The 123664-nt window shown below is 42.5% G+C and overlaps 5 protein-coding genes and 1 non-coding gene across 10 annotated transcripts; 1 reads left to right on the forward strand and 5 right to left on the reverse strand.

Annotated features, from left to right (window-relative positions):
* Positions 1-15848: 15848 nt before the first annotated feature.
* On the reverse strand, positions 15849-34678 carry crispld2 (cysteine-rich secretory protein LCCL domain containing 2). The gene is made up of 15 exons (XM_086107095.1): positions 34266-34678; positions 30609-30940; positions 28677-28795; positions 26366-26498; positions 24257-24372; positions 23778-23878; positions 23387-23560; positions 22871-22931; positions 22083-22149; positions 21849-21982; positions 21725-21768; positions 21555-21627; positions 20771-20846; positions 19497-19627; positions 15849-17039 (listed from the first exon to the last, which is right to left on the reverse strand). Exons 2-15 carry the CDS (start codon positions 30870-30872, stop codon positions 16988-16990), a joined length of 1545 nt encoding a protein of 514 aa, XP_085963221.1. The 5' UTR covers positions 30873-30940; positions 34266-34678; the 3' UTR covers positions 15849-16987.
* Positions 34679-41926: 7248 nt separating this feature from the next.
* On the reverse strand, positions 41927-62032 carry usp10 (ubiquitin specific peptidase 10). Of its 3 annotated transcripts, XR_015100436.1 has the most exons (16): positions 61768-62032; positions 55973-56041; positions 55318-55363; positions 54668-54727; positions 51676-52866; positions 49215-49306; positions 48711-48820; positions 48580-48635; positions 48401-48504; positions 48016-48115; positions 47671-47851; positions 46633-46798; positions 45987-46131; positions 45667-45732; positions 43884-44625; positions 41927-43522 (listed from the first exon to the last, which is right to left on the reverse strand). XR_015100436.1 is itself a non-coding variant. In XM_086106945.1 (15 exons), the coding sequence occupies exons 1-15, from the start codon at positions 61813-61815 to the stop codon at positions 44438-44440; spliced, it is 2622 nt and encodes an 873-aa protein (XP_085963071.1). In that variant the 5' UTR covers positions 61816-62032; the 3' UTR covers positions 41927-44437. The 3 variants fall into 3 exon arrangements, 2 of the variants coding, with proteins under 2 accessions (XP_085963071.1, XP_085963073.1); XM_086106945.1 differs by having other exon boundaries at positions 41927-44625; XM_086106947.1 differs by lacking the exon at positions 54668-54727 and having other exon boundaries at positions 41927-44625.
* Positions 62033-64812: 2780 nt separating this feature from the next.
* On the forward strand, positions 64813-67962 carry marveld3 (MARVEL domain containing 3). The gene is given in 4 exon segments (XM_086107779.1): positions 64813-65054; positions 65850-65947; positions 66535-66803; positions 66805-67962. Coding segments are annotated over 4 exon segments (951 nt in total). The 3' UTR covers positions 67147-67962.
* Positions 67963-69186: 1224 nt separating this feature from the next.
* phlpp2 (PH domain and leucine rich repeat protein phosphatase 2) lies at positions 69187-112754 on the reverse strand. 3 transcript variants are annotated; one of them, XM_086106949.1, is made up of 19 exons: positions 112295-112754; positions 109533-109813; positions 107185-107318; positions 96885-97075; positions 96429-96554; positions 92365-92519; positions 91294-91440; positions 89635-89865; positions 85809-85968; positions 85015-85075; positions 84833-84932; positions 83806-83961; positions 82164-82364; positions 80100-80262; positions 79901-80031; positions 78502-78612; positions 77952-78146; positions 77636-77867; positions 69187-76441 (listed from the first exon to the last, which is right to left on the reverse strand). In XM_086106949.1, the coding sequence occupies exons 1-19, from the start codon at positions 112442-112444 to the stop codon at positions 75152-75154; spliced, it is 4215 nt and encodes a 1404-aa protein (XP_085963075.1). In that variant the 5' UTR covers positions 112445-112754; the 3' UTR covers positions 69187-75151. The 3 variants fall into 3 exon arrangements, with proteins under 3 accessions (XP_085963075.1, XP_085963074.1, XP_085963076.1); XM_086106948.1 differs by having other exon boundaries at positions 84833-84928; positions 85766-85968; XM_086106950.1 differs by having other exon boundaries at positions 84833-84928; positions 85766-85968; positions 112291-112608.
* trnag-ucc (transfer RNA glycine (anticodon UCC)) lies at positions 98391-98462 on the reverse strand. Its single transcript has one exon. It is a non-coding gene; the product is annotated as a tRNA-Gly (tRNA).
* A 4208-nt stretch (positions 112755-116962) lies between the features above and the next one.
* On the reverse strand, positions 116963-118363 carry LOC147207584 (kinesin-like protein KIF11-A). Its single transcript, XM_086106188.1, has 4 exons — positions 118287-118363; positions 118112-118208; positions 117827-117922; positions 116963-117277 (listed from the first exon to the last, which is right to left on the reverse strand). Exons 2-4 carry the CDS (start codon positions 118193-118195, stop codon positions 117212-117214), a joined length of 246 nt encoding a protein of 81 aa, XP_085962314.1. The 5' UTR covers positions 118196-118208; positions 118287-118363; the 3' UTR covers positions 116963-117211.
* Between the last annotated feature and the right edge of the window lie 5301 nt (positions 118364-123664).

Here is a 123664-nt window from a genome sequence, read left to right on the forward strand (position 1 = left end):
TGGTATCAATGTCTCGTTTTATACTGACTCGAACGAGGGATTAGCAACGGGCTGATTGTGGCCTTAAATTGTACCACTTAGTTTGTTCTGAACAAGTGAGGCTAATCAAAGATGTGCTGACATCCTTCCCAAATAAACCTGACTCAGACAGCGGTACAGAACATTCTGATCGAGCTCGCTTCTCTCTCAGCGACTCCAAAGCGTTAATTGGACTCAACCGAACACGAGCTGGTGGTTGGTTGTTATACTTTCATTGTTGTGATGGGTCCGCTTTGTCGGCATCCCATTGATCCGGCGAGCTCAAAGAGCGCACAGCGGTCCACACTCAAAGCTCAACATTTGCTCTCGGTTAACATTGTTTTTAAACAAATTTATGCAAAGTCCTCACATTAGTTCCATTTTCTGCATCACTGAGAGAGTTTCAACACACAGGCGGCCAAACATTGTCGAGTCCCTTAGAAGTCTGGCCATGAATAAATATTATGTAATCTTCAAAAAGTTGCCATCTACGCACAAGTCATGCTGATTAGGTTGGTGTGGAAAGGTTTTGCCGGGAAAAAGTTTGGACACAGTTGGGAAACACTGACATCATTCAATCAAAAGTAATTAAATCCTAAATTGCGTACGTCAGATTTAATCATCGTGTCGAACTCTTTTGGATTACCCAGTGGCACACGTGAATAGAAAAACATTGGGGAACACAAACTGCAAACCGCCACTGAATAGCTATGCTTGATTCATAACGTCGCCGTTTCAGGAGGAGCGGCGTAAGAGGGAACTTTGATTACAAAGAAGTCAACCTGCAGAAGAACTGAAACAGATCTCGTCTTTAATAGACATGAGAGATCCAGAGTCACCCCCAATAAAAGACATCAAGCATCTGAGCTAATGGAAGATCACTCCTTGAAGAGTTGAATGTTAAATTAAAGGCAGGTGTACTACTTCTTTGTGTTTGAAGATTTTTCTTGGACCAAAAACTGTCCTTTTGTTCAAATTCTTAAAGACACAGAGTTTCTCCCCTTGTCACCACTGCAAATTCTCTCGGTCAAATGCTGCTACAAAGTGTTGTTTGAGCATGCCCATCGTCTTTTTGATGCTCCTGTCACACCCGAAACTGTCTTTCCTGCCCGTACTGTGACTGTGTAATATTTAAATTGCTTTGATGAACTGAAATCTTTGTGTATGATAAATATGCAAAGAACACAGAAATCAGGGAGGGGGGTGGACACTTTTTCACGGCACTGTAGTTTGTGACTAACCTATTTCCGTTTGTCTTCCTCTCTTTCCCCTGCGGCTTGTGCTCTCTCTGTTCCTGGAAGCGTACCTGCACCTGATTCAGCTCGTTAGGAGTGGTGGTGAGGCTGTAGGCCAGACCTGGGCGAAAGTACGGCCCGCCCACAATCTCGAGCCAGCCTTCAGGCTGACCACAGAGTCAAAGTAAAACATAAAATATGTGGTGCTTTTATTTTGAAAGTTGTGCTTTTCATGAGCGCATGTCCCTTGCGCTTAAGTCAGAAAAGGCGCCCAACTATGTACTTTTTTTTAAATGTGTCACTTAGGCACGTTCATGCAATGTACTGTCCGCACTCTTTCAACTCAACTCCACTTTATTGATGTAACACTTTAAAACAACTGTTGCTGCATAGAAAGTACAGTTAAAAATAGAGTAGTAGAATAGAGTAGTAGTCATACCATCAAAAAGAAAAAAATTAATAAATAACATCCATCCATTTTCGGATCTGCTTTATCCTCAAAAGGGCCGCGGAGGGTGCTGGAGCCTATCCCAGCTGTCCTCGGGCAGTAGGCGGGGGGAGGGAATGGAGTACCCACGCAGGCACGGGGAGAACATGCAAACTCCACACTGAAAGGCCGAAGCTGAGATCGAACCCACAATCTCTGCACTGTGAGCTCGTGGGTTCCGAGTCTTCTGCTGTGTCGAAAGCCAAAGAATACTAAAGTATCGTAAGACAAGTTTTAAAGATGGACAGATGTGGCTTTACTAATGCTACAAATGTAGCCCGATTTTGAGCCGACACACTTGTTGCAAACAAACGGAGTGTTTCATCGTCGATTTTGATTTGTCTTGACGCATCGTAGCCCGTGTAATGTGACATACTCAACGATGGGGAGTCTGGAACACTTCACGACCACGACGACAAAAGTCTGGCACGTCAGAATTTGTTTTCATCTTGTCGCATAGTGTGACATGACCTATGTCGTCCTTCGATGGGTTCTTCAGCATTGACCAAGACGGCGCCCTCCTACTTATGATGTGAGACTAGACTAGACACATTTCAAGAGGTTAATCTAGGCTGCAGGAAAAGAGATTTTTTTTTTTTAATTTCATCTAAAACGTTCAACTTCATTTCGCCTGTGTACCATTTGTAAGCAATGTTAGTATCCCCTGCCAAAAATATGTCCCTGGCTCTTTTGTCCAGGCAAGATTGGCAGCTCACGCAAATTGCTTTCCAATGATAGTAATGGGGCTTATCCTTTCATATGATCCTGTGGACAGCCAAGGAAGTTTGCCTTTCCAATGGTCATCCATATTCATCCATTCATAAACAAGTCAGTTCAGTTGGGAGGGGAGGGAGCTTACCCTTATGAAAAAAAAAAGTCTTGCCTATGAAGTCCAGTGTCCAAATGTTTTTACTAGCCTCTCAAGTGGTGGAGACAGACAGCGGTCTTCTTTGTCTTATGTATTCATGCCTGGAAACTTCTTCTCACTAAATATAGCCATGCAAAGAGTCGCCCCTTGCCTTGGTCTCGGTGAACTTTTAGAACGAGTCAGTCCTTTAATGATGATTAATTCTACTGTGCGTCAATAAAAAGTATTAATCTCCACTTGTTTTTATTGTTGTAGGTGTTATTTTTTTTCAGCAAGTTTGAAAAAAATATATTCTGGCAGAAGATGGAGCAAGATATCTATTGAAACAACTCGTATATTTAGTGTACAGTGGCCATACTGATAATACATTGGAAAACATACGAATTTTAACCCAATTCTTCCCAAAAAATGCTGATCAGCATTCAATTTAATAAGCAATGTTTACATGTTTACATCTCCTCTGACATTGTCAATAAAATAGTTTTCGGAACCAGTCAAATAAATAAATACTCCTGGCACGGTGGTGACTGGTTAGCACGCCCGCCTCACAGTACCGAGGTGCAGCGTTTGATTCCGGCTCCGGCCTTCCTGTGTGGAGTTTTCCCCGTGCCTGCGTGGCTTTTCTCCGGGTACTCCGGTTTCCTCCTACATTCCAAAAACATGCAAGGCAGTTAACGGAACACTCTAAATTGTCCCAAAGTGTGTTCGTGAGCGCGGGTGGTTGAGCGTCTCTGTGTGCCCTGCGATTGGCTGGCAACCAGTTCGGGGTGTCCCCCGCCTACTGCCTGAAGACAGTCGGGTTTGGCTCCAGCACGCCCCGCGACCCTTGTGAGGATAAGCGGAACAGAAAATGGATGGATGGATGAATGGATAAATAAATAAATATGCAAATGCAATTATGCCAAGGCTTTCCGCTCACACGACACAAGACAAGGCAAAAAACAGATTAGCTTTCGGTGTCACACATACACTATGGCAAGTAATGGCAGTGAAGAAGGTCGTGTTTGCTGAAATGTTTTATTTCACCGCTCCAATTTATGACGTTATTGAAAGATTGCGCCAATTATGACATGACAGTCAATCAGCGATCTTGCATAAAATGCAAAATATCGACCGACCTCGTTCAGATCAGTGTAAAGTCAAACCTCATGTATATATATCGATATTTGTACTCTCTGTATCGTACCGTCTAAGTAACCTCCGGTCACTTGAACCCTTTGTTTTCAAAGCTCTTGAAGTTAAAATCAATAGCAGCAGACCATACTGCTGGCAGGTAACACCAAATGCAAACTGTGCTTCCTTTTCTCTTAAATTCTGAGCCCGTCTAATAAATGTTCAAAATGGTCCAAATGGTATTCTCCCACCGGTGAGCCGAGCTGTGAAGTACAATTAAGAAATTGTTGTGTAAGCTTTATAGTGCAATTTACTGTACAAGATGGCCTCAGAACTCTTGATAAATACTCCAGTCTACTTTTATGAGATGACGCAGCTTCTGCTTTGGGTGAATACTATTTTTACAAGAGTTTTAAAGGTATAGCAACGGAGACGAAACAAGCTAACAAAAGAGGAGACTTTACATTTGAGGGTCTTGAACTAAATACTTGTTTAACACAGTTTCATGGATAGCTATTCTGGGTAATTTGTAACTTGCGGGGCAGATGCAGCTGTGTTTGCTAGGACAAGGCAGCGATGTGTGCTTAGAACCATCCCCAGTTCACCTTTCCAAGCCCGAAGTGCTGAATTTCCACCAGCCTTGTTGCTCGAAACGCTCCGAGGGACGAGATGCCGCGGACCTTGAGGTTTGTGGCCCACCATGATGTCGGGGGGCCTTGAAGTCACCTTGTTACATAAAAACACCAAGTCCTTCCCCAGCAGGACCAAACCTCAACACTCCTCAAGGGGAATTTCCACTGCAGTGAGGCACATTGCTCGAATGGTCTCTTTTTACACAATCGCCGGCGTAATTAAGACAGATCATCTTATCTTAACGGCCAGTTGGAGCGCAAAGCTGAGTGCAAGTTTGTGCAATATTTTCCTGAAATGGATGCTACATACAGTATATCATGGTTTTCAGGACTTTCAATCTGTCTCTGGCGTGTGTTTCCTTCAACGTCAGAGATGACGCAAGATTATTCAACATCTTGTGGTCTGGCCTCATGTACAGCGATGGCACAGACAGCGAGTTGCACAGTCAGTGACGTTTGGGGTTTTTTTGTTCCACGCATTCAGAGTTGTGTTAAATATGGAAGGAGAAACAAAACTCAGTAAAGAGTCCATCACATCTCTCCCTTTTCCCAGAATTTCTACAGGGGCTTGGTATCAACACACTCAACTGCCAAAATGATGATGTATTGATTTCACACATGATCATTTCAACAAGTGGATATGTTTCTTCCCGCCTCAGCAAAAGTGCGAATCAGCTTCTGGACCTTGATAAAATTTCTCGAGCAAGCATACACAAACTAATGAGGTGAGTACACCCCTCCCGACCACAACTTACCAATGCCAACATGTGAGAGCTGCCAAAGTCTGTTGGCCACCATAAAGACAAACAAAAAGCAAATATAACATGTATTAATGCCCTTGATTCATGCATCGTGCTTCGCCGTAGACATACACTAGGTGCCTCTTTAATGAGTCTGGAAAAATGTACAGGTAAGTTGACATATTTTTTTCCAACAGAGTGAGCTGGCAAGCTCCTGCGGATGGTGAACTAAAACTCGTGCGGTTGTGATAAAGCCACACGCGGTCAAGGGATGCGGTCCAAACAGGTTGCATGCTTTCTTGAAATATATCGACACTCAAGCAGGCAACAGCGGGCAGTTGTTTCGTGATCTTTTCCAAGTTGCCATCGTTGCTAGGCTTCGGTCGATAAAATAAAAATAAAAATGTATTTATTTTGAAAGTTCTCCTTCACGTTTAAAATACTTCACATTTTAATCTGCTCTGATCCAGGAAATGTTCACAGCGTACTGGAAAAAAAAAAAAAGAAGACATGATTCACTGAAATCCTGATTTCAATTGAGATTTACATTTGGAAATAGTTTTCCTTCTCGGGTCAATCCGGTTCTGATGTTAAAACTTAGCCTGAGACGACCACACAGGCGTCTGTGACAGTTTTCTCATTAAAAATTGATGAAAATAAAATCTTGTACTCAAACTTTATTCTGTTTGGTGCTTCCATATGGAATTTGGATTTCAGACTGAACATGTTTGAAGACGCGTGACTTAATGTACTGCAGCGTGAAAAATGACGGGTGGAAACAAAGCTATGTGTTATATTTATGGCGCACAGTCACACTTTATTGTTTACTGGCTAAATTCCTGCGTTACATAATCACCCCAGAAACCTCATCAATCCCAAAGTGTGGCAGGAGGCCACTCCGATTGAGGACACAGAAATCCACAAAGTATTGGGGCCCTCTCGGCTGAAAAAAAGATGTATGCCTTCTCTTGAGCTGTGGCTCAACCGTAAGAAAAACTATGAGGAGACTGACTGATCTTGAAAAATAGAGTCACAGATGATGAAAAATGATAAGAAACAAAAAACAACATCTAAGTGTGATGTTGATCCTGCGTGGGTGTCTTTTTTATTTTTATTTTTTTCAAAAAATGGAAAAATGTAGCAAAATACTGATTGTGTTTATTCATAATTTAAGGATGTAGAATATTATAGCAGAGGTGGCTAGCCAGCAACCTGAGGATTGATTTTGACAAAATATTTTTGGTCAAAATCTGATTTTGTCCATCGGTTTAAAAGGGTGACAATATGGAACTGTAAACGCAGTTGAATCCTTCAATCCTAAAAAAAAAAAAGGCTGTTCCTGGAATGTGTGATGTGTGTAGTCGCTCGAGGTGGCATTAATATTCAAAGTAATTTGTTTGATTAAAAAATTGTAGTTGTTGTTTTCTGGTCGTGTAATAGTAGTTGTATGTGTGTTGTACTTCCATGTTGTGCATCTTTTTGGGGTGTTAGCATGTTGATTATTGTTATGCACTGTTTTATTTGACATGTTTTCTTTCTTCACTCTGTCATGTAAGTTTTACCTTAAAATGTATTGTGTTTGTAAATACAGTGGCAGTTATGTCGGCACACAATAACACTCAAATTCTTCTGGATAATTACAAGAGATTTTTTTTAACCTTAACCTAACTAAGGCTAAGTACATTTAAGTAATAAGTAACAGTGAAATGAATCTGAAGATGATTTCAATCTTCAACACATTAGTTTATTTGCCTGTAGATGCCACAGGATGGCCTATCTTGTCCACATGAAGGACTATTCTGTCCACGTGAAGCTCCTCAAATCACATCAACATAGTTTCTTGGCACCAAAATGCCATCAAGATGGTTGCGAAGCACTACTTTCGGCTGAATGAACTACCTTGGACATAGTTCCTTGGCATGTTATTTAAGCTGAAGGTTTTAAAAGAAATTGACATGACATATTTTTGGAGGGGCAGGAAACAAAAGATGATCGTGCAGTGAATTTGGTATTTACAATAATGTTTATGGGTCCTACTTTCTAATGTATAGTAAAAAGTGCATGATGTACAGTAACTCTCTTTTTTCCGCTCCCTACCCGCAAATTTCTTTTGCAATCTTCCATTAACAGAATTCAAATTTCATCACTTGCTCCACCTGACCTCTTTCCAGTCCTCATTGAGGCATTGATTTCACCCAAAAATATAAACCACCTGGCTGACGCAGCATCCATCAGTCCCCGTGAAGTTAATGTGCGTCAGCAGGCCTATCAGGATTCACACTCGTGTCAGCAGTCTCATCTGCTCTTACTGCATGCGTTCGTTCCAAAAAGACAATGCCACAAAAAGCGAGTATGTTGGTTAACTCAGACGTCAAATCCAACCACCACTCCCAAAATATAATTTACGGTCATTTTTCTTGGAGGAACCAGAACAAAAATGTTGTTCTGTCTTCTGCCCACAGACTGTTTGTCTGAACCTGATTTTAAATATAACTACACTTGCAAATACAGTCATCCACCCACTATCATAATTAGTGACTCTGAATTGTAGAATGAAAAAAAAAGGAACCTCCATTGGTTTGTGTGTTACACCATGATAACATAATGGTTGGCTGCCTTAACACGAAACAGTGCACGTCAAATAAAGTCCAGATTCAGCGAGAGAAACCTTCTTGAAGGATGAATGCCCGCTGATTCAAAATGCAAAGACTAAAAAAGCCAATATGGGCTACATTCATCACTGATATCAAAGCCTGACTTATGGATCCACATCCGGGTTAGCCTTAGAAAGAGACGCTGAACTTTCAAGTCGTCAACAACGTCTTGAGAGAAACTCCCAACAATCCTCGAAAACCTGTCTCCAGCTGGACGCGTTTCAGTTTTTTCTGTCTGGGAACCAAACATTTCCCAGAGCCCTTAAGGAACCGCCGGGCAAAAAGGCAAGGGATTTTCAAAGACTATAACCTCAACACTGGCTGGTTTCAAGGGAGCAGGGCCCAGACTGACATTTGTCTTGGCATGAGTTGTGAGTGCCAACGTGAATGCAGATAGCTCTGTGACATCAGTAACATGGGAAAAGTGACCTCAGGGTATTATCTGAGATGCTAATTCTATTTGGCTCCATTCGACCCTGTATTAATGACATAGAACTGGCAGGGAAGCTAATTTGTCATGCTCCAGATGGGAATATTTAGTTAAAGGATACTCCTGAACAAGTACATCAGTAAATGATTGAAAATGCTGTGCTGACGTCTGCAAACTTCCACATACGCATTTACATACTGCAGTATAGTGTACAAGGCAGAATTAAAACCAAAACAAAAAAACCGACACCAAGACGAAAACCCACTTTAAAGACAATCTCTCCCATGTTAACATCACAGTTCTTACTTTCTTTAACCAAAAATAAATTGGCAAAAACCGCACTTAACTATGAACTTTACGGCTGTGTTTTTATGCTTGGTCTGGATCAAAGCATAAAATAATACTGTGCTTCATAATAATAATAGTGCATTCAATCCCACATTTGGTCCCGCTTCACTTAGCATTCTTTAGCATCAGACTAAAAGTCGATGTGTAAGGTTGAGCATAAAGTCAGGAGTCAAAAGGACACAATCAGCCTACTGAGTTCCAGCCAAGCCTTCTATCAATTTTCTAAACTGCTTCTCTTTAGTCTGGTCACAAGTGAAGCGGTGCTTCTCTCAGCTGACTTTTGGCTAGAGGTGAAGTGGTCCACCCTGGACTGGTCATCAACCAATCTCAGGGCTCACATAGGCAAACAAACAGTCAAACTCACATTCACACCTCTGAGGAATTTCGAGTCTTCCATTAACCAACCATGCAAGCACAGACAGAAAATACAAATTACAGAACCGCTTGATAGTCCAATGCAGACTCAGCAGCTGAGAACAAGAGTGGGCTAACGGCATTTTTGCTGAAAAGGTGTTCAGTTGTACACTGGTCAACGCGTACAATTTTGACATACGCGTGGGGGAAGACCATTTTTGCACTCAGCATCTCTCTTGATTAATCATTGCAACTACTGGGCTAACTCCTCTTTCCAAAATGGCCACGCTCATGAAACCAGACTTTGCCTCACGCAAAAAAACGTCCCAGGGGGTCGAGTTGAAAGATTGTTAAAAGCCTTACAAAGTAAGAAGTGATTAGCTTGGGTGCCAGTGAATCAGCATGTTAGTGTAAGTTAATGTTATCTTATGTTTTCAAACATTGCTGAGGAATCGTTAGGATACCCGTGCAAATGTTAACAGCTGCACGAAAGTCGTTTGATTTCCCTATGCACTCTGCTGTCATTTTCAATCTGGAAATTGTATTTGTTCCATGCATTGTACACACCTGACCTGAACTGAACCAAACCACATGACTGTTCATGAACAAGTGGACAGAGACCCACTCCTTTTCCGTGACGTGCCGGGGTGCTGACGTTAGCTTGACCAAACTCACCTCACTACCTCAATCGCGTCAGTTGTTTTAACCCGACTCAACCCGTCACATGCGAACAGACCGCAAGACCATTTCTGAGGCTAGTCAGTATCCCAATGAAGCCACTTTCAACCATTCCAGCTATGAAAATAGGCCAAAAAAAGCCACTGTTGTTCCAAATACATGAAATGAGACACCCAATGTCAAAGTCATCGCCTATACAGTGAATATAAAGTATAGCAGTACCGGTAAATTGATTGGTTAATTTAGAACATGACCATCTTAATTATAAGTGGGTGTGCGCAGTTATGCAAACAAATTATTTATAATTCATTTAAGTTATACAGGTTATATGCTACATTAATGGTGGAAAATATTTTGGAAATGTATTTTCTATTGCAAAAACGTGGAATTTGAACAAGGGTGTGTATACGGTCACTGTAATGTGAAGTTTTCATCTTTCGTTATTTGTTTGGGCCTGCTCTCCTAAATATGAAGCAACTTAAAAAAAAATCTATAAAATATCAAACAAGAGAGAGAGAAGCCGAAAGTTTTTGCCATTCGAAATGCCTTATGTGCTTGTATTTGTAAATTCAATTTTTAATGAAATCCAACAACATGAACCACAATATGTCCATCACAATAATCTCATTACACGGGATGCATAAGGCTTTGAAATACTGTCTGTTACATAACCGTGCTTCATCCTGAAGAGGTCTTCTTCAAGTGAGATGAATGCATCCCATCTGTGCTCTGTTCTCTATTGAGTGTCCCGTAATTGATGTCAACAGTATTAAGTCGGCGGTTGGCAGTTACAGGTACAGTATTATTTTCTCAGAAGGAGGAAGGTCAAATAGATGTGAGCTATGTTTTCCACCTCGCTTAAGCCTGAGAGATACAGTGGTTGCTGTAGATGAGTTTCACAACCTTGTCCAAGAGCTGACACACGTTGCACCGGCATACCCTGTGCGGCAACGGGCTTATGTAACATGGACAAAACTGCGAATACAGGTGTTAAAAATTCAAGAGCAAAATACCTACCATACATGATTGTAAATATCAATTCTGTACTGTTCAACTCATCTGAATGCCATATAAAACACTTCTCCAAACAGGCAGTGGCAGAGTAACACAGTTAAAGATTGTGCATTCAATGTCTTTATTGCCTTTCTTGGACTTTTGTGCTGTTTCACGAGTATTAATACTATCATTTTACATGAGTCAGTCAACACTAATCCTACTTGAGTACAATTCAGGGCTAATTTATTGTACCTACCTAGAGGTCTCTAATTGAGACCTGTGATAAGTGAGGGGCGTGTGGAGTCCTAACTTGAATGGCACCCTTTGCGAGACCCCACCCCCATTGACGACCACCACAACAGACACACACATGCATGCAAGCACGAGAACACACAAACACACACGGTCCCAAAATCGGGGTGCAAAGTGGTCTCCGAGTGCCCATCCACAGCGGCAAACTTTACATCATCCGCAAGTGGAGATCTTGCAATTCCTTTCAAATGTACTTTGCGACTATATCCTGCATCTGCAAGCCAGGTAGACCGCGCAGCTCTCTCTGTGCTGAATTCAACGGGAATGAGGAGAGCCGCTTAGATTGGCTGTGCTCCCCCACGTAACGGTGCACACTGGCACAAACGCCCTCTTCTAGCTGCACTAGTCTAGCAAAATACCAAAGGGGAGAAAATTCCACCCATTGCACAGTTTGACTGCACTTGAGCTCGGCACAAAAATAGGGCCTGGTGTGTTTTTAATTTCTGTTTGATAACTTAAAAAAAAAAAAAAAGAACCACAAAAGTATTTCCATTGTGCTGTTATGATTAATCAAGAATGCCCAAACAAACTAAAACCCCAGAGAAGCACAGGGTCAGTTTCCTCCATTTCACCATTTCCACCACAACTTATGTTGAACCCAAGCATCTTATTCCTTGTTCTGTGGTTCACTGCCTGGGTAGTACAGCAAGTCCCCTCGGGATTGAACAATTCAAACTAACAGCAGTGGCCTTCAAGCATGTTTATGTTGGCCTTTCTTTCCACTTGTTTTATTGCTCACTGGAGACCAAAGTGGCGGCAAACAGCCCATTCATTGGCTTAGTAGACTATCAAAAGGGGGAAAATAATCACCAAAGGATGTTCAAAAGAAGCATCCGACCATGATGAACCAGCGATAAATGTGTCGGCTCTTCAAAACTGGCTTGTGTGTATCTTCTTTGTTGTACTCACAAAAACAAACTTCCTCTATAATTAGAGTACTTTAATCACAGTAGGATTATGTAACTTCCATATCAGTCGATATATAAGTATATATATCATCCATATACAGCAGTGGACCCTTTGGGTAAAGTTGTGCGTAATGGCTTTCACAAGACCTGGTCATTTAGAATAACTTTATCAACATAAACAAACTCATGCGGCCAACTATGTCTTCAGTGACTATGTCGAGGTCACTATTGACTGACCAACACAGTATCAATAGAGCGTCAACACAGTTTGTGTAATGTTTCAATATACTCCTTGAGGTATCATCTACTCATCACTAATGGGAAGAGGGCCTTGAAAAATTAACTGCATATTAAATTACAATCAGTCGCTCACTCGCCTGACTTGTGAGTGAGCAGCGTGGAATCCGTTCCCGCTCAGTGACGGGGCGAATGTAAGTGTGCAAGGTTGTTCATCTCTATCTGTGCCCAATGACCGACTCTTTCAGCCCCGCCTCCACCCCAGCAATTAATTTAAGTTTCAAAACATGTTTTTTAAGTTCACAAGTCAGTAGCCATTTCGTTCCAATCCAATTTCCGTTTCCATGTTTGTGCTACAGCTGTACCCCATGTCTGTTTGTGAGGGCAGGGAAGGGTAGGTTGAGTCTTTCAGTTACTTCCACAGTGAGGGCGCGTTCGGAAATAATCTCAGAGCATGCACTGGTCCACTGTGACCACTCAGAAACTTTGCGCTTTCTTGAATTTGTCGTTTGGTTGTTCAAAGTCCACCAAAAACTGTGCCAATAACTAGGTGCTCCACCTGGGGACACGGTGCAACAGTGATGACTGCGTTCGGAAATTCTGCATGCTCCACTTCTCCGACCGCAGATTCTCTCAGAGTCATGCATTAGCGTCAGAGTGAATTTCCCAAAGCGCTTTAGGTTAGAGTTAGTTAGCTCGCAATTCATCTCAGTGCTGGAACGTTTTGCAATTAAAAAAATAAATAAAATACCCACGTTCTCCCCCCAAAAATCTCCCCGTCTCCAAGAAGGGTAAAGAAGAGGCAGATTGGAATAATGAGCCCGGTCCAACTCCTGAAGGAGCACCAGCCGTGTCTCATTAGTGCAGCAGCTTCAAAATAGTGTGCAAGAAGCATTCCAGAACAGCGGAAAACAGCGAGGCAATGCGAGCATACATTTTGGGCATTTCTGCCACGTGGAGCAGTGCACAATGAAGGGGATACAAAGATATAAATTACTGCGATTGGACAGTAGGGTCAAAATCTCTGCAAATTCACACCTGTATTGAATACAATCCTCTGCTGTGCACCAGGAGTGTGTATTATACACGTATTTCTTTTTTAAAAACAAGGCAATCTCTCCAGTAAGTGAAGTCATGAAAATTGATTTCTGTCTCAGCATTGATTTCTGTCTCAGCATATTCATCCCCATATCGGTCATATCACCCCCCCCCCCCCCTCCCATGAGAGAAAAATGGCAGTGCCATGTCTGATGGGCAGGATGGAATAAACACGGCCTTTGCTAGATGTCTCACCCCAAGGCAAAACCCAACCATTTCTTAATTATCGTTTAAATAACTGTTCATCCGTAAGTGGTGGATAAAAGGGAATTACGGTCTGAGCCACAAAATGCTGACCGTTGAGTGACACGAATGGAACGCACTCTTATGTCTGAGTAATGTGCTGTGAATCCTCAATGTTCCCTTCCCAGAATAGGAATTCATCAAAGTGGCGGTAGAAGAAAAAACTGTGTGCGACTGTCAGCACTGATGACTGAGCTCTTGTCGTTTTAGACCACAGAATGCAGCATGGAGATGAACCCACCGCATTGTGACAGTACTCCAGTGCGTGCTGGTTGACTGCACCGCAGATTCCTGATCATCTCCTCGCAAAAGCCATTGTTCTCGCATTTGGGGTCGCCAAAAGTGGCGGGGGACTGGAGCCAGGGATTCACTTTGCTGTCTCTCGTGCCAAGGACAAACAAAAGAAAGCCAAAGCTGTTGAAATGGTGATGTGGAATGCATGACAGATTTGGAGGCATCGTTGCCGCGGCATGGTGGTGTTGTGAACGTCAGAAGAACGCAAACACGTCCTTCATGATTGAATCAATTTGATGGTGAGACCTCCCCGGTTTAAACTAAATAAACAGTTTGTGGGAATACTACTGCAGTTTGTTCAACAATTCATTTTGACCAATGTTGAGCATGAAATATCTTCAAAAGCAACAGACCATGAGTGAATTGATTTGCAGTAAATGAGTCGGAATGTAATATATTCACATTTTTCATATCCATGCACTTCAAATGAATTAGGTACGCATATGTCACATTAAAAAAGGATCAATGAGTCTGACAGTCGAAGCTAGCGTCGAAGAATCAAGTATGGTATATAATTCGCTTCTTTCTATGTTAAGCCATATAAACATGAATTTAAATATCCTTGATTTCAGGTCTATGTGCTAATACACTCATCCTCACAAATAAGAAAATTCGGTGTACTAGCAGAATGACTATGGTCAGTAGGGCGCACTACTAGTAATGACTTTTCTACTACTAGTGCCACTTTTAGCCAACTAGTACACCATCATTAGTACACAACTGTGCCGCACAAGCAATACTCCTCTTCCCAAATAGTGGGAAGTAATAGAAATGTCAAACAGTATTGAAAAGCGGTACTTGAAAAAAACATCACCAGTAAGAGAGAATCAAGACATTACAAAGAGTGGATGGTGCAGTCCTGTGAGCAATATTACCTTTGCCAAAAGAGAATATTAGACGTAGGTCTTTAATTGGGGTGTCAATGTTGTGACCAAGGTCATGATGGTGTAGTGGTTAGCACCCTGCTTTGTGGCCGCAGCAATCGTGATTCGAATCCTGGCCACGGCACGGGCAAAGACCCTGGCGGCCCGGTGGTCCAGTGGTTAGCCCGTCGACCTCATAGTGCAGAGGTACCGGGTTCAGTGCCAACTCCAGCCTCCCTGTGTGGAGTTTGCATGTTCTCCCCGGACCTGTGTGGGTTTTCTCCGGGTACTCCGGTTTCCTCCCACATTCCAAAAACATGCATGGCAGGCTGAGTGAACACTCTAAATTGTCCCTAGGTGTGAGTGTGAGCACGGATGGTTGTTCGTCTCTGTGCGCCTTGTGATTGGCTGGCAACCGGTTCAAGGTGTCCCCCGTCTACTGCCCAAAGACAGCCAGGACAGGCTCCAGCACTCCCCGCGACCCTTGTGACGATAAGCGGATTGGAAATTGGATGGAGGGATGATGTGGTGACCAGTGATTGTACTGCACTTCCATTGATGATGTTTTTCCTATCCCATCTGCCTTTCTATCATCTATGTATTACTGTATATCAAATGGCTATAGATCATCACAACATCTGGACTTTATGAGTGTGGAATCCATTACATATTTTTGACTGCTGCCCAGAGGTTCTGTCTGGATTCTAGGAACAATATTTCTCTAACCCCTCTGACCTGGAAAGTCCAATAAGTATTTCCATTGTTCAGTTTGTTAACAATTTCACACAGCTGCTGGTATGATGCAGCGCGCTTCTAAACCACATCAAATACATTTACAAATATATGGCGGAATGATTAGCTATGAAATTGACCAATATCGACCCGTGCCTTGACCTACAAGGAAACAAAATGAATGAGAATGTAGAACAGGCGTGTTTTTTTTTTTGTCAAAGTGTCTGTGGTGTCGTATGTGTGCCTTCAATTGGAGTGGCCAAGTCAGTGAGATCAGGAGCACGGTTGGTTCGTCTTCCTTTGAGATTTGTCCTACTGTAGCTGCTCCCTAGTGTTCTCCTTTAGTATTTTCGTAGCCTAAATAAGTACTTTTTAACTTACTGTCACAATATCATATTTATTCTGCAAAGGTTGAATCCTGGTAACTGGACTGTTCTTGGTTGTTGAAGTTGTGTTTGTGTGTAGTGTGCGTTTGTTTATTTTCTCAAGTCATTAATCAAATAACTCATAAAATAATATGCTATTAGGCTAACAATGGTATACTGTATTGCTCAAAATCAATCATCATGAAGTTACTCAACTATTTGGTCGATCGGAAACACTGAGTGTTGTGGTTTAAAATTCAATTTTATTTTCAAATTGTGCAAAAAATATTTTAAAAACATTACAGTATACATGCCTATATAAAAATAAGTGAAACGACAGAATAGAAACGCAGTCACACATTCTTTTCATGACCTCGCTGCAAAAAAAAAAAAAAAAAGACCAAAATGATACCATTATTTACAATTCGCAGAACTTTACAAAACCCATCATACACTTCCCATTACAATTGCGGTATGTTAAAGATCGGACTGCCAAGCATAGCGATAGGATTGAGGTAGAATAAAGAAATATACACTAAAAAGATTTTCTTTGTGGCCACACGTGAATATGATATGAACAAGAACAGTAGATACTGCTCATAAGGACAGATTATCCTGGCTTGTTGTTGTAGTCGTACTTTTGTCCATTTTGGACACATTTCTCACGTAAAATGCAATGAAGTGTAGAATATTACAAAAGTGCATCAACAAAATGATTTGGATTTTGAACATGAAGCTTTCCGCACTTCCAATTATGGCTCCCATGTCAACATATAAAATGCATCTGTCATTGAAATGTGACACATTCATCTGGCTTGGGTGGGGTCGGGGAGGCAAACATTTTCATTTGGAAATTAAGCCAGAAGAAGTAAATGCAGAAGTGATCCAATGCCATAAAACGTAACCACAAGATTGCCAACATTCTCTGAGCCAAAACAGCAACGAGTCATGAGCAGGAGTGAGGAAGTGTTGCAAAAGGAGACAATACAAAAAAAAAATAAAAAAAAAAAGTTAATACATGGCACTTCTTCCAAATATATATTATGTACACGCTGATTAAATAAAGTGTGATCAGTATACATTCCCGCATATGAAAAAAATATTAATAACACCAATGTAAACATAATAACTTTCATCGAGCCAGCACCAGCTGTTCAATGTATTTTAATTTACAACATTCACACGTGAAGCCTTTCTAAGGGTTTTCTCTACGTGGGAAAACGTGATTTCCTTGATTTACTTGAAAGGGGGAAAGAGTTCAGACTGTGTGGAGGCGCTCGGCTTCCGCCGAAGGCACGTGTATGGTTGTGGTATCAAACCTGCAAGCACTTCCTGCTCCTCAAGAGCAGGTGAAGTGACTTTGGGATATACCGACAGATGCCTCACTCCCTTATGGCGAAGACGCGGAAGGAGCCTCCCTCTGTGTTGCTCTTGCTGCAAAGAAAGACCAATAACATGATTGGGAGGGGGCGTCCATTATTTTTATCCTACATTGACTGCAAGAAGAAAGAATAAGATTCATTGTGCTTAGTATTTATATAATAATAAACATGGCAACTTGGATGATGTGTGTACCATGTTAGGACGGTTTCATGCAAAGCCTTTATTTGCGCCTGAATTGAAAACAAGCACATGTGCGATTACGTGACATATTACTGGCACGAACCTGCTAACGTGTTTACATTAGAACGCCTTTATAATTAGTTCACCAGTGAGACGATAGGCCGCTCACCTGCTATCATATCGCACATAATTATTCTTATTGTATAGGAAAGCGATGATTAGGTGGTGGTCAGTATTTCCAGCCAGGAGCAATCAGATCCATGGTGATTACTCGCCCATCTAATCCTACTGCACTGTAGCCGACGTAATGTTGGCCCAGAGTACGGACCTCCACTCCAGCCATTTATTGACCTGAGACCGCCTAGCCCAATTGCATGAGCGTTTTTTTTTTGGTATTGTTTTTGTTTTAATACTTTCATTGTAGTCCGACCGGTCTGATTTTTTTGGACCACTCAGCACTTTGTACACTCAATTGAAATGCCAGGCTATAAAGTAAGCAAAGATCCCATGTGTGGCCCATCCGCACAGCCAACCACACCATTACTCTTACAACAGGGCTGGCCACAAAGGCCTCCCTCGCCTACGTTTGCACCCCGTCTGAGCCGGCCGCAGAGATGTGAGAAACATGGCGTGCGTGCATGCAAGCAAGCCGCTGTGTGCTTTAAACACACATAAATCCTGCTTTGGTGTGATGAATAAATGTACCGGTACCTTCATTTCACACAGATCTCAACTTTGAGCTGTATCCAGTGCGTTTTGGCCGGACATTACCACGGTGCAGAAGAAGATAAATATTATGTTTGCTTTGATATTAAAATGGACTTTGATTTGATTTTGAGACTCATCCAGTGTGCGGGATGATTCTGACCGCAGTCGGGCTTCCACGTGCAGCGTAAGGCCTTTATACCAAACGGGGTTTCTCTTAGCCTGGTTCCAAACATGCACCACAATTTGTTCAGCAGATTTGTTTCTTGGGTTTAAGCAAAGAAATTCAGATCGATTTCAATAAAACAAACCAACAAGAAGCAGATTTGAGAATCAACTCGACTAGTACTGCCACTATAGAGTATTTTTTTTTTGTATCAATGATTCTACTAATTATCCCATTGACTAATTGGATCAAACTATATTTTACAAGTTTCGACATGGCAAAGTACTTGCAAGGTTCAAGTATTGTTGTTGAGTAGGGGTACTCATGCTCCACACTGCAATATCTCTGCATTTGAGTGTGTGTGTGTGTGTGTGTGTGTGCGATTCCAAAGATGGTGCATGGTCTGGTGAGTGATGTGGGAGGCAGCACATGGGAGTACAGAGTGGCTAACGGTTAGCCAGTCTGCATGTTAACTTGCTGAGTGTCTGGGTGTCAGTGGTGGCCGCGGAAGCCCGTGTGTGAATGTGCAGATTTTGTGTTTGTGAATGTTTTTATTTTGTTACCATTTGTTCAATAAAGCGATTGAACAACTTATTTCCTTCGATTGGTGTATGGATCTGGAGTAAAATCATTCTTTTCAGAAAAATAAGAATTTAACATAACATTGTGTTTACTTTCAGGAAAATATTTAGGGCTCAACTTTTTTTGTGAGTGAATTGTTCGAGGTTTTAGAACAAAATTCAACTTGGTCAAATAATAACAATAAATATCTTTTCCTTGCCTTGCATTATGTAGCTCTTGTTGCCTAGCAACCGAGCATTTGTGACCAACACCATGTACAGTAACTTCATCTATTACTTGAGTGGCCATTTGTGGGCTCATTGGGCTTTCATTTCTCTTGCTACTCGTTTAAAATGGGTTGGATTTCCAATCATATTTGTAAAATGGAATTAAATTCGCTTTTTTCAAACACGAAATTAGCCATTTGAAGAAGCATGTTGTAATGAATCAATCTTGCAGCGATGCTGTTGAGAAAAATTGTCCCAATCCTCAATACAACCTATTAAATTTTTTAAAATGGAAATTAAACATTCACATTTACAGAAAAAAGGAAATAATTTAAAATGTTTGAAAATACTGAAATGGGATTTGGGAGAGAACACCCCAAAAAAAACAAAGAGCAAATATCTGTGAGTAAGTATCACCCCCCCCCCCAAAAAAACTTTACAATTGTCTTTTGGTCGCAAAAAATGGACTTTAGTTTAAATTAAGATCCTCAATCCACTTCAACATACAGTAGTGCCTTGGCACCACAATGCCACAAGATGACAGCAAAGTGCTACTTCAGTCTAAATGAAGCTCCTCAACTAACTTTTTTTGAAGATTAAATGGATCATTTCTGGCCCGGAAAGTTGTTCTGATTGTGGCGATGACAACTTAACAAATGAAAAGATTACCTTTCAGACTGGATGCCATTTTTCAGCACACCAACATAATTCTTTCTCTTGTCCAGAGGCAGGACGTCCACGAACCCCCCGTCTGGTGGGATTACCCCTGCATGGATGGCCGCCTTACAAATACTGGAGTTCTGTTCGAGAGAAAGAGGATGGGCACAGTTTAGCCCCTTGTCCACAGGTTTCCATTTCTTTGACGAGACCTCCCAGGGCACATTTGCTACACAGTGCTCGTGTCTGTGACTGTTGACATGTAACGGGACTGACAGCCCAGGTGCCTCTGGGGAGCGGTCATGTGCAGCCAGCTGGACATCATCGGAGGCGAAGTTCGTACAAGGTTAAAGTCTATTAAACTTCACGTAGACGTTACGTGCCAGTGCCAGTGCTAACTCAACACACTGACTCATGAAGGTGACGTGAATTCTTGCACATCACTGTTTAGTCTGCTTTACAGTGAAGCAATCCACTTTCAACATGGCTCAGAAGAGCTTGCAGTGGTCATGAGCAAAACCAGTCTTCCTGAGAACATTTCTGCTTTTTCTGGATGGAAAACGGTCAGAGAGAATTGGTACTGAACACAATCTCACAACAACTCAAAACACTTTAAGTTGGGCAATGCATAATTTCAATCGAGATGCCACTAAATCAATGTTTCCCAAGGTTTGGAGTTTTTTTCCTCAGGGCCCAATAATCGAAATTGAAAGTTCAGCAAAAATGTGGCAAAATGGCAAATGTGAAGGGGACTCTGCATCACCTGTTTCCCCACCTCACGGCTTCCCAGGTTTTAAGAATGAAAACAAAAGCTAAGCAGCCTACTGGAACAGATTGTTCTTGAAATTCCATTGTTGGACATAATGATCAAGAACACAACAGATGTGAATTAAAACGTCTCAGAAAGGCTAATCTTAACAACGTTGCTCACATTAAAATCCGTTTTTATTTATTTAATCATTTATTTCTGTGCTCGCCTTTATTTTCAGGTTGCATCTTGTTGTAATGAATTTCTTACATTGCTTGATTCTCAAGTTCAACAATCACACACTGGAAAGCTTTTACAATGAATGTAAAGAGCCTCGAGAGGTTCCTCAAGGTTTATTTCTAAGTCCTCCAATTGTTCCATTCCAAGGTAACCATTTTACTGGTTTTACCTGGTTAAAAAAAAAACAAAAAAAAAACAGTGCTTGTCTTGTATTTAAGTCAAGCAAGGTTGTTATGGTGTGGTATCCCTCCTTCACACATGAATAAATCTATGTGTTTCGCAAAACCTCATCACTTACGTCCATGTAGATGTTGCTGCCAATAACCGGTGACCAATAAGAGGGTTGACTCTTGCAGTCAGAAGGACAGAAGACTCTAAAGAAGCAATTGGACATGACTGTCAAAATGGAGCAACATCAAGAGCTGTATCAAAGTGCTATCTTAACTCATTTGCTTGGAATAATGTGCATTGATAATGAGCGTACAAGGATCATTCCAGAACTGGAGGACAATTTTGGTCCCCAGTACCAAAGTTTTACATTTTGTATAAATATCAGTTGTCCTGAAACACAAATTTAACTACAGCTGTGGTGAAAGTGATTCCTAAATATTATTCAAAATGCCAAATAGTTCTTGAACACCCCTTAAAATGGATTTTCATCTGTCTTTTCCCTCCCTCAATGATGAACTTGAATAAAAATGTAACAGAAAAAAAATGTTTTCGGGGTCTGGTTTCGCGAAGTATTCCTTGCAATCGTATTTTGTCTTATCACAGACATATTTTAAATTGTAGTAGTATGTCAGTAGTTGTGTATAAATTCAACATCCCTGTGAACTAAGATCATTTTAATCATCCAGAGGAAGAAAAAAGTGAGCCGCATGACTCAGCGGAAGTTTCTACGATCTTCTTAGCCATTTGGAGGAAGTGAAAAAGAGTGAGCTACATGAGTGAGTAGAAATGTCATTAACAATTGCATAAGGCTAAGACCTTTTTTTTGGTTACGGTAATGTCCACTAATTCTAGAATGACCCACAAATAGACGAGACCTCGTTCGGCTTTAGTGAATGCATGAGACGAGTCACCTCGGACAATGTGAGAGAGGCTTTTTGAATGGGCAGATTTCGGCCACTGTCGTGTAGCAGTCAATATTGGTTTCTGTTAGAGAGGAATGAGAAAATACAACATACACATGTTAAGCGCCTTGCCTTACTTGGTGGTTAATCTTATGTCAGTGCAGCACGTCTTCTCTTACCTTGTACTTTGGCCATCATAAAGGCATTTCCTGGCTTATATTTACTGTAAAACATGTTCAAATGTGTGTTTAGACAAAGAAAAAAAACCTCACGGTTTATCACGGATAAATTTTTGAGGTTTACCTGAAAGACTCAATGGAATTTTTGGTGGCTTTGACAAAGAAGGGAACCTTTGTTTCCATCCTTGTAATGTCTACAAGTCCTCCGTTGTTGTCGATCGCACCGGAGTGAATGGCGGCACGGCAAATACTCGATTGCTACTCGAACAATGAAAAAAAACACTTTCTTTCAGTCACAATTCATTCATTAAAATCAAATCGATCCATTTTTGTCGTGTTGTCTGGCAACCATGCTCACCACATCATAGTAGAGTGTTCCCCAAACTTTTCCTTTTCTATTCATGCAGTTAGCAGGACACTTGTATCTGCAGAGAGAGAAAAAGATCCAGTCAAATTATTTTGAACAATGATATACGAGAGAGAGAGAGAGAGAGAGAGAGATATTTATTTTAATGGACACTCTACAGGGGTGGCCCGGTGGTTGACTGTTTAGCAGGTTGGCCTCAACGTCCAGAGGTGCAAGGGTTTGATTTTAAATTGACAGTGCAGAAAATGCACAAAGTGAGAATGATTCAATTACTGGTTTGCTGAGTCATGTGTCACAACATTGTTGTTATAAGTTAAGTAGAAGCAGATGTTTGCACATTTATTAATTTGATTCAAGACAAAAATAGTAAGTCCGCTTTCATGGAGGATCGCAGACATTGGAGAACATTGACTGTCGAGAGGCTGAAATTCAAAACAAGGTGTCTAAACCAGTAATAAAAATAAGTATTCATTTGATTACCGATTAGCCGTCAATGAATCAATTAGTTGGTGCAGCTTTAGAACTATCGTTGTATACTTGAATATTTGCTGCCATTATATGATTTTCACAGTCATAATACAGTATAAGCGATATCGTGTTCATTTTACTATTATCATTATAACGGAACGCTGAGAGAAACCATAAGTACGATGCAGCAGTGACAAAAATAAACTTAACACTCTCACATTCCAGGCTGTACGAATGTATCTAGGTGTTCACTCGGTGTACATTTTTTGACAGGTACTTAATTAAAACAAATCAAAATAATATAATTATACCTGTTGCAGGTCACTCCTCTGCACTTGTCTCTCAGTCTGGTTTCACACTTGATGCTCTGAGCTGACAGAAAAAAAAAAAAAAAAAAGGTGAAAAATGAGGTAAAACAATAGAATATATCATGTAGTATTCTGGGGCGGCCCGGTAGTCCAGTGGTTAGCACTTCGACTTCACAGTGCAGAGGTACCGGGTTCAATTCCAGCTCCGGCCTCCCTGTGTGGAGTTTGCATGTTCTCCCCGGGCCTGCGTGGGTTTTCTCCGGGTACTCCGGTTTCCTCCCACATTCCAAAAACATGCATGGCAGGCTGATTGAACGCTCTAAATTGTCCCTAGGTGTGAATGTGAGCGTGGATGTTTGTTCGTCTCTGTGTGCCCTGCGATTGGCTGGCGACCGATTCAGGGTGTCCCCCGCCTACTGCCCGAAGACAGCTGGGATAGGCTCCAGCACCCCCCGCGACCCTGGTGAGGATCAAGCGGTTCGGAAAATGGATGGATGGATGTAGTATTCTAACACTTACCCAGGTTGGTGTTACTAGGATTCCTTGAGGATGGACTGCTTGGCGTGGATGGTCTGGACACGGGTTTCTTTGGAGTGGAGGGTTTGGGTGCGGGTTTTGCGGTTGTGCGAGGCACGACAGGCACCTGAGGCTTCTCCACCTCGTTCATATCCTCAGTCTCTGTGCGCTGGGAGTCTAACATTGTAAAAAAAGATGAATACTTTTAAAAATAATAATAATTCAGTACAGTGCATGTTATTGGCATAAAAAGCTTGACAACCGCTGTATTTATGGATCATATATATATATATATATATATATATATATATACACATATACATATATATATATATTTATATATATATTGAACTGAAATGTAACAACACTGTCTATCTCACGGTCATTGTCTCACCTTTGTAACACAAATTATTTCTGCATCCTCCTCCGTAGCTGGGAGGACACTGGGAACAAGGGCGGCCATTTTTGTAGGGAGCCTCCCCGATCCAGTTGCCCCTGCAGGAACACATGGCGCATATGTCGACTGAGGTTTGGAACATGTCAGCATCACTTTGCGGGCCGCTTCTGTAATGACTTTAACACTATTCGCCTGCGGTCAACACTCCAAAGAGGCTAATAAAAACCCTCCTCGTTGTGTCCGAATGGAATGGAAACAAGCTCTTATTTTTCTTTCCCAATGCTTCGTTATCCTTTTTTCTATTTTCTGACTTCTGGAGGAATTGGAGTGGCCCTAAAATGTCATTCAGCGTTCAAATGAGCGGTCAAGCCAACAGCTGGGAGTACCTTAGGAACTTGCAATTCGCTGCCAGGACGTTTAGGAGGAAAAATGTAAGCAAAGAGCAAAGGTGTCATTTCTGGAATCGTTGCTCTTACTTTGGGGAGTAGTTGCACACGAGGTAGACGGCGTTCTCCCATGTTTCCCCCCACACGTTCATCCTCGGACACACATGCACGGCGCAGCCAACTCTGCTCGTGGTGGCCCAAACCACCTGCGAAGAAGGGAACGAAAGAAAGGCCAATGTAATCTGGAGGTTCTGGATGAATGAATGAAAAGAAAAATCGAGTAAGTTAACCTATAAAACCGGCGGCCCATTTTTCCTCAAGTCGTCTCTCTCCCTGAGCTTTTGGGTCAATGGATCATTCCAGAGGAAGCGAGCAGACATGCGGTCACGATTAACGAGGCCAGTGGGACACAGCAGAGTGGGCAGTCTGTTTTTCTGCCCTCGTCAGCTGCTCATCTCGTGCGAAAACACTTTGCCCTCTGGGATGTTGCCTCGATCCCTCTCATCAACCAAATGGAAAAGCCGTCATGCTCTAATATCTTACTCGGAAGCGTCCAAGGTAAAATAAAGCACCTTCTTCAACGGAAAACTGCTGCAGCAGTGCTCAAGATGAATGATGTGCCATTTGAAGGGGAATACGACACTCCAGGTTCCAAAACTCCTCCTAACTTTTCCTCTTTTTTCCTTCAAACGTGTGTGCGTGCTCTCCCTGCTTCGGAATGTTCATCTTTTTTCCTGGTTGAGACATTTCGAGGCCACTGGAAGCAGTGAGTCAGCAAGCAGAACTCGTGTCTGATGTGCTGCGACGTTAAGCTGAAGAGTCTCCATCTTTGGAGTGTATTGTCCAGTGGTGCAAATAATTAGTTTCAGTACCGTACTCTAAATCTGACACACCACAGAGAAGAGTTTGGTTAACAATCCCGCCAAATGTGAACGTGTGAAAAAAAAATCGTATATCAAACGGGGCTTTAAAGTGGTGAAATACATGCAGTACTCCATCAAGCCTTTCCAATGTCTAAACACATGCTACAGCTGTAAAAATATATCCGCTTGAAGTCTCCCGTGACTGGAATAAATCCCACCGATTCGTCATGAGGCCGACAACGAGGCGCTCGAAAGCAAACACGCTAATTAATAGCCCTGTTTCACATGCAGGTTATGAAGCCGGACATTTTTTTTTTCGCCTCACTCTTCCACTTTCTCTCCTTGACATGCACGCACTCGTGGCCAACAACAAGGCGCTCTAACACAGGTGCACCAGCGGACCATCGGAAGGAAAGATGCATTTTCAGGGTGTAGCATAGCTAGCTAGCTAGCTAAGTGCATATTGCACTTTTTGTAATTGTGCTCGATAACCAGTGATGAACGAACGAAGGTGCTCATTTTTTATAGACTGGGGGAGGGTGGTTTGAATGAATCGATGTGCATCACTAGGCGCCGTTTAGCCAGAGGTTTTCAAGCATGCATTCTGCATGCTTAAATTTGAAAGGAAGGACACTCATCGAAAAGGTTTCGATGCTCAGTTCAAGTGATGCCCCCCCTCACTGCAGCATCTTTAAAGGAATCCAGGTCAAGCACGGAGGGATGAGAGCGAATGACTACCAGATGGCCCTGGTCAGGTTTCAGGCTGAGGGGCAGAGGGAGGAGTCCGGATGTTTCGGTAAACACATCCCAGCAGCTTCAAGATAATCTTTGATGGGAAGATTTTCCTCAAATGCAGCTATACTCAGCGGCCATAAAATAATAGGTCACAGTATCTTCAAAAGAATTTGATGACCTGACAAAGATCATAGCAGGCTACTTAGTTTAGATTGACACCATCTTGGATGTATTCATTTAACATGGTAGCAAATTAATGGCATTTTCATTCATTTCAGCGGGGAAAGATGATTTGAGACGAGGACACCCTGCAGTATGATGCAGCAGTGCAGTTCAACGTCCGTGGAATATACAAAGACAAAAAATGTGACAATATCATCTCTTACAATGCAGACAACTGTCAAAACACATCATTATGATGTTTATGAGTGACCATTTTCATTCTTCTTCGATAGTGCGTGTGGCATGTGAGCGTCTATCTTTTTTAATAATGATTTGTCTGCCCTTCACGCATTTTTTTTTTTGGTTTAACCACCGTGTCTATTTGTTTCCCCTTCTTATGCCTCTTTAGAGACCTCTGGTGCGTCTGGGCTTCCCTCACCTGGGTGTAGTGGGTGCACATGGGCCCGGAGCAGCGCTCTGGACACCACGGGTTACACTCATGAGGGTAGGGATAGGTGTAGTCTTTCACTTCGTCGTACCAGGCCTGAACGTGGAAGGCGGGTGAGCGGTATCTGCACACACAAAACAGTTGCTTGGATCAAAAGGTTTCTGGTACCACGTGAACCTCTCAGCACCTCTTCCCCTCCATAATATGGCAAATTAAAAGAACTCCAAAGAATCAAAGCAAACGAAACATTGTCCCACCGTTTGACAAATCAGTATTGTAAACATGCCTTTTTAGGGTATTGAAGAGCACACAGCATGATGTGGAGGGGTTGGGGGGAGAGCGAGCAAAGGGAGCGGAAAAAGGGAATCCTCAGTGGGTGTGCTGGCAGGGGAAGAAAAGAAGTGAAAGAGGGGAGGGTATGACGGCTCAGTGAGAATCAGAGCAGATTCCTGGAAGGGCACCTGCTGTGATAGCAACGCACAGAGGCCTACTGTGATCAAACACACACATTCATACAACAGTCAACCCCTACTTACTGGACATGACATTGACAAAACTACCCATGATGGATGATGGTGTTTCCCAATACTTTTGCCCACATAATGTGTGGTACACTTGAATCGACCCAACACAGTTAAAAAAAAAAAAAGAAAGAAAGATTAAATGCAGCAGCAGTGGAAATATGTACCAGCGGTTTAATGGTTTCCCAGTGCCACATGGACAGTAGACCCCTGACAACATGTACATGGTTCACACTAAAGATGGCAATAAATTCATTTTAAACAGGGATTAGCACAGTTTGGCTGAATTTTGGCCCGATTTATGGTGCCCTTTGGGAGGGAAAAAAAACCCCACATGAATGACAGAGTGTGGTGGCAGCCAGCAGTGGAGTCAGGAAAAATGATTTCTTGCAATTGGCACGATTGTCACCAGCTCTCAGCCAGAATGGCCTGTCGACAACACTTAAGCGATTGCCAGTAAATGTCAACGTGAAATGAGTTACCGGCAGATGCCGTTAGCGACACGGTGTGTAAATTAGTCGCGTGCACGCACAAACACACAGTGCGCTGGATCGTGTGTGAGAAGGAAGGAGTCACTTACAGTCCAAGTGCTACATCTTGAAGGCAAACTATTGGCGCTGAAGTAATGTGTGGATTATAGGCACCCAAGGCTCAAAATGACTTTATTTTTCTTTGGTGAGCAGTAGTGCTCGTCTATGACTTCATTTGAGGGGCAACTTTCTATTTTTGAACAGCATCCTGAAGCAAGGGTTTTGTTGTAAAACAAAAATGCCAATATAATAATTGAACAATGGGTTTTCTTTTTTCATGTAATCAACAGTTTTGGTTTCTTAAATTGACGTGAATAGAAGCAAACTCTTTTATTGTCAAGAAACTATTTCAGGGGTTATTTTAATTTCAAACATAAATATACATTTCTGTATAAACTTAGTATTTCTGAATGGGTTGTAGTCTTTTGGCAAAGCAATATTGATTTTTTTTGTTTGTTTTTTTTCAACAGCTGTAATGCAATTTTGAGATTTGTTGTGCAGATGTCAAAAGTCAAAATCAAAACTCAGGATTCTACTGTGAAAACAGACAAATAAGATGACTGATATTTGCAACATTCGAAACTATATTAACACTTTTCAGCTTATAGATTAATATTTATACACTACAAGACATTTCATGTTCTTTTGGGTAGCCTAAGCATGAGCTTTCCTCAATGGTACCATTAATAATCAAACATGACATGTGATTTGACCATGAAAACAGGATAATTGTAGCCTTCTTCTTTCCCGCTGCAGTTTCAACGTGTGAATTGTCGGTCGGAAAGATGACATTACGCGAAGCAAATTGCTTCGATGCGAGATGAAACACTCTAGCAAGTAGGTTGATTCAAAAATAGATGTGTTGGGAATTCATGACACCGACGTGCTCCTTTTATGGTGAAATGGACAGCATGTTAGCCATGATGGGTTTTTTTCTAACGGACTGAAAGACAACCAAACTATTGGCACAACCCAAAACACAACGTTTTTCTCATTTAAATTCAGGTCAATAGTAGTCAATCACATGATGACACCTGGTTTTTGTTATTTACAAACATGTTGAAATGATGGCTGCATCACTGGTTTGTGTCCCGGGCTTGGAATTTATGTTGTATTCATTCATACTTGTAAATATAAATAACACTGCTGTCTGAAAATGTCTGGTCTGTTCATTGAGGAACAGCTCCAACATGGAAAACAAATCTCATCGGAATCAAAGTGGTCAAAAGTAGAAATGTTAAAGGGTCTCACCTGCCCCAGTGAACAGCCAGGTTCTGCCCGATGGACATGAGCAGGTCCTGCGGTCCATGATCCCACTGGCACACCTCGGCCCAGTGCGTGGCAGACCTCTCCAGCTCGTCATCCCACACCTGTCGACATTCACCAGATCAACTCAGAAGGTTAATTTGGACAACCCAAATAAACCCCAAAAATATATAATAATAATAATAATAATAATCTGCTCCTCTGAACTTTCATGGAGTTGCGCTACTAGTATTCCATAGTTGTCCAAATATACAGATGTCTCACACAGTCATGCAAATAAATGCTATTGGTGAGACAGTCTGTTTACCAATCCACCCTAATTATTCTACTGGTGTGCTAAATTAATTATTTTATTAGTGAGGACAAAGAGCGTACTTGTATATTCACTGAAAGGTCCTACATTTTAAGGCTATCGAATAAATGCTCCGTAGCAGAGAGGACACCTAACTTACTCCTCAGTAAATTTCCAGTCCTTTGGTGGTCAAACACACGCACACATGCACACACACACACACACACACACACAAATCCCAGCACCCTGCCTAACCTTCAAGGAGTCCCAAAAACAATAATTGCTCTACTTTGCCCACTCCTGTGCCATGCAAGCTGCTAACAAGCCCCCCCCCCCCTCCCTCGCTTGTCTTCTCCAGCATGAAGCAGGTAGACTGCACAAAGTCAGCATTATTATCCAGCTTGTTAAAAAGAAACAGCAGGCTGGTAATAGTGTGCCGTCATGACTGCATGTTTCCAGCTGAGAGAAAAGGCTTTTTTTTTTCTTTTTTTTTTTATATACAGCAGCACTTTGTAAAGGTATTTTAACCCTTCAGCACATTCCAGGTTCCATGCCCACCTATCCTATAACATGAAATGGAGCTCCTTTGTTCACTGACTGCCAGTTTATCTGTACTCATGGTTGTCTATACCAAAATCTAAACTATAAAGATTACCAAAATGAATTCATAAACCGTTTGAGATTAAGAAACTGATGATTAAGCCTTCATCAATGTTTCAGCAAACAGGGACAGTTAACTTTTATTTGCTACATTGCGCATACGCATTACTTGATCTTGTGCCTGTGTCAAGGTACCCTTGACTTCTGACACTTTGTATGTACAGTATTTAGTTCTTACTTTTTTTTCCACCTTCACTGTTTTGATGTAACCCCAGGATACAAAAAGTGCACGTCTGCAGGATGCTGTGCAAATGCGGTAGAAACTCAGCCAGTTGTCAGGAATGTTTCAAGCTTCCCCGTGAACACCCTCCCACAAAAAAAAAAAAAAGAAAAAAAAAATCTCAATGATTTTGACTCTTTTACCGTTTCGAGATCTCCCATGAGCCTTCAGCCTTCAGAGACAAGAGGTGCATGATTATGACCCCTGTGCCAATGTGGCGGAAACTTGTACAGTTCTCTCTGTTTCAAGCTCGTACATTATGCCCCCCAATCCCATATACTTCATAAATATACATATTTACATGACTGTTTTACTGTTTCAACATTCCCCCGCATACGCATGGTTCTAAAGGAACCTGTGCCAATGTGGTGGACACACAAACAGTTCTCAGGTCTGTTTCAAACTCCCTCGTGACAATTGTCGGCTAAAAGTACACATTCTTCAAACACCAACAAATGCATGTTTCTGTGGGAAACTGTGCAAATGTCGTCGGGATATAGACAGTTTGAAACTCCCGTTTGAACACCGTTACCACTTGCCAATACCCACCCCCCCAAAAAAAAATCTCGTACGTATTACATGAAGAGTTTCAAAATCCTCACAGATTTCCTTGATTTAACACAAACTGGTACATCCGTTTTAGTTGACATCATTTTAGCTCATTTTGAGGGGAAAAGAAAAGAAATTTTGGTGTTGACCTATCCAAATCGTGTCATGTGCAATGAGATTCCCAAGTGTGCCTCACCATGTACTCCATGTTGGCCGCGCTAGGGTACACCGAGCCCCTCAGCTTGTTGTGCAGCTGGAGGATCTCCTCCCGGTCCGACCAGCGGATGGCACGTCTGCTCCTGCTGCCGCTTCCATTTTGGCCGGTGCTGTTGTGACCCACTTCTTGGTCCTCATAGCGACTCAACAGCTGCCTGAGCTCCTGGGAGTCGGGCAGGAAGAGAGACGTCGAGCTTCCGAGCCAAGAGAGGAGCAGGAGGGTGAGGAGAGGGATAAAGGCCATTGTTGACACTCTGACGATTGAACACAGCAGTGTTTTTTATATGTGAGGGGGGCTGGTCCTGACACAACCTGCCGGGAGGGAACATTTCATCAGTTTCTTCCTGTTGTGGGAGTACAAATTACAATAGTTGACGGATTACACAGGTCATGTACTAAAAACTTCCTCTTGCTTTGAGTTTTAACTGCATCACAAAATGTCAAATTACTGATAAGCACTGATGAGTAATGTGACAAGAAGATAACCAGAAATGCTGTCAATACTGCACTAATGACTCATATATATGAGTGCATCGCAATCATGAGCATAAGTGCCCTATGTCTCATTTTAAACACATGACCTCACTTTTTCTACTAGAATTTAAGTTACAAGTAATTATGTCACTAGTTTGCACATGATCTTCAGATGCATCATAATTCCAAGTCCAGATAAATCTTTTTTTAATGAAAATGCTGCATAATGTTTGGAGCTAAAGCATTAAGTCGTCTGGATTGACGCTAACAAATAATGGGCCATAGATAGACAGGCTAACTAATAGCATTGTTAGAATGCAACAAGCCATTGGACAATAAATATTTGAACACAAGCAGGAGCGCAACACATTTAGACTGATACAATACTCACAGGGATATGTTGTTTCCTCTGTAAAGAATGACAAATATTACTGCCGCTTAATGAAAAGCTGAGCCGTTTCCAGGTATACCTGTATTTTACAGTCCCCAGGCAACCAAGGCGAGCACACCAGAAGAGTAGCACAATGTCCACTGAACTGAAGCAACAAATGCGCCCAAAACTGCTTAATTCTTAACTTTCTATTCAATGATGGCATCACGATGATGTTTTCAATTAGTACAATTAATCTAGCGTGGATTTTGTGTTGGGTTTTTCGACTGAGCTGGAACAGATAAATGGCATATACATTCATTTCCATAGGGAGAGATGATTTGAGATCTGAGTGTTTTGAGCTACGATCAGTGTCAAGGATCAAACTCAGTCTATGTCTCAACAAACCACTGTAAGGTAATCCACCAGTTTTTGTAATCAGTTGATATAGCATGCTAAATTGTAGTGTGATTCATTAAAAAAAAAAAGTCCTTAGAGCACCAGCTTCATCAAAAATTCAGTCCTTGAAGATAACGAATGATAATAAAACTCATGCTTACAGAGATTTGTTAAGTGCAAAGTACAACCACAATACTAAAAATTGTGCTGCATCGTGTTAAATGACCATCGGTCTGACGTCTCAATAAAAAGTGAACATTATTATCCTGTGTAGGCTTTTTTTTTTTGGGCTACAGCAGAGTATTGGATCTCATTTGGTCGCTAATGTTGCGGCCAATAATGATTTAATGTCTAACAAGAGGGAGGACTTGTTCAAATAAAGCGAGAAAGGTGCAGCGGGTCCGTGTGAACCGACAAGAAAATAAACACGAGTTCTCGCTCGCACTGCTTCGCTCCTTATCCTTGAATCCCTTCAACTCTTTCCCCCTGGCTGCAAAGAGGCGGCTTGAGGTCTGGCACCGTCTCTGTGTCAACACGCCGTGCCAGGGGCAGCTGAGCCAGGCACCAGGCACCACACCCTACTGCTGCTGCTCGCACTCAACTGAGAGCAGTGTCGCTGCCCGGGCCCTTCTCATGGTTCTCCTGAATTTTAGACTGGAGTGACAAACGGGGCGAGAAGATATGGATGCATACTGTTGCTTCACGCAGTCCGGCCTCTTGAGAACTCTCTGCAGAGGGGATGGGGCTGACCTTTCGTTCACCTGAGCACCACGCTTGCATGTCATCTCCACTTCCCGAGTCATAATAGGTGGTGTGTATATACTATTAGTTTCCTCAGTGACATACATTAGGTCTACAGTATACACAGTCATATTAATAACCCAAGGGTATGAATAATTTCAGGCGTGACCATATATATGCACACACACGTGTCACATTGGGGGTGTCCAAACTATGGCCAGGGGGCCATCTCATGGCCCATTGTTCTTTTTTCTTTGGGCCTGCCACATATACTCATACAATAGTGCCAAGACTAATGTGTTTTTCAAGACGCAAGTCATCACTTGACCAATTTTGGTTAGGCATATCCGAGCAAAATTTGAGGTGTGCTACAGACGCTCACTGAGAGATAGCGACAGCACACTTCACAACATCCAGCCACTATTAATTCAGTGGTTTGGGAACATGCATGTTTTGTGCTCACATTTTCTGTGTTTGTAGGTTATATGGAGAACTAATGTAATGACTGTAACTTACTGTTGAGTGCAGCTTTTCTTGAGTTGTTAAAAAAAAAATTACAATGGAACAAAATTTGAAAATTAAACGAAATGACAGTTTTTAACATAAAAAAGCCGCCTTACGTTTAATGAAGCTTTGTCACAAAAATTGAATGTGACAAAATACCACACAATTTCTGACATCCCCTTAGCACATGCTGACCTACTGTATATACTGTATAGGATTTTTAGTATTATATACTGTATGTAAAATTCACAAGATGAAGTGTTGCCCCTCTTTCTCCCATTTTCTTGGGATGTGGCTCTCAAGTTTGGACATTCCTGTACTGTACACTATTTATATTATTCAAATGTGTATCTCATTTGGTGCTCATTGTTCAAATTACATAATGTGCATCATCCTGCATGTCAGGTTTCATACTGTGCGCACTTCAAATTGGAGTTATTATAATTCATCATTGTAGCAATATAACAAGATTTAACTTCCCTCACAGGATGAACAAATTGTCTATCGACACTATCCTTCCATCCATCTTTTTTTCAGGCAGTTGGTGACTCCCAACGACATGTTTGTCCAAGCCTCATCGCGTGCCTAAAGTTACCAAGAATGGTCCTTTGCCTGATAAAATAAAACATTGCAGAAAGCATTTTGCACTAAATAAATATTAAAGCCTTCACAGGTGCTTAATTCGAAATATGCCAGCTTAGTTCAATCAGACGAGAATTGCCCCAAATTGAATAGATAATTACATAATGTCATTTATCACTTTTCAATACGCCTTATCTAGTTCCATGATTAGAGGAGTCACAGTGATACTGGGGCTTAGGCTGTTTGCCTGTCAATCAAAGTACTACATAATGATATACAAAAGAATGAATGACAGATGTGGAAGAAGTCGTGATTTTAGCGCTCCAAAAATCATCTTGGATTACAATGTTGATTTCCCGTCCATTTCAATGAGGGCTGAGGGGGCTGCAGAGAGCCTTCTTTCACATTCATCATCATTCAACTCTGTACCTACTGCACAGTGGCTGCAGCTACAATGATGTACTTTTTGAAAAACGGAATGCACCAGACAAAACTGGTATGAATTAAGAGAAAAAATATCTCAAGGCAGATTTAGGTAACAACAACAATAAACTTTTGTTTTCTCACCTCTGCTCGTCTTTGGTCTCTATTCGCTTCCTTGAGGGCTGTCTTGTATTCCCGTGTGAGGATCTGCAGAGAGTTGTCAGCACGCAGGATGTGTCTACAGTGGGAGAAGCTTGGAGAGCCTTATATAGAGAAAGGACCCCTCAGGATGAGAGGAGGGGAAGGGAAAGGGGGGGAAAAAAGCCTCCCCCACACCAGCTTCCCTGAAATGTTCCTGGCTCAGCGTGCATATGAGCAGCAGCAGCAGCTTCACATCAGGAGGGAAAACTACAAATAATGTTAATCATCTCAGTGACAAATGAGTCGAGCAGCTGGATGAGGAGCCCAGAATGGAGCTCGGCTGACTGAGTTTTGCTCACGTGTGCAAGTGCAAGCACTCGGCAAGAGCGCACAAATACAAAGCATGTTTTACCCTTCAAATCGAGACGAACAACTTCATCTAAGTGTTGTCTATGGTGTTTTATAAACAAAGGGGGTGCAGTTGCCGGTATTGGTGTTCAAATGGTAAATGAGCCGTCACTTTTCAAAGTCAGGTACAGAAAGGGCTTGACACTGTTACCTCATTGACCTACTGATGACGGGGCATCAGGCCCAGCTGGGGGTCAGTATCATGCTCAAGGACACTTGGACATGCTCACTATGGGCGGGGACTGAAGCCCCAACTTCTCGGTTGGGAAACAACCACTCTATCGCTGTGCATGGTATCGGATCATTTTTGCGAGTCAGAGCATGAGTTACCGGCATACACTAAAAGATAGTGGTACTGATATCGGTGCTGATACAATTCTGGTACCCTGTATCTTGTCTAACAGTCAGCTGGGATAGACTCACCTGCAACTTATAACAAGGACAACCACTAGATAAAATGGGTGGATGGATTGATTTAATTTGTTTTCATTCCCTATTTGTTGGGACCGTATTTTCCATACTAAAAGGCGCACTGGATTATGAGGCGCACCTTCAATGAATGGCCTATTTTGAATTTTTTTTTTCATATATTGGACGCACGGCATTATAAGACGCAATCTACAACGCATCCACTAGATGGAGTTACGCTCAAGGAAATGCCAACAGAACGATCAGATGTCAGTAAAACTTATGAAAAAGCAGCGACACAGTTCACTTAACCAACAGCAAGTTATAACATTGACTTGTTAACGTTGAACTCTCTGGCCGCTGCTCTATTTCCATGTTCAACTGCCTAACCCGAGCACCTTAAGTTTGAACTCTGTGTTGTAAGCATGTCTCTAGCAAGGAGCCATTTTGGGGGTTGACATATTACCGTAATAACCATACACAAGGCACATCGGATTTTAAGGCGCACTGTTAGCTTTTAAGAAAATGGAAGGCTTTTAGGTGTGCCTTTTAGTGCGGAAAATACGGTAACTACTTTTCATCGATCAGCTTTGCTGTTTAGATGATCTCAGCGGGAGATTCCATGTTGGCAATACACCAACTGACTCAAGTATTGGGACAGGGAATGAAAATTTGAAGGAAATATGCAGTCGCCATCCATCATTTGCAACTATGAGAGCTCCCACTCTGAGGAAGATTTTGCGCAAGATGTTTGAGTGTGTGGGGATTTTTTTTTTTTTGGCCTACTCATCCACACCACACTCCTTCCTCCTTTATGGACTTTGGAACCCAAAAGGGCCTTCCCAAAACTGTAAAGAAGGGAAGCATTCTTACTAAGATTTAAAAATAAAATTAGATGGATCTAAAGGGTTTTGCCGAAACCCTGATTGATTGGTCAATTAGGGGGCTAAAAATTGTGTCCTGATTGGTGTGTGTAGAGGTGAATGTTGACTAAAATCGATGCCATCATTCAGTTGAACAATCAGTGTGGCAAGTGACTGGTTGGCACATGAATGACGCAAATGTACAGTCACATTTGGCAACTCTGGGTTTTCCACACTACAGCTTTTATTGCAACGTTAAACTAACATGTTGCTATGGCATCCTGATTCATCTTTTACAAAAAAAAAAGGCAGTGGGTGCAGATTATAAATAAATAGTAACTAGATAGTAATAAAGTAGTAACAATAGTAACAAATATGGGTTAAAAAAAAGGATGTCACATTATGCACAGTTTGAACGTTAACACTGTGATTAAGATATAGTAAAAAGTGTACTTAATGATTCAATTATTAAAGCGAATTGTACACAAAATTGTCACCCCAAAAATGCTGGAAACTAAATGTAGTTAAAGATTACATCTCAGTGTAAGTTTGTACGGAAGTGTGGAACTGCCAATGTGGAGTAAATTTTTTTTGACTGGATACATTTAAATACGTTCAAATGTACTTGCCAGTCAAAAATATTGACTCCAGATTGGCATTTCCATGCTTCTGTAGTATTGAACTGAAAACTGAAACGTTTCATACTTAAAATAATGTACGAGATCAAAAAAGGTGAAGCAACTGCAACATCATGCAGTTTAATAGTTCATTCAGTGGTTCTTTGCGTACCACAAGAGGGAGCCCGCTGACCACACTTTGAGAACCACTGAACCCGATCTTAACCACAGTTGAATATAATTCTAGTTGTCGTCACCCATGGACGTTGAAAAAAGTAAAAGGCCAATTCTGAAAAAGAGAGTAGAAATTATTCATGCTTTTAAATGGAGGTAAAAGCGATCAAAAATATAAATACTCAAGTACAAATACTCTCAAAATGTACTTACACACACTAACAAAGTATCTGTACTTCATACTTAGCACCACTGGATGAGGAGCATACTTTGTGAGCTAATACATAATTCATACAATTTCAGTGGAAACTCTTCTGACGTTATATAATCAGAAGCAGGTGGGATTGCCGTTTTTTTGGTGGTGTTCAAGGGGAACCACCATCACACACACACACACACACAGTACTCCATATGTATTACAGTGCACGAGTTTATTTTGACAGGGGCTGGAGGAGGTGGTTTGGAGAACCTCTAAACATGACGCACACAGGCGAGCTGAACATGAAGCTGATTAGCAAAACAAACCACAGAAAGGCATTGAAACGTCCGCACAGGTTGCGTGACGACACAAAGTTGAGCGACTTTTAAGGTTTCCATTGACCTGTGCTTCACCTGTTGTCAGAGGATGCTCCAACAGGGCAACCCTGGGCTTTGAGAGACAAAGTCATTGACACAAGTGGACCTGAGCCACTTTTGGTTGAACCAGTTAGTCGGCGAGTTTACTTTACAACATTTAGGTTGCTTTTTGGGGGGGGGGGGGGGGGGGTCGTTCTTTTTTTTTTTTTTTAAACGTCTCTAAACTCGCTAAGATAATACCAACAAATTTAAACAGTGTAATATACCAAAAGAGCAAGAGCAATGGATATCACAAAAATATTGCAGTGCATCTATCTCTCATTGTTTACAGGAAACAAATAAAACTAAACATCATTAATCATGCCCAAACAGAATTAACCTATGGCTGTGCTAACTGTAGGCATAAAAAGCAGGATTACAGCAGATGACGTTCAACAGGCAGACTTCCTGTTTCCTTCTTGCTCAAATGAAAGTTTATCCCAATCTAGTGGTCAAAAATGGCATTACACCTGATGTAAACAAAAGTTAGAACAAAACATACTCTTCCAATTGGCCAGTTTTCAGGGGACATTCACCAAACTATAAAGCTCCGTGGAGCAGCAAATTGTCTTTGTGTCCACTCAGGTATGAAAACTTGGAAACAAGCTGGTAGTAGAGAATGAGGTATCGCGAAGCGCTTTTTCGGCTATTTCGATTACTGCTATTCTTATATTGCCAGTCTACAGAAGTGTGGAGCTGCCAATGTGGAGTAAAACTATTTGGACTGGCAAACATGTTCCAACGTTCTTACAAAAACGTTCAGACATACAGTACTCGAAAATACATTTGAACGTACTCGCAAATACGGTCGATCACACTTTTGGGCTAAATGCTACAAATGTAGCATTTTTTTCCACAATGGTCTTGACTTGCACACGCGCGAGTAAAAGATTTTTTTTTCTCAGCATTTGGCATTTACGTTAAGGTTTTCTCTTTATCGTCAGCCGGGGTCGGGAACTCCGGTTCCTCGAGAGCCGTATCCTGCCTGTTTTACATCCCTCTCTACTCCAACTCCCTCCAACACACTTGATTCAATTGAACAGCTCATCAGCAAGCTCTGAAGAGGCCTGAAACAATTGTATCCGCGATGTGTCAGTGTTTAAATCCACTGCATTTGTTCACAAGCTTTCTTTGTTGAATGGCTGGGAGAAATCACAGGGTTCTATTGTCTTAAAGTAAGGTGTGGTCTCCTTTTAAAATTACATTTAAGGTTTTTTTTTTGTTCCTTGAGCTCTAAATTATTAGAGCTGCATACCAACAACAGTTAAAAAATCGTAACTCACCAATAAGATCAATGCCGAGAGATGCTCCCTTTAAAATGAGAATACAGCCGCACTAATACGATGAACTTTGAACAGTCTTTTGAAAGAGATTGAATCTGAAAGAAAATGACATGAACAAATAACTTTTGACCACTTTTTGGCCCATGACGACATTTCAAGAAGTTATATGTCCATTTTCCATAGTGCTGGTCTTTGTTAAGGTCACAGGGTGAGTTGGAGCATATTCCAGGTAACTGGGTGAAAGGCAGCAATCTATCACAGCAGGGCACATTTAGAGCTATGTTTAGACTGACATCAACACAATCACCGCATGAGAATCAAACCAATCCGCAATGCACAGAAGTCAGTCGAGTAACCCACTATACAATCCTTAACACAAGCATTGCTATTAAAATACAAACAAGTCATTGCTTGGGGCCGTAAGATTTCCAGGGGCCGCCCCAAACATCTCATAAAAACAGAAGTTTAAGGCTACCATTGTTTTAGTGTTAATTCACGTGCTTATTTACACATTTAAATATATCAGCTATCATAATGGTTTCGACTACTCCCGTCTCTCACTGTGCATGTGTAGATTTGCTAACTTTTTATTCCAGCTGAATGGAAAGGTTTTTTTGTTGTTGTTGTTGTTAATCAAAATTGCGACTGACATTTTTCATAGTGACACCAAGTGTGTATGGAAAACAGCACGAGCCAGACACTCTTGCCAGTTGCATTAAGTAGCACTGCATAAAATGAAGTGGAGAGTGACTCCAGATTTGACGAATACATCTTCGAAACTACACATTATTAAAGCGGTCAAAATTGTAAGCTATGTTACATGTTTCTTAATGTTCTCCTCTAATTACTGTTAAAGCATGAAGATTCTTTCATTTTTTTTGTCAGTTCTGTACACGGATGTGAAAGGTCGTCTTACCGGGTTTGCCTTGGGGTCCCCCAGATGACTTAATATGAACCAGATGCAAACAAAACAGTGACCATTTTAAACACAATTTCCCAAAATAAAATACTGATATTTTATGTGGTATAGAAAAAAAATGGTACAGCAGTTATACTCAACCACAGAGTTGCAAGAAAATCAACCAGTACCTATTCATCCGAAAAATGTTTGTTCATCTATCTATGGCAGTGATGTAAAATGACAGGCTGAATAATTAATTACTCTTTCACTAAATGGCAGACGGTCCAATTAACACATAGGTGTCAAATTCCAGTCCTTGAGGGCTGCATTTCCTGCTACTCCTCCTCCAAAAACACCTTATTCAAATGAGAGGGATCCTCCGCAGGGTCCTGCAGAGCTTGATGATAAGCTGATCACATGACTGAGGTATGTTGGAGGAGGTAAACATCCAAAACATGCATGATGACCACCCCTAGAGGACCGTAATTAGTGAATTAACGTGCATTGTTCAACTGAACAGCCTCAGATGTCACATAGAGTACACATTTCTGAATAAACCGAGACTAGATCATTCTTTCAATATGTATTGGCATTTTTGTGTGGTGTGTGTGATATGAGAGGTTTTGAAAATATAATACAAGATAAATGACTTAGCTGGGAAACTATGTTAACAGTACACAACTCTCTCAGCATTCCCATAAATACTTTGGCTGAAAATACTGTTTTAAACATAATTGCAAGCTTCAAAATGTCAATGAGGAACTTGTGCGCGCGTGCACACACATTATATGGGTGTTGCATGTAAGGTTAAATATCATTTTGCAGAATAAAACATTGCTTTTGTTGATTTGTGCAAACCGCACACACGTACATGGTGCGCGTATAACGCCAACATGAAAAGGGCATTGATTGTTTCTGGACATGCTAAGCAGCGTTGTAGTGGTATACATTTTTTTTTTTATCCCCTGGCTCACATTTCAAATGGAAGACATTCTTTGAGCAGAATGGTCTCCATTATAATAAACGACTCGCTCGGCTTTCACATGGGTAAACCCCCCGCAGGCCTCCTCGCGTTACATTTGAGACTTTGGAAGGCTTTTTTTGTGGCCACTCAAAGTCAAATAAGATACCAACTTCAAGGCCATGGTGGTCCGACTTTGAATATTAGACTAGAATGGCTTCGACGGCCTGTAATTATTCATGCAGCGCTCGAATTCAGGCTGACAGCTTCACTGGCACAAGCGTGCACAATGTCATTGGAAGCATGCTTCTTACATACATGCTTACGTGAGTTAAAAAGGCCTCACTGAGTGTGTTTGGAAGCAGCTGCTGGAGCGCGTAGAGTACAATATGTCCTTCGCACGGGAACCCAAGGTCACAAGTCTACCCCTAAAACTGACAGCACGGGGGCCTCACAGTCATTTGCTCGTGTATGTTTAGGATTGTGGCCCTTTGTTTTATTAAACTTGGCACATGGTGATGCCATGAGGTCACTTTTGACCAAATGTTACTGCAGCTAACAGACTGGAGAACAAAAGTGGGAGTCTTGCGCGACAGAAGTGAATAGGATGAGGTGGTTTGTTCTATCATAAACCCAAAAATGTTCATGAAATTTGTGTTGGACGAGTAAAAACTGTCATTTTATGGATAAGTCTATTAAACTGTATTGTTCACCCGAGTCAAAGAATGTTAAACTATAACAGGTAAATTTAACCTTTTCGAAAAACATTTGAATGTAGCTTGTCAATGTTTCAGTACTTTCAGCAAAACTGGCAGCTCTTGCAAAGAAACCAGAGCACTCATCCACTTCCAAGGTTTCTAATTTCTACACCTTTTTGTGACTCCTGCAGTCTCTGCAACATGACACTTCCGTGGCCGCACCAATTCTGAGAAGATCTTGTTTATGGCAAGGTACTGTTACTCAATTGGTAGGTGTCGGCTACTCAGTCTCATGACGTCAAAATGTTCACATGATGAAGACGACGGGTTGAATGGCAATTGGCAGTTCAGAAAAGATTTACCATGATTTGGGATTATTGTTGCACCGATACACAGATGTCAACTTTGTGCAGTTTTGCACAAAGGACAAAGCGTGAAGTCGCACTTTTGTACAGAAATGTCACCCAGTAGTCCAAGGCAAGTTTTCTATTCCACTTGACTAGTGTTGACGATCTGCCGCAGAGCAAAGCATTCACGCGTTCGAGGCCAGCCTAGTTTTCGTTTGGAAGGAGGGGTTGAAAACAAGCAGACCAAGCAGATTTTTCAATGATGGGTCTGCTTTCCATTATGCCGAGGCAAGCCACGCCGCAGGAGCAAGTGCACTGCATGGCAAACCAGTCACACGCCAGTGTCTGTTGTGGAGCATTTGAAAGATGACAACACGTCTTTGTCTCTGTGTCATTTTTAGCAAACTCCTTTTTGCACAATCCTTTATTCGAACAACAAACAAAATAGAATGGCGGAGGCCTGAAATTCAAAAGACATTAGATTGTTGTATACAACTCCAGCAGACTGTTAGGAGCTCATACCGAAGACACACATGAAGCAATCGGAAAGCTCTGGCTGTCCGTTTCAAAGTCCAAATGTTCTGACATTCTTTTCTTCTTGGAGGAATAAATACGCAAACGAGGGTCAATGTCACAGCTTGGGGAGAAAGCACTACAACGTTTGCAGCACAGTATGAGCGCAGGAGATAAAGACAACAACAAAAAAAAGTTTAAAAATAAGCAGGAGTTCAATATGGTGTCCTTTGGTTAAGTTGGCAAAGGTTTTAAAGTTTAAAACCCACAAAAGTGGAATGACATCACAACAAGATCCACCAAGTGATTTTTCAAATAAGTGTTGAGATGTGGAGACATACCATGAGGTGTTAGGTGTTTTCAGTTTTCGCGATAATTTGGGCGTGGCTCAAACGGTGCTCAGTGACACACTTCCGTCCGCCGTCATTCGAATCACTGGTTATCTGGTCCTTTTAACTCATTCAGTACCAGCCAATTCTTGGACCATGTCTGAAAAGACGTTTAAAAACGTCTTTGGGAGTGAATGAGTTTAGAGTTCCTTGGTTATTATTACATGTTGGCTTTCAAGATGGCTGGTGGCTCGCGTCTCTTCGGAAGGCGTGCAAAGCCCCACCACAGTGGGATACATTCCAGCCACCGTTGATACATTTTTATAGCTAAACATGTAGGCAGGGGTAGGCGTAAAATAAGATGCCACACAAAGTAGCATCCATTTTTCAGGAGGGTGTGTATTTAGTGAACACATCCACAACGTTCATAAGCAGAGACGATTGCTTTTTTTTGGGGGGGGGGCACTTTTGAAGCCTCAAATCCACTTTTTTTGTTTTCAATTATTCAAATTGACTTGGTTTGTTGACCGCACTCATGTAAAAATGTCTTCACTTTTCAGAGACTTTAAATGACAATGTTAGATATGGGGAAACGGGGTGCACTTTGTTGGGTGCTTGGTGCTGGAGGTGATGTTGGTGAAAGTGGTTGTGGCTAGTGAGAGAAAACGAACTAAGTACAGAGCAAAGAACTACTTCATCTTTATTCATCGTTGTGCTTAAGCCCATGTCATTTCCTTTGAAAACATCCAATTCAAGCGCAAGCGGAAGTCAGAGAGGAGCATGAGCGTGGGGATGTTCGATAAGTGACCGAAACAGAAAATTAACATTTTAGTAACATGAGCAAACAAAAATCATCACAATGAATTATGCAAAAAAAAAAAAAAAATTAAGATCTTCAACGAAAGCAAATGCTATCTCCATTTGTGCGAGTGTGTCTGCGTGCAGACGTCCGTGCACTGGTGTCGGCTAATTTTTCCGCACCCTTCAACACACGTTGCTGAGACGTGTTATTTCAGAGGTTCCCGCCCGATTCGGGCAGGAAAAAGATCACAGATCGAACCTAAGGCTGGCCCCCTCCCCTCACAGCTGAGTTTTTGGGGAGAATTGGATGGGTGCTGTGGCTCAGACACACCGACGAGCCACCTGGAGACAGGAGATGACAGAGACGACAAATGGATCTAACAGGAAATGTACAAAGTAAACGAGGGCAGCTCTTGCAGTGGAATCTATCTTTTGATTAGTTGCCATCTCCAGTGCAAACAATCTAAAAACAAGCAAAGTCCTTAAGGACTGCATGTTTTTCTTTTTTTTGGGATATTTTAGTCTAAATAGTTGCAAATATACCTGCCACATTATCGTAATGCACAGAAAGCTTGTCGTCACAATTCTAAAGCGCAATAAAGACTTTGTTTAGATACTCTTTGTCGACGTAAAAACCCAGGGAGTGTTCACTTCAGATTACGTGTAGCCCAGCCCTTGCTGTGCGTGAGGGCTCAACCTGTACCTGGATGAGGAAGAGGAGACAAGCAGGCTTGGGATGATAATGATGATGATGATGATGCTGCTGGTGCTAGTCCTGGTCAATGCGCTCATTCAATAATGGGCCTTTTCACTGCAGCTTGCCAAATAAAAAAAGCCAACACTGATCATTCCTGGTGAATCCGCTCAGTGGAGAGAAGATACTCCAACAGTCCAGTTTGCAGTTCTCCATCTGAACCGCCTATTCTTTTAAGTCAGGGGAAAAGAACAGAAAACGACAGCAGTGGTGCACAGAGAAGAGTGAGCCGTTGCAAGGAATTCTTGCTGAATGCAACTTGTGTCTCCTCTTGGGAAGAGGTGCTGGAAAAGCTGGCTCTCAAGGAAGCAAGGACACAAAGGAAGAGGAGGAAAATCTTGCAAGAGAACAAAGTCGGGCAGTGTTCCTGTTCACCATATGTTCCACATGTGTGTTTGTGTGTGTCACGTGTAGGATGAGGGGAGCTGCGTTAGGCATGTATTTGTGAGCTTATGCATGTATGCTTGTCGCCTGCTCCGCTGTCGACGTGCGTGCGCGTGCGTCTACAAGAGGTCAACGCGGCGGTAGTACAGCAGGTAAGCAGTGCGTTCTGCAATCTGCTTGACCACCTGGTACTGGTTGATCACCTTCACCGCCTGGTCATCGATGCGCAGCCAACCGTTGATACCGATGTGGAAGACATCCGTGGTGTAGTGACCGCCTGTCGCACTGTTCCCGTGGTGATAGACCACTGCCGGGGAAAGAGAAAAACATGCCTTTTTAAAGCCTCTTCCCTCATTTAATTTGAGCAAGATGATTATAAGTGAAGAACATGGAAAGAAGTTTCAGCATTAGTTTGATATAGACTTTCAGATCCAAGTACTAGTGCGCTCTTTGTCCTCACTGGTGAGACAATGAAGGACAACGGTAAAAAGACTGTTGTATGTTTTTTCCATTCATGCCATTTTAGGCCGAGTAGCGCTCAATTAAACCTTATAGGTAAATTATTAACACTACTAGGGCTAACTAGTAGACATGTGCCATGCACTAGAAGGCCCCAGAACCCTAATAAGTGGTACTAAAATGCCCATTATGAGTGTGGCCAAATTTGGAAAAATGTAGTACAGTGGTGGAAGTCAGTCGCGGAAAAAAAACTATTAAGACAGGTGTTCTCCTAGGATACCCTAGTCATTCTACAATTGTCTCTAGGATATCGAATAAATGCTCAAACGGTGTTTGCATTACACATCATTCACTACAATAAAAATGACAAATGTTTACAACAGCAACGTGGCAAGCGAAAGGCTTCTTCTGTATTTTATGGCAGTCTTGATACCATGTGGTACCATGCTACCTCTCACAGGTCAGTCTTAAAACTGCGGCAGAAGTCTGCTGGGGGTGTGGGGTTGGGGGGGTAGTTGTTGAGGTTTGCTATAGGTCATCTCGAGCACAATGCACCGTTGAAAGTTGTAGTAAGCACACATTTATTCCTCATCATGTGTGGGCTTTTCCCACATTTCAAAAATAAAAAATAAATGTCCAGGATAGGGGGATGCCAAGGGTGTGGCAATTTTCAGACGCCAATAAAAATATCTCAAATGAACTGTTATCGGTCGTTCAGAATCTATGAGGTGGGGGAAAATGTCATTGAAATGGAAGAAAAAAGATCATTTCTGGCTAATGTTGAGAAGTAGTGCTCCCAGCACGGCATCTGAACTTAAGCCAAATAAAACGGTGACCTGTTGCGAAATTCAAACAAGGTAGAAATTCAATTTTCAAAGCACCAGCTCACCTGCAAAGAGCCTGTACGTTCTTTGGCCTTTCACAACTTTGCTCCTCACTCCAGAAGACAGCAAGTCTGCAAGATATCACATAAAAGCCTCAGTATAAACTTTGTTGCGTTGCATCCTGTTCTATACTAAAGTGAACGTCAGTGCAGAAAATAAGCGTGTAAATAAAACAGAGAGATTACCCAGCATTACCCTGTGACAAATAGACATTTACATCAAACATTTGTACAAGTGACTAAAGCTTTGATTTATTGAGACGTCTGTCAAATAAAACTGACAACGGAGGTTTTATTAGGTCCGTGCTCTTTTAAAACAGTCATACCTTTGCTTATTTCAAGATCAACAGGGTACTCGATGATCTTGTTGAGTTTCTGACAGCCTCCAGTTTTCTCAAAGACAAATCTCTTGAGATGGAGCACGAGGACGGGTGGCAGCTCCTCCAGAGTCACCCTCCGACTGACCTCAATCTGACATGAGGGATAAAAATGCGTGCAATCAAAACTGATTGTGGGGGTGACAAGATTTGTCCCAGACTATAAAAACAGTTTGGGTGATGCTGATTTATAAGTGCGGAACTTAAGATAAAACCCAGGATAAAAAAAAATGTTGCGAACAAGAGAGGAGGCGACACGAGAGAACAGAAGAGAACATTTTGATCTTGCCAAGCGATGACTCGTAAATCATTTCTGATGTTTTGGAGGCATTGAACACACAACACTGTGTGACTCCAGCAGGTTGAAATCAACTCAAAATGAAGATAACCTTTAGCAGTACACCGAGATGTTGAAAAACAATCAGAGGACAACAAAACTCTAGAAAAAAAAAACTTGTTGGAAAGAATGTCGCATTCTTGTCTCACTAACAAATAAGCCAACTAAAACTCAGTGTGCAGGCCAAGAATAGTACCAGCAGTAATGCAAGTGATGTCTGACAGCACGTAGCATCCACATGTGGTACTTCTTTCATACCTCCTGCTTGCTCTTGGAAGTGTAGCCCTGGACCGACTCCCGGGCGACGAGCGTTTCCAGGGCCTCTTGGACTGTGCGGACCTTCTCGGACTGGATATCAAGCTGCAGCGTAAAGAAGGGCTGCAGAGTGGCTGACTCCTTAGAGTTCTGCTGATAGACCACCGACCTGATGCACAAGCAGTGTGAAAAAATACCTCAGGTCACACAGCATAGCATCATCTACAGTGTCCTAAAAAGCATCTTATTTGATTGTCTGTGGCTTTTTTTTTGGGGGGGGGGGTAATAATGACACACTTAATGATGGCAAACGTTAGTGCTGGGACAGTACTCAGCAAAACTGAGAACTATTTGCAACGCTCTGCACAGTACACTATGAACTTATGGTTTTGGGAATTTGCACTCGAGGTTGGTAGGTGAGTGAGTAAAAAAAGAATGTCGCAGTAATGTTGAAAAGTATTGGATCACAGAATCTCTCAATTCAAAATAAAATGTTCCGTGATGAAATGTTTAGACACTGACGGAAACCTATTTGAACATTTGTGAACATGCAGAAATGGACTAAGTGGAAAAGACTGTTTCCTCTTATGACCATGAAATCCTTAACTTACTTTCTTTAATCAAACACACTTGACTTGTATCTCACAAACATCCGAATGAACTGCAATGAGTGATGTGAGTCATAGAAAAGTAATTTTTTTGGAATCCCCTCAGACTGTCATTGGGCAACAAGCTCTTTCCTAAAATACACTAACATCTACTAGCGCTCAAAATAACCACAGCGAGCAAATGAGCAGACAAACATACACCCCCCACGTTCTATTTTTCTGCTTCCAAACAACGTTGAGAAAATAATGTGGCCTGTACCAGACCAGAAGATCAGAGAACATGTTATTAAGGCCAGTTTTACCCACTCTGGGTCTTGCCTTTCAAGCGGGCCAGAGGTTAAGTGTCTCTGTGGGTGGATACCACACGCCTTCCGTCTCATGAGACATTCACAAAAGCAGCACGGCTATTTTGGTTTTGGTTTGGTCCGCGTACCTAATGTGTCCTCCAAATATGTCAGTGATGGGCGTGCGAACAAAGTCGGCTTGGCGAGTGATAGAAGTCTTGTTGCGGGGGCCAACTTGCTCCCATTCGTCCTCGCTCCCCTCTTCATCCTTGTCGGCGTCGTCTTCCTCCACACCAGGCAGTGACTCTGGGCCGTTGGGCATCGGGTATTCTGCTCAAAAACAAATGAAGGAAACACTTGAGATGCTCGCGTGACTGTTCATTTACTAAAAACTGCCACCTCATTGCCTCTCATCAATTGAACATTTCCAACTTCCGCAGTAATTTTCACACACTGTGCCAGGTGACAAACGAGTGTCTGTGAAAGGTGCTTACTCTCTTCCTGAGGCGAGATTAGTTTTTTCAAAGCCAGCATCTCTTCGTGCAGCCCGTTTAGAATGAAGCCAAGATATTCCTCTGCATCTTCCTGTCGACCCTGGCAACACATCATCGGCACCAGTTTAAAAAACACGAAGAATGCCTACCGTCATAGAAATCTCAAGGTCAAGGTGTGGGCACATACAGAAACTTGTTAAATTTGCTGTGTTTTCATAAAATATGCAAGCAAATACCTTTCGACAATTGTTCGATTCAGCACATTCAATGAATATTTTTCCCAGCCTAATTAAAAATGTACATTTTGGCAATCTAACAACACTGGCCAACGGGACTGAACGTTCCAGAGACCATGAAAGAAGCAAGAGATCTTGAGGCTGCCTACCTTTTCCGAGAGACTGGACTTAATGAGTGTGAGGAGTCTGTAGATGTACGTCGGCTCGAAGGGAACGCCTGGCCGAATGTCTTTCACCAGCTTATCGCCAACAGCTGTGGACAAGACTTTGGGTCAGTGTTGGAAAGAGAAGAAATGAAGTCAAATCATCGTCACGAAAAGCAGCTTACCTGGTTTGGGTTTCGCCGGCACCGGCATGTTTGTGAACTCATTCACCAGCTTCACACTTGATAGTGAAGACAGAAAAGGGAATCGGTCAGCAAAGCACATAATCAACACCATGGCAGGATGCGTGACTCACAAGTTGTCTATCATGGGTGTGGAGGTGCACGGCCTCTGTGTTTCATTGTGTAGAGGAATGGACTTCATCAGGTGATACATGGGAGGACACGCGATCAGGGCCTGGAGAGTCTGGGGGCTTCGAGTCAGGATAGAAAAAATGGCATGTTGAAAAGATCCTTTATGATTCATGAGCTCAGCCTTTCCGAACCTTTGAGCCAAGGACAGATCTTATGATAAAAATCTCACGGCACACCACCAGACAAAAAGTCATAAAAAAAAAAAAACACATCCTGCAATCAAAAGCATTTCAATTTAGTAGAAAAATTACCATGGAATGTGTATGGCATACAGGTTGTGTTGTATGAATGGCAGCTTGTGGATACACAAGTGAATTATGTATCTTCTGCCATCTGGTGGAATTTAAAAACATCAAACAGCAACCTCAAACTCTGTAAATGTATAAAAGTTAACAAGTTTTAATTGTCCAGTTAGACCTTCATGAAGGCAGATGTTGAAAGGATACAGCGTTGATATAGCACCAGTTTCCTTTGTTGACGAGTCCTCTCGGCTGCAAAGACACTGGTTTGTGTATCAACTTGACATTCGCAATAAGTTCTGGGGATTCAAACAGACAACGTTAAATAGGCATGCTCCTTGCGCACCATAAGTAACATGCAATCGGGCGTTCTCGAGTTGGAACATGTTCCTTTTTCCAGCTGTGTCTCTTGTGACAGCAACATAAGAGACGTGTGAACGGGAGCAAGGTTATGCTATTCCACGCCTAGGAAGGGAGACTGTCATTAAAACACAGCTCCCATGGTAACATGGACAGGGTGACATTGTGGATTTTGCAGTTTGGGGAGGGGGGTGATTTGGACCCTCTGTCCAATTCGAGTTTTTAGTTATCAAGTAAAAATAATTCATAAGACCAAGACTCACTTCACTTGGATAACCACACGAACCATAATGGGACAACAATGTCATATCTCAATCAGGAGAACCATATGGTTTGCCCCAATTATTGTGTACTGAAAACACATGTCGAATAAAGTTCTGTTTTAGGTTAATGACTGCAAATATGTTCTTGACAGTGAGAGTAAAAATTAAAGCCATCGTTGAGCCTTTCCGACTACGCAAACGGTCCAGATGAGAAACATGAAAACCAAAACAAGCCTGAGGACACAATTCCTTATTTGTCAGGCATTGCCTTGTCCGGTTTTAAACATGCAGCAAAAATTAGTCACTTCACACATTAGACAAAAACAATCTGGCCTGTAATATAATCAGGACGTCAGGTGTATACACAGGAACTCGATGAAAACGATGGCAAGCACTCCAAGTGAGATTTAACTAAACACCCACTTCAACGTTCACACCCGTTACCAGATGTGACCCTCACTTCTACCCACAACCTGTAAATAACTTTATACAGTATATCCCCCTTGCTCTGAGGAGTGGCTCACATACCTGGATAAACACTGCCATCAAGTGGTCAAAGCGATATTGCTTTTCTTAATGCAAGACCCCGACTTGATCAGGTGCAGTCTTGAAAGCGTTTATTCACACCCACTACCCTTAATATCGGCTCACGGTCCAAGTGCTCGTGCCCTTTTTGCCCTTATCAGCAGAACAATTCAGCGCACTTGCAGTCTGACTAGGGCACAGTAGTAAAACTGCTGTCTTACTTGTGACACTATTATATGCTATTAGTATAACTCACTATTACTAGGGTGCATGACATTTCCGCACACAAATGGGACAAGTTTGTCATGAGTGGGACAACTACGTGTTTCTAATGAGACAAAAATGCACTAGCTGCCAACTGTGTGCTACTAGTAAGATTAGTGCCATAAAACATTATGTGCTAATATTCAGTGCTTCACTAGTAGTGCTCATAGCGCACCAATGTCATCTTGTGCAGTTTTGCCTCATTACGAAGTCACGTTGCCGAATTAGAGTGCAGAAAGAATGTCATACAGCAGTGGGGAGTAAAAACATACTAGTAAGATGCGGTTGATCCCTTAGTGTGCTGAATAGAATCACTAGTGAGGACAAAGGGGATAGTAGTACTTGGACCTTAAGGTGAATATCAAGATTGAATAAATGCTCAAGTGAAGCCACTAAAATTCTCGGCATTATAAAATATAGCTTGTTAACTTGTATGGAGAAAGAGTGGACTCGTACATAAACCTTAGGTTGAATTGAGTAAATGCTAAAGTGTGCTAGTAGTACTACTAGTGAGATTGCAGAATATTACTAGTTAACATTTAGGGCTTCACCGGTGGTACCAGTAGCACAAAAATGAGAACTAGTGCAGTTGTGTCTCACGAGCAACATGTTAGTCCGAATGGTTTGCCAAAGTTGTCCTGGTCGTGTGCAGAAATGTCACAAAGCAGTGGAAAAAAAGACAAGTGCGCTAAATTATTACTCATGAGGACAAAATGCATGCGGCTAAATAGAGCTGCATACGTCGTCATCGTGATTAGTTATGTTAGGGGAAAGCGTTTACGGCACTACTTTTCAACAAACAATATGCAAACAGTTTTCAGTGCGGAAGCAAACTAAAATAAATAAATTTTAGAATAGTGAAAATAAAGAAATTATCCCAAGATTTTGAAATCGACCAAGGGCTTACTAAATATATTCTAGTATCTCTCTCTCTTGTTATTTTGGCAGCTTTATAAAACCTTAAGCAGGATTTGCCACCGCCCCTCGTGACTGACTGACTCCAGGTTGAGAATGTGCCGGGTTAAATATTCAGCAGAGGTGTGCCAAAATTTTAATTGCAACTTAAGCCAGCGATCAGGTCAATTTATTCACAGCAGCCGAAACCATGATCACGATTAAAATCGAATTAGTTGTGCAGGCCCACTAGCGCATGGACTTGAAGTTGGATATCAAGGATACTAGATAAATGCTCAAACGGCTTTCCATACAGGGTGCATTTTAGTACAGCGGCAACATGAAGCATCTTCGCGGAATACCTGCAAGTTTAGGAGCCATTGGGTCCTCTGATACAGGGACAGGGCCTTCCTTGACCTCAACAAGCTTTTCCTCGGGTGTCTCTGGTGTCAGGAGGGGAGGGGCAACAACTTCCACGGCATTCTTAACCTCCACAAAGGCCGGGGGGCTGCCAGGAAGCGGCTTAGAGTTGTGGAAGAGGCTAGCCCAAGATTTGGGTGGGTTAGTCGTAGGCGCAGCGGGAACTGCGGGCGATTGCGACGACTTTGCCACTTTCGTTTGGGCAGCACAGTGTGGAGACGCCTGCGGGGTCAAATCGTCACTCTCACAGTCTTCCTTGTGTCCATCTGCACCGACCGGAGTGCCAGAGTCTGCCAACCCGTTACTCTCTGTCACCTCCCCCGCCTCGGGTTCATTAGTCGTAGCAGCAGAAGCAGGAAGAGGTGACTTGGAGCGGGGGCTCGGTGGACTACCTGAAAGTTCAGGACTCTGTGGAGCCAACTGATCTGGCTGCTCATCTGCAGTCCTTGATCCCTCAGTCACGCTTCTGCTTTGACATGAGGCCGAAGAAGAGGGGGAAGTTGCAACGGTGCAATCTGATAAAGAGGCGGCCCCACTTTTCATGTCCGATGACGAGTCATCGGGGCTATCACAAGTTCTCTGATTGGCAGTGAATTTGGCCGTCGGAGCAGCTGTCGGCGTGGAGACGACACCCTGAGAGGGAAGGCCGCCCCCCGATAAAGTCTGACAGTCTGCATCCTCTGCATTATGTTGCGATACGCCCATTGCGTGTCCATTCACCAGTGCTGTCACAGGCGTCCCATCTGCAGCGCTGATGCTGTTGCTGTTGCTGCCGCCGGCTGATGGGTCCAGGTAGTTGTAGTACCCCGGGGGCCGCTTTTTCTTTTTCTTCCTCTCTCGCTGTCCCGGGCCACCAGGCATCCCGTCCATGTCCTGGCACACCTGATGATTGTCCAGGGCCGAGGCCTCAGAGAAGGGCCCATCCTCAGAGTTGAAGTGGCTTCCATCTGTGGCGTCGCCCACCGGAGTCGTCGTCTGTTGGGTCTTCTGGGCTGACTGGCAGCCCAGGATGAACTCTGGAGCCTGTGGGTTCAGGGTGCTCGACACTTTGTACAAAGAGTCGTTCACGCCACCGACGGGCTTGGAGTCCATGACCTCATCAACACCAAATTTAATGTGCTGATAGTCATCACCTGCAGGTACCATGATACAGACATAAAAATCCATTAGACACATTTATAGACATAAACTGAACTAAATTGAGGCTTTAAATAGAACATACACATAAAACCTTCTGCAATCTGGCAGAGATGCAGGTGCACCTCAATAAATTTGAATATCTATTTTATTAATTCAATTCAGAAACTGAATTCAGAGAGTGGAAAGGAGCTCAATATTTTGTATTTAATTTTATTATGTTGATTATAGCTTACAGTCAATGCAAACCCCAAATTCATTTTAAACTTACTTCAAAATATCAATATAAACCCAAATGTGCTTTTCAAAATCCCCCCCCCCACTGTACATCTGTGTAGATTCTCAAACACCCAAGTTGTGGTAGTGGTAATAATTAACATTTGTATTGTTGCTTAAATTTGGGGGGGGGGGATTTTTCCTCCCCTTATTTTCCTCCGGTTGGCGTTTTTACTTTGCAGAACAAGGAACAAAGCGACACAAATGGAGAGCGTTGCCTGCTACAACAAAGGGGCCGAGATGACTTCATGATCCATTTAATTGCATTGCGATATCATGTCAAGGTGGCGGCGTCGGAGGTGGTATGTGCCTGTGTAGGCTTCCTGACACATTAACATACCACCCACATGCATACGCGCGAGTGTAAACAGGCTTTTGGACTAGCAATATTGCATTACAGAATCACAATTAGTACGGTGCTGTCTTGCCATTAAAGTAATCACTTCTGCTGCGTTTGGTGTGCAGCCTCAGCCACCAGGGGGCAGCATAATACAAACAGACATGAATCTCAACTGATTGAGCAGGCTGCAGTTTTATTTTTCCAGCGAAAAAAAGACCACTTGAGTATTGGTATATTCTCTTTTGATCGGTGTCAATTCCCCATTTGCAGTCAAATATCAATTACTTAAAAGGTTAAAAGTAACACTTAATGTACTTAATAGAAACGCTACATGTATTGCTATGTATTGCTACGCTATGTATTGTAATGTATTGCATCCATCCATTCTGAAGCCACTTCTACTTTAATTTGTTGAGATAGAATTTTGCTCTGAGGAGCAAAACTTTGAGAATGAATATTTTTTAACACAAACTATGACAGCAGGTTGACAAATGATGGCAAGTGTTTTGAATATACAGAATTAAAAATGTGATTTGTTTGAATTTTATCAATATTTTTCGAAGTCAGACACCTAAGTTGCCAACAACAAAATCAATGTACATTTCTGTAGTTCGAATATAGTGCCGTGTAAACGTGAGGCGCCAAATGAAAAAGTGAACAAACAGGAAATATTAGTGCGTGCAAATTAGGAAAACAACATCATTGTAGTGACTAAGCAAACTGGTAACGCAGAGTACACGAAGCAGTGTCCTCCAATGGTCAACAGAGCGTGAAGCCTGCAGTTACCTGCTCAGATAAGAAAAGGCCCTCTCCGTTAGTAGGACTGAAATCACACGCCGCAATTGTACACTGCAGTTGAACCTCAACAACAGGTGTTAGGAACAACCCAAAAAAATGCTCAGTCAATGCGTTAGGTTTAATTCTTCCCAATAGATGGAAAATCAACTTGGGGCCTTGCAGAGGTGAAATGCATTTTAATGCAAGAGAAGACAAGATACATAACAGGGTCTTGAGCATGCAAAGCTCTACAGATTTGACCAACAGGCAAGAGAAAGAATATAGGCACAAGAAGCCACCAGTTATGAAGGCTGGATTTTATTTATTTATTTGTTTAATTTTAAAGTTTGACAGCACGACACACAGCAGCGAGTCAAGCCACGGTGTCGGGCCCCTCCACTCACCGCAACCCTGCAGTCCCATTGACTCCATTATATATGGTACAGCAGGAGGGCAGTAACCTCCTAAATAGTCAATACAAATCAAGTTAAAACAACAGTCATATGCATATGCGTCTTTTTTTTTTTCAATGTGGCTGTTAAGTGGTGGCTTTTGTTTGGGTGTTCTTAAAAGATCTCAATGTGTTGGTATCTTGAATTGCAAATACATTTTTGTACAGATGCATGCTAAAAATGTAACGCTCCCCACTTCCCAGTCTGGTGAGACCATCTCAGCCTGGGATATAAATAGTCTTGCAATTTCAAAGTCTGCTTTGATATAGCGTATGACAAAAAGTATTTTAAGAGATCATGTGCTCAACATAAACTTAAAAGTAAGCGGATCTATTTCTCAGTAAAACAAACATTCTCAAAATCGTGATTGTATTTAGAGTCATTTGCGGTTGTTTTGTTAATGACATGATTGTTCTCACAAATGCTGAGCAGTGACTGTGTACTCATTTTCATTTGTCGGAAAATATTTGATGGGGCACGGGGATGATTCTGAAAGGAAACAAGTGTTTTCAAACAAATCAATGGGGGTGTACTCATTCATGTTCAACACTATCAAAAACATCCACTGTAGTCAAAGAAAAGTGAAAGTTAAATGTGCATACCGGAAGATTGGCTGACACAAGGCGCTTTGTCGTTGAACGGTGGAAGCTGGAAAGAGGAAGGGGGTGAAGCCCAAATTAGCACCGTTGCATAGGAAAGACACAAAAAAGTACAACCGATATTCTGAAATAACACATTGGAGATGCATGGTTGGAGACAGAGTCATTCTCAAGTGTGAGATTATCTGGCGTGCCACAGGAAGTTATCGACTTTAATTTAGTTGGAGTTTCAAATATTGACGACCAAAAAAATTTATTTGTTCATGTCTGCCTGCAACAATTAATTCTCTGCCACTAGACGGCAGGAGGTACAATTTACCAGTTATTGTACAAACGACAGAAAAGAGCTTGGTTTTCAATTAAAACACCCCAAATGACTTCACTATAGATACATTACTTCATAATAGACATACTTTTTGCAACATTTTTGTTTGCTAGTGTGCTGAAACATTTTTTCCCCCCAATGTACAATTAGTGCCTATATGTAAATGTAAAGTCGTGTGTATTTTCGGTGGTTGCTGCAAGGAGCAATACGACATACCCACAGATTCAGAGCAGTATTATGGAGCTTCTACAATGTGAGTGTACATTAAACATAAGTCAAGAATCATTTCCTTCTCACAAAAACTATTTCGGATATCGTGTTGACCCTCCTTACCTCGACGTAACATCGTGGAGTCACAAAGAACTGATTGATCTCATCCGGGCTGAATTCTCCAAAGATATACTGTGGAGACAAGACAAACATGAGCCCGATGGGGAGGCAACATTTGAAACGTGCATGTAATTAGCTGCTGTAATCAAAATGACAATGCTTTGAAATGAACAAATTCAACACAATTGAGGTCCAAGTCTACTCATATTAGAAAATGATTAAAAATTGTACTGTAGTACCACGAGTAACTCTAGCGAGCCTGAGTGAAGCTACCGGTAAATCAATTCGAAGTGCTGAGTCATGTTGGGTTAAACATAAACCTTGACCATTATTTAAAAAAAAAAAAAAAAATGAAACAATGAGCCCCCCAGGTTTGTCTGCCAATATCTACTGTATTGTTTAAAAATATAAAATATACAAATTTCAACATGCACAGTGAAGGGAGTGCTCGGTTTTATGACAGGGCCCAGAATTTAAACTCAAATCCGAACCTGCAAGTAACCGGCCACAACTGGTTTACTTATGTTATCTGAAGACTGAAGTCAGATTATCGTGGTTTAAATGGTTCCATTGGCGTGGAACTTTCGACACGGGTTCTTTCTGTGTTTGTGTTGCCCTTACTCAGGGTTCCTCCCAATGTTCAAAAACTAAATCTTTTTAATTTTTTTTTTTCCAGGGAGAACACAGCACTGGACTACAAGGAGTGCGCATACGTATATTTCATCAAATGAAACATAGGAGGCTTAAATGTTCTCCCACCGACCGTGAAACATGCCGTCTACTGGTTAGCGATGCACCGACAGACGGAGTCGAAGTACTTACATTTTAGTACTTGGCGATACAGTGTACAAATGCCATTATGTCTCGTAATCATGAAGGAAAAGTGCTTTATTTTAATCAAATATTGTTCAAAAACACAAAAGCTACTTCTATGGAACTGAGTAATGAAGAGCTACCCGAGACACACTCCTTTTATGTGAAGAAACCGCCATTTTTTTGTGATGTCTCACAATATTTAGGAAACAGATACAATAAATAACCGGTAACACTATATTTATGAATTTATCCCAATGGTTCCATTTTCAAATGATGACTTGTACAAAATTTGTAGAAAATCACAATGTCCCATTACTTGTGAGCTATTTTCTACCCTGGGGCATCGGTGACGCCTGCTTCAGACGAACAACTTGCCCTTACTGAAAATGTTAACAACCAACCGGATGTTTGTCTAACAGCCTCACGAGACATTTCACGCAAATGTCACGTGTAACGAGGCGTTTCAGTTATGTGGCGTCCCAGTCTGAACACTAGGGGCACTGTATAAAAGTTGTACTCCAAATGTTGTAGACAAGCGACAATCAATAACCTAGACTGCGTGTTCACCTCAACACAAAAAGTGCAAATAGAAATACAGGGCTGCTTCTTGAGAATACCACAAGTTATAAAGCAAAACTGAGGACAACTGAAGTGGTACTTCACCACACCAACGTTTACTTTTCTTGCCGTACAAAGCCGCGATACTGTTTACCGGCGTATCGCAACAAAGGGCTCAGGATACAACTTCCAATTAACAAGTAAGCATTTTAAAACTGAACAACAAGCAGTTTTGAAAATAGGCACTGTACTGTACAATTTGAGTTTCACTTGATACAACTTGGATTAGGAAATAAATGCATTAAGTAATTTCTTCCACAGCTCCCGATGCTGTTCTTTTCAATGCGCCGTATTGTATGTATTCTTTCACTGCACCACTGCGTGACCGCTTGAAAGAATACATACACGCAGTCAAAGCGCAAAGGTGACACCAGCACACCAACCGCGCCGCCGGTTCAATCGTCACGGTAAGTAAAACAGCGGAGCGTGAACGGAGAGGCGCACAGAAAAAGAAAGTGCAAGTCAAGCATATAGAACTCTTTGCAAACGGGGCCTCACGTGACACCCCGCATTGCTGAAATTGCACTCCGCCAAACGACAAATAGCTGAGCGTAATCCGATGGCTTCGGGCGGCAAATACAATGACAACGGCGTGACTGTCGCTTTGCTTTACTCTGTAGGCGTGCCATGCGAACCTCGCTAAGCTGCCTCTGCTGCTGCTTTCCACTGAGGATTACAGCAAATTAGCCATCTGCATCATTTTACCGCTTGAGCCAGGACGCGCACGCACACACGCACGTACGCTCTAAGCTATCATATGGTATGAAAACATTTCAAGTCATCTCCTCATGGATTTGAAGATTCATCAAGCCGAGATAAAATATGCTCTTGAAATAGTTTGTATTGTTATAATGCGTGCACACCTGCCACGGGGACGGAAAGCTCCAGCGCTAATGTGATTGTTGGAACCTCTGGAGCAAGCATGTGCCTGCGTTTTAGTGTCATGTAATAACAGTGACAATAACTAGCTGGCATGAACTCTGGAGCGTGTGAAGACGGAAGGAAAGACTGCCATTTTGGGTGCAGAACCAGTTAAAGAATTCAGTGCTAGGACTAACACCCACCACCGAATACGAGAATAGCAGAGCAAACACCTTTGTCGAGAAGATTAAAATTTAGGAATTTATCAGGGCAAATATTGTTTGTCTGTACTCAGACAGACACACAAATATACACATATACATAAACACACACACACACATATATATATATATATATACACATACTAGGGCTGCCACAAACAATCATTTTGCTGGTTGACTAATCACCAGCAGTAATCGTGATTAGTCGACTAATCGGATCATATCGTCAGCCTCCTAAAATAATTGTCCAAGTCTGTTATTTTAGGAAAAACAAAAAAAAATAAACCGCATTCTGATATGTATTAATCATTTCAGGGGGTGTACGCGATCTGTTAAAGTACGGATGTAGCTGATTACGGCAATTTCCAATTAACATTTTAAACTCAAACATGCATACGCACGCGCACACACACACTATACATAAGGGCTAACAACAATCAAAAGGAGACAAAACATTCGGATCGATGAGCCTGAACATCAGTGACAACGTTCAATTAACATTTGGGTTCAGGTCAAAATAAACGAGTTCTGAAACATTCAAGTGTGAGCAGATAGTTACTTGTGTATACATCTTAATTGCAAACAATTGGGATATCCTAATTTAAACCGTGACATATAACGTCAGGACGCAAGGACACAATTTCCGCTTCTTACTTTTTACCACCAATAAACACATTTTATTTATGCCACTCACTAAAGCAATAAAGCAGCTGCTTTTCCTCCTTGCTCTGTCTAACCAGTACCATATTATTTTACCTCTGCTTGTGTTTTTCCGGCAAGTTGCACGCTAGACGCATGGACTTACATACACGTATTTGCATGTAGATATACACGCAGTGCCATTTTCACAGAGACAAATAACAATGTGAAAACACCACGTAAAAATCCAGGTATTTAAGTTATTGGGTGGCAACATAAGATGGCCGCCGGCGCCTTCACTTCTCGCCGCGGCAAGTTAGCGGGTATCGCCGCATGTACAATTGCTTCCTGTATTCAAAAGACTACGTTTCCTTGCAGGGAGAGCAAGGACAAAACACAAACCAACTACAATTGCTTTGAAATTACCAAATAATTCTTTTTTTTTTTTATTAATACGAGGGTATATTTGGGTTTTTGTGCAAGTTTATATGGCCTTTCAAAGCTCATATCACCAATATTCTGCTTCTGAAAGATATTAGATTGTTTAACAAGCACTAATTGTAGAGTAATTATCATAATTCGAAATATGATAACTGAAGGCTGCTTTTAAGATTTGGGTTCGGAATTCCCATTTGCCAGCGCCCTCTTGCATGTGCTAGGATCAAGAAAAGGGATGTTTCTCGGCGGAATAAAATGAGGCAGGCTCTGTTGTGGGTGCAGGGTTGAACAGCCTGACATCTGTGGCAGAAAGCTGGACGTTGAATCGTCTGTCCATTATGGGCAAATCACAGCCACCTCTGCGGAGCACCGTCTCCGGGCAGAGGAGCAGCTTCAGTCACAGGCTGCTGTCACTGCCCTGCTCCAACCTTCTTCCCCATTCCAAAAGGATTTTTAATTCCGTTCTGGGAGGGAAACCCTCACATCACATTTCCTCGACTCTACTGTCAGCATTTTGCAAGCTGATCACAATGCAGCTTCAGATTGCACTGGAATTATAAACTATTTTATCTACACTTTAAAAAAAACAGACTTGTTGCTTGATACTTTTTATATTTTACAATTGATTAGTAATTCGGTAAACCTGACTGCCATGTGTTTGCAATGTTCCATTTTTGTTCTTTTTCGAGTTTTGAAGGTGCATTTGAAACGCCAAATTCATTTTAATGCGTCAACTTGGAGAACCCATTGGAATTTCAGGCCGTAATAGCTTATCGGTGAATATTTTTCACAGAAAACTGTCTGTCAATCCAGGAATTAGTTCCCAAAATAGAAGGGGATATGTTGAAAATAAAATGAAAGTTATTCGATTTTACTCTAATTTGAAGAAATTACCCAAAAAAAGGCATTTTGACCATTTTTTAGCAGGATGTCTCAAAAGCATTTCTGAAAAGGCAATTTTCCCCCAACACACACAAAAATTGTCTGGGACTATTCATTTGATTTTCACAATTCTGTTAAAGCTGCCATGCAAACAGAGATTCTACGTTTTGAAAGACTCATTTTTAGGAAGATTTGCCACAGTGCTAAATTAAGAATCTATCGCCACAGTTTATGATTCCTGTTTTTGGTTATTTGATGGTGGTTGTCCTTCACTGGCTATATGTGCAAATATTTGAAATACAAGTTTTTGGGTGTAAAAACCCTGCAATAAGAATGGGTGATGGTGGCAACTTCGTGTTCAACTTCCCCAATCGGGGCAAATGGTGTTCAGCATGTGCATGAACTCATCCTGCACACGGTCGTTAACTATCTCGCAATCGGGAACACTTGGTCGCTTTGGACGTAGGCTGCAAGTGGACCTTGTTTCAGGTTAACCGTCTCCTCGAGTAACCCGAATAAAGTTCACAGTTGCGATGCGTCCGCTTTACCAAGTCACACCTCCCCTCAACCTCCACAGCGATGACACCCAATGCATGAGTCCATTACCATAAATATAAAGCAGAATGTGCAGTATATAAAATCACGAAGGTCAGTTGAACTGTCGCAATTCGCGCTAACGAGCTAAGGGGATGTTGAACATTTTGAATACTTTAACACTTAAAACATGTTCGACCTTCACCACCTGTGCAAAGCTGCTAGCTGGCTACCAGATAAGAATGTCTTGTTCTAAAGCAACAAGAAATTACCAAACCATATAGAAAATGCTTCTTTTGCGGCACAGTTAACTGCAAATATGCAGTAGGAAGCAGTGGTCGATACATGCGCTCGGAGAAGGCCCCTAGCTAGCCAGAGCAGGTGGGCCATGCAAACACGCAGCACTTTTCGGTGTCACTTGACTCTTCGGCATCAACAGCAGACACTCACGCAGCATCGTCGTTCAAAGTGTCACGGTGGGTGGGTAAAGAGTCGTTCAAGTCATTCCCAGTCATTGGAAAATCCGCATAAGCCCCTTCGACGAAGGAAACGTGGGGCCTGTTAGCTTACCATGCTTGCTGGTGCTGTTGCAATGAGGCTTAGTTGGGGCATTAGCAAGCACTTTTTGACACCACATTTCCAAAGACAACAGGAGCCAAGTCTTTCATTTATATCGACATATCCGTGCCGCCGACTTGTAGCTTTGACACGACTCTAGTGCAAATAAAATTGTTTGTCGAACGTTTACGCAGCTGCGAGGTCTAAAAGTAACGTTAGCTCGCTAACTACCTGGTTGCCGTAAGAAGCCATGCTCCCGGTGAGATTTGCTCTCCTCATCGGACAAGACGAAAACTCTCCCGGGGAGACGTTGGAGGAGCTCTGCAGTGGCCGCCTCGACGGGTGTCCTACTTCGACGCCGATGTCATTTTCCCAGCAGTTAGATGTGTCCGATCCACGTAAAAGGCGTTTAGCAACCTCATGCCGTAGGACTCGCCGTCACCGCCATTTCTGCGTAGCGTCTTCTTCGCTTGCTTGGCGGCTAAGGGAGGTTTGTCATGCAGCGGGAGCCGAACGAATAACCGCACATACTTCCGTTGGCCTGGGCCTTCGAAATAAAAGCTATGACACCTAATCAACCTAACCCTGTATAGATGGAGATGAGAAAAAAAATCATACTAACAGGCAAAACTTCACAAAAAGTAAGAAAGCTGAAATACTCCCTCCACCGCGGGGGGAACGTTGCAGAACAACATCACAACCAGGGAAATCCGCAATATGGAAATAGCCTCTTTTTTAAATGTAATACTCCCAAAGCATAATTTTAAACGCACTATTGAAATAGAAACACGTGTAAACACTTAAAATATTGTGAGAGAAAGCAAGGGCAATGAACACAAAAATGTACAAACAGCGTAACACAGATCCCTCTCTGTTTGCAAAAAACTTTTTTTTTCCAAACGAACAAACGTATCACCTCATAATCATGCCCAAAGACAAACGCTATAAAATGAATCTACAGTCATCTTTTTCTGAAGGAATGGTTATTAAGATTGTATTATTGTCAATGTTTTATGTTATGCATTCTGTTAAATTTTTGTTATTTTATGTTATGTTGTATGTCTGGAAACCGCATTATTAGATCTGCAGCGGTTCTGAAAGCGCTATGTAAATAATGCAAATCTCCACATAGCATCATTGTCAGTGTTAAAACTCTTTATTTAACAGATATTTGAACACAAACACAACCGAGCCATAATCAGATCACTGGTGCTTAAATTGTCCCCCAAATCAGAAACATATTCTATACCATAATTATAATTGCTTGATGAATGTATTTTGAAATTGACTTACTTCAATGGGGTTTGCGACTCGGAAGCGGAAGCACTAAAGTAACTGGAGTGTCATGTAACCGCGAAATTTACCTAAAGTCTTGACCATGTGCGCCGTACTCGATGCGATTTACCTACGCTTAATGTCGGCCATTTAATGATCACAAGTGTCTTGTTCGTAAATGTATATATATTTATTTATTTATTGCAATTTTGTAACAAGACTCTTTCTCCGAGTGAGTGACTGACAGGTGCCCTTTGCCTCAATTTTCAAACCGCTCGTGAAGGCAGTAGATTTTAAGTATTTCAATTTTAAGCATCCACAAAGCCTCCTTGATACTTAAGCACCACACAAACTGGGGAACAACAAAGTTTTATTCCATTTTATTTTTGTATTTATTTATTTTTATGTGTGCGTACAAATATAGTTGGAGATCGAGATCCAGTGGGCGTGGTGCACCACAGGTGAGCGTGCCACTCCGGAAGTAAGCTACGCACATTAAGGTTGTTGTTTTTGTTTCGCATAAACGAAAAAGGATACCGCCCAAAACGTATTTTGTACACAAAAGAAGGTAGGAGACGTTTACACTGAGCTTTATGTTACTTAAAGAGACAGGAATCTGACTCGCTTAGGTTCCGTCAAAGTCACGAACGTAACAATGCTTGTTACAATACAATGCTGTGTGCTTATAATAATAATAATAGATTTTATTTATAAGCGCCTTTCAAGACACCCAAGGACACTTTACAATAACAAATAACACAAAACAATACGGGTTGAGCAGCGGCAGCCAAAACGCGCCAGCGTTCACTCTTATAGACAGTTTGTGCAACTTTCTACATTTCTTGAATTCGTACACTGTCCCACTTCCTGGACAGTGTTGCGTACACCCGTACGATTTAAAGAGACCCTAAAACAAGAGCAAATGCAGGCTTTCCAAATGCAATCCTGCTTATTATTTTTTGGGATGGAAAGCTGCATGATTTTCGATTCCATATATTTGATATCCAGCTGAAGGTTGTACTGCTCCGCTCTTTGTCCTCACTAGTAAGTCGATTCAGTGTACTTGTGGAACGACTGTCTCATTTATAGTTTTGTTCCACTACTATCTTCCAATACTGTACGACATTTATGCGCACAAATAAGACTTTGTATCCAAGTAGTACAGCTACATGCTACCAGCGAGACAAACCCGTGCCCAAGCATGCTGCTGTTATTTCTAATGATGTTCATTCATTCATTCATTTTCCGAACCGCTTAATCCTCACTAGGGTCGCGGGGGGTGCTGGAGCCTATCCCAGCCGTCTTCGGGCAGTAGGCGGGGGACACCCTGAACCGGTTGCCAGCCAATCGCAGGGCACACAGAGAGGAACAACCATGCGCACTCACACTCACACCTAGGGACAATTTAGCGTGTTCAATCAGCCTGCCATGCATGTTTTTGGAACGTGGGAGGAAACCGGAGTACCCGGAGAAAACCCACGCAGGCCCGGGGAGAACATGCAAACTCCACACAGGGAGGCTGGAATTGAACCCGGTACCTCTGCACTGTGATGTCGACGTGCTAACCACTGGACTACCGGGCCGCCCTCTCTAATGATGTTATCTAGTAGAATTTCATAATATCAATAGTATATATAACAAGTAGCACACAGTAGCCTACTAATGCAGTTTTGTTTTGTTTTGCCTTACAGGCTTACCAGTAAGGTTTAATTGCATACGAGTAGGCCAAAGTGGCACTAATAGTCGAAAAAAAACATTGTTAGTAAGACAGGTTTCATCGAATTACACTTTATTGTTTGACTTGTAAGGGCAAAAAACCTGACTAATACATGGGTATTAAGGATATGGAATTCTTGCTCAAAAATCTGTTTGTCTTAAGGCTGATTTATTAATGCAGCTATTGTCTTAATGTGCATGTGTACCTAATATTGTCAGACAGCTATTGCTATTTATGAAATCAGTCTACAGTTTCTGCATTAGAATGTATGTTCTCAATTGAAGATGCCAGAGAGGGGCAGATACCAACCGAGGAGTGATGCATACGCAGATTACAAGAGCAAGGACAAGGATTCCTCTCACAGGGCATTGCAGATTGATAAGTATGACAGCAGAGATCACAAAGAAAAGCCCAGAGTCACTGGTGAGAGAGGCTCTGCTGGTGACAGGAGGCCTAAACAGAGGGATGTGACAAGTGCACCTCAACCTGCTTTCAGAGACCACCATCATGAAGGACCCTCCACACTGTAAGCAGCCAGATATAGTAACCCAGACTGTCAAGCAGTTGGCCAATCATCACTCAGTATATACGGTTGAAGTCATAAAATGATGCGTACCGTGGCCAATAGGTTTGAAATGATTAAAGGTCGGCGCAAGATCTCTGCATCGAAGCTATGTTGGGATGATTTTTCCAAATGGACTAATCTTACTGAATAAATGGCTACACAACAGTGAGCATAGAATCGTTGACACAAAGGCAACATATTTAGCTCCTTTAATATTGGCCACCACTGCTAGCTAGGACATATTGTAATACCCCAGCAAGTGGTGAAGGATAGACACAACCGGCAGTGTACTTTTAGTCACTTTAATGATCAATAGAAAGACGTAATTAATAAGCAATAAGCACATTCATACATGAGCTTCTATGGCCCACAAATGACACTCACTCACCCTTGCTCTCAACATGCAGACTAGCAAACCATTAGCCAGCTAACAGCCAGCCGCTAACCTGAGGTCACAAATCTACATTGCCATTCGCTAACTCCCATGTCACTCACCAGGCCAGGCACCACCTTTTAAAGCCACGCAAAGTCACAGATACTACAAAGTAGAACATGAGGGTGGTAACCCCAGGTGGACAGAAATTACACCTCACATGCACTTTGTTTTTGTAATATGTGTTGTTGGTATTGTCTATTAATGCAAAATCAAATTTGATCTGGCCTGGTTCATTGGTAGGATGCTCAGTTCCAAAAAAAAAAAAATGATGGCTGCATTCCCACAGTCCACTTTTCATTTTGATGTTATATTCCTGACAGGTATGGACAGCCCTCAGTGTATTACTCTGACGATGAAAATTATGAACAACGACCCAGACAAGATCTTTACAATCTGCGATACATCCTCACCAGCCGAGGTAAGTTGTGTTGTTTGATGGCAAAAGAGGTAGCCACTTGCTGTGTTTTCATTCTGTAGCTTGGGCTTTGATTATATCGTAGTGTATCCAGAAAGTATTCCTTTATACATTTTAAGTTACAGATTTATTCCAAAATGAAAGAGAGTGGACCCCTGCTATTCGGGGGATGGGGATTGGGCTGTCCCGCGAATAGCAGAAATCCGTGTATAACTGATAGCCATGGAAATGCATTGGCGGTAAGAAAGAAAAAAAATCTAATGGTTAAGGAAATCCCTCCCTAAAGAACAAAAAAAGAAAGAAAGAAAAAATCTTGAACATTTCAGAAAAAAATGGGCAAATATGCGATTATCTCAGTGCCTGACTTTATGGCCTGGTGTATGTAGAATTTTGAGGCAAACAAATTAATCTACTTTACTCAATAAAGTTGTCTCGTCTCTTCTGTTCACAGCAGGACTGAAGCTATCAATAGTCTATTAAATAAGTTATATACAATTCATAATTTCATTCCTTTTTCCCTGTCTAAGCTCAGTTTTGCAGTTTTGTATCTTTGATTTTTTAGGATGTTTTGTTTCTCCCGCTTGTTCTAGGCCTTTGTCAGCTAATGGAGGTGTTTGTCAATCTTCTGCTCATTATCTGCGCTGGCGTGCCTCACAGCAACAATGGCGGTTATCGTGACCTGGCCAGCCTGGGCGGCATCTACCACTATCACTTTGGCGGAGCCGGTGCCTTCCAAGGTGCCGAAGCGGAACGCGTCAAGGAGCTGGACCAATTGTTCAATGAGCTCAAGAGGCCTCCGTACGCCTTCGCCATGGCGTGCGCCGGGATAGTCATGATCTACGCTCTGGCCATGCTCGCCCCTGGGAATTTTCCGAGTGCCTTACCGCAACCCGCCCGTGCTCCTGGTCGAAGCGCTGATCAACCTTCTTGTCGGTTTGGGCTACATTGCTGCTCTGGCCTTCTTCTTTATCAAACTGCAGGAAAACTACAACAACCCCATCTGCCAGGAGAGGGAGCGCATGTACAAGAGCAGAGGTCACAAGGGCTTCGAGTGCCAGTTTCACGGTGCGGACATCGCCGCGGGTCTCTTCGGCGTGCTGGGCGTCTTTGTCTTCATCATCGGGGCCGTGTTGGCCGTCAGAGCTTTCCGCACTGTGCGAGAAATGAAGAAGCAAAAGACAAATGTGGATGATCGCTTTTGAGGACAGTTAAAGTAAAACTTAGACTGTATCGTAATAAACTGGTTGTATTGAATCAGTGAAACTTTTACACACTTTTGTGTTTGCTCTCCTTGCTCGCATGAAATGGGGACAAAGTAGTAGTCGTAGTAGTAGTAGAAAATAACCTTCAAAAAAGAGGCTCCAAGCTGTTCATTGTCACTCTCAGCTCAAGGTTACTGTCAGCCTAAATATAAAACAAAGAGGAAGTACATGTTGTGGATTTAAAAGAACCATAAAAACAACTGTATCTCAATGCTGTCATACAATGGGAAACTATTGGCACACGGGCTCAGTTAGCATTTGTGGCAGTGTTGCCATCCTGCAAGCAAAGAATATCTAAACACAAGAGTTGCAGTAACAGATGCAGGTAGATAATATAATAATACTCACAGGCATGTATTATTTTCCTCTTTGAAGAACAATCATTATTATTGCCAACCTGAGAGGCCAAGGGAAGTGCTGAGCCTTCAATACAGTACTAAATATCTGTACGCCCATTTTATACTACCCCCAGTTGATATGTGATACAGTCTGCTTGTTTTAGGTTATGAGCATGGTCGCGGAATGAATTAATTTTGGATTTAAAGGCAACACTGTCATTTCCTGGCACGCATAATGGCAGCAAATCAATCTTTTTATATTAGTTTTGCCTTGAGCACAACAGCAAAAATGCTGTAGTCTGTCAGTCTATTTTGGGCTTTTTATTCGTTGTATTTTATATAATATTTTTGTATTCCATTTACATACAAGTGTATTGTGTACATCTGTGTCTATATTAAACAACTTTGAACCTAGAAATGTTCACCGTGGTCTGTCATTTCATTTTGGGCTTTTTTTTATTATTATTATTTATTTATTTATTTTTTACATGTAGCATTTTCGTGTTCTGTTTCCATTTAAGTGTATTTTATACTTCTGTGTATTTATTAAACATCTTTTGAATCTAGAAATGTTTATTTTTCTTTGTAGACTTTTGGTGTCTCCTGCAATCAAAGTAATTAACACTTGAGTGAAGTTACATAATCAAGTACTAAAAACTGAGGTGAAAAATACCACTATTCTAAAATGACCCAAACCTTTTTGAAGAGGCAATCATTTTGCTATTATTACCCATTTTAGCCATGTTAATACTAACCTGGAGTCGTCGGTCAAACACATTGCTAGAGCTGTCATTCTGTGTTCCGCCAACAGATGGCAGGCGTACTTTATTAATTATATCCATACAGTATATAATCCATTATCTGAACGGCTTTAACCTCACGAGTGTCGCCTAATATATATATATATATATATATATATATATATATATATATATATATATATATATATATATATATATATATATATATATATATGTTCTACAACGATAAACACTGCCAATTTCTGGTGGATGAAGAATTTCAGAAACTATATACACTATAAAATACAACGAATAAAAAGCCCAAAATAGACTGACAGACTACAGCATTTTTGCTGTTGTGCTCAATATATATATATATATATATATATATATATATATCTCTCTCTCTCTCTCTCTCTCTCTCTCTCTCTCTCTCTCTCTCTCTCTCTCTCTCTCTCTCTCCTGTATATATCGCAACATCTGTGATCGTAAATTGCAATTGCAGACTGCTGGGCGCTAGGGTGACCTGCTTTATTTTATCTTATTGTTAAAATATTTTTTATCTTAAATGATTGTTTGTGTTTTTTACCAAACACACCTCGTGAACGACTTGGGCCCTGTCAGCGAGCTACCGGTCTATCGCGACCGATGTAATGGGCACCCCTGGTTTAAAGTGTTCAATTAATGTACCATGCATGTTGTTGAAATGTGGAAGTGAACCGGAGTACCCGGAGAAAACCCAAAGAGGCACGGGGAGAACATGCGAATTCCGCACAGCAAAGCCGGGCCCCGGCCTGGAATCTAACCCATGACCTCTGTATTGTGAGGTGGACGGCGCTAAGCGGGCAACCACCGTCCTGCTCATTATACATAATAATAATCTAAATATGGAACAAGTAAGCTTTTTATTTTATAAAGGGTTTATTTTCTGCACAATTATGTGGACAACTTGAAATGGACTCTTCTTCACTAATGTCAGACGGGAGTAATAATACACATGTCAAAATGAAACAAACAAACAAAACAGGATGGTAGTGTAAAATGATCGTTATATGCTGGGCAAGCCGGACAAAAACGAGTCAGTAAAAATGTTATTGCTACTTAGCAGCATTTGAAATAAAATGATGACCTCTCATGTGTCTCGTTGTCACTCTTTCTAAACGTTCTCTAATTAGTAATCTTAAAATTAACAAACACCAGCAGCAATTTGCATGCTAGAATGCCAACCTTAAAAATGTTAGTTATGCTCCATGTTGCATAAACAAAATAGTTTACACATACATATATTTTATGTTGATATCGAGAGCATGCCGTCAACATTAAATACAGTTATATTTAGCATCATCCAGTACGAAAATGACACCTCATCATTTGGAATTCCATAGTGGAGAGGGTGATATTAATTTGCAATGAAGTACAAAAATAAAAATCAGCTCCTTGGTGTCAAGAAAAATAAAATAGTCAGGCCTTTCTAGAAAATATAAAGGAACCTGGAGATCGAGTAAGGGCTACTTTGGTCACATGTTCAACAACCGCCGTGTCTTGGATCATTCCCATTCACAATAATCACAACAACATGCATCCACTTACTGCACAAATAGTCGACGTGCTTCATTGTACACACAAACACAGACACTTTGCAACTTAAAGAGGTTTCCACATGGGTTTCGACTATAATGCGACATGGCCATAAGAAGAACACTACTGGACCCGCTCCACTAAAGAATTAAAGGGAATATTGTCAATAAATGCACTGGACTGTATCCCACTCGCCTGTGCTCCCTCCCTGTATGTACACACACATTTGGCATATATTACATTACACAAATGTGTTGGATGAACATGTACACTAGGAGACATAATTATATTAAGTCATAATGTCGTACATTGTGTGTGAATTTTTTTTTTTTTTAATGAGCAAAGAATGTGTGGCTGTGCAATGCTGGTCAGGCGTTGAATGAGGAACAAACCAAACACACTTATTTGTTAAATTTATCAGTCAGTCACACTCACAAAATGATGAATTTGAGGTGCTGCAAAAATGATAACATTTCGTAATGTAGTAGACGTAAGTCCATGCACCTCTGTCCAAATGTCAGGTTTTTGTGATATAAAAAAAATAAGCCCAATATTTTTTCTTTCCAAACTCAAAATAAAGCGGTATCATGCTTTTGCGCTATTTTCTTATTCTCAAAGTGGGGCCTTAGCTTGAGGTGGCTGTACAGTAATTACCGGTATGAAAAGCTACAAATACCATTTCGTGTTTGCACAACACAAAACAAAATGGCAGGAACATCTGGCATTTATTTGGGGTTAATCAGAGGCACTTAAAACAGTGTGTGTGTGTGTGTGTGTGTGTGTGTGCTGACTCCTACTTGATTGAATTTGAATCTGTCCGGTTAATACTGAACAAAACCACTTCCTCAAGTATAAAAGGGTGTGTATACTTGTGAAACGCCATTATCTCTGTTGTTTATTTTTATTTCTCCTCCCAAAAAGATTTGGAAAAGGTTTTTAAACGATTAATTTTCTAATGTTTCATATCACAAAAAAATGGTATTTGAATTAGGGGTGTGTGACTTTTCATATCCACTGCACTATTATGCGCTGTGTAAACAACGAGGAGGTGCTTATTGTCTTGCCTGAGATAACATTTTTAATGTACTATTAGCCGATTCTGCACACTTTCAACACACATTTTTTTTTTTTTTATACTTTCAAGATGTTTTTGACATTTCCCTAATGTACTTATTGTTTTCATTATTCTGTCAGTCTGGTGACTGGTATCTGAAAAAGCAGCAACAATCTCAATCTGATCGTGTATTTTTCCGCTAATCGGCATCAGGTGAAAAACGAATTTATTTATTTAAAACAGGGCTGGCTCTCATGCAGCAGTTCATTTGTCTATTCAGCAGCCAAAGCACTGTGTAGTGCGCACCACCTCTGTTCACAAAGCTTGTGTTTGAAATGACCAAACTCTTTCTCTCTCATCCACAGCTCACAGAAGAAAATAGGCACAGTGTTAGATACGGAAACATTTTGCTTACATGGACACTCAGGGTAAGTCGAAAGATACTACAAACTTAATGACTGCAAAGGACACAGGATACAAGAAGGAAAAGTATGGCCAAAGAGCTCACTGGGCATCATTGTCAGGGATAAAAGACAAGCAAATGTAACATATTTAAACGATTTGCCTTTAAATAGAAGTCTAATGCGCGTGACTTATTTTGTGACAAGCAAACTTGTGACCCACCGGTTGCATTTGCCGAGGCAATTAATCATTGTTTGTAGATGAGCAGAGTTGAGCACCATCTGACGCGACATTGACTCATTGTACATTTAACTAAGACACACACTGATACTCAAAATAAGGTGACTCGATTTGGCCTCAGCACAAAAAAAAAGAAGTGATCAGTACAGTTTTGGTTCAAATGAATTCTCAGTAATTCATTACTTGCACAATGTCTCAATATTTATAGTTAGGACTTGGTGAACGATGAGAGTGCGTGTTTTTCCCCAATGACTCCAGCAACTGCCTGTTCAGTTTACATAACACAAAAGGTGCCTCTTCATTTTGTTTCACATTTTATTAACCGTTGTGATGCGCAGTTGTGCAGGAATTTTAACCAAGTAGAGTTCCTTATATCGAAGGATGTTGCTTTGCAATTCATGCAATTTTTTATGGAGCTTGTGGTACTGTAAAAATGATTACTGGAGGGAAAATGTGACAGTAAGGGAAATCAAGGGCTTTCAGCACTCTGTAGGTTATATGATTCACTCAAACACACAATGAGGATCACATTCTCACAGACTAAACTCAGTACTAAGTGCTTTAGTAATTAGGGTTGAATCCATGAAGATGACAAGTAAAAAGAGAAAGACAATTAAGGCTTCAGAGACAATAAACAGGACATGAGTGGGATTCAACCGATGGCTCATCTTCCTTTTACCACCAAGTGAGCGGCAATGCTTTAAGGCTGAAAGGGAACGCTGGAAAGCAAAACTATGCAATGACACAACTGCACTACAACGCCAAAACAATATGTCGAATTGGCAGTGTGACCTGTGCAATTGACCTGACTTTGGTCTCCTTAACATACAATTTCTCTTTTGGCACTATGAACCAAGAGTCATCGGCCTGCATTATAATTAGCTCCACACACACACACACACACACACACACACACACACACACACACACACACACACACACACACTCGACCACAGCTTTTGCAAATTCACCTTTTTGCGTGATCTTTTTGGGGTAACCTTGTGGCGGACACTAGGACCATGCTTCTCACCCAGCAGGCATACAGTAGGGGGGGGGGGGGTGTTTATGTGAATGTCTTTGCCGCAAATTTGTAATTGTTTAGACCCACTTGTTGGCAGTCGTGGAATAAAGATGTGTTTACAGTCAATCGTGCGTGCTCCTTTTGACTGCCACAACCTATAGCTTATTTGTTGAGAAAAGCCAACACAAAGTATTACTTTGGAACCATCTTCCTTGGCATCTTGGTACCAAAGAACTATGCTGAAGTGAGTTGAGGAATTTTAGTCAAAAGTTGTGCTTTGCCACCATCTTGTGACATCAAGAGACAGTTCGGAACCTTTTTGGGGCCGTCAGTTCCTCGCAGATTTCGCAATTTGATTCTATTTACGAGAGACAGGAGACAAACACTGCTGCGACTAGCCAAAATCTGTGAAAAAAACTATTAGACAATGCAACGGCCCGACTAAATGAAGCAGCTCCTCTCAGTTGAACAAAGTTGCTTGGCTCCAAGATGCCAGAAGATGGCGGTAAAGTAATATATTTATGTTATTCATAGCTTTGTCGTGACCGCAAAAATAGTGAGTTCTCAAAGAAAATACCAAACCGCAAATAAGCACGGTGTCACTGTATCTGCCTGAGTAAAGGAGGAACAGTAAAAATGTGTTCAAGCTACAACTGAATTTGCGCTAAAGGACGTGAATTGAGTTTTGTTGTCCCATTTACCATTTCGTATGAACATTGGAAATGCGCTCCAAACTTGAAACATTTTTGACTGTAATTTTGGTCTAGCACCAATAATCAATGTTGTTATTTCTTCAGACTTTTTCCGTTTTGTCTTTTTTTGTTCATTTTAATCGAGATAGGATCACACAACTTTGCATAGCTGCCTTCATCGCATCAAGTCAAGGCGCATTGCTCCGAATATTTCAATCTTGATATCAGCACATACCGGTTATTAGAATGACGCGTAGCATTCACCTATTGCAGAGAGACAAATCAAAATGTCTTTTGTGAGGATGTTTTAAAAAAATGCAGGTCTTTTTTTAAGGTCAAATTCTATTCCCAGCCCTAAATTACAGCAACACGCAGCATTTTTGGGGGACCTTCCGACCGGGGTGGCATGAGAATTGGTCTGATGTCACATTATCAGTAGCAAAGTGCGTGTGGCAATTTATCTGGAGCATAACATTCAGGAAGTTATTCAATTTCAAAATAAGTCAAGAAAAAAAAACATAGTATTGTACTATAAAAAATAGTAGTTAACAGAAAATATATTGTCAAATTCTTGACGGCTTCCACAAGTGACATTTGCATTACAAGTGCATGTAAGTGAAGAGTGAGGCCAACTCTGACTTGTTCTGGCTCACAAGCTAGAACTATGTCAGAGTTGGTGTGAAAAATGCTCAATGCTGGATTGGTGAATCCAGGTCTGCGGGTTTGAACAGGGGTGGCCAAAGCTTTGCCTGGGACCCGTTTGCGAAGGAGAATTAGGGCCATGCTCAAAAAAAAAAAAAATCTATCTTCCATCCATCCATTATGTGAGCCGCTTTATCCTCACAAGGGTTGCGGGGCATGCTGGAGCCTATCCCAGCTGTCATCAGGGTGTGTGTGTGTGTGGGGGGGGGGGGGGGGGGCGTACACGCTGAACTGGTTACCAGCCAATCGCACGGCACGCATAGACCAACAACCATTCACACTCACAGTCACACCTCGGGATAATTTAGAGTGTCCTATCATTTTTAAAATATTAAACTTTGATAAAAGTTGTAAAATTACCATGCACTAATTGAAAATATTTGCTCTGTTCACTATAACACAAAGCTGAGACATGTTTGAGGCTGCTCTTCCTTTGAATGTATTTAACTGATCTTAATTTACATTGGATTGGTTTTAGCAAGTTTAATAAACAAAAGGTGGAGAATATCAAAGTGGGCTCGTCATCCTTCAATTTTTCTGTATGCAGTCCAATTACTGGGAAAGATTTAGACGACGTTGAGTTTAACTCATTCACTCCCAAAGACGTTTTTAAACGTCTTTTCAGACTTGGTCTAGAATTGGCTGGTACTGAATGAGTTAAAAGGTGCAATCAGGACTCATTCTGAGTTTTGGCAACGACACGATCGACCGTTTTTATCCCGCAATACAAACAAAAACCAGACCTAACTCAACTGAATTGAGGTTTGATGGGAACGGGCCCATTTGAGACTGAATGGCATACATTATGTGTATTTTCTTGTATAAGCTACAGGAAGCGGAGGGCGAGCTGTGTCAACTTCATTGTCCTTCCTCCAGGTCTCAGTAAGAAGCTCTACTCTAAAACAGCCGTGTAGTCTGGGAACTCTGAGGCTGAGTCATCTCCAGTAGGCACTTGGACTAGAAGAATGTGACCCGCACTGAGCACAGTCCTGGGCAATCCCAAAGTGAGAGGATAAGTTTGACAGTTTCAGGCTTGAGGCAAAAAGCGTCTCGCTCGCATGATGCAAAGAGAATTTCCCCTTGAATCTCACACTAATTTCTCAATGGACGAATCTCCTCTACTTCCCTGGGATGGCACATTAACAGCATGGCAGCCAGGCTGTGCTATGTTCCCCCTTTTACAGGGCGGTATCATAGACCTCAGGCTTTACGATTGGGGTCGCTCCAGGACCTGGTACCAGGCTCAGGGCAAAGGGAGTAGGGGGTTGTGATTGATCCCACCCTGCGTCTTTAACAGAAGGGGGTGTGGACGGCGCAGAGGGGGCTGAGACCAGAGAGCTCTGGCCTTTTAGCTGCTCTCTGACTTCCTGCTCCAGACAAGGAGGCACAATCAGCTGGTCTTCGGGATCCTGCTGTGCCGGCGCAGTGAAATACCCGGACTTCTTTTTAGGTGCCTCCAGGGCCACCTCGATGAGATTATGACTGTCCTCGGGGGCCACCACAGAGCCGTTGGACAGCTTCTTCCCGAACAGACACGAAGTCGAAGGTGATTTCTTCAAGTCCGCGAGCTCTCTGCCACAAACAGCCAGCAGGCAGCCATTGGTCGCGGAGACCACCACACTATTCTGCCTGCGCATCTTGCCATTCGGATAATCAGACAATCGCTTTTCAAAGGCTGTGTCCTTCAGGCTCTCGGAGGCCCCTGATCGCAGCTGGAAAGCGCAGCAGTGAATGTCCACCTCCACTTCTAGCTTGCTGCCATTGGAGATGACGCCTTCTAGAGGAGTCTCATCGTCGCTGTCCAAACCGTTGTCAGAATGGTTGCTGGAGAACGTGGCGCAGGAAGGTTGCCGCTGGAACGGGCCCATGTGGCCCCCCAGCCCGACCGAGCCTGGGACCATGATACCGCACAGCGTCGTAGCCGGGTGCAGGCTACAACGTCTCTCGGGACGTGGCGCAACTCCTGAGCTTGGGTGCTCATCGGAGGCGGTGGAGCCCGCCTCGCTGCCCACCTCTGACGCTGACGTCTCGCTGTTGAACTCGGAGACCACCCCGCTAGTGGATGACAAAGTAGCTGTGTCACTTGGGGCCGGCGTCATGCATACAGCCAAAGGGCCCGGAGGGGGACCCCTGGGTTCAGTGGTGTAAACGGGTGTCTCGCAAGTGCAGCTGTCCTCGGCAATGTTCAAGGCCACGACCGCAGCCCCAATGTTGTCCTTGCAGCCATAGCTCTGGGCCAGCGTGCAAAGCTTTTTGGCGGCGGCGCGCGGATCCCGCATGGCCTGAACTGTGCACACAGCTTCCTGGTAGGATACGCGCTCAAACAGCGCGCGATTCCCCAGGATCAAGAATTCATCCAGGGATGAGAGCGGCTCGGTGTGCACCCAGGGCTTCGGAAGCACCCACGGAGACAGATAAGAGCAGCCCAGCAGGCGGGTACAGCATGTCACACCGCTCACTTTGTTATCCTAGAAAAGAGACAATTCCTCGGGGTAAGGCATGTGTGACTGTGAATATCAAGCCAAATATTCATGATAGATGAAACATTTTCATTTGTAGCAAGCAGACTGCAATCCAGAAAAAGCTCTCGCCGTCTAGTCTTTTCGTTTATTGTCTGTGCAGATTCTCGGGTCGTCCAGGTCATGGTGATGTGCAATGTTTGAATTGAAGCAGCTGGACTTCTCTTGTTTGTTGAAGACCTTTCACCTTTTGTCCAAAAGGCTACTTCAGTTCTACATCTCATGCAGTGGAGTGGAGTGAGGAGTGACCTCAACATTGGAGAGACAAAGCAGCCTTTGCACAGGCACATGACATAACATCTGAGAGCAGCTTCTTCGGGTGCAGAGTCAGTGGGGGTTTTTTTGCATCTCAAGAAGGGACATTTCCCTGAGTACAGCGACGTCAGGGCGGTCCTTTCACCAGCCACAAAACTGCACCTTACAGTGACCACCCCCACCGAGGCATATCGAAGCAGCCTTTTGGACTAAAGGCGGAACCTCTCAAGTCAAACAGCCGCGAGGTTGTATAATTCAAAATCACACAAAACTCACCTTCAAAAACTCTGCGAATTACAATTCACTTGTTTTCATGGTTTACAACTACCCAGAACACAGGACACTTTCGTCACTCATTCTTAAGGTTATGACTGATAATAATAAAGAATTAGTTTTACTTCCACCAGTTGTTTTTTTACACTCGAATTTTAGAATTGGAATGGGGTCTGCAATAGATGTCGAAAAATAGTTACTCTATTTTTTTTGGTCGCATCTGACATTTGCATGCAGAAAATGTTTGCGAAGCAGGTTTGTCAGAGGACTCACAATGCAAGTCATTTGAGCGTTTATTCGATTTTCTAGATATCCATCCTAACATTTGTATTTATTTCTTTAACTTTCATTTGTCTAGGACTGGGTCAGGCAATCGTGAAAAGATTCTAATTTGCAATACCAACCCCAAAGCAGACATCAGAGTAAAACAAATACAAATCAACAAACTGTTCAGTGTGATACCACAGTTACAGAATGCACATAATACATTGCTTTATATCATAGCAGATGATGACTTAAAGGTTCAAAACAGGTTAAAGACAAGTGAGCGGTCATGGAGAGTATCTAATGCAGAGTGGCCACTGACTACTCTCCACACTGTAATCAGAATATTACCTCGGTAATGATGGCTTTGTTGAGTTTAACTCTCTCCATCTCCTCAGTGCAGTTCTCCAGGCTGTACACCTTTGAGAGGGGTACAGGTCGACCGTCCCGACACAACACCGCTTGGCAGGTGCCCACGTTGGCCACTGTCACACTGAGGTAGCCTCCTGGCTCTGAGGACTCATGGTGGATATAACACAGCAAGGCAGAGGCACCCAATTTCTGGCCGACCGTCCCTAGTTTCCTGTTCCGTTGGTCAATCATACAGCCAGGGTCAGAGATACACTAACTGCAGAAAAGTGATGATATTTTGGGGAACTGCACAAACCTGTGTGAAGTTAGGAATGTGTTGCTCATATACACACTGTCAATACTGGAATGTTGCACTTCCTCGCACAGCACGTCACCCATAGTGCACTGGAGCAGCCGAGGGACCTCCTCATTGCGGTCGCCGTCGAAAATACTGTAACATGCTTCCACCCTGTCTCCAAGTCGGTCGATGGCCAGCACGGACACACACAACCTGTTGCGGCCATGACATCTGAATTCAAATGCGCACTCCCAAAATGTGTTATTGTTTGTCTCATCTAAAGTCAGCTGGCATAGGCACCAGCTCACTTGAGACTTAAGATTCTCCCATTGCTGATTGATTCATTAATTGGCATGTACCAAGGTTGGTGTCCATGTACTGTATTCAGACACACAAAGATGCCTTTAAAAAGGTGAGTTAGAGAATATATATTTTTGCTTTACTAATGAGGACTCAATTTGTTCATTTATTCATCTGGATATTATAATTTGGACAAATGGTTGGCCGTTATGTATAGCAGGGTAGAATTTTCGGACATTCAAAAATAGCAAGGAGTTGAAAAGCTCACTTATTCCTTTGGCCGCTCATTTCAGAGTACCCATGGCTCCAGGGAGCAGAGACGTTTTGCGAGTCTCCCGTTGCAGTCGATTTCTGGTCCAGTTTCAATGTGGTGATGTGACTTAAAATCAAAGATAAAATTCAGTTGGGTCTGGTAGTCTTTTCACCACCAGAAATCAAGCTGAAGAATCTGTGAAATTCTTTTAAGAACAATGTTACATCTTGGGTTGCAAAATGTTCAAAGTTGCAAACTTTCTATGGAAATGAACAGGGATTTTACAGGAATTTAAAAAATTGAAGCTAGGCTCTTAATGGGGTAGTTAAATATAGTCGGGGAAAATATACTTTAATATAATCCTGACCGGGGCGGCCCGGTAGTCCATTGGTTAGCACGTCGACTTCACAGTGCAGAGGTACCGGGTTCGATTCCAGCTCCGGCCTCTCTGTGTGGAGTTTGCATGTTCTCCCCGGGCCTGCGTGGGTTTTCTCCGGGTACTCCGGTTTCCTCCCACATTCCAAAAACATGCATGGCAGGCTGATTGAACGCTCTAAATTGTCCCTAGGTGTGAATGTGAGCATGGATGGTTGTTCGTCTCTGTGTGCCCTGCGATTGGCTGGCAACCGATTCAGGGTGTCCCCCGCCTACTGCCCGAAGACAGCTGGGATAGGCTCCAGCACCCCCGCGACCCTAGTGAGGATCAAGCGGTTCGGAAAATGGATGGATGGATAATCCTGACCAAAACCAATCAGATTTCAGGCAATTACAGTCGTACCTTGCCTCAGAAGTGCCTCGACTTGGTTGACTTTTGTTTGCTTTGTTTTACAAGCCAAAATTTGAAGTACTGTATGAGCAAGCTTTGGATATGACGCAGTTTGAGTGAAGTGAAAAAAATGGAGCTATTAAGAACCGTACAGTGATACATCTCATATTCCCAGTACAGTATTCATCTATTCGCAGATTTTTGTTGTTTTTAATTCAGCCAAAGCCATGTCGAATATAAAAATATTGCTTTGGCGCCATCTTGTGGCATATTAGTTCCAAGCAACAATGTTGAAGGGAGGCTTCATTCGGTCAGGCAACAGTGTTGTCTAATACAAAAAAAAGTGCTTTGGTCTCATTTTGTGGCATCGACAGGTAATTCAAACCTTTTGGCGGAGGCGTCAATTACTCAGGGATATTCACTAGTTGCGGCAGTAGTTCACTGTACTATAATGCCCTCTAATGTGTGTGTGTGTGTATATACCTTTTGAGTAAATTAATCAATTTAAGTTTCCAATTTAGGATATCTCCAATATTCCTCAGTTTCCATTCCCATAGAAATTTGCTTGAAGATTTTCAACCCTTTCCGCAGCGAGTCATGTCCAGGATACGAAGGCAAGGTGCATAAAAACCTTTGTGGGGTACTCACCTGAAGAGATTAAGAGTGTTGTGTTCCAGCATCAGGCCGCCGTTGCCCGTCAAATCCAACTCCTGGAGGCTGGGCAGTAGAGATTCAGGCAGTTGGATCTCAGTCAGCTCGTTACAGCTCAGATCTACAAGCTACAAACACACAACATGACCCGTTTGTCTGGTGATGTCACCCACCCCCAAAAACCCAACTGTCTGACCTTGATTTCAGGAAGGTTGAGGATCTCCGGGAAGACGTTGATCTGATTTGAGTGCGCAATGAGGGTATGCAGTTTCTTGCAGCTGGACACCGTGGAGGGGATGCTCTTCAGCTTGTTACCACTTAGGTTGAGCTCCTCAAGCAGCTCCAGCTTACTCAGCTTACTAAAGACAAAGAAACACAACCAACTTGTGCTCAAAAAGTATAAACTACAAACACACAGGCTGGCTTCTTTCATCCAATAATCCATCCATTTCCTGAACCGCTTCATCCTCACAAGGGTCGCGGGGCATGCTGGAGCCTATCCCAGCTGTCTTTGGCCAGTAGGTGGGGGACACCCTGAACTGGTTGCCAGCCAATCACAGGGCACACAGAGACGAACAACCATCCGCGCTCACACTCACACCTCGGGACAATTTGGAGTGTTCAATCAGCCTGCTGTGCATGTTTTTGGAAGGTGGGAGGAAACCGGAGTACCCGGAGAAAACCCACGCAGGCACAGGGATAACATGCAAACTCCACACAGGGAGACCGGAGCCGGGATCGAACCCACGACCTCTGCACTGTGAGGTCGAATTGCTAACCAATCGACCACCGGGCCGCCCGGGGGTCTAACATGATTTGAATAAGAAATCCTGCCATGACAAAAAAAACAAACGTAAGCTGTTTACATTTGTCCGTACAGTGTATTCTACAGGAGATCTTCCGATTGTGCATCCCAGTAAATCGTTGTGTGAAAGTTAATTTGCTTCAGGAATTGTGCCTGTTAAATACTGTACAACCAGATGGCAGCTTCGAAGCAATGTCTGCCTCTTTCCCCTTGGGCAAGGTCATAGCGTATAGACACAGATGAACAGTTAGGTCAGTTGCTTCATTCAACTGGTTGAGAATACAATATCAGAGAGAGAGAAGGGAACAGCTTCTACCTTCTTATCCTCACACTTAAAAGATTAGATGAGATTCTAATAGGGCTAATCAGCATTTTTTTTCTCATCATCAATAATGTAATCATCCATCCACTTTCCGAACCGCTTGATCCTCACTAGGGTCGCGGGGGGTGCTGGAGCCTATCCCAGCCGTCTCGGGCAGTAGGCGGGGGACACCCTGAATCAGTTGCCAGCCAATCGCAGGGCACACAGAGACGAACAACCATCCACGCCCACACTCACACCTAGGGACAATTTAGAGCATCCAATCAGCCTGCCACGCATGTTTTTGGAATGTGGGAGGAAACCGGAGCACCCGGAGAAAACCCACGCAGGCCCGGGGAGAACATGCAAACTCCACACAGGGAGGCCGGAGCTGGAATCGAACCCGGTACCTCTGCACTGTGAAGCCGACGTGCTAACCACTGGACTACCGGGCCGCCCTAATGTAATCATAAATATTATTATTCACAAGGATTCATCATGTTCGGACATGATACTTTAAAATAAATGCATTATCATTTTAGAATCAATGATAATTGTAATACAAAGTAACCTAATTTACAACCTAATTAATTGGTTTTAGTATCAGTTTAATTTTTTTGTTCAATATGTGGAGTATTATTTTTTTAAGTTATTAAATATTGAGTTATGACGTAAACTAAAATTCTCAAACAACTGTTAAACCTTTCTTCTTCTTTCTGCATGTGCGGCAAAACCGAAATAAATACATTTAAAACGAAACCCGAAAACTCAGGTTAATTGATTAAAAGATGAAAACAAAGGACGTTTTCACTATAATTATAGTTACTAAATATAGTTAGTTTTATAAACAGAAAAAAGTAATTTCAGTTGATTTCATTTTTTAAAAGCATTTTCATCACTATTTTTGTTTTTGTTAACGAAAATGTTTTCCCAATTTTAGTTGGTTATTTCATCCATTTTCATTCACAATAACAGCCTTACATACAATATATTAAAAAGACTCTTTCGGAATAAAACTTGTTTTCAATCAATAGGTGGACCAAGTACACTAAAGTATTCTAGCGTTCATCATGAAGGGGTTATTGTTTTTAGGTGGCTCCTATATACTACTGCATTTGGTTGTACAGGTCCAGTGTACTCAACGTTGAACAAACCTGGCAGGGAATGAGAGCAGCTGGTTGTAGGCTATGTGCAGGACCCTCAGGTTGTGGTGTCCTACCAGCAGAGCGCCGCAATTTTCATTGAGGTTGTTCCTCGTCAGGTAGAGCTCCTGCAGCGTACTTAGGCTGTCGTCTGATTGGCCACTGGGAGGAATACTTTCCAGGTTATTGGCGGATGCGTTTAAATGTTTTAGACTGTGAAGGGGGTGAAAAAACAAATCATTCCACACGTCATTCGTTTTTATGGGCACCAGGTACAACTGTAAAATCGCAAGACATCCAATACAAGTTTGTGTGAGAGCACTAGTCATTGAACGATATGTTGATTGTGTTTTATACTTTGCTTTGGATGATATTGAATGGTGGTTCTAAAACTTTGGTTTGCGCTTTCAGTCATGCTGAGTGGATGTTCAAAGCATTTGCATTTAAATGAAGCTTTATATTGCCTAGCTACTTTCTAAAATGCTCGGTACAGTATTCACTTTGTTTATGAGGAGAAAATGCTTGTATTTGACGAAAAGTTGAATTTCCCATTATAAATAAAAATGAAGTGTGTGTGTGTATGTGTGTGTGTGTTTGGGGGGGGATTCAACTAAGGTGATATGAGGTACAGTACTTGCTACTCTTCTATAATCCTCAAGGGATATATTACGGAAGTGTATTTTTTTAAATGGCTTGTATACAAATATTTGCACATCTGCTCACCCATCAAGTGTGAAATTAAACAAGCAGTAAATTTGTTATCTGCCAATTTCTGAAAGTATGTCTTGAGAGTGAGCCCTTCTCAGCAATATTTCTGATCATTTGTGTTGCCACTGCAGGGTTGTTTTCATTGAAAATATCTTTTTTCCACCAAAAAGTGTGGAAAATTAACTCTTTGTGAAACGAAACGGTGATTCGGATGTGACTTTTTTTTTTTTTGCTTTGGTGACACCTCAAACTATAAAAACACATAAACAAGACCGAGAAAGGGTTTTTAATGGGAAAATAACGCACTGTAATTAACACTGACTCCTCACATGGCGTGAGTTGAGCATCAGTGGCTTTTATACATACAGTAGCATTCGAAATTCACTCCATCAACTGCGTCATTTCTCAAGTGACATGCACTTTCTACCACCTACTATGACACACATACTCTCTATATCATACAAATACATCCTCTCTTTGAATGTGAGGTGCTTGAACTCGTCCGACGACCAATGGCTTGGCATTTTTCTCCCTCATAATCGACGCCAAAAGCTGCCCCAGCTTTTGGTGGGCCTTTGAGATACTGACAACCTGTTGGCCTGTCTCTTGAGTGTAGCTGTGTCCTATATTGTAACATCATTTAAAAAAAAAAAAACAGGCCAGGAAGATGATCCTGCACAGCGAATCCGCCATGATTCCGTCTCAGCATTTGAGACACAAAAGTCCATTAGAGCACTAATGGGTGTTAAGTGATTTAGCTCACAGGAAACAGTCGGCGAAATCTAGCTCACGTTGCAGTTTAGTTCATCGATCTGGACCGCCACCATTCCATACACACTCGCCAAACAATGAGAACGGATACACCTTGGAAAAAAACACGAAGAATAAACCAAAAAAAACCCATTCATGACAAGATGGGGGATTTAAAGAGATTAATGGGACTCACTTTAAGGCCTTGAAGAAGAGACTCTCTGGGAGTTCTCCTAGCTTATTGTGCTGGAGGTCCAAGACTTCCAAGGGAACGTGGTCGAGCAGGTCTGGCAATCTCGACAAACGATTGTTCCCCGCTAGAAGCTTCTTCAAACTCAAGCTGTTGACCAACCTGTCAGAAAGAAGACATCCACATGCAGCGGTGGATTACAACAAGAAAATGAACTCTCCGTCGGTTTGGACAGCACAGTTAGCAGTTTAAAGACAGTTGATGTACAACCTTTAAGAAAGGAAAGTCATAACCATGCAGTTTACATCAGTGTGTTCATGATTTCGCATTTGCAAATTCTCACCTTCACAGAAAAATCGTGGTCAGGCAGAATCAATAAAACTTTTGGTTTGGCACCACCTCATGGTCATGTTGACACTAAGGAACTATGTCAAAGTCAGTGGGGGAGCTTCATTTGGACAAAAGGAGAGGTCGCCGCCATTTTGTGGAATTTAGAGGCAATAAGAAACCTTTTTGGAGGGTCATCAAGTACTCACACAGATTGGCTATTTGCAGCAGGGCTAGGTCCCAAATCCCACTAATGAATGCTAACACTAGTTTAGAATTTTTATTGTGTTGAAAGTTACCGTTTCTCTTTGAAAAAAGGTTGCTCCATATTTTCGGGCCTTTTGCATGAGTGTTGAAAAAATCCGAAACAATTGCATTTGTTTTATAGATAGAACTACAGTATAAGGTAACCATTTGTTTCACAATGACTGAACATTTGACTAAATGGCCTGCTGCTCTGCTGTGATAGTGAGTTAGCGACTTCCTTTCGCCTCACTATTAACCCCTGATGTGACGAATGCCAACACACTAGGAAATGAAAACTCTACATAGGAGATGACTACTGTACTTGTGAATGAGGGCAGCACAAGGGAAGGCGTGGACAGCGTGACTGCCTCAGAGTAAGAGGTTCTGGTTGACAATCCCTACTCAAATCTTTTGGCGTGGGGTTTGAATGTTCACCCCGTTCTTGCGAGCTAAACCTAACCTGGATGGAAGCTCTGCGAGGAGATTGTGCGTGACGTCCAGCACCTCCATTTTTCTGCAGTCACTCAGCCAATCTGGTAGGTGTTCCAGAAGGTTCCTGTCTCAACAGACACACAAACACTCACCTTGGTATAGTACATTAAATACAAAATCAAAGTCACATTTTCCCCAGCCAGAACTCACTGTGATAAATCCAAGTGTGTAAGTTGGTTTGGGACTGGGTAAACGCTGACTGAGCTAAGGCCTGCGGGCAGATGGAGGTGGCAGTCAGCACTCTTCCGTCACACCAATTTTTGCTTAACAAGAGTAGACATGCCGACTGTACACTCACTTGAGATCTCCAATATGCCCAACAATGTATTCTCTTACTTTCGTAGCATTTCTTTCAGCTCGGCTGCTTTCAGTACAGGCATGTGGATGTTGGATTTTTCGTCCAATTGGAGTTTAGCCTTTGTGTGTTGCTATGTGCATCTAATCTGCCCCGAGCTTTCCTCAGCATTAGCGCTGGTTGAAGTAACTGAAAATATACTGCAGAAGTCTGACTTGCGCCAACCTTAGATTTTTTTTTTTTTTTTTTTTTGAACTGACCGTTCGGTAAAACGCCATCCAGAGAGTTAGTCTGAACTCCTGATGTCACTCAATAGGCACTGCCCCTTAAAAGCACACTTCAACAAACAAGACTTTGGGCTTGATTACAACAATTTGATTTCTTTACACATTTCTATATGTATATTTTACAAGATAAATATATTGATGAGTATGATGAATTTAATTTACATTTTTCCTTTTTTTGGGCTATTTTTACATAAATATTGAATCCAAACTTTAAAATGTATATGGTTCTACAATTGATTAAAAAACGGATTAAGTCCGGTAAATCCCCACTGAAGTTCCGGTTACGAAATGTACGGCCCGCTAATGGACGCTGACTCACGATTGCTGCCAGCGTGAAGCATGCGTAGCGCGAAGCCGCTGACCGTCAGCGCCTTCAGCTGGTTGCGCTGACAGTGGAGAGTCTCCAGGCTGCAGATGGAAGTGAGGTCCAGCGAGTCTAAACAGTTGTCCCTCAGGTCCAGGTGGGTCAACTGAGTCACTGCCTCAGGACTCTCGCTTTTCACACACCGTAGTCCATTTAATCTACATGTCACAGTAAAAACAACAAAGGTTACACTGAAAATGTGCCGTTGTTTGATGACATCTCCTTAATAAACCACAAAAATGAATTGATGAATTGACCAAAGTTGAACTGAACCGCGTAACACTGCCCTGAGGAATTATGCTATGGTCCTCTTAATTTCAAAACACTGCCTTCTTTACACAGCAAATAATGAGAGACTGAATCAGCAGTATTTCCTCAACAATCAATTCTACACACAAGTGATGGGATTATTAATCAAACAAACAATTCAAAATTCATTTTCTTTCATTCTAGCGTGTATGAAGATTAGAAATGCAAAAATCAATGACATCTGATTCCCTGAAAAAAAGGTTTTAGACAATTAAGTAGCAAAATAATGATATACCCTGTACGCTGCCATATCGGATATTTCTGACCTGTTTACGTTACCACTGTGATGTGTTCCGTGCTGTAACACGCTACTGTTCATTTTGGACTAGTTTCCTGGTATATTCCGCTATATATACGTATAAGCGCCTCTGCAAATCAATGAGGCGCCGCTTACGGCCATACGACATTAATATAATCCCAAACTCTCCTTGTTGTTGATTTACCGACTCACTCAAAAGGATTATTTTGTCGCTTGTTTTTATTTGCGTTATCTTCAGGCAAGTGGGAGAGGTTCTCTCATAATGCCATGTGAGGAGTTAATAAACAGCTGCACTTTCACGAGTGCGAACTACTCAGAAATTCACCCTCGACGCACCTTGTCCTTGTAAACACACCCGTTCCTCATTTTTTACCTACATGCCATCCCAGCACTCTGGTTCAGTTATCGGCGGGCCTAAGGTGAGGCAGTTGAGTGGTAGGAGGAAATGTGGGCAAGAAGAGAAAAATCAATGAGCGATTCTTCAACTAGCACCACTGAGCCGACAAATAAAAGTACGAAACCAATTCCACTGAAGTTGGGATGTTGTGTTAAGCGAATAAAAACGGAGTAAAATGATTTGCAAATCATTTTCAACCTCTATTGAATTCAATACTGTAGAATGAAAAAATATTCTAGGTTCAAATAATAAACTTTATTGTTTTTCACAAATAATCACTAACTTGCTCAAAACAAAAAAGGTTTAACAGTTTGAACATTAAATAGCTTGTGTTTGTAGAGTATTCAATCAAATACAGATTTGAATGAAATATAGGTTGTTAATTGTTTAACACAATGTCCGAACCTCATTAGAATTCGGTTTTTGTAAGTGAAGATCTGAGATGTGAGGAGGGAATAAAACACCTCAGGAAGGAATAAAACACCTGATACTCTCAACAAACTGTCAGTATATCATTAGAAAGTGCAACAAATCTAAACTGGAATGAGGAACTTGTTTAGCATTAGGGGAAAGGATGTTTATCTCTCTGACCTTTCCTAATTGAAATGAATGGAAATGCCAGTGATCTGTTCTCATCCCCCTAAACTCCCCCCAAAAAAACTATCTTTTTTTTAATGTGAAAACAAACCCACGTACAATTGTACTTGCATAATGTCCAATTGTACTTTATAAAATCATTTCGATATCACTTAATGAAGTGGGATGTAAAGAAGTAAAAATTATTGTGCTGCATGCATTGTGGCAGTGTAATTAACACAAAGAAGTGTTGAACAACTGAATCACTCAGCTGCAGTAATATTCATTATTCACAGAGGACGAAGATATGCCTGAGAGTATTGTTGTATTGTCTGTCTACATATGTTGCTCCACCGTTTGTGTTCAAATATCAGTTGCTTAACGGGTTATGGCGCCATGTCACTGATGTGATTCGGTTTGTTTGTTTGTTTGTTTGTTGAACATAAAACATATATACAGTAATAATTTGACAGAAAATAAGGTAGATAAAAAAAGTAAAAAGAAAGAAATCAATCTTCATTCAACACAGTTATTATGTTCAAGGGAGTAGGAAGTAAAAAACTTATCTAGTCCTACCCCGTTATGTGATTGTATCTAATAAATCATTTTTATATCAATCAGAAAAGAAAAAAGTAAGAAGAAAGAAGTCTCCATTAAGGCTCATACTTTACCCTTAACCGTGATATTTTTACAACTTTTGGTTTGTATCGGGATTATATACTTCCACACCCTGACACTCTTGTGTCAATTTTCTCTTGTATTCATAATGGATATTTATATACCTTTCTCTATTTAACAACTTAGTTCTGATTTATCATTATATTTAATGTTTTGAATTTATCATTTTAACTCTGATTGATGTAGGTTGTTTGTACTATTTTTTTAAATTTGTTTTTGAACTCAGCAAGCGATTTACTCATTTTCAAGTCCGTTTCGAGATTATTCCACAGATTAACACCTTTGATAGATACACTTCTTTGCTTGATGTTTGTTCTTGTTTTGAGTTTTTTGAATAAGTTGGTACCTCTTAAATCATAGCTGCTTTCTCGAATTTCGAAAAACTTCTGAATGTTTTGGCAGAGCAGGTTATTGTGTGCTTTGTACATTAATTGGGCGATTTTAAAGTCAACCAGGTCATAAAATTTCATTGTATTTAATTTGATAAATAGTGGATTTGTGGGTTCCGTATATTTTGATCTATTAATAATTCGAATTGCTTTTTTTTGTAGGTTGAGAATAGGGAGTGTGTTTGTTTTGCAGGCATTTCCCCATATTTCCACACAGTAGGTCATATATGGTAATAATAATGAAGTGTATAATGTGTACAAAGATCTCTTATTTAGCACTTCCTTGGTTTTGTAGAGGATCCCTACGGTTTTGGCTATTTTTCTTTTTACGTTATCGATATGTGGCTTCCAACATAGTTTTGAGTCTATTACTAATCCGAGAAATTTGGTTTCATACGCTCTTTCTATCTCAATTGAGTTTACCATAATTTTAGCTTGGTGTTTGATTGGTCTTGTGCCAAAAACAATTAACTTCGATTTTTTCAGGTTAAGTGACAATTTATTTCTGTCGAAACAGTTTTTTAATTTGTTTAATTCGTTTTCTACGGTTGTCAGGAGCTGTTTCAGATTTATTCCAGAACAGTAGAAAGTTGTATCATCAGCAAATAGGACACATTTAAATTGTTTTGAGACCTTGCAGATGTCATTTATATATAAGATGAATAGTTTTGGACCAAGCACTGACCCCTGAGGAACGCCGTGAGTGATTTTCAGTTGATTCGTTTTTTTATTGTTGAGTTGCACGTACTGATATCTGTTTTCTAAATAACTTTTTATCCATTTATAAGATACACCTCTAATGCCATATCTTTCTAGTTTTTTCAATAATATACTGTGATCTATTGTGTCAAAAGCTTTTTTTAGATCTAGGAAAACCCCAACAGTAAATTCTTTGTTGTCTATATTAGTGGCTATTGCTTCCACAAACTCCATCAATGGCGTTTGCTAAGCTGTGGAGAAAAAAAAACTGAAAACTGAAAAAAAAAAAGCTCTGATCTGGAGTGGAGCTGAATAGCCCAAAATATTTGTAAGTCAGGTCAACCTTTGTTGTAGCTTTTGCACAGGTAGTTTGTCAGAGCATTTCTGCCCCCTACAGTAATGGAGTAGAACATTACCATGCCACATGTAATGACAGATCCATCCCTTAAATTAACGGCTCTTGATTTGGCGTGTGTTGGTCCTGATGCGAGGCGAAGAAGTGCTCATGATTTATTACCTGAGGTCGATGTGTTTCAGGTGGCTCATGGTGAGCAGAGCACCCAACTCCAAACACACCACTTGGTTCCCAGCCATGGACAACTTGTCCACTCCATTCAGTCTCTCCAGCACTGCTGGGATGTGAGTGAAGTCGTTGAAGGAGAGGCCAAGACTGCTGAGCTGGGGCAGCCCACCCAGCTCAGTGGGAAGGGAGCTCAGGTGGTTTCCATCCAAAGACAGCGTTTGCAGGCTACAGGACAGGAGGAGGACTTGGTCTCGGTATCACTGAGTACTCATTTGTGAATAATTGTACTGGTATTTGGCTGGTTTGAAAAAAGTGGAATGAAAGAGCCCGAGTAGCAAATGTTTTTTTTATTTGCGATCCCATAGGGAAAAGAGCTGCTGTCACACAATGACAAAAAGTGCCGCCTGAGAGGAACTACGAGCATTAGTCGTGAATACCCCCGCAACATAAACATGGACTCATACCACATTGTGAGTTACAAGAACGCTCATGATAGTTTAAGTCTTCACCGTACAGCAAACTTTATAATTCATCTGAGAGACAAGAGTTACATGGCCTGCTGGGTGCTGCTGTTTTGCTTAGCAACATAAAGTGGCCATATAATCTACACATGCTTTTTCAGATGCCTGTTTTTTGTGATGTAAAGAAGAAAAAGAGACCATGAAGAGTCGTTTCAAAATTTTGTCAAGTAATAATGTGACCTATAAATAACACAATTGAAATGTATTTTATTATTTTGGGATGGCAGGCAAAAATAATTAAAATATTGTACTTCGCACACCTGCTAATAACTGAGTATGTGTCTGTGTTCGGAATTAATCCAACACATCAAAATTTATGTAATATGGGAGTCAGCACACAACGGCCACTGATCACCCCAAGTAAAATTTGGGTGTTCTCGTAGGCTTTTCCTTATGTTTTGTTGTTGGTGGTGGTTTTGGTTTCTAGCAGAGCCTTGAAGGTTTTGTGCAAATACTGACAAGTATTTGGAACTGTTCATAATTCCTTCCACTTTGACCAAGGTCCCAGTTCCAGCTGAAGAAAAACACCCTCACCATGCTTCACTGTAAGGTGTTCTTTTGACGATGAGGAGTTTTTTGAGCCACACAATCTTGGTATTCTGACCAAAATTTCAAACTCGGCCTGACACATTTTCCCACGTGCGTGTGCGAGAGTTCAAGTGTGTTTCTGAAACATGAACCATAAGAATATGATTGTTTCATTCTGAACACATCCTTAAAGCAGGTAAAAGAGGGTGTGCATATTTGTGCAAAAGCATCATCTCAAATGTTTATTTCTACGTTCTCTCTCGAAAAGATTCATTTGTTGTCAACTGGGTTGTACAGGTTAAAGATAGGTCACATTAATGGCATTTTAAACAATTTCCCTTGGCCTCACGAAAACTTTGCAGAACCTCCATTGCAATTCAAAATGGCTCAGCAGTTAATTCTTTAATGTTTGTGCATGAATAATAGCATCTATAAACTGAGATGCAGCAATTCAAGTGACTGTATAACATCTTTTTATGATATGATGGAGTAATTAACATCTTTCAAAAATATAGACTGGTACAGTCATTCAGAAATTAGATGAGTGGTGAAAAGATGACTTGTGCTAAGTAGTACCAGTGTGCTCTATACATGCGTGTGTCACCTTTGCAGGTTGCCGATCTGCACGGGCACGTTGTGGAGATTGTTGCAGGAGAGGCAAAGTTCGGTGAGGGTGAGAATTTCACACACGCATTCAGGGAAAACACCCAGACGGTTGTGAGACAAGTTCAAACTCTTCAACTGAGAGAACCTAAAGACCAAGAGAGCAGAATTAGCCACATGCCACCACACTTCTCATTCTGTATTTGTTCCTTTGACTGTTGGTCCTGTTCAACAAACGGCAGGAAAGTGTATGGAAGACTTTTTTACCCCACTTTATGTCAGAGAAAGGACACGTTTCTAAGAAAGTGTCCGTGAGTGTTTCTGTACTGCTCATGAGTTTCAAGAATAAAATGTGGCAATCAAAGTGTAAGGCAGCCTAGCATGTTCATGTACATTTAATAGGCTAGCTGGGAGCAATTTGAGACATTTTTAGATGATTTATACACTGATAGCCTGTTCTAAGAAACCCAATTATCCATAAAAGACTGTACTTTAGGCTTGAAATGTTATTTCACTAAAAAAATCCAATCTTTGTAGTGTTCATTTAAACCTTAAACTAATAATGAAGTTCTAATCTCTAATGTCAGCAAAATGTAATTTTGTAGCTCAAATAGGGCCGAATTACTTTGAAAAATTATCTACTCATATTTTTTTCTCCTCAATATTGTGATCGAATATGCAATTATTATTATTCAGTATGTATGTATATATATATATATATATATATATATATATATATATATATATACTGTATATATATTCTTTTTTTATACACATACATACATACTTTTATATATACAGTATATATACTTTATGTATATATACAGTATATGTGTGTGTGTGTATATATATATATATATATACAGTATGTATAAATATAACATACAGTACATACTTATATACAGTATATATATATATATATATATATATATACACACACACACACACACACTGACAGTTCAAAAATAAGCGTACTTATTTTTGTTTTCAAAACTGCAACTTTTGCGATTTGAAGTTAAGCGATCATGATATGATATTTGAAATGATAATGACATTTGGGAGAAGTCTGTACCTGGGAAGGTGGAGGAGTCCTCCAGGCCCCAGGAGGCTCATGAAGTTGTGTCGCAGGTTGAGGTGGGTGACATCTTGGCTGTAGAACAGATACTCGGGCACCGCCTCCAGACTATAGCACGATAGGTCCACCAGGCTGACTGTCTGCGACACCACCTTGCAAACATATACGCAGGCTCAAAAAATTGCATTAACACTGGTAGCTAAAGCAGCTAAATACAGAGAGGCCTCGACTTAAGCGTATAATTAATTTCGTGACAATTTGCGTTCAAATTGCTTTGCGGTTGTAACTATCGAAACATTGATGCTAGTTTTGTTAGCTATGGGATTGTATGTTAGCATTGAGCTAACAGACTTTTCTAAGTTATGTGCTTTGATTATATAGATAACATGTAAAATACTCTTTGGTTTATGTTTCAACATTAACTGGGAATGACAGTAAACAGATTGAAGCAAGCATTTGGTCTCTTAAAATAATTGTGATATTCACTGCCACAATTTTTATTTTTTTTATTGGTTCATATCACAAAGGACTGCATTTGTATTTTTTATTTTTATTTTTTTTGCACGAAGGAAGCAGCTAAACAAACCTGCGTGTTGTTACAGGCTCCCTTTCAATGCTGGGGTGCACGAGTCTGAGAACAACGACCCGCATTAACCACAAGACTGCACGCTGAGCAGCGGGCCAGAAAATGGGCCGGCTGCTCACGGGAGCATGACATCACATCTAACTTGATTTGGGAAATGACAGAGACAAAACTGCTCATCTCCCACACAAACGCTCTGCACGAATGCTCACTCTTGAAGAGCAACTGCTTTTAAGATAAATGAAACTAATTTGGTAATGTGAGAGTGGAGCAATGGATAGAGTGAGGGGAGAAAGAAAGAAAACATTGTGACTCTAAATAAGTGAAGCACTGTGATAGACGAGGCAGGCTAAACAATACACATCAGCTTCAATGAAAGATATACCACAGTCGCACTCATTATGCATGGTCATAGACAACCGCAGTGCATCCCAATGGGCCAGGGGGGGCTATTTACTCAAATCTGACAATAGTTTGGTGGCTAATATTGCTGCATAAATCACAGTTTAATGGCTAATTTCCCCAGTCAGTTCAATGGCATTTATGGAAGATCTTTTTAGAAAGTATGTCCAATAAAGTTTGCAATGCAAGTTTGTTGGTAGAGTAGTGCGTAGGACTTTTTCCCCGTAATATTGTGATTGCGATTTTATGTACAATTAGCATTGTATTTAAATCATTATCATTACGATTTATATATAATGTATATAATTAATAATAATAATATAATATATAATTAACATATGATTAGAGTGAGCTTTATATTTAGTCATTTGTTTTTATTTGTTTCTATATCAGTCCATCAAAATATGTGTATGTGAAACCGCTGCGTGTCCCAAAAATAAATACATAAATAACTTTTTGTTGCTCTTACGGGCACCTACACTGTATCTGCTACATTGCAATTTTCGTTTATCTTTTTGATGGATTTCAATGACAATTTACAAATCTTGTGTGCCGATGATTTTAAGCCAGCTTCAAGTGGCAGTCAATCGCACCTCTGGTGCTTCCCCATTCATTCTCAGCCCATCATGCAGTTGCGATTGGTATGTCACAAGTCTGGACGGGAGAATCCGCTGAGAGGAAAAGCGCACATAAAAAATAAGTTGTGCGCTAACGGGGGATTAAATGAATATCCTCCCATCACAGGTGAGTATCACTTCACCCATCGGCATATTTTGATGTCAAGATCACATTGACAGCGTATATCGGATCCGTACACTCGCGTCAGAAGATTTCTGAGCCAGATTTGGGAATGGAAACGTGTCGTTGCTCTGTTCTGTAGGGAAATTGTGAAATTACGAGTTTCATCGAACCTTGATGAAAAAACAGAACAGGCAGAACCTGGTCACTAAAGTGAAGTACCAGATACCTTTTTGGTGATACTTCACGTACTGCCACAAAAACAAAAATGTCAACATCCTCTTCATTAAAAATATATATTTTTAAAAGATTATACATCTGATGCATCTAGCTGAGGTGAAAATATTACTTAGAATGGAAGAATGGCATTTCTTCTTTTTTCTTGCGCTCCTAAATGCTGATTAAGTGATACATGCATTCAGTCAATTATGCTTCAATTGAAACAATCATGAACAAACATTAACAGCTCAAACAAATAAAAATAGTTGTGTACTTATCAGGCCATATGAATGTGTCAGAATGAGTCAGACATTCATTCATCATCATCTTCCGTACCGCTTGATCCTCACGAGGGTCGCGGGGGCTGCTGGAGCCTATCCCAGCTGTCTCCGGGCAGTAGGCGGGGGACACCCTGAATCGGTTGCCAGCCAATCGCAGGGCACACAGAGACGAACAACCATCCGCACTCACACTCACACCTAGGGACAATTTAGAGTGTTCAAACAGCCTGCCACGCATGTTTTTTTGGAAATGTGGGAGGAAACCGGAGCACCCGGGGAAAACCCACGCAGGCCCGGGGAGAACATGCAAACTCCACACAGGGAGGCCGGAGCTGGAATCGAACCCGGTACCTCTGCACTGTGAAGCCGACGTGCTAACCACTGGACTACCGGGCCGCCTGAGTCAGAGATATTTTCTCAAAATGCAGGAAAGGCAATTTTTGCAACAAGCAAAACTGTGTGTTATCCAAGTATGTTGCCTTGAAACTTTGAGCTCACCCAGCATTTTTTTTTACTGCACAGAACTCTTCCTTATGGGAATTTCTGCCACAGGGTGTTGCGGTTTTCAACAAGTGTAAGCATAAAAATGTAGTCCAGACTCAATTCATTGGCTCACTCAAGATGGACACTCTCATTAGTGGTCAGAGGTGTCTAACTTTTTGATTCTTTTATTGAACCACTAAATGTCCAAGTACTCGATGCAACGCTGTAAACCTCCTGGGTGTTTGTCTTCAATACATGGTGGACTCATGAAGCCAACCCACCTTCATCACTCTTCAGCATGTCTCCTAAGAAACAACCTCTCATCTATATGTCTATGAAACTCCAGAGCACTCTACGGCCGTACAGCAATCAATCTGACCATGGCAAAGAGAAAGACACAGTGCACTTAATGTGAATCTGCAACTAATTGGATTCCGTTTTTGTTCTGTCGGCTTTCGCCTCTCATGGCGACCATTGTAAGCTGCCTTTACCTCAGAGGATACGCTTATCACGTCTGCTTGGCTGGAGGAAGGTGCTCAAGCGCAAAAGACATTCATTGAAAGTAAAGCCACACACACTCAATATTGCACGAAGGAGCTGCTGAAATGACAGAAGAAGAATAGGTAAGACGAATAATGAACGAGGGATAAAGTGGAGAGAAAAAGTCTCCATACCCTTGTTCAAATGTCAGCTTATTAGCTCAAAAGAGGCGGAATGGTGACCCACTGGTTAGCATGTCCGCCTCACAGTGCAGAGGCCGCGGGTTCGATTCCAGCCCTGGCCTTCCTGTGTGGAGTTTGCATGTTCTCCCCAGGCCTGCGTGGGTTTTCTCCGGGTACTCCAGTTTTCCTCCCACATTCCAAAAACATGCACGGTAGGTTAATTGTTTACTCTATATTGTCCCTGGGTGTGAGTGTGAGCGAGGATGGTTGTTCGTCTCTGTGTGCCCTGCGATTGGCTGGCAACCCGTTCAGGGTGTCCCCCGCCTACTGCCCGAAGACAACTGGGATAGGCTCCAGCACCCCCGCGACCCTAATGAGGATCAAGCGGTTCGGAAAATGGATGGATGGATAATCCTGACCAAAACCAATCAGATTTCAGGCAATTAGATGAAATTTAGCTGTTTTGGTTTGAGCAATAGCCTGAAGGTTTTGTGCTAACACTGACTGCTATTTCAAACTGTTTATCATTCCATCTGATGAAAAACAGCCCCAAAGGATCATGCTGTCACCACCATGCTTCACTGTATATAGATATGGTGTGCTTTTGGTGATAAGCAGTGTTGTGTTAGCATTCAACATCATAATAATGTAATAACAAGACCTAATGCGTGATAATTTCATTAGCCTCCTTACTTTGGATGCTTGTCGATGCCATCTCTGGTAGTCGACCAGTGTGTCAAAGTTGACAAAGTAAGTCTGAGCCTGTGATCCGGCAGAGCTGAACATCAGACAGTGTTGTCTCCTCTTCACTTCCTCCACCTGAACACAAACGCACATGATAAGAAAATATTCGAAACAACCCTCAGTATGATGCAATTCACTGCAGAGCCACTACCATGACTACTTTAGAGTGCCTCATTCTCAGCACTGAGTGTGTGCAAATTATGCAGAGAGTCGGGAGGGTGGTCAAATTTGACAGCCAGATTGAGGACAAGGGACCTTGCGCTGGCGTGGCCGCTTTAGAGCGCCTCGTTGTCTCGTCAATGACCAGGGGGGGCTTTTTCAGCCACTAGGAATAATTTCCCAGAATAAGTACTGTAGTATGTGCAAGGTAGTAAAGCAGCAGTTTCTTGAAGCCGGAGAGCTTACCTTCCCCCCCACTAGGGGCAGGATGTGCATCTTGCCGGTCAGGCTGTCTTTGACAGAGGCCACGATGAGACACGTTCCGCAGAGAATGACCTGCCGTTCGGCCCACTTGTGCAGCTGTGTCTTGCCCTTACGGACGCTGAACACGCCCTTCAAAAGGGTGCGCTCCTGCTGGTCCGCGTTTACGGGTCGCTCTAAAGAAATAGAGAAGACACACTGACGTTTTTAGAGCAGAAACACAACATCTCTACCATGCATAGGAAGCCGTGCCTTTATCTACTGTGGGAAAAAGACTGTAATTCGTAGAAAGAGAATGAAATCACAGATTTAGATTTAGGTTTAGTTTCATGGTTGGTAGTTCATTCATTCATTCATTCATCTTCCGAACCGCTTCATCCTCACTAGTATGGTTGCAAAATTCTTTCAAAGGTGGAAAATTGTAATTCGATCGGTTTAGATAAACTGGAATAAACCAGGAATTTACAAAAGTTATCTCATAATATGGAATTTAAATATAGATAAGGAAAATAGTAAAGACCAACCACGATGGAATTTTGAGGCCGGCACTGATTCCGATATTTGTCAGAAAAAAAAATCCAACAAAACCGATTACAGTAATTGGCGGTTAAAGTGGAAGGACGGATACAAAGAATGAAAAACAAGTTTATAGATTTTGAAATATCTTGGTTGGTGTACCCCTGAAGAGCTGTCGAGTTCCAAGCTGTCGCTTGGTCATTTTTGATTTTGTTTGGTGAGGCAAAATTTGCAACCTAGTCATTACACATGACAATTACAAGGAAATAAAATGCAGATTCCATGTAATCAGAAATGCAGAAGCAGTCATTAAAAAGCAGTATGTACAGGGCATGAGGTGATACCCTATTATAAATCTATGACAAAATCCATGTCTATTTCAGCAGATATTGTATTGTACTGAGTATTATAGTATCCTGGCTACACACACTATACAGTATGTACAGTGTACTATGCAATTGAAACTGGAAATTGCAATTATCAATTTTTTAAAAAATTAAATCATCTGGATACAGATAATTTCATTTTGTGCAACCACTTGTTGAAATAAAAGTGAGTAAATGCAACATTCTTTTTCAGTGTCTGCTGACCAAGAGTGTGAAAAAACAAAAACAATAAATACACTTTGGATTTTGGATGAAAACACAAACATTGACTGTTGTGTCTAAAAGCAGGGGGAAAATATAAATCCCTCCAATCAAGACAATCACAACTAGGTCTTAGGGTAGAATTTGGGAGTTCAGGCAACCATCCTTTTACGTGCAATACATGTTAATGTACCTGTATACTCTTAATACACAAACGTGTTTTGTTTTGTTTTTTGGTGCAAAAGATTTGAGAACCTCTCTTCTAAAGGAAGTAGAATGTGCAAGTGTTCCCAAGGTTGTGTCCTTTGAGGGCAAATACGCGTGGGTTAGAAACAATGTGCAACACAATAAACTACGTTTGAAAAGATAAGAAATAAAATCAATTAACTGCGTTGGCCGGGAATCGAACCCGGGTCAACTGCTTGGAAGGCAGCTATGCTCACCACTATACCACCAACGCTGATGATGAAATGCGTAGCTTGGTTATTTAAATAGCGGCAGCAAAACGCCGTCAAACTAGCGCTTTGCTTGACAAGCGCCGTTTGGTTTCTCTTTAAAGCCAATCACTTCACGAAATCTAAGGGCGACGTGTTCATTTTTCGACGTTAAACTGTGGCGACTCGAGTCAACACACTTTTGTATGACGTCCTCGATGTGCGGGTTACACACCAGGTTTCTATTTCAAAAACCGCAAATGAAGCACCATGAGGAAGGGAGTGAACGAACGTTAGGGGCTCAACTCCAAAGCTTAACTGTTTTCTCTGGAAACCCTTTCGAGCTTTTAGTCTGTATTATTCATATTTGAGGTCCACGTGTAATAGAATGACTGCGCATTTCCAAAAGCGGAATGTTTCTCCCCCTCACTAGTGTATGGCTTCACAATTGTTGGACAGCTTTGGACAACTGTCACGTGAGGTGCGGAATTTGGATCCAGAAGCAGACATGACACTAAAGTTGAAAAGTAAAACTCTATATCTACGAAAATACAAAGTAACTACAGAGAGTAGGGATGGAGAGAGAAAGCTTGATGTACTGACCAGTGACCACACGTGCCACTGAGTAACTCAAGCTCATGTACTGTAAGACATCAAAACTATATGACAGAATAAAGGACAAAGGTTTGATTGCATACAAGTAGGCCAATAGTGGCACTGGTGGTGGAAAAGATTACTCGTCAGACATGGTCGTCAGCTAGTGTGCTGGATACCAGTCGTCCATGGACCTTAGTCAGGATAAAAAGGATACGGAATTAATGCTCCATCACCTTTTCGTAATATTCTTCTAAATGTCTTGTGCTGCGCTTGCCACTCAGCGGCCATGATTGAGTGGCAAACATCCTTCTTTCCATCCTCCTTCACTTTCCCTCGTCAAGGACGTCCAACTGTAAAGAAAGCCTGTCTTCCTTCCTTTGCCAGCAAAAGTGATTATGACAGAGCAAAAGAGCTTATGACAACAAACTGGCTGCCAGGCACATCTACAGCAGCGCCTCTTTCCTCACGTCACAATAGAGCGCTCCACAATGGATGAATGATCGTTATTTTGGGCGGTTATTGTTATTTTTTTATTTATCATATTGGGTAGTTGTAACTAGGAACATTGCTTTTGGAAGGATGTGTTTTTTTTATTCACGTGCTTGCACAGCATAACACAAAATAACAAGCAATAACCAAAACAACAATGTCACTGTTAAACACTCTAAATCAGGGGTGTCCAAACTTTTTTGTTTGATGGCCACATACATAAAAATGGAAGGATGAAAGGGCCACTTTAAAATTCTTCAACTTTTGAAACACGCTAAAGTCAGTCAAGAAAGCATTTATATACAGTATATTGATTGTTTTGTCTAGTTAATTTCATCAGCTTTCAGTGAAAGGTGTTTAAGGCAAATTTGTCCAATTTTTTGGGGTGGCCAACAGCTCAACAACTCTATCTCACAGAATAGATCCAGCTCTGCATTTCTTATTACTCTGCGGATCGTCCGTCATGTATCAAGATGCATAATGAATCGTTTTTTGGGGGGGGTTCTGGAGACACGCACTCATACAATTTGGAAGCAGCAGTAGACTTGTGTGAGAAAATCAATCCAGCCACCTTCACCTCACACTTTATTAGTGGGGCTCTGTGGAGAGTGTACGAACAAACAACATTATGGCACGCTGCACCAACTGCTCAGCATCTCACACACACAGCAACAACTCTCCAGAGAGCCCGAAATTCATCTCAGTGAGGAGAAGACTTGCCCGGGCCCTCTTCTCTTGCTCTCTGAGCCTTTAAAAACTGATACAGGGCCAAAAGAGCTTTCATCCAAAGGCCATCATCTGTGATAATCTTCCGATATTGCACAATATATATGAATGCATTCGGATGAGCAATGTCTCTTTTTTTGCCTTCAAAAGGCGATGACTTTTTTTTTTGCTGCTTCATGTTGTTGTTTCACAACAAAAAAGACAACAATTTGACTGAATTTTATCGTAATCGACAACTATTTTGATCTTCGATTTATTGAACCATTGCTTCACACAGAGAGTTGCCCAAATCTTCTGATTTCAGCCTCTCAACAGGAAACATTCCAATTTCTGTAGACCATGAAAGTAGACTGTTTTTATTTTGGGTTTAATCAAAATAAGATGTTTTCAAACATCTGATTGTACTTTGGAAAACAACGATCACGTTTTTGCCTGTTCCCTGACATGTTGAAGATCTAACTACTAACTGAATCATAATTAAGTTACGGGGGGAAAAAAAAATCACTTTACCCCTTTCAGGGCCAGCGGTTACTACAGTGGAGAGCTATTCATGTCATCGGGTTACAGGGTGCATGAAAGGGTTAATCCATTCTGAAAAAAATGATTATTTGCAGCCATAGGAGGAATAACCTGTAACATGTAGTTGAACCTAAAGCAGGATGTCAAAATTGTAACCGCTCATATGAATCAAGTAGTTTTCACCATGATGTAATTTAAAAAATTTTTCAGTCGTCAAATTACTGTGTGCGCCTCCAAACACAAGGTTAAGCTCGCTCACGAACACCACCTTGTTCTCTAATTTGACAAGATCCGCCCCCAGTCACATTCAAAGACGCCCTTATCCCTACACGGACGTATTTATTGGTTGCGTTTCTTTAAAAAAAAAAGAAAAAATGGGAACGGGACCTTGAACAATTACAATTGCGATTTAATATGCAATTATTTTAAGGACAAAAATCACAGTTAGATGACTTTTTAAAATTAACTATCATACACACGTCAACTACTTGACAGTTTTGCCTCACTTGAAAAATATGTCATGGTCCTCGAAAATGCCAATGTTGATTTACTGTTGTGCAGAAATGTCAGACAGTACTCGGGGGGGGGGGGGGGCATTACTCGGAGTCACAATGATTCTACTGTACTAGTGCGCTAGATTTTCTTACTAGTGGGGATGATGTAAAATATGTACGTGCCTTGGCTCAATAGAGGTTGGGAAACACTTGTTGCATCGACTGTTTCATGCGCACATCGGATGAATGATATTCACACCAGTCTCGCTTCTTGCATGATCTTATCATCACATCTGAAAATCATTAGTTGCCTTACACAATGCGTCCTAACTATAAAGAGCCAACGACTCTAAAACCAGTGGTGTCCCCCCCGAGGTATAGAGTGTTATTAGTTTCTGTGGAAATAGGCTTGTTGCCCAAATCAAAGTCCAGTCTGAGCTAGTAAACCTCCACCTCCTGCTCCGTGACTGCAAATAAAGTTGACTCCATGAGGGTTAAAGTGGGTTAAATGTCGGTGGTTGTTGCGCAACGCTGTTTTCAAAAGCGTATGCCGCGTCGGAGGAGAGCGTGCGATGACTGATGGGGCCCGGCAGACTAATTGTCACCCTGTGCGAAAACCCCACCCAACCGCGGTGGAAGAGTGAGAAAAAGTGACACATTGGAGCCGTCCGCGGCCTTCGCTCGGCGGGATAGTCGTTGACATGTGACTTCACGCGGCGAGCGGCGAGGCTCAGGCAAGGTTAAAACGTGATGTCAAATTATTACAAGGGGAAGTGGATGCATTAACCACAACAGGGCGGAGGGCTGCAATGCCATTAAACTTGATGTTGACATAACAGGAAAACTGCTGCTTCATACCTCATGGATTTGGCTTGACAACGTGTATTGCGGTTCATTATTCGCACCCACACCATGTCCGTTTTTTTAGTTGTTTTTTTTTTGTTGGAAGAGAACTCAGGTAAACATTTTGTTGTCAATACGTTCTGTATACCCCCATTTCAATAGTGTGTGTTCACGGAAAAAGAATTGAGCAGATCAATCCATTTGTTTTCGTCCATCTGAAGGGACTGACAATTTTACCTCTTACCGCCATGCCCGCTGAGATAGTCATATACGTTCACTCAGACACACACACACACACGAATATACATACTTGAATTGTCTTGAGTATGACTGTTATGTTGCAAGCTAAATTTAAATGACTAATGACCTTCAGATAAACCACCACTGGTGCACTTTCAGCTGATATCTAAGGTCCGACCACCAAGCAATGTGGCCGAACACGACCGAAGTAGACTCGCACCCAAAAAAATGACAGTTGGCGATACTTTCCTGCACCCCAAGCAATTTTTCACCATAGACCAACAGGTAGGCTGCAACAGAAAACCTGCAACGCTGTATCAGGTGTTGAGGTTCCATGTCTAGTGTACTATCCTGTATTGTTTTTCAGTGAACCACAAAAACATGGCGCGATTGTCGAGGAAGAAGCGGAGTGTGGATATTTCGACAGGCTGTTGGTAATAATTGATCACCCCATGTAAGAGTGAGTCCAAAACCTTTTGATTATATTGCGTGACAAAGAGTATCAAAGTACAGTTAAAACCTTGTGAGAGACACCACAAATTCAAGGTCACTTCGCAAAATTTGTGCAAGCACGGTGCTGAATCTCGTCCTGGTCTCGTCTCCTGGAACCCCTGCATGATATTTATATCTTTCAAATCTTTTTTTAAATTGCACATTGGATTATTTCAAGGCAACTGACAAGCACTTAAAAGTCAGACTCAGAATAGCAAACGCCTTTGCTGGCACTGAAAAAGTCAGGCCTGACAGTCACATGCCTGCCTTGGTTAGTCTTAAAGGAGGAGTCAAGTCGAAAATGTTCTTTACAATAACATGTTTTATGTGCTCCCACTGGATGGTATTCTGATTAATTGTGTGACTAAATAGCTTGGGAACGTGACATGAGCAAACCCAGAAATCAGGTGAGCCATGATGGTCGTTACGTGAGCCCTTAGGCACTATGATGTCATTGCAATTGACAATTTGAGATGAACAAAAACGGGTGGATTTTTCTGCTCCACTCATATTCCACAAACATAATATTAATCAGAATACTGTGGTTAGACTCGAGGGGGCGCACAGTAAGAACATTTTTGACTTCCCCTTTACGCCGTGTGAAAACACAATTTTATGGAGCATTTGAGAATGTTTGCAAACAAGAATACATCCTGGTGTCAGAAAAGTGATTGACTAGCGCCCATCCTGAACTGAAAGGGGAATAAAAACTTGCAGTCTTTCGGGTTGAGTTGAAACTGGTTGCCTTTCGCATGAATCAGAATGATGTAGTTCTCACTTTCCGCTATTGTTTGTCTGTTTCTATGGAGGAAAGTCTGTATGTTTTCAGCAAGAGAGGGAACATATTGAGGCCAAAGAAAAACTCCCTCACAGACACAAGCCATTAAGAGGAGCTGTCAGGAAATGATGGGATTCAACTCTCACGCTTGAGGCGCTTCGCTTTGTACCTCACTTTTACACTACCATGCATTCATCTATTCACCGTGAATCTGATCCACTTCAATATGAAGTAGAAAATGTACGTCCGCCTTCTGCTTGGTGGTATTGATTCGTGTTGTGGTCATCCAGAGGCAGAGTAGAGGTTATGTCTCACTGTCGAGGGGGATCTGGGTTTGAATCTCCTCACACATCATTGAAGACTCATAATTGTTCATAGGTGTGCGTGAATGGTTGCCGATACCGGAATGTGTCTGCAATTGGCTAGTGTACCCCAACCCCCGAGCAAAATCAGCTACGATGGGCTATAACTCGCAAACAGAATTTTCCATTTGATACTGGAGCCTGAAACTACGTGTCTCATCAAAAACAGGTCAAACAGAATCTCGCTATTCTAACACAGTAATCACTCGCTAATTTGCCGTTCGTCTTTCACACCCCCACTATAGAGGCCATTATTTAGTTTTCACATCGATGCTGATTTCCATTATACTGTGGCGTTTCACATAAAATAGCAGATTTTATGTATGTTTAAATAGCACCTGTTAAAGGTTTAGAATTACCGTAATGTCTCTGCTAATGAATGTTAGCCCCCATCTATGTTGTTTTGCATTATATGTTTGCATTAACTCATTCAGTACCAACCAATTCTAGACCAAGTCTGAAAAGACGTTTAAAAACGTCTTTGGGAGTGAATGAGTTAAGCTAACGGAGTTTAGTTTGAGTAAATTACATAGCTTGAGTGAACATTTCATGCTCCCTGTAACCTGATAACATGATGAGATGTCCACTGTAGTAACTGTTGTCCCTAAAAGGGTTACATATAGATTGTTTCATTCTCTTTTGTTTTATGTGTCTATTTTGCGGTAAATTTCAAGTGAGCATGACAAATAGCTTGAAGCAAGCATATGAGCGAGAGACGACTTCTGGTTTCGTTTGTGTAAAAGTGACAGTGGGAGAGGGAGAGAATATTTTCGAAGGTACGTTTCAATAAGTTCAAGTGTGTTTAAAGCGTGTGGGAGGGTAAAATTATTATTTTTAACTGTTTTTTATGTGGTCTCTATATCGCGGATTTTCAGCTATCATGGGGGTGTTCTGATATGCATCTCCCTTGATGAAGTTCACTACAATTATGATCTTGAAAATAGAATAATGAATGGAGAAGTTCCAGTCCATCCATGGACAAGTAGGCCAGAGTAATAAGAACAAATAAGTACGCTCTGGGGTGTCCGAAATATATCAACCATGCGACGTATTCAACGCTGACACTTTGATTGGAAGCCAAATCAATAACTTTATGTGCTGCTTTCTCACCTCTCCCACATGACTCATCATGGGACAGCGGCGGTGGGTCTCGACTACGCGGTCCGTGCAGGAACACAGCCCAAACGGACCGGCGCCAGAGATGACAGCAGGCCGCGTCCCAGCTCCCTACAGCTGCATGGACGGACGGGGCTGACCCACGCAACCGCTGGCCCACGGGTCCCCTGCCTTTGTTTTCTCTTGGTGGATTTTGATGAAGTCAGCATTGAGCCATCATTACTGTTTGTTTTTATCTCATCAGAGCACCCCAGCATGAGCACGCGGGGGAGGCTTGACATGATGTTTTTCATCAAATAAGACCATTATGATGGGAGGAAGTGAGGAGATTTAACATCATAATAATAATAATAAATATGTTGAGCCCCCGGAGAAGACCTCCGACAGTAAAACCTTGAGATAAGAGTGACCTAATTTTTGAATTTTTCGAAATGCGAGTCATCTGACTTGCATGGAAAAAAGACTCAAGATGAGAGGGCCGCATGGTGGCCGTGTACTCGAGTCACTTCCCAACAAGCAGATAAACAATTCTTCAAATAAAGGTGTCTATTGCCCTTCCCATTTGAAGTTTACTGTCAAACCAAGCATAAAACAAAGGTGACCACCGCACCATTCTGTACTGTTAACTTAATGCTAACACAATGCCATAGATGGGCTAACCAATAGCACAGGTAGATAGTTATAGGCTTTTTTTAATCAATGGCTATATGAACACAAAAGGTGCATCGACACATGTAGACAGACAATTTCACAAATCACACAGACATACAGTATATTCTTCATCCTCTGCAAGAAACGAGGAATATTATTCCAGTTTATAGAGTCACTGAAAGTAGTTCTGAAGGTTTTTTTCGTTTGTAGCTGCATGACTGTGTTATACTGCCACCCGGTGGCCCGGTCGCACACACAGGGAGTCTCAAATAATCATGTTAATAAAATTGTGTTATATGTATTTCTTTTCAAAAGTAAAATATGATAGAGTGCTATTTTTTGGTTTAAAAAATACAATTTCAACAGGGCATAGAGTTAGTGGTTTAGAAAATGAATGGATGGAAAATACTACAATGGGACTCAGCAGAGCACAGAATTCCGATTTGGATTTGCACAAAAATATAAAAAAAATTAAAAACACATTAACGCGAGGCATATTCTATTCTATTCAATATATACACAAAAAGAAGGTTGAATAAACCACAATGGTGGCTCTTCATTGAAATGCACCGAGGCAATTGTATTCGTTTAAATCTGATGATACAGCAATACATTTACTTGTGTATGATGTTAAAAAAATTTAAAAGGTCGCACTGACTCAGCAGCAACAGCACCTCCTGTATCTAAATATATGTGCATAAAAATTAGAAAAAAATAGAGAGGCTTACATCCAAAAAAATGCACTGTGTAAATAGAAAATGAAATATTTTAGGAGATAGGTTAATGAGGTTTTTAAGACCTCTAAGAATGCCAAGAAACGTGATTGGTGAAAAAACTTGTTATCGCCCTTGGGGGAAGTAACTGATTTACTTGAGTTTATAAATATGATGCAGTACATGGGAACCCAACAGTGAGGGCTTCACAATAATAAACAAAAAAAATATTGATTTCAAAACCTGATAAGCTCACTTCAGCTACAAAGGGAAAACAGATGACTGCGGCTAACATGTTACATGATTTGTTTGGCTCCCCATTGCCAGACAAAAAAAAATGTACCGTGAACCAAAAATGGACAATGCCAAAAAAAAAAGGAAAAAAAAAGAAAAGAGAAATCGACATTAATAAGGCAGCCTACATCAGGACTAAATACAGCAACATGAGGAATGACTACTTCACTAAAGATCGAGTACTACACCGGCCACACCATTAAACACACACGCACATTTGAACAAGATCCAATACGAGAACTATGTGGACAATTATGCCTTTCTAATGATAACAATGGCAAAGCACGCAACAAGGGTGTGACTCTACTCAACCTTTATTTGGCTGGCCACGTTCGTCCCCTCAATCAGAGGAAACGGGACCTCTATCATGAGCAAACAATGAAGATGGATGATGATGACAGCCATGATGATGGGCCCCGTGGGTTGGTACTCACCGCTGTAGAAACGGATCAAGCAGCTGAGGTCTGAATTTGCAGCCTCCTGCTGCACTCGCACCGGGTCGGCGTAGCCCATAACGGCCAGATAGTCGTAAAGCATCTGGAGTGGACGCTCGGTAGGCTCCAACCTCCTGTGGCACAAACCGGGATGACAACAGGAATCGTAAATACAATAAATGCGCAAAGAGGTTTTTGGGGGGAGGATTATTAGGACAGTGGGTGAGCTCAATACCTCACAGTAAGCGGCGTGTTGTTGTTTCATTGGAGAGGGAAATGAGTTTATTTTCATTGTGTAATACTTTTCATTAGAAATAGAGCAATATTTGCACAAGTGGAAAGCTGCTGCATAAAAAAAACATGAAACACCCCATCCGGCAAAAGCCCAGCTGGGATTGACAAAAACACACAGTATAGATGTTTCAATTTAAATGACACTTTTATATTCAATGTTATACTTTGGATTGAAATGTACTTCCATGGGTGGCTCAGTGAACGACTGGTTAGCACATCCGCCTCGCAGTGCAGAGGTGCAGGGTTTGATTCCGGCTGCGGCCTTCCTGTGTGGGGTTTGCATGTTTTCCCCGTGCCTGCGTGGCTTTCCTTTAGGTACTCCGGTTTTCTCCCACATTCCAAAAACATGCACGGCAGGTTCATGGAACACTCTTAAATTGTCCCTAGGTGGGATTGTAAGCGCGGATGGTTGTTCGTCTTTGCGTGTATTTGAGCAGGGGTGTGTAGACTTGTTTATCCACTCCCCCTTATTGTCAATAAATATGCTAATCACAATCTCAATCATAAATATATTGTGAAATAAATATAGCTCGTTGACAGTGTCTATCCAAATTGCACATTATTATCTTTGTAAAAGTAGAATGTATGATGAAGTAAGGGGACCTAATGTTGTGTCTGGTGATGGTAAGCAAGCTCATGCTAGAGATTGACATTTTCCTGCAGCTTAAATTATCCTACAAGAAAGGTCCTGGTAAAAGTGTGATTTATTCAAATGGGATATGCATATTAAATGCATTTGAAGAGTGATTTTTGGGGGGGGACATTTTATAGCCCTCAAAAGTGACACAAGGTCCTGCTCTTGCAGCCCGTCCACACAAAGTGGAGATGGATGAGGCTCCTGACCTCAATGTATTCGTCAGGCTGCTTTAATAGGCCACTTGTCCTAGTGTGCCCTCTCTGTGAGGAGGCGATCCAGAATTCTGGGAGTCTCCCTTTTGGAAAACGTTTTGGGCATGACCGAGTGGGAGGAAACCGGAGATTGGCCCGGGACTGACCGGTTGGCGTTGCCTGGCTTGGAGAATCCCCAGAAATAGAACAATGACCAGGATGGCTGGATGGATGTTCTCTATTAAAGGAGACATCATGTGTATTTTTTTTTTCACAACAGTTACCAGGTAAGTTGATAAAGGTTAAAATGCACAGAGGATGAAGATTTACAAGTTGTAACACTTAGTTTGGAGGATTTCATGTAAAAAAATAAAATAAAATAAAAAAAAATTCACAGCTCATCCCCGTTGTTTGATGTGCCAATAGGCTTCCATTTCCATGACGACGAGGGTCGGACTCGGCAAGTGGCTACTCCTTTGCAAATAGCTCAGAGTCCGAAGAGAAAAGCAAGTCTCCATAAAGAGAGGCATTTTCGCATGCGGAGGCAGCACTTCGACACCAAGCTGCCAAATTAAACTTTTCGCTTCTGTGGAAGGGTGGATGGATGGTTTTCATTGTAAACTAAAAAAAAAGCATGATAATAATTAAATAAATCAATAAAGCTACAAATAGATGACACTGCGGGTACCGAATTATGAGTATGCGGGGTGCACTATACAGTGGTGATACGAGTTGAAGTTGCAGAAAAAAAATTCTGTACAGGATTTTGAAATAAAAATACAGTATTACGAGTGTAATATTTTGCTGGAAAAAGGCTTTACTTGGCCATAAATGCGATACTTTGCAAAGCAGTTGAAGAGTTTTTTTTTTAATGGGGTCTAAATGCTTTTTAAAGACTAAAAGATATCGTGTATTAGTTTTTGCAGACTTAGAAACCAGCTTTCCAGAGAAAGCATTAGGAGAGCCTCGATTATCAAAAATTAACCATGAAGTCTGAATCGCAGTAGTACAACTGAAATCCAATTTCAGTAATATCCTGGTTATAAATCTTGGCGATTTCTGTACTCCATTTTAAATGGAATCATGTCTTACCGGCAGGCAGAGAAGCAATTTAAGTGCATCAGCACAGGACTACAAAGTGGAGCCACTCAGCTGATCTGCCGTTTTTAATGAGCCCATAGAGAAATAGCAGCGCCCCAACATCTGAAAGATAAATACGAATTTACCTTAGCAGATCTCCGTGTAGTTGAACAAAGAGGCCATGTCCGTCCCTCTGAGCGCACATCTCCTCCACTGTGGTGCTGGTGGAGCAGAGTACCAGCTGCAGGTCGGGCTGGGGAGTGGAGGAGGCCTGGGGTCCAGAGGCAGGTATCTGGGGGTCCACTGTGCCTCCGTACAGACACACGCAACCCCGCTTGGTGTCGCTCTTCAGCCAGTCGCGTTCCCGGGATCCAAATCGGGTCTTTCTCGTCATGCAGCCGTGACTCCCGACTCGCTTCATGTTACGCTGTGGGCACGCACACACAAACGAACACGTTAAAAATCAAAATAATGATGCAATTAAATAGAATGTGAACAAGTTAAAAGGTTTTTGCCACATTTTGTGCTTTAATTCAATGGCCATCGTGCTGTTCCTTCTGGTGCGTGCCATCCGGGGGCAGTAGAATACAGACATAATGACATTGATGGAGCCATCCTAGCTCTTCACTAAGCTTCAGTAACATTAGATGCTCTTCGTTGAGGATAAAGAATACAGTCCCGTGAGCATGACTTGTAAAAACCTCAGGCAACCACTGTACCAAAAATTGACTGCTTTGTGTGGCCATTGGTCCAAATATTGAACATTTTAACCATTTAAGTAACAGTAGAGGAAAAAATGTACAATTGTAACGACAGTGCATTTGATTTGAATGTTAAATTTCACTCTCGCCAATTACTTAATCTTCATGTTATGTTTCTTTCTAAGTGGGGGGAATAATATTCTTGGGTCAGTGTCACTCAGGGCTTCGGATCAAAAATTAGCACCATAACTATCCATATTCATAACACGTCATATTTCCTTCATGTTAAACTGGGTCAATTTCACCCGTCAACATAGCAGAAGTGTTAACTATCCCCCGTGCCCCTTCAAAGACCAATAGGTACATGTTTCTGCAGGAACCTGCACAAATGTGGTGGGAACACAGACAGTTCATGGTACTGTTTCAAAGTCCCCCTGTGAACTGCCTTCTCAACTAAAGTGGACTATATTATGGGATCATATGCAAATGTGGTGGACCACAGACAGTTCTCAAGACTGTTTCAAACTCCCCCATGAACACTGTTTCCACAATCCCACAAAAAATACGACTCCCATAAGTACAGTTTCACACTTTTAAGAGACCCCCCCCCCCCCCGCCCCTCAATGACCAGACACTGTTAAATCTGAAATCCATGTTAAGAGGCATGGATCAAAATGGGCAAACTGTTCCACAAATAGACAATATTGTAATTTCACTTACCTGCATCCATTTCTTAACCTCCCCCTCATTTTCATTTAAATTGCATCTCCACTCTAAAATGTCAGCATTTGTGTCGTAGAGCCGCACCATGACTGTGCACTCGTAAACACAAAAACCAACACACCGTTATTGGCGTTTGTCAAGGATGCGCCTTGGCCTCTCCTACTCACAATATTCATGGGCAAGGCTGTCAAGTTACAAGTCCCATGATTGGTGTGCTGACCTCCGTTGATGACATTTGTTCTGTTGGGAGATCATCACGACACATTGAACCACATTCATATGCGATATACCGGAGGTCAGACCAATAATGTTATATAACAGTGGTCCCCAACCACCGGTCTGTGGAACAATAACGGGCCTCAGCCAACTTGGGACGGAGCCACACAGGGACAGACCTGCGAGCTGTGAGCAAATTCGCTCTATGAGGCATTGCGGAAATGTATCCGACTCTAGCCACTCGAAATGCAAAATGAAAATGAAGTCATTTCACAATTGACTCGGCTGCAGTAAAAGTCATTTTATGCAAAGGGTAAGGAATATATGGCTGTGAGTATTGTTATATTGTCGGTGGATATGTGTTGCTCCACCGTTTGTGTATATCCGTCACTGAAAGGGTGAACCCACCTGTAGCCTTTTGGATTGTTTGCTAGCATTAGCTAAACAGACTTTACTCAGGCAAAGCTATCCAATTCTCTTTATTTTATGTTTCGTTTGACCTCAACGGGGATTGGCAATAAAACAGCTTGAAGCCTTTATTTTTCGTAGAAGAATTGTTCACAATCGGCCAAACTGCTGCTTGTTGAGAAGTAAGTTTAGTTTCAAGTCACTATACAAATATTTCCTCAATATTCCTTTTGAACTGACAAAGTGATGTCATTCGCTGGATGATGCCACTGGCCAACATTAGGTGCACCTCACAACCACAGTGAGAATAAACATGCTTGCCCAAACAATAAATCTAGTGAGACGGTCAATTTTCAATGACAATCTTGAATAATACAGTCATCTAATATGTTAATTATTGTGTGCGGTGCGGCTGTGTTACAATGCAAGGTGTCCCTAATATTTTGGCCACCTTACTACGGCCACAGTTCTGATCACGCTGTTCAGAGAATGTTGATTTAATACAAATTACAACCTGACAGTGTTCATCAAACTGAGCATTATTTTTGTGGCATCACAATGGAGTAGGTGTTCCTAATTAAGTGGTCTTTACGTGGCCATCGCGCCTTTAAATCGGCGTGACATGCTTGTGCACGTTGCCCGCAATTCAGGGCGCGATTTGAACGATCCACGGATAAATCATCATAAACATGATCCCCCCTCATCGTGGGTATAGAGATTTGAGCGCGTTACATAATGTTACGAGTATCCCATGCACTTTGCTCTGTCATGTAAGACGACGCCTTGCAACGAGGGCATGTTGAAGCAGTCACTAAGTGCACAAGCAAAGGAAGGGGGACGTAATTGCAAATATCACCTGCCTTGAGCACTCGTATCCCGGCTGGGGCGGCGGAAGCTCCGGTGCGGCAACCGCGACCTCCGACGTGGTTGAGCCCGGATCGGTGGAGTACCGTATCCGGCTGCCTGTCGATGCAAGCCCCGCGCTTGTCAGCCTCGTCCTCCATCGCCATGGGTACTCGCTCTGCGCAGAGACCGCTAAGGTTCCAGTGGCATGGTGATGATGTTGACGGGAGGCGGCTGGCGGCCGATTCTCACGGGGAGACGCAGACGAAGCGGGAGCGCCATAGTCAGCGAGCCCGGCGGAGTCGACTGCTGCCTGGCTGCCTGCGGGAGGGCCTCCGTTGCCGGATCAATAAACATGACGGGGGCGGGCTTTCGCTCCTCATTATTCGACAGCCGCTGCCCCTTTCGCTGGGAAATCACACGCCCACAAACAGATGGAAAGCCGCTGAACATGTACCGGCACTCGTATCCTTGATATGTATGCAGCGTAAGGTCAATGCACTGTACTAATCAAGTCAAGTCAAGTCAACAGTATTTATAGAGCACTTTGAAACAGCCATCGCTGCATACAAAGTGCTGTACATGGAGCAATTTAACATGCACAATAAACAGTAAGACAAATCGGTAATAAAGGCGGTAGAAAGCACCAAACAGTAAAACCAAGAGCAAATCTAAGTCATGCTGAGTCGAATGCCAAAGAATACAAGTGAGTTTTGAGGAGGGTTTTGAAGATGGGCAGCGAGGAGGCTTGCAGAATGTTCAGTGGGAGGTCATTCCAGAGAGAGGGACCAGCAACAGAAAAGGCTCGATCCCCTCTGAGCCTCAGTTTAGTTCTTGGTACTTCTAGTAAAGTCTGGTCCACAGACCTGAGGCGCCGGGCAGGTGTGTAGGTGTCACGTTGCGCCCGAAGCGACAGAATAATCGCTTCGTGCGCAACTACTAGAGATAAGTGGATCCCCGAAATAGCAGACACAGAAAAGTATTTTGTCACAAAAAATGAGATTTAATATAACACAAAATCACCGTCTAAACGGACAACAGAAAACGCTGGTCAAAAAGAGGACCAGGAAATAATAACGAGGAAACAGAAAACGCTTGCGAAACAAAAACGGCAAGGAGAAAGTTCTTAGGCAAAATATTAAATCAAACTCGAGAGGAATATCAAAGCACGCAATAATAGTCTATAGTCATCAAATCTGTGTTTTAACCGAGAAGGAATAGGCGATAGCAAATGGCACGGCGTGGAATACTCCGGCAGTGAGTTGACTGTCGGAGTGCCTAGATATAGCAGGTGCAATAGTCAACAAATGGGTGGCAGGTGTGCAGGCGGCAAGCAAGAACGCCTGCCCCCTGCTGTCAAATACGGAACGTGACAGTAGGGGCGGATGAGCTCAGAGAGGTAAGGTGGCGCGAGATTATTCAGAGATTTGAAAACAAATAAGAGGATCTTGAAAATAACTCTAAAATGAATAAGGAGCCAGTGAAGGGATGCCAGAGTAGGAGTTATGTGCTCCCTCTTACGAGTACCAGTCAAGAGGCGAGCAACGGCATTCTGGACCAGCTGAAGGTGCTTAATGGAGGACTGGCTGACTCCAAAGTAAAGGGCATTGCAGTAATCGAGCCGGGATGTGACAAAGACATGAATTACTGTCTCAAAGTGTTCATGTGAGAGGAGAGGTTTTATTTTGGCCAGCTGTCTAAGGTGAAAGAAGCTGGATTTAACAACGGCACCAATTTGCCGATCGAGTTTGAAATCACTGTCCAGTTTAAGGCCCAAGTTTGAGACTGTTGACTTAAGATAAGGAGACAGGGGGCCCAAGTCTACAGGATGGAATGTACAAGGGCCACTGGGACCAAACAATATCACCTCTGTCTTCTTTTCATTGAATTTCAAGAAATTTTGTGCCATCCAGGTTTTGATTTCTTCCAGACAGGATAGGAGTGGCCTTAATGAGAAGGCATCTTTCTTGCTCAGTGGGACATAGATCTGGCAGTCATCTGCATAGTAGTGGAAGGGAATACCATGTTTCCTTAAGATGGAACCCAATGGGAGCAGATACCCCCCAGAATTGAGCCCTGTGGAACACCACATGACAGGGGAGCAGCGCGTGACTCAGAGCAGCCAAGGCTGACACAAAAGGTTCTGTCAGCTAAATAGGACCTAAACCACTCAAGAGCACTGCCGCCAATGCCTACCAAGTGCTGCAAACGAGTCAGCAGAATACTGTGATCCACTGTATCAAATGGCATTGGTACTTGATTAATCGTCATACCGTTTACAGTCAAGGTGTCACATCAAATTTGTATTTATCACATTCGGTAATAGCAAACTGAATAAAGTACGAGTAAAAAATGACAATAAAAGCTGACTAAAAATGACACGAATGTATAATACAAGCATCCCTTTCGCAGTCAACACCGACGTGTTTATCATCAATTCAAGCTGAGCTGTATTTTGTTCAATTCTAGTCCAATTAATTTTATTCACGTCCCTTCTTATATTGATCATCGGCAATGCCTTCATTGTAATCACTATTTTTGGATCAATTCACCCACTATCAAGTTTCAGCTGCAACACACAAGCATTGATGGTGTTTGTGTTGGTTTGGTTCAACTTACCGAAGAGCTCAAAGTTGAAAGCTGCTCGAGACGCCGAAATGCAGCGAAATCCACAGCGTGAGCAAGTTTCCACGCGCAAGCATTTTCACTCCTCAAGTGTCGAAATCAAACACAGATCACTGTAGTGACACCAAAGCGCCTAAGAGAGCAACCCCAATTTGAGTCACTCCAACTTGAAAGAAAACATGTCATAAAGGTCACCAATTTGCTGGTCATTAAGTCTTAAGATTCAAGGAACGAGCATGACCCAAATCAATCCATATTAAAAAATATAAAATAAAAACCAAGCAAATCCTGTCCAATCTAGTCACAATGTTTTCGCAGATTAGCCACAGCACTTTGGTTCCAGGAGCTGCGGTAACAACTTTAAAATGCCCCCAAAGTTGTCCACTTAAGTCCGACTGGAGTCAATCAACTTGATTCCCTTCCCCGCGGCTGGCTAATCAAGACAAATCATACCGGCTGTGTGCTGTCCTTCCAAACTTCTGCAAAAACAGCCCGCCGCGCCTCTCCATTCTCTTGGCTGCGAGAAAAGGATTTTAAGCACAAATCTTGTTTTCGCGTAAACAAGTCTGGAGTACGATATATGCTTCTCCTGCTGCCGACATCTCAAGTATATTTAAACTCAAGCTTCCGCCTCGGAACGAGCGCAAATGAGCAAATGAGTTCAAATGGAGGGTAAAATGCGTTTATGGTGGCGTTAGAAGCAGGATTTGGAAGCATATATTGTAAGAAAATTTGCATCTGTGAAAGAAGGCCCTTCTATCGGCGGTCGAGCTGGTCACGCCTCGCGAGGCAGCGAAGCCACATTGGGCGAGGGATGTCATATCAGGCGAGCAGTGACACGGGTGCGTGACAGGTGCTCCCGCATTAGTGAGGGCGAGCGAGGCACGCGGGGCGGGGCGGGCACGCGGGGCGGGGCGGGCACGTGGGGGCAAGTGGGGCAGGTAAGCGCACCGCCCGCCGCGCCCCGCGTAGGAGTGAGCGCACTGCCCCCGCGTGGGGAATCCAATCACTTTATTTGCAGCAAGCGTCAGATTTTGATTTCAAAATGATTGGCATTGGCAATTGATTAATCGTCATACCCTTTACAGTCCAGGTGTCACATCTAATTCGGAATTATCACATTTAGTAATAGCAAATTGAATAAAGTACGAGTAAAAAATGACAATAAAAGCAATGACTAAATAAATGACACAATAAAAGCAATGACAAAAGAAAAAATGTCCCTAAAACAGACATTTAAACACGATTTAAATTCTTCGTGGGTGCCGCAATGGATGCTGGGAAGGTATAGTTTCCAGCCCAGCATTCCGCGACCGTATGTTGTAATACACGCAGACCATTCAAATTTAGAAATGCGTACAACTTCAAAAACCTCTTAAAACACATCGTGAAGATTGGAAAAGGTGGAAGAATGTCATTTAATTTTTTCCATAATATCATTAAATAAGTAAAGAGCGAGAGTGGAAGCCATTTTATATTGAATGTAATGGCGACAGAATAGCTCCCACCACGCTTTGCGGCACTAAGAATCGCGTTTGAATGCATGTTTTGTGACCGTTTTTTTCTTTTTCATCATCAGCTAAGATTGATATGTTTGCTTGTGGGGTTTTTTTGCCACTTTTTCTTTGATCTTTTGATCTGCTTCAATAATGTCACGAATTTCAAATGAAAATAGGGGTTTTCTCAGTCATTTTTAGATGAGATTAAAATTTAATGAATTAGACCCTAATTAATCACACGATTTTTTAAATTGCCTGACAGCACTAGATATAGACATATACTGTAGATATAGATATAGATTCTTGCAGTGACTATTGAAACCTGAAACAAAGTATTTTACAATTTTAAAAAAAGCATGCAATGAGTAGGCCTAGGCTGGTCGCAAAATGAAAAGATACCCTCCAGCCCGCCCTGACAGCACCGGGTAGCTCCTTCCGCCAGAGACTGTTACGCCCGCGCTGCAAGAAGGAGAGATACGGCCGCTCGTTCCTCCCGACTGCTGTCAGGGTGCTGAATAAACATACGGGAAAACCTGCAACCATTGGAAATAGCACAGCCACTGCTAATTGATGACATTTATTCGACAAACATATTGCTCGTGCTATATTTTAGATTGCACTTCTATCGAACTGTGTGCAGTTCTTCTCGGAAACATTTTTGTGCAATGAAACACTTTCTCCCCCCAATTTGGCCCCAATTCATCACACAAGGCCAACCTAAACAAGATAAACTCAGTTGAGGGGGTCATGAAGTATCCTACAAGTGTTTTTCCATTTGCATCGCAGACGGGATAATACGGTCTCGTGTCATCACATCAAAGCGAACGTCGGAGTTTCCCCTGCAGATTGATCAGAGGAGTCCTCTTCATCAGCTCCCTGGATCAAGAAAATCAAAAGCACGACAATGTTTTCCGATCCACATCGACATGCAAACACACGCACAGAGATGTATTTTGGGGACTTGGCTCAGCAATCGACTGAGCTCAGTCGCTGACGCCCCGGCGTCTTGTTCAGACCGTCACAAAGGAAAAGCGGACATCGTGAGCGGTGCTCGTCAAAACCCAACTGCATACTTGGAAGAGCAAATACGAACATTTTGGATCAAAGTGACATCGTTAAAAAAAATAATAAACTCCCCCACGTGCGACCGAACATCGAAAATGAACGTGGGTCATTTTAGACCCACGTTGACCCGTCCGAAGGGTAGTGATGGAAAAATGCTTCCGATTCAAAAACAAGTGACTGGAGGGAATATCTTGAATACCGAAAGAGGGAATTAATTGATCCAAACCAAAAAGTCGGCCGGGTCGCTTTCGCCCCATGTTGTGCATCAGAGGCTTAACAGCGCGGCGTGTCGTTGATTGGAAGCCGCGTGTGCCGGCGTGTGCCGGCGTGTGCCGGCGTGTGCCGCGGTGCCGGCCTCACCTCCATGGGCACCCGCTCTGTGACCGTTTGGTCCGCCTCGGGCTCGTTGATGATGTTCCTGGCCTTGCTGGCGTACTTCAGCGTGATCCGCGTTTCCTGCAGGCAATGCAAAATACATGTCGTTTGAAACCAGATGAGCCATTATGTGCAGTTGAAGGCCAAAAAAATTGTCTGGATGGACGGTTCCTTTGCCTCGTGGTGGACTCAAATGAACTGGAGTCCAAGTCCATGTCATCTCCATCTCAGTATTTTATTTATTTTTTGAGCACGGTGGGACAAACGCACCTCAAGCTCACTGGAGACGCTCGGGACGGTGGCAATGACGGTGGTCTTGGTGCGCCCCCCCAGCGAGTCTTGCAGGATGCGCATCAGGACGGAGTCCCTACAGGAAGTGGGCCAACAACCAGGTCAGCTCCACCATCGACGTCTGTCATCGGGCGTGCGCGTGCGGGCGCCGCACCTGTACGGGACGTGAGTTCTCCTCTCCGCCAGAGCCGTGATGACGCGGCCCAGCGCCAGGAGCGACTGATTGATATTTCCCGCCTCCTTCGCCCGCTGGTCCGGCACCCGGCGGTGCCTGAAGTTCTTGCTACTCGCCAGGTCCACCTGCACCCGACACAAACCCACAAGGTACAATGCCGGCGCCAAGCATTGCAAAGCATTGACAAATTTGAGGAAAAAAAAATAAACCAAAAACGGGAGTCATGCGTGTCGACACTTGGCAACCGTGCAAATACGGCCTGTCCTCTTCTGACATTCTTGGCTCATCGGTACTTCGCCGCACTTGTGACTTTTGTCTTTTTGAACGTACGCCAAAGGACGACCTTCAGTCGGGCACTCGTCTTCCACCACGCTGCCGATTCCCATCAAGCCCGCAGACTTAACATTTGAGTAACGTCCTTTGCCGCCATATTTGTTGGCCCGCGAAAGTACGGTACAACGCCCAGGAGGCGCGCGGAGCTCTCCGAGAAGAGATGATTTGACACGCACGTGGACGGGATTTAGGAAGGGTACGTCGTCAAGCGCAACCGGTGACAGCCGGCGCTTTTGTCGTCAAGCTTCACCTTCCCTTTTGCCAACGCTGACCCAAAACGTGCGGGACACACATCGTTGAAGTTTTATCCGTGTGGAATTTTGTCCCATTCTTCCTGGCCGTCCAACGGCGGCGGCTCAATGGTCGAGGGGTCTCTGCCCGTCGTACGCTTTGCATTTCCACTTTCACGGGAGACCACCTGTCCCACCCGATTTGTTCTTAACTTCCCGACTTCTTGGGAATGGGCTTTGTACATTTATGCTCAGCTCTCTTCCATCAATAGGATCAAATGAACCATCCATTTTCCGATCCGCTTTTTCGTCACGAGGGTCGCGACAAGGGGGGAGGGGTGCCGCAGCCTAACCCGGCTGTCCGTTTGCCGGAAGTAGGCGGGGGACACAATTTCGCGTGCGCAATCGGCCTGCCGGCCATGTTTTTGGAAGGTGGGAGGAAAGCGGAGGACCCGGAGAAAACCCACGCCGGCACGGGGAGAACATGCAAACGCCACACGGGGAGGCCGGAGCGGGGATCGAACCCGAGACCTCTGCACTGCGAAGCCGACGCACTAACCGCTGGCGCGCCATGCCGCTCCAAGGATCAAACAAAGGGTTTTTGGTTTGTTTGTTCGTTTTTTTAAATGTCATCCTCTTCAATTGATCAACCACCATTGAACTTTCGACCGCGCGGCAGAACGATTTTCCGACAAGGACCCCCCCCCCCAGAGTTTGGGAACTGGCAGAGTTTTGCAGAGCCGTTGTCCCAACCTGCTCTCGGTGCACGTTCAGGATCACGTTGCAAAAGTTTGCTTTACCAGGTTGAGTGTCCCGGCTGTGGTTCGCCCAGTCCCGTCCGCCTCGATCTCCTTTATCCGGACACTCAGAGACACGATCACATGCGAGCGGCTGCGCACAAATTCAAGACAAGTGAAAGCCGCAAGTCAAAACCTTTCCGGATCAAAGACGGGGCGGCGCGCGCGTCCTACCTGGAGCGGGCGTTGAGGGGCGTGCGGGCCGTCTTCCTCCTGGCGAACGCGCGCTCGAGGATCGGGTAGGCCTCAGCGGCGTCGCGCAGCGTCACCTCAGGCAGGCGTCTGACCCCCGTGCCGTGCTGCCGGCGACACAACAGCTGAGCGCGCCGGCCGTGTCTCAAAATACGCAACGCGCCATTCGTGCTTTCTGGGCGAGTTGGAGACAAGGAGCCACTTTTTGAAGAAAGGCCCAACGGTCCGCCAAAACGCAGCCTGCTGCGCGAGTAAAGTCGAGTTGACGGCAAACATTCGAGGTTTTGAGCTCAATTTTGTGCCCGGACCGTAAAAGCTGTCCTGCCCCAAACGCGTCTCCTAACCGTGAGAATTCAGAAACGGAGTCCCTTGAATCGGCCAACCAATGTTGGTTTGGGGGGGGGGGGGGCTTCTCTCCAATGTCTGAACCTCTGCAAAAGATACCTGCGGGTTGTCGCAAATCTGCAGATGCTGCGGCTGCTGCGAATGACGCGGCTGCTCCGGCACGCCCTCACGGAGCAGATCAAAGAGCTCCTCGTTGAAAATTTCAAACACCGAGACTTTGACGGAGAAGTCGGTGCCACCCAGCTTCTCAAAAATGTAGTGGATGGCTCTGGGGATGATGCCTGCCCGCGAGTCCTGCGAGCGTAACGAGAGCCAAGCGGTCGGGAAACGTTCGCGGGGGGCCGTCGCCCAATGAGAGGCGCATCAAACTTGCCTCGTTCCAGGTGTAGCTTGCATCCGGACTCCATTCTCCCATCATGGTTAACGTCTTGCCCGTTCCCATCTGCCCGTAACTGCAACGCATCCACCAAGAACAAAGTTCAGCCCCTCCGGGAATGAGGGAGGAGTTTGCAATTTCCAGTGATCCATTCAAGTCCAAGATGGCGCCCGAGGAGGCGGCCGTCGGCAGGTGCCTTCCTTCGAGAGCCTTTTGTTTTTGCTTTTTGCTGCTTTTGCGTTTTGTTTCGTCACGTGGTGTGCGCTGCTACGTCTTGCGGACCTGACGCGGATCGTTTTCAGCAATTATTTGGCCACGGACATTCGTCAAAAGAGAGGAATCTGCGCTGGGCGGTCGCGCCTTCTCGGCAGCACGCGTATGCCGGCGCTGATTTCGAGTGGGAGAAACGCCGGTGCCCTTTGACTGTCGGTGCAGGACAGCCCCGGGGGCGCTTGTGGTTTTTGCGGCTGAAATGGGCAGCAATCGTCACAGCCCCGCTTTGTTCGGCGGAAAGGTCGCTGCTGTTGGAAGGTCCGCGGCCGGGTGGACGGACGGATGGATGGATGGAGCCGACTATGAGAAGAAAGGAGCATGTGTGTGTGTGTGTGTGTGTGTGTGTGCGTACTGACGCAATTACGGTGGACTTGCAACCAGAGAAGACCTCATCCAAGATGGGAAACACAAGCCTGCTATAGACTTCAATCTGGGTGGTGAAAGCTCCAAGCACCTGCGGGATGCCAACGACATCAACAAAAAGTGCACTCAGGTTCTGTCGGCAGAACGATGCTGTGGAGGAGATTGCAAATCAACGGACCTCATCAAACTCGTACCACTGCTGAGGCTCCTCCTCATGACCTTGCGTCTTCACACCAACTTTCTTTGAAAGCAAATTCCACACAATCCTGTTGTCTGGCGGGATGTTCCCCATCGTTGCGTTGCCAGGTCTGGCAGGGAACAGGATGCACGCAAACATTTTCAGCTCCCTTCAATCTCTGCATTGTTCAACCTCAAATATGACCGCATCGACCGAGACCAGGGCTCGGCAAGCCAAAAGAGCCCTATCGGCGCATGCTGTATCCATCTATTCGCATCACCTCACAAAATGACTGAAGTTGGCGACCAATACACAATGAGCCTTCCTGATTAAAGCCCCCCCCACCCCCCGTAGAGCAGGGGGGGGGGCAACCTTTTTTGACCAAAGCTCCAATTTTTTATCAAGCAGCCTCCCGCAATGGACGCGTGACCGCACGTGCACGCACGCACGCGGCCAGAATGAGCGACGGCCACAACTGCTCCGGAGACGAACGAGGAACGGGGCGCACTTTTGCAGCGTGTTAACTTTCGTAGCTGCCGTGTACCGTTTTAAAGTGCTTCTTTCGGTCCTTCGCTTTGCCATTCTTTGCCAGTTTATTCTCCCCTATCTTTTTCCATTTTCAAACACTTTTTAAAAGGTCCGGGGAGCCACTAGTGGGGCGCTAAAGAGCCTTCCGGAGCCGCTGGTTGCGACTCCCGATCTCGACATTGTTTTCAAATTGCCGCAGACTCGACTGAATACGGAATGATGGACACTCATGAGGAACGACGAGGATTACCCGATGGTTGGTAATTGGGGAAGAAAAAAAACAGGAACGACGGAGATTACCTGCATCTGAGGACCACGCGGATGTTTACCGCCTCTTCGACTGCATTCGGGTAATTTGAAGCCATGACTGCAGAGACACAAGACGACTTTATGTCAAAATCCTGAAACGGAGATGCTGTCGGACAGTCTGCGACGGTCCGGCTGCACGGATGGCTGCTGAAGTTGAGGATGAGGAGAGAGGAGCTTCGGCGCGCAGCGCGGATGCGTGTTTGGAACTGAGAGTCGGCGCTTGGGATTGAAACGGATCAAGGCGGGACAAGAGAAGCGAAAGAGGTTGACTTTGAAACTTAGCGTGCGCACGTACGCATCCACTGGTGAAAGGACGCTTTGCGTCTCTCCGCTTTCATCTCCAACTGCTTCCAACAACAAAGCCGATGAAGGAAAAGCGGCTCAGATTGCACGGCTGTCCGTGTTTTATCTTACGCGTTGGTTGTATGGCGTTTGGCTTTGGAGAGCGGTTTGTTACCGCCGCGGCTGGATGTATTTCGCATCGCATCGTATGTTTGCCAGACAATTTGATCCATTTGTGACATATGGTCATCAATAAGAATGGCATTGATCAATGTCTTGAATGCTGCCATTATCTAATAGTAATAATAAGAAAATAAAAGCAATATCTAACCAAGTAACCAAATATTTGACTGGGTCAACTAAAATTACCATATTTTACTGACAGCTGTGATCCAGTAACATACTGTAAGTTTCTTACAGTATGTTTTCTGCATTTCTAATTTACAGTATCCATTCATCCATTTTCAACACCGCACAGGGGCACGCAGGGGTGGGAGTGCTGGAACCTCTCCCAGCTGAATTCGGGCGGAAGGTGGACAGACACTCTGAACTGGTCGCCAGTCAGTCACAGAGCACACAGAGAGACAAACGAGCATTTACAACAACATCCATGCTGCCCACACCAAAGTTAGGAAAGTGTACTACTCCACCTTCAGCATTTTGTGTTTCAGAAATCCAGTGTCAGTAAATACAGTTTTTGGCGCTACATCCGTAAGTGCTTCAAACTGTACTGTGCAAAGCAAAAGCCATTTGTCGCCAACAGCAACTAACGCTATCCGTAACTCCATATACAACAAGTAGCCTCTTGGAATCTACTTGTAGCACCGCTTGAGCGTTTATTCGTTATCCATGATATCCAGTTTAAGGTCCATGTACTAGTATGTAGTTTGTTCCCACCGCGAGGATAACCTTTTTACTAGGAGAACTACTACATTTTACTAGTGAAGCAAAACAGTGCACTAGGTCAACGGTCCCCAACCTTTTTTGCTCCACGAACCGGTTTAATGTCAGACAATATTTTCAGGGACCGGCCTTGAAGGTGTGACAGATAAATACAACAAAATAATATAATATGTCCTGCATGAAAACTATGGTATTTTCGAAACACAATAATAAACATGAACCATGACAAAAGAAACGTCCTATATGGC

This window comes from Hippocampus guttulatus, chromosome 3, assembly GCF_054856545.1.
Source record: "Hippocampus guttulatus isolate MCC_2025c chromosome 3, RoL_Hgut_1.0, whole genome shotgun sequence".
Classification (NCBI taxonomy): domain Eukaryota; kingdom Metazoa; phylum Chordata; class Actinopteri; order Syngnathiformes; family Syngnathidae; genus Hippocampus; species Hippocampus guttulatus.

What these genes read in the sequence shown, in the direction of transcription:
- crispld2 (XM_086107095.1), bottom strand. Translation starts at nt 30,872, where the DNA reads ATGGCCTTTATCCCTCTCCTCACCCTCCTGCTCCTCTCTTGGCTCGGA. An exon ending in TCCTAGTAACACCAACCTGG is followed by an intron (nt 22,932 to 23,386) that starts GTAAGTGTTAGA and finishes TTTTTCTGTCAG; the next exon opens with CTCAGAGCATCAAGTGTGAA. An exon ending in GAACACTCTACTATGATGTG is followed by an intron (nt 21,983 to 22,082) that starts GTGAGCATGGTT and finishes TTGTTCGAGTAG; the next exon opens with CAATCGAGTATTTGCCGTGC.
- LOC147207584 (XM_086106188.1), bottom strand. Translation starts at nt 118,195, where the DNA reads ATGCGCATCCTGCAAGACTCGCTGGGGGGGCGCACCAAGACCACCGTC. An exon ending in GCGTCTCCAGTGAGCTTGAG is followed by an intron (nt 117,923 to 118,111) that starts GTGCGTTTGTCC and finishes CATTGCCTGCAG; the next exon opens with GAAACGCGGATCACGCTGAA. An exon ending in CAGAGCGGGTGCCCATGGAG is followed by an intron (nt 117,278 to 117,826) that starts GTGAGGCCGGCA and finishes TTCTTGATCCAG; the next exon opens with GGAGCTGATGAAGAGGACTC.
- usp10 (XM_086106945.1), bottom strand. Translation starts at nt 61,815, where the DNA reads ATGAGGAGAGCAAATCTCACCGGGAGCATGGCTTCTTACGGCAACCAG. An exon ending in AATGGCTCCTAAACTTGCAG is followed by an intron (nt 49,307 to 51,675) that starts GTATTCCGCGAA and finishes TTGAATCCCCAG; the next exon opens with AACTTATTGCGAATGTCAAG. An exon ending in AGTCCAGTCTCTCGGAAAAG is followed by an intron (nt 48,116 to 48,400) that starts GTAGGCAGCCTC and finishes ATGTGTTGCCAG; the next exon opens with GGTCGACAGGAAGATGCAGA.
- phlpp2 (XM_086106948.1), bottom strand. Translation starts at nt 112,444, where the DNA reads ATGGCGATGGAGGACGAGGCTGACAAGCGCGGGGCTTGCATCGACAGG. An exon ending in CCGGGATACGAGTGCTCAAG is followed by an intron (nt 109,814 to 112,294) that starts GCAGGTGATATT and finishes GCGTGCCCACAG; the next exon opens with CGTAACATGAAGCGAGTCGG. An exon ending in ACAAAGCCATCATTACCGAG is followed by an intron (nt 76,442 to 77,635) that starts GTAATATTCTGA and finishes TCTCTTTTCTAG; the next exon opens with GATAACAAAGTGAGCGGTGT.